This window comes from Microtus pennsylvanicus, chromosome 8 (genome assembly GCF_037038515.1).
Source record: "Microtus pennsylvanicus isolate mMicPen1 chromosome 8, mMicPen1.hap1, whole genome shotgun sequence".
NCBI lineage: Eukaryota > Metazoa > Chordata > Mammalia > Rodentia > Cricetidae > Microtus > Microtus pennsylvanicus.
In genome coordinates this window covers 87,290,035-87,434,213 of record NC_134586.1, presented here as the reverse complement: position 1 = coordinate 87,434,213, position 144,179 = coordinate 87,290,035, and the positions used below count along the sequence as shown (strand labels likewise).

The 144,179-nt window shown below is 39.2% G+C and overlaps 1 pseudogene; it reads right to left on the bottom strand.

Annotated features, from left to right (window-relative positions):
* Nucleotides 1–121,550: 121,550 nt before the first annotated feature.
* On the bottom strand, nt 121,551–122,297 carry LOC142855616 (peptidyl-prolyl cis-trans isomerase A pseudogene; annotated as a pseudogene).
* Between the last annotated feature and the right edge of the window lie 21,882 nt (nt 122,298–144,179).

The following is a 144,179-nucleotide window of genomic DNA, read 5'->3' as shown; positions in this document are numbered from 1 at the left end:
AGGCCAATCTCACTCATGAACATCGACGCAAAAATCCTCAACAAAATACTGGCAAACCGAATCCAAGAACACATTAGAAAAATTATCCATTATGATCAAGTAGGCTTCATCCCAGAGAGGCAGGGCTGGTTCAACATATGAAAATCTATCAATGTAATCCATCATATAAATAAACTGAAAGAAAAAAACCATATGATCATTTCATTAGATGCTGAAAAAGCATTTGACAAAATTCAACATCCCTTTATGATAAAAGTATTGGAGAGATTAGGGATACAAGGGTCATACCTAAATATAATAAAAGCTATATACAGCAAGCCAACAGCTAACATCAAATTAAACGGAGAGAAACTCAAAGACATCCCACTGAACTCAGGAACACGACAAGGCTGTCTACTCTCACCATACCTCTTCAATATAGTGCTTGAAGTTCTAGCAATAGCAATAAGACAACATAATGGGATAAAGGCGATTCGAATTGGAAAGGAAGAAGTTAAACTTTCGTTATTTGCAGATGATATGATAGTGTACATAAGCGACCCCCAAAACTCCACCAAAGAACTTTTACAGCTGATAAACACCTTCAGTAATGTGGCAGGATACAAGATCAACTCCAAAAAATCAGTCGCCCTCTTATACACAAAGGATATGGAAGCAGAGAGGGAAATCAGAGAAGCTTCACATTTCACGATAGCCACAAACAACATGAAATATCTGGGGGTAACCCTAACCAAGGAAGTGAAAGATCTATTTGACAAGAACTTTAAGGCATTGAAGAAAGAAATTGAAGAGGATACCAGAAAATGGAAGGACCTCCCTTGCTCTTGGATTGGGAGGATCAATATAGTAAAAATGGCAATTCTACCAAAGGCAATTTATAGATTCAGTGCAATCCCCATCATGGTCCCATTAAAATTCTTCACAGATCTTGAGAGGACAATAATCAACTTTATATGGAAAAACAAAAAACCCAGGATAGCCAAAACAATCTTATACAATAAAGGATCTTCTGGAGGCATTACCATCCCTGACTTCAAACTCTATTACAGAGCTACAGTAATGAAAACAGTGTGGTACTGGCATAAAAACAGAGAAGTCGACCAGGAATCGTATAGAAGACCCGGATTTTAACCCACAAACCTATGAACACCTCATTTTCAATAAAGGAGCTAAAAGTATACAATGGAAGAAAGAAAGCATCTTCAACAAATGGTGCTGGCACAACTGGATGTCAACCTGTAGAAGAATGAAAAGAAAGAAAGAATAAAGTCATGCTCAACCTCCTTAGCAATCAGGGAAATGCAAATCAAAACAACTTTGAGATATCATCTTACACCTGTCAGAATGACTAAAATCAAAAACACCAATGATAGCCTTTGTTGGAGAGGCTGTGGAGGAAGGGGTACCCTCATCCATTGCTGGTGGGAATGCAATCTTGTGCAACCACTTTGGAAATCAGTGTTTTGGTTTCTCAGGAAATTCGGGATCAACCTACCCCTGGACCCGGCAATACCACTCTTGGGAATATACCCAAGTGATGCCCTAACATATGACAAAAGCATTTGTTCAACTATGTTCATAACAGTATTATTTGTAATAGCCAGAACCTGGAAAAAACCTAGATGCCCTTCAATGGAAGAATGGATGAAGAAAGTGTGGAATATATACATATTAGAGTACTATGCTGCGGTAAAAAACAATGACTTCTCGAATTTTGCATGAAAATGGATGGAAATAGAAGACACTATACTGAGTGAGGTAACCCAGACCCAAAAAGATGAACATGGGATGTACTACTCATAATTGGTTTCTAGCCATAAATAAGGGTCACGGAGTCTACAATTGGTGAACCTAAAGAAGCTAAATAAGAAGGTGAACCCAAGGAAAAACATATAGTTATCCTCTTGGCTATGGGAAGTAGACAAAATTGCCGGGGAGAAAATTGGGATCTTGGGGGTGGGGTGGGATGGGGGTTAGGGGAGATGGGGAGAGAAAAGGGAGAAGGGGAGGATGGGGGGGGGAACTTAGGGAGACAGAATGATTGGGATAAAGGAAGGTTGGATAGGAGAGCAGGGAAGCACAATTCTTAGTTAAGGGAGCCACCTTAGGGTTGGCAAGAGACTTGAACCTAGAGTGGCTCCCAGGAGCCCAAGCTGATGTCCCCAGTTAGTTCTTTGGGCAGCTGAGGATAGGGAACCTGAAATGACCCTATCCTATAGCAATACTGACGAATATCTTGCATATCACCATAGAACCTTCATCTGGTGATGGATGGAGATAGAGACAGAGACCCACACTGGAGCACTGGACTGAACTCCCAAGGTCCCAATGAGGAGTGAAAGGAGGGAGAAGATGAGCAAGAAAGTCAAGATCATGAGGGGTGCACCCACCCACTGAGACAGTGGGGCTGATCTATTGGGAGCTCACCAAGGCCAGCAGGACTGTGACTGAAAAAGCATGGGATAAAACCAGACTCTCTGAACATGGCCAACAATGAGGGCTGTTGAGAAGCCAAGGACAATGGCACGAGGTTTTGATCCTACTACATGTTCTGTCTTTGTGGGAGCCTAGGCTGTTTGGATGTTCACCTTCCTAGACATGGACGGAGGGGGGAGGACTTTGGTCCTTCCACAGGGCAGGGAACCTTGTCTGCTCTTTGGACTGGAGAGGGAGGGGGAGAAGATTGGTGGGAGGGGGAGAAGGGTGGGAGGAAGGGGAGGGAAATGGGAGGCTGGGAGGAGGCAGAAACTTTTTTTTCTTTTTTTCCCTTTTCTCAATTAAAAAAAAAAGAAGAAGCACTGAATTTGAAAGGTGAGAATACAAGAGGCATTGAAGGGAGGAGGGAATATGAAAAAAATTGGTACTCATACATAAAATCCTCAAAGAAATTAAGTAACTAGAAAGTCCAAAATTTGAAAGACTTTTTATCATATGTGCTTTGGATAAGGAATATTCAGCTTAGACACTCTATTTCCTTCCTTCCTTCCTTCCTTCCTTCCTTCCTTCCTTCCTTCCTTCCTTCCTTCCTTCCTTCCTTCCTTCCCCCTCCCTCCTTCCTTCATTTCCTTCTTCTCTTCTTCCTCCTTCATCTTTTCCTCTTTCTGCTCCTCCTCCTCATTCAACTTAGACATCATTTTCTATTTTATCTTTCTTTCTCTGTTTCTTCTCCCTCTACTCCTCCCCTCCTTCTTATCCTTCTCCTTATCCCGCTTATCCCCATCATATGCTAATTATTTGCATCTCTCTCTCTCTCTCTCTGTCTGTCTGTCTGTCTGTCTGTCTGTCTGTCTGTCTGTCTGTCTCTCTCTCTCTGTCTGTGTGTGTTTGTGTGTGTGTACATACCCTGTATGCCACGGTGAACATGTGGAGGTTAGAAGATATGTCATGGGCATTGTTTTTTTTTCTTCAACCATGTGAATTCAATCGTTTTTCTTTCTAAGGGAAAGAAAACAGGAGAGAGAAAAGCAAAGCTTACAGATGAATAGCATTGTTTTTAAGATAAATAAATAAAAAGCAAGCCACTTTCTAAAACTAGAACAATGACTTTCAATAGAAACTGTGATGACTGGAAGCAGGTGTTGTCATTTTTTTAAGGGGTCACTACAGTCTTGATGACTTGAGGAAAAATGTCATGACAACTGTGGAGGCTCCTACAGGACCCAAAATCAACTTTACTGAATTAAGAATCACCTCAGTCAGTAACATGTGGGACATGGTACTTCTGAGAAATGTGTCTCTCTGTGATGGGTAAGCTGTAAGAAGACGTGCTCTCACCTCAAAGGATATAAACTGTCTTTTCCCTTTTTCCTTTGTATTTATTTTTCCATAAAATTTTTGACAAACAACATTACTTTCTAATATCAAAAATATAGACATAACTCTCTATGGGAAAGCCATGAATAGAGGAAAGTGAGAACTGGTCTCAGTTTTGGCCTGGTCTTTTCCATGTTGCATAAAAGAAAATAATGCAAGATGGAAAAGGAATTGTTCAAAATGGAAAATAAATGCTCCTTTTCCCTGCTACCTTCATTTTATGAGATTCCAGGTGGCAGTTTTCTGTCTCTCGTGAGTGTTTTAAGTCTTTGCAGGTGAACAAGTGTGTGCTCACTCTCCCACAAACAAATGTTCACAGATACAGGCGCCAATGTCCTTCACCCTGATCCATTTTCCTGCTACCTTGTCTTCATCTTTTTCTAAATTGGTCTCCAAAGGTGATTATAATAATTTATGTTTATCAAATAAATGTGAAGTGATATCTTGCTTTGTTACATGTGACTTTGCATTTAGTCAAATATAATTGTCTCTGTTGTCATTGGCTTTTCGTGTCTCTACCGATTGATATTTATATCAGTTGTCTAGGCCTCCAGTGTCTTATGAACGTTGTAATTAATTATTCTGAACTTCTTGTATATTTGGGAATGTATATGTTTTTGCTTTCTAATATATGTGAATATATTCAGTTCTTCCTTTGGCTCATGTTGAATGGCAGTAGAGAAACTACTTAATTATATGTTAAGTATTAATATTGATCAAAATTTTATTTTTTAGCTTTTGTTATACTAATTTAGAAACATTTCATGCTTTCAAGATTTTGATAATTATGTATGTCCATATTATATGCATATATATTATTTCTTACACGACTTTGTTGGTTTTTTACTTGGGTAAAATAAGGAAATAAATATGGGATATAAAGCATTGATTGAAGAAATATCCTTAAAGAAATACTCACCTCAAAGTAATCTCTCATGAATAAATTTCAATATAATATAATAGCACGCTATTTTAACACTTTAACCTCACAGCATTTTTAAATTTTATTTTTAAGATTATAACATAATTACATTTCTCTCTTCCCTTTCCTTCCTTTAAACCATCCCATATACTCCTCCATACTCTTTCAAATTCATGGTCTATTTCTGCATTAATTTTTATGGCTTTCATATATGTAAATGTACATACAGATATATTATTAAATATAATCTATCAAGGCTTAAGTCTTTCCATTGCTGGGCTTTATCAGTATTTTCTAAGATTACACATATGATTATATATATATATGTGTGTACTTATTGAAACTATATATGTATATATGTATATACCCTTGTAGAATATTGTAACATATGTATCATTATTAAAAAGAGGCCATTGATGTGCTTATGTGAATCAGGTAAGAGCTAAACATTAATATGGGGAAATTTCGTGCATTTTTTAAAAGAATTGAGCCCTTACTTGACATGTTGGGAACATGGCATGTCATTAAAACCTGCACAACACATTTCTCACCATTTTAAAATTTATCTTCTTATCGACTATAAAGCAGATTCTGGATGCTTTTAAAGTATTTTATTTAGGGGAGTGGCATTTATAGATTTGACTTTTTCAATCCATTTTGTCTTCTGATGATTGTACTTTTTTAAATAAGAAAACTTGATTTTATTGCTAACCTCACAAGTTTGATAAAATGTCTTGCTTTGTAATGCATTGCATCTGAAATGCCTTGAGTTTTGTGAAATAACAACTGTCACTCAAAAAATAATGGGAATGTTTCTTGATTTCAGTCTCACACAGTGATTGTATCTCCTCCCACACCTCCCACTAATTGCAGTTTCACACTTGTTTAAAGGTAAGGATGGAAATGGTGAACATTCCTGTATTATATTTAATGTTACAGAAAAGGCTTTTCGGTTTTCCATCAAGCATAAGCATATTTCTGGCTTTTGATGATATATAGGTGTGTTTATGTTATATATAATACACACACACACACACACACACACACACACACACACACACACACACATATATATATATATATATATGTTTGCCTGGTCTTAAAAAGTTTGTGCTTATTTCTACTGAGTTAATCTTTTACCCCAGGTTAAATTTAAGGTTTAGAACTAAAACTGACATCTCTTTGCCTGGAGGTCAGTAAGTTTCCCCAGAAATAGCCATCTGAAAATGACCTGCTTGCTGTATTTTAAGTATCTCATGCATACACCTTGGATCAAAAATCTGCGCCCATTTCAGAACGTTCTTGCTCTGACTTCTATAGTGTTGATGGCTGCAAATTCAATTATCCAGTAAGAATGTAACAGTGAACCTAACACTTTCCATACTATAGCTAGGAATTATAAGGTTTCAAGGCTCAAGCTTAAGCATTATACTGATGAATGGAAGGGGACCCATTATAAAATTTCTGTAGAAAATAATCTTCCTTACATATCACAGCCCAGTCACAGATACAAAGTGTGTGGCTCTCATGAATAATTTCAGTGGCACCTTTTAAAAAAGAGCATCTTTGTTATTTTCAACTTGTGAAAGTTAAACTTTTAAAAAATGTATAACCCTATATCTATAGTAGGTGGAGGCCGCTTGTCTGTTCCTGGATGCCCAGAACCAAAACAATCACACAGAAACTGTATTAATTAAAATTACTGCTTGGCCTATTAGCTTTAACTTCTTATTGGCTGGCTCTTGCATCTTAATTTAACCCATTTCTATTAATCTGTGTATTGCCACATGGCTGTGGCTTACTGGCCAGGTTCCATCCTATGTCTGTCTCTGGCAGGGCTACATGGCTTTTCTCAACTCCACCTTCTTTCTCCCAGTACTCAGTTTAGTTTTGTCTGCCTAACTCTATTCTATGCTATCACAGGGCAAAAAGTTTCTTTATTCATTAACTAATAAAAACAACACACACACAAAAGGACTTCTCACATCATTTCCCCTTTTCTGTTTAAATAAAAGGAAGGTTTTAACTTTAAAATTATATATAATAAGTATTAAGCAAAAATTACAGTTATAATATTTATATCTACTTTATCTTTTATCATAACTAAGGAAAACTATAATGATAACTATCTATTCTTCAACAACATCAAAGACTCCAGAAGGACATGCTATTAACTAAGTAAACAGGAAATGCAATGTAAGCAACTTCCAAAACTCTAGAATTGACAGAGACATCTCACTGCCTGGACAGTCACCCAAAGTTCTTCTGTAATGTCGTGGGCACCCATCTTTAGCCTACAGGTCTACAGTATCCTGCAGACTTTTCCATGAGGCAGAAAATTTCAAAGAGAATTCCACCAATATTGGCAGTTTGTCAGTCACTTTCTTTTTTTTAATTTTATTGAGCTCTACATTTTTCTCTGTTCCCCTCTCTGCTTCTCCCCTCCCCTTCAACTTTCTCCCATCATCTCCATGCTCCCAATTTACTCAGGAGATTTTGTCTTTTTGTACTTCCCATGTAGATTAGATCCATATATATATATCTTAGGGTCCTCATTGTTGTCTAGGTTCTCTGGGATTGTGATTTGTAGAATAGTTTTCTTTGCTTTATATTTAAAAATCACTTATGAATAAGTACATGTCATAATTGTCTTGCTGGGTCCGGGTTACTTTATTCAAAATTATGTTTTCTAGCTCCATTCATTTGCCTGCAGAATTCAAGATTTTTTTCTGCTGTGTAGTACTCCATTTTGTAAACGTACCATACTTTCCTTATCCATTCTTCGGGTGAGGGGAATTTAGTTTGTTTCCAGGTTCTGGCTATGACAAACAATGCTGCTATGAACATAGTTGAGCACATGTCCTTGTGGCACTTTCTTCTGTATACTACAGAATGTCTGACAGACTCTTTCATGAAACAGGAACCCCAAAGCACTATGTTACCTTCTTTAGGCAATTTCAGCAGTCATTTTTCTGTGGGTCCTGAATGTTCATTTCATATAATATACCATCAAGCAGTCCAGGCAAGAGCAGTTTCTTGCCCAAATGGCTAACAAACTACATGAGGAGCCTTTTCTAGGCTCATCATCCCCTTGAAGTAGATTGGTGCTGCCAGGAGCAGATGTGTCTCATTGTCATAAAAAGTCTTAAGCTCTTAAAACATTTTAAATGTCATAATCTGAAGGTCTTTGAAAGATTTGAAGAATCTCTACCCATCTGAAATATATCTATGTACATCTAGAAAACCTAACTGACATGACTATAAACTTGACTATTATAGATGGCTACCTATTAACTTATATTTCTCAATTATACATTACATTTTTAAATGAAGTGTACAAATACAATACCTTAATCGAGAGCAGAAATACACATAACAAAATTGATCTTAAATTTGTATCAACAAACCAAGATCCATACCAATGCAAATCTCTTTAGCAGTAGGTCTAGATTCAAAATCCATTTCTGTAAGAAGCCAAGGGCCTTGTTATTAGAAAGATAAAAGCAGGCCAATCTCTGTGTCAGGTTGGCTAAATTATAAGCACATGAAATCCCTCCTGGACGCAATTATTTCTCATGTAGCCTTTTAAATAATGCCCATGTTTTGTGTTCAAATAAGCCAATCAATAGTTGTTCTGCTAGCCTATCTCACCTGTGCCATCTTCCCTGAATCATTCCTATGGATAAATCCAAATGGAAAACATGAATTAAATGCCCCTCCTTCCAGCTCCTGGAGGTATACATTGAAGACTGGGTAGTAGGAAGCAGAGATTTCTACAAATGACTATGTTATGAGGGAAGTAGGCTACTTAAAGACAACATCCATACACACAGAAGGGTCAATCTGTCCCTGCCACTTGCAGCACTATTTCAATTTGGTCATAGAAGAGGGAATGGTCTCTGGTGGAGTAACAGCATGGTAAGGGAGATGCTTATACCCCCTTCCACTTGTCTTCATGATCCCCCACAATTCTCCATAGTCCTCACAGGGCATAGCATTAGCCTCCTTGTAGCCTAGCTTCCTGAGGTCTCATGGGATTGCTCCCTTGCACAGTGAATGAGGGTAGGGGCTGGAACCTGTGGAAATTTGGGGTGTTCAAAAGCAGGTGAGGATTGTTATGAATGAATGAAAATGTTTAGGGTATCATGTCAATGCAGAAACACAGGGCTTAATGGAGACCACTCAGCTGACTTTCTCAACAGCTGAGAGGAACAAGCTTTTGGTATTGTAACATGACCACAGGCTATGTGAAAGAGTTACAGTGAGTAAGCCATCCAGGTATTGCCTTTTTTCTATGTCACTCCAGAACATAAACTTAAAAGAACATGAGTTGTTGAATATACATATCTACCAATTCTACTGCTTAGTACATTCAGCAAAGGAGAAGGCGTTCTGGCTCAAACAGGGAAAGGTTAGAAACTCCATTCTATATAGTTTTTCCTTTGGATTCCATCCAAGAAAGAGAGACACCAAGAATTTGTTCTATGGATAAGTGAGCTCTCCAACATAATCTTGTTGATTCTGTAAATAGACCAATACACCAAATGTTTATTAAATTCATGATGAGTGCACTAGTAAGCAAAGTTGACTTGAAGCATGAAGGTTATGGTTTGAAAGAGGAATGCCTCTCATTGATGTATATATTTGAAAACCTGGTCCTCAATTGCCAATGCATTTTGGAGAGGTTGTGAAATGTTTTGGAGGTGGAACCTTGCTGGAGAGACTACAGCAGGGTACATAGGCTTTGAAGTGTGTAGGCTGGTTCTGCTGCTAGTATGATTTCCTTACTTTCTGTATTTGGTTGGAGATGTGATCTCTCAATTTTCTGTACTCCTACTGTCATGCCTTCTGCATTCTTATGATCTCTCCATCTAGCACTGCAAGCCAAAATGAACTCTCCATTGGGTAAGTTGTTTTGGTTGTAGAGTTTTGTTGTTGTTGTTCTGTTGTTGTTTTTTCTCATATCAACAAAAAGTACCTCATACCAGTGGTTTACAAAGTCTCTCACCTAGGGTGGCACAATGAAACTTAAGCCCACATCTATCTTGTTTGCAAGGCTGTGTTTAATCACATGTATATTCTTCCACTGCATATGGGACAGTGGACCCATATCAAGCACTGGACAGAAGTGGCCTTGAGGGTAGTAAGGGGTCACATGTAGGCTCCTCTGAGTCCCCACCCAGGACTCTGCCTGTAATAAGCTATTATGCAGCCTACAGATACAGTTTCCATGTTTTCAGAGCCAGTGTCACTTTAACAATATCCAAGCAACCAATTTTGACTCCCTGATTGGTTCTCTGAGACTATGGTGACGTCTAAGGATTCCTTAGGAAGATGAGATGATTCTCTGGATACCCACAGGTAAGGCTGGGTATCAGGTGTGGCTGTGAGATAACTCAGTTCAGTTCTCCTGATTTAGTGCTGCTCTTTCTCTGCATAACTTCAAGCATCCCAGCCCTGCTGCTTTGACCCTAAGAAAATATGGGTGCATTAAACCACCAGGTGAGGCCTTATCTATCTCACCACGTGACTCAGTTGCAGATGTTTTTCTTACCTGGCTAGGTGTTTTAGGTGTAATAATCTAATATCCAGAAGGTGTTATGTTTGCAGAGTCATGACTATTGGTGCAACTTGGTGCCCTGAACAGTCCTAAGCAGCTTTAGTTTCCCCACCATGGTGCTGGTTAAATACTGAGAAATATGCTTTGCTTGTCAAACTAAAAGCAATTAAATCCATCCTGTACATGGAGTAATAAGCCCGGAACTCAGGAGCTGGAAGTTGTGCAAGTTGCCATGCAACAGGGAACAAAGCAGTGGGGATGGATGGGGGACGTGCGTGCTTGGAGAATTTCCAAGTTGCTTCACACAGTTAGTGCCACTGTGGTGGAGGTTTTACAAAAACAAAAAACAAAAAACAAAAAAACTGCTTAGTAGGTAAAAGCAAGTCAAGTGGGTGAGGGTGGGAGACATTCTGGACAGTGGACCATTTAGGCCTTTAAGCCGATCCACTCAGTAGGTGTGGAGTTTGGATCCACATGGGGTGCTAGATGAAGAAGGATGCTTAAAAGAAATTCCACACTAGCTCAGAATAGAGTGTAATAGAGAATTATTTATTTAGGAGTAGACTCACAGATCACAATCTGGTGTAGGAGGTTCTTTTGTCTAAGTGTTGCTTTCATTGGTTGAATAAAGAAACTGCCTTGCCCTTCTGAGAGGGCAACACTTAGGTAGGCAGAGTAGAGAGACTGAAATGCCAGCAGGAAGAAGGGCAGAGTCGAGACATCATGAGACTGACACTGGTTAGAATCTTTCCTGGTAAGCCACGACCTCGTGGTGTTATACAGATTATTAGAAATGGGTTAAATCAAGATGCGACAGTTAGCCAATGGGAGGCTAGACATAATGGGCCAGGAAGTGATTTAATTAATATGATTTCTGTGTGATTATTTTGGGTGTAAGCTAGCTGGGTGATAAGATGAAACAAAGGTACCTCCTCCTACAACACAATCCTCTGCTGGAATAGGAAATACCAACTGAAATCCACAGAGAGAAAAGAGGCCATATAAGCACTTTACATGAGAGACCATGCACAGGTGGAAGGGTAACTTAAGGGCTACTGGTGGTAGGAATTCCTACAGCAGGTGGACACTGCACAGACCTATTGGACACTACACACACCTGACGGGCACTACACACACCTGACGGGCACTACACACGTACCTGATGGACACTACCTGATGTACACACCTGGTGGACACTTCACACACGTGGTAGACACTGCACACACCTGGTACATAGACATGCATTCAGATAAACATTCATATAGATAAAATAAAAATGAATCAAATCTCGAGAGTTAGGCTTTGATTATATACATTCTCTGAGTTCCTATATATTTAACACTAGTTTCCATTTTGAAGATTTAAAAATATGTAGAATAGTTTTCTGGTTTTTTCCTACCACCTATGGTTGTGACTCTGATACCTAATGAAAACAACTTGTTCTAGCAGTTCCAACATCACTTAGGAGCTTGTTAGGAATGCAGTCTCAGGCATACACTGTAGCTGCTGTCTGTGAATTTGCATATATACTTATTATGCATATACACTGGTATTTGCACATTTGCTTATATCTTAAGTGTTTATATTGCCTCAAAATATATGCTAATCCAGGTATGGTGGTACATGCCTATAGTTCCAGGAACTCAGGGGATTGAGGCAGGAGGATGGTTAATTTTGAGGCTTGTTTGGGTTACATAAAGATACTTTTAAAAATACATATGTCATATATGTTAAATCTCTAAACTTCAATATGTAATTTTGAGAAGAGATCTTTGGGAGGTAAATAGATTTAAATGAGATCATGATGATGATGATCTCACAATGAGGTCAGTGTTCTAGTAATAATAAGGAAAAGTATTTTTTCAAAGTATTTTATGTCTATCAGGGTCTTTTTATCAGGGACACATAGCTAAATACCGGCTGGCTATTTGTGTTCCAGGAAGAATGCCTGTTCCTGGAACAGAATGAACAGGCACCTTGTTTATGGACTTCAAGTTTCCTTGGAACTCTGAGGAGCAAAATGCCTATTGGCTAACACACAGTTTCTAGTATGTTCTATTGCAGCCAGAGCAGACCACAGCATACCTCAAGTTTCGGAAGAGACAGTCTGGAAAACAAAACCCAAGCTTCATGTAATGGCAGAGCAGGACATTTATGACTGTACTTCCGTGCATCACTATAGCCTCATTTCCCATCAGCACTCTGTGAGACAGTGGGAGCTAACTGTATAGGAGCAAGAGTGATGTGTAGTCCTTAAAAAGGCTACATATAAACAACTACGTGAAGTTTTCTCTTCTGCAAGTCCTTTTTCTTTATACCCAACTACCTGCCTCTGATTTTTTTTTAAAAAAAGCAAAATAAAAACTACATTTCTTTATCTATTAATCCTTCCTTGACCCTCTTAGCAGATTTAGGACCTTTGCATTTCCAAAACACCCTGTGCTTATGCCTGATTAGAGACTTACCATTATATATTATCACAGCCTACTTTCATCTCTTCCACCCCAGACTGAGTTTCATGAAGGGAAGACTTAAATCTCATTTTTAATGCTTTGCCAAATAGTAAGATCCTATAGATGCTTAATAAATGTTTGCCAAATAAATCAAAAGATGAATGAACCCATACAATATACACTTGTAAGCAGACATAATCATATAAGCAAGCAGACATACAAATGATACGGGTGTGCACAGGTACAGCCTGGATTTACTATAAGAGGAAATACGGGCAGCTCACCATGTCTGTAAACAGATTAAAGAGCTAATCTGTTGATGAGAAACTGAAGATGAAGCATAGAGCTTGGGACACAGTTTTTTTTTTTTTCTCATGGGTCTGCCACATACTGGAATCCTCCAAGGAAGCTTTTAAAATAGCCATTATTAGGGTTCTCTTCTATACAAAATAAGCCAGAAATCTGTAGACATCAGCTCAGGACACCTGTTTATTTATTTATTTTAATTTGAGACTGTTTCAAATTTGAAAGGGCTGATAATCTTTCTTTGCCTGCAGAAATTCTCAATATAATTGTCAATGAGAACAATTTGCATTTTTCGTAACCAACAAACAAGATGACAAAAAAGTGTATTCTCCTAGCTAACTTGGGTTTAAAATTTCGACATCTACCACTCTGTATTTTTTTAGCTTTTTCAATCTGTGGGTTACAAAAAATATTTACATCATGATTCATAAGAATAGCAAATTACAGTTAAGAAGTAGCAATAATAGTAATTTTTTTGGCTGTGGGGGCGGTCACCAAACTACAACATGAAGAACTGTATTAAAGGGTCACAGCATTAGGAGGGTTAAGAACCGCTGCTTTAAAAACTACAGTTTGGTTGCCTTGCTTGATGTGAGGTGTATCTTTGTATTGTACCTAATGCATTAAGGGAATGCAGGGGAGGCTTGTGGGTAGTAGAGGTGGCTTTCTTTCATTTTCTCTGTTGCTTGGAGTGCTCAGAGATTTGGAGTCCATGTCGCTGAACCCCTAAGTCAAGGTCCACATAACTTCATTTGCCAAACCATGCAAGCATGGCTGGGAACGGGTTCTTTCTCTGTCTCCTTTGTGATTTCATGCTCTTCCACCTGGACTGTAAATCTTCCTGCTTCTCCTATTTGCATCCTCCCCCGCTGTTCTGTGCTCTTCCTGTGAGTGATTGTGCTTCCAGACTGGCTTCGGGGCCATCAATTAGCCAATGACTTCCTGTCATAGTTTCTCAAGCAGGCTTTAGAAAATCTCAGCCAGCAGTGTCACTTCCAACAACAGAGACATATTTATTCTCTCACATTCTGTCCATTTGAAATCCTGTTATCTGCTGGGATGTACTGAAGTCCCTAGGGGAGGGTTCTTCTTGCCTATGGCAACCTTTGGTGGCCTCAGGAACTGCAAGTTAGGCAGCCGCAATGCCTCAGTTCTGGCTTCCTGGACTCACAAAGCTATGTTTTGTTCTTATCGGTCTATGTCTTTATTTTCTGTTTTCACAAGGACCCTCATTATAGTGGATAGATTAGAAGCTCCTACAAGCTCAGCATAGTCTTACCATAACTCATTATACCTTCTTTGACCCAGTCTTAGAGAAGGTTACCTTTTGATATACAGAAGATTAGCACTTTAACCATTGACTCCCTGTTCTAATATTTTGGATCACCATAGAAGATTATAACTTGGGAGACACATTTAGTCGGTAAGGCTTCCAAATCTTTGAATCTCTGTTTTTTTTTTTTTTTTTTTTTTTTTTTTTTTTTTTTTTTTTTTTTTTTTTTTTTTGCCTCTAAACTCTAGTACATTTTGTGGATATCTCTATGCAGAGCTATAACAGATGTCTAAAGTGTTTCAAAATTGAGGTAAAATCCATTCTCTTCTTTCTCTGGGTTCTCACCATGGTTATCTGTTTCAGTGAAAGTCATACTGAAATTGACTAAGGTGGGCAAACCAGGAATATGGTTTTCATCCTTGATCTAGTATTTTCTTAATGCCAGTCATTCAGAAAACAAAGTCAGGTACTTTTAGCACCTAAAAATTTTCTCATCTAATTTTTCCCTCAGTTTTATCATCACTATTGATTCACTTGGGGATTTTATTAGCGCATATTAGCTATATATAATTTCATAGTAATAGATTCACTATGATACTTTCACACACATATATGGCAAATTTTGGTTTTGCTCACTAATATATATCTTCCAATGTCTTGCAAAGTTTCTTCAATGGGATTCAGTAGAGCTACTAAAGGGGGAACATAGTATGGCTTCCTTACAGGAACACAACTACCTTGCCAGTTCCTGTACTACTGAAGAAGGTATTTCTACTCACTTTCCTATGGAATCTCTTACCCCAAAATGGCTCTAGTCTGGTCTGCTATAGTAATTCCCTATATGTTCTTTCATGTCTAGTGTTACCACCATTAATTGGTCTGTAGAATGGTCTTTCAAAATACAAATTGGATTATAAAATTATCCTTATACTATCCCTCAATATTTTCTGTTCCCATGGAATCACTTTCAGTGTGCCTGTAATCACGTGCAGTATGCCCTATGGATTAAACAATGGCCCATGATTCTAGCTGGATTGCTCTCCTCTTCCTGCCTTCTTCCTAGTCCAGCCACATGGCCTTCTCGTGTATCTTTGGAAGTGTGTAATGTTTTTTAAATCAGAGATGCTGCACATTTTTCTCAGGCATTCTCTTCCTGACTGCTTATTTGTGTATATTCAACATTAGGGTCTCAGATAGAGTTTCATTTCCTCTAAGCAGCTTCCCATGACCTCTCATTCTGAGTCAGGTCACCATGGCTCACTATCCTTTCTTACTGATGTACAATTATTACTATGAAATATTTGACTGCAAGTTTCACCCTCTGAAATATAAGCTTTGGGAAACAGTGACATTGTTGCTGTGTTTTCTCCACTGGTATAGTCTTCATTCTTAAAACATTGCCTAAGATAGTCAAGAAACCTTTCCTAAAATAACAGTTCGCGTAAGGCAGAGCATCTTTTGATTTTACTCAATAATATGTATCCCCGGTGTCTTGCAAAGCTTCTCACACATTGAAGCTACTTCATAAATGCTGGTTTAATAACATGACAGATTAGTTTTTTTTTTTAATCCTCAGAGCCAGAACACACATCCCTGGGATAGCCAGAGGCAAGCATTCTGGAGAGGACATTCAGCAAGAAGATAAGTAAGTGGCAAATAAGAACTGTACTTTCTATGGATATTCAAAAATTCCAACTGCCCTACTCTGTTTTAAAGTATCTATTCAGTCTCAATAGCAACAAGAGAGTTATCTTGACAGCTCTGTCTCAGTGGCACAAGCAACAATAGGGGGCCTCTCTTTCTCTTGTCAGACCTATTCAGGAAAAGCAGCTGGCAGGGGTCCTTTGGGTCAGGGTCCTACCCACTTTGTGTCATGCTCTGATCTTAGGGAACAAGTCTATGATACTTTTTAAGACTACTGGCTCCAGGAACATGTTACTTTGTTGCCAGTTACAGACGTGGATTGCATGAAACCAGATTTGGTCTATAGTTCAATAGATACTGCATATTTAGCGTTAATAGCATCAGGCTGGGGACTACGGTATATTCTCAGTGTGCAAAGCCAGACACACATTCTCTCCATTGTTTCCTATAGAAAGTGATTATTTTCTCTGTTGCACATTTTTAGAATTAAGGGAGTATGGCAACTAGAACTGTGTGTAAATAAAGTAAAAGAAGATGTATATAACGAAGCCAGAGACTCAGGTTTCTGAGTGCTGGACGGCTAGCCAATCCTCCCTTTCCCTCTGCTTTCCATGGTGAGAACAGTTGGGTGTCAACAGTTGAATATGGCTTGGTATTCTTCAGCTGGCTTCCTCTTGGTATTAGATCCCAAGAGCTACCTCTGATCCTTGCGATTGAATCTGTATCATTCCTACTTGGACCAGATCACCATGGTGCAGTGCTTCTTACATATCCAAGTACTTGGCTACATCCTGTGTATCTCTTATCTTGTTTGAACGTCTCTTACAACATGAACAGATTTTAGCTATCATTGCCTCCGCTGTGGAGACTGGGACTCAGAGAACCCAAGTTTGTGCAATGAGTTTTAGAACAAATGTTGTACTCAAGTCTTTTTAATGTAGCATCAAAGTGCTTAAAGATGAAGTCACATTGCCTTATATACCTTGCTTATACTGGTATTTTTTTCATATTTTCATCACTGATTTTTGATATGGGATGTCCTTATGTATATGTGTTGTTTTTATTGGTTAATGAATAAAGCTGTTTTGGCCGGTTGTTTAGCAGACTAAAGCCAGGTGGGAAATCAGAACATAGATAGAGAGAAAGAGAATAGCTGGAGTTAAAGGCAATGCCATGTAGCTGCAGAAAGAATTAAATGCCGCGCCATTAAGCCACAGCCTTGTGGCTATACACAGATGAATAACTATGTGTTAATTTAACATATAAGAGCTAGCTATGAATATGCCTGATCCATTGGTCAATCAGTGTTGTAATTAATATAGTTTTTGTTTGATTATTTGGGTCTGGGAGGCTGGGAAACAAAAACGCAGTCTCCGTTTATGGATTCTTCTCATTATTACATACTCCCAGGGAAATCAAAGTTTATATCCTGGTGTTTTGGGGTTTTTAAGTAGATTTTGTTCTTCCATTCTCTGTGTCGTCCTGTGGTTATAGGGAAGGGAGGAAAAAAAGAATAAAAGCCTTATTTGGATTAAAAGGAAGACCATATAAAAAGTGGTATGATACTCTTGTAGGATATAAGTACTTACTCACTGGTAGTACTTAGTGGCTGATTATAATAATTATGCAAAGCAAACAAATTAGCTGAGTTAACTTCTCACTAAAGCTCATTTCAGTGAAGTATACAAGAGAAAATGATTTCTTCCATTTATTGTTCTACCAAATGGGAATTCTAAAGGGCCTAATAGGGATAATTCAAACAGACACTGCACAGATATCACATTAGAAGTGTACACACATGCACATGCATATAACCGCTACTTAAGACTAATATGCAGAGATGTGGATTTGGAGACCAATTTCAAGGTGGCTCTTTTCAAATAAAGGCAGTGAAAGCTTGTGATTGAGAACTGCGGCGGCACCTTTAAAATGCTCATATTTCTGAAATAATGAGCTACTTTGCAAGATGACAGATTTAAATGGTGAAGCATACACTTCAAAATACTTGCTATCTAGGCAAGCCTGTGATATTTCTACAAATGGGGGTTTTAAAGTCTGGGGGGAATTGGGAAGAGTTTATAGAGTACTTCACCATTTTAACAAGCACTTTATACTGCAAAGTTCTTCATAATCACTTTTAATAATTGTTCCCTTCGAACAGCTCTGTTATTCCCATTTCACAAATACAGTAATTGATGTGGATTGAATAAAGAGAATATTTGGAGTCCACTTCCTAGCCAATCTGAGATGTTTAATGATATCACCCAGCTGACAGAATTGAGAAAGCAGATGTGTTATTAGAAAGTTGATTTGAGGAGTTCATAAGAGGAAGGGATGGTGAGGTAAAAAACTCACCATCTGCATCAGTGCTAGAGAGCTCACTAGCCTCAGACAGAAGGAGACATTCAAACATCTAGCTTCAAAGAGCTAACTCATGCATCAGGGACAGGGAGAAGCTTGGTCCTACTGCCTCAACGTGATATGCCATGCTCCCATGTTGACTTCCATGGGAGGCCCTACACTTTCTGAATGGAGACGGAGGGGTGGATGGGGAAGGGGATAGAAAAGAGGTGGAAGATGTAATGGGAGGAGAGGAAGGAGTGGAATATTTGGTTGGTATGCAACATAAATAATTTGCCTCTCTCTGGTACTGCATTTCTGGAAACCATTGACTGGGCATTAACAATGAATTTGTTTTAAAAGTCTCCTAACCAAAATGTGTTTGTAGCTCTGCCTCTGAATTTTGCCACCAGATTCTCAAGGTACAATCAATCATACCCACAGTATTTTACACCTGAACTGTCCCAAGTCAGATACGTTTAGATGTCAAGCGAGAGGTGAAATTGTCTAGTGTTATTGGCCAAAGTTCTAAAGACACTGTATGCCCTAGATGATACTTGCCTATATATCTTCAAGATCTACTGATCTGTGGTTCTGATCATTGTCAAGGCCCAAGGTCAGCTCACCTCTCTCTGGAAGCTTTCTGGACCAGTGCATCCTCTGATCTTCAGCATTTGGGGTTACTACAATTTTGGCTTCTGCGCACTTCAATTCCATTCAGTATTTCTTTGAACATTAACTTTTCTGTGAGATACAGTGCTATATTTCTGAAATCATACATGGAAGCTTTCATGATTCCAGTTCTGGGCCCTTTCATGTCCTTAACCTTTCTTTTTAACAATGGGATCCTCAGCTTCTGAAGAATCCGACATGGCTTGTACCTCTGTGGAACTCTTCTTCCCTCAACTTGACAAAAAAACTGCATGAAGTATGTAGGGGGTAGTTGTGGCTAACCACTCACCCGTTTCATTGGCAAATGAAGGTGTCCTTCACCAATTTACCACAAAATTCCAAGAAATCAAGGGAAGAGATTGTGTCTTATTTTCTGAATGATTGTTGATGTTTTTTGTATTGTTGGAAGGCTTCTTCAGGGATGGGGTAAGGCGTTTTCTTGCTCAGAAGTGAGCATACACATTAATGCTATCACTGTGTGCATGTGTGAGTGCTAGGAATGGGAAACAGGCTTTCCTTTTCCCGAACAAGCCTTTTGCCTCCTTTCATTTTGTACTTTTTTATATTTTGTACTTTTTTAAATTGGGGGAGTGCTTGCTGGGGCAAATGCATGCCAGGGCTGTAAACCAGGGCCTCATACCTACTCTTTAAGCCGAGTTATACACAACCCCTCTCAGTGACTTTTAATTTCTGATTTCTTAATCCCTTTTTTCATATAATAGAAACCCACAAAACTTCTTTGGGGCTTCAATTATTACCTGGCATACATTACCCTTCGTTTTCCCTTCTTTTTCAATGACCTTCTACATAGCTTTTAAATTTGCACAAATCTGTGATAAGACAGGGAATTCTGCCACTTCTTGACAGATATTCTGTCATTCCTTGCATTTCATAAAGACTGAAGAGGCAGTAGAATTAGCAATGTCACCTCCAACGTCAAACTCAGTTAACAATCCTTTCCTGTTCATTTTCATACTCCACATAGCCCAAAGTTGTTGTTTTTTTTTCCCCTGTTGTCTTCTTTTTGGAAACTGAAAAACATGTCTTCATTTGCAAGGAATGGTGACAGGAGATGCAGCTGATATCCAGGAGCTGATGGGGAGAACTCTGTTCGAAAATGTGGCTTGTTAGTTATATCATATATGGGAAAGAGACTTGAGAGTTCTGCTTCTATTTTTTTCTTTGCAAGTGATAAACCTGAAATCCAAACTGTAAGCAATTTATTTAGCCACCTACTAAGTCAATGTGAGACAATGATTTGGATTGGGTACCTTTGGACTGATTTCTCCAAGTTCTTCCCTATAAAATCCATCTGCAAATCAGTGCATCCTGAAATGTTGAAAGCAGTCTGCCTCTCTCCTTGCAGATAGGCATGTTATCACAGTGGCTCCCAGTATAAGATTTACAGTTTGGTGTCTCTAGGTTTTCAAAATCCATTTCGTGAAATAACCTTGAACAAGTTAGCCTTTCTCTTAGCATCTGTTCTCGCCTCTATAAAATGAGGAAAATGATAGCATCTACAGGGTTGTTGTGAGTATTAAATGAACTAATAGCCTACAATCTGGCACGCTGCGAAGCTCACATCATGGCTCTTACTATCATACATGCACCATTTAGAAATAATCGTGGCACACACAGATGAGTCCTTTGGCAGAGAGCAATCCAATAGCACATGTTGTTGAATCTCCCAAGTAGCCATTGGTGGCCTATTAAGCTAGGACATTATCCACTTGCCAGGTTTATTCATTTGCTCTTCCACTGGGTGCCTGCTTAGGCGTTTAGTGGGTGCCTACTCTATTCTGACTGTGCAAAGCCAGAAATATGGAGGTGATTTAGATGTGTCTGTCCTCAAACTACCGTTCCAGCAAAGTAATTGCATTCACATGCTAAAGAACACCAGAAGAAGTATTTGCAAGACAGACCAGGAAAGGATTGAGCTTCATCTGCTCAAAACAAAATGGGTTTTAAAAAGTCAGAGAGAGCGCTGTGAATCATTGCACTACAGATGTTTCATTCTCCAGGTTTCTGTCATCAGGCTTAAGATGGACCAACACTAGGAAAGTCTATTCTCTTCTAACATCTGCAAACCAATTCATAAATGACATATTGCAAAGGTAGATCCTATCTGAATTAATGTGCTGCTGGCTTTCTTCTAAGGAGTCTTCCCCTGTTTGTTTCCTCTCCTTCTTCCTTCCCTGGGGCCTGTCAGCAAGTGTGCACCACAAAACAATAGATACATATGGGCCGTTCACTCTAGTGATCAGTCCACCTCTTGAAGGACAATGAAGGAGAGCGATTTGGCTTCCGAGTGCGATCAGGTAGCACTTGGAGTAGATGGAGAATCATATGTTATTTCCACTTATCAGAAAATGAAAAAGTTTTATGGCTGAGATGAAATGAAAAATGTCTTTAGGGAGGATGGAAGATGAATGTCGCTAAGAGCGTTGTTAGGGGTAACAAGAAAGATGCAGCTCACCTCTAGCCTGAGTCCTGGGAAAGACTCCTGAGACCTTGGGAAGAAGGCCATGTTTGAGCTGATGCATGGGAGCTTTGTATGGCTCAGTTTGTGTTCCTTCCTGCCCTGAGTGTGTTTTGCTCCTCATGCCCTGCATGGTCTAAAAACACTTTCAGTAATTTCTGAGGGTTTAAAAAAATATCAATTGAATTCTACAGCATTGTCCAAAGTGCTTCTCTGTGTACATGGTTTCCATCCTTTCCTCAGGTCATCACTTGTTTCTCTCTCTCCCTCTTTTTGCTCTGTTCACTTTAAGAAAGATTGCTTCCAGACTCTAACACCAAAAATTCAATTTAGAACCTGGAGCCAATGCTTTCTAGTCTTGCTCTGTTCCTCTCGACACACACTACTCTCCCACTTCCATTTTCTGCTCTCTGCTTCTATCCCAGCCTCACCTGGTATTGAGCTAGATGGTATATAGCATAAAGCATCCAATAAATATGTGGGTTTTTATCCCTCAAAGCAATGATTTGATCATAGACAAAACAAATACGCATAACAGAAAGATACTGTCACACGTAGAGGATAAAGCGGAGATTGGCAGCAAGACAGAGTTAACTGAACCTCCTTTGCGATTTGTGGTGTCTAACTTTAAAGGGAACAGGCTTCACTTAAAAATCTGAAGCATGCTCACTGCCTTCCAGATTGGCCATTCACCACCCCCTTCCCCTTAAAGCCTGTGTGCCTGTGTGTTCCTGCTGTGTGTCTAGGGTAGAAATCTCAGCAATTGCTAATTTCTGGTGACTTGATAGACCCACAGTGCTTCCTTGATAGGCCTTGTTATGGTACTGTTTCCTTAATGTGTCTCCAATTCTAAAGCCCTCTATCTGTATTTTTTTCCTCCCCCGGGAGTGCCTGGGATATGTAGATGGGGGGTAGTCCTGCCCACAGCTGACTTCCAGCAGTGCTCAGGTTCAGTACAGCATGCTGCAGGCAAACATTAAAGTTTACTGAAGCTGCTTTGAGACTCGTGGTTAATGAGAGTAGAGAAGTTCAGTGGCTGTGGTTTGGGGTGAGATGGGATGACGTCAGTCTGACCTCTATGTGGCCTAGCTGGAATCCATTCTCCAAGACCCCCAGGATTAAGTCTCTTTTCTCACTGAGGTGACAAAATGCCTGAGAAAATCAATGTAAGGAAGAACTTATTTCGGGTTATGATTTGAGGGGGAATCGACCATCGCAGCAAGGAAGGCACAAGGGTGGGAATGTGAGATAGTTGGTCACACTGTATTTGCACTCAGGAAGCAAGAAATGAGTACTGGCGGTCAGTCCAGGCTCCCACCTCATGAAATTGTGCTGCTTACATTCAAGGCAGATCCTCCTTTCCTAATTAACTCAGTCTAGAACCTGCCTCACTGGTCTTCCCTTCCTAATTAACTCTGTCTAGAACCTCCATTACTGGTCCTCCCTTCCCAATTAAGTCTATCTAGGAACCCCCTCACAAACATACCCAGAGGTTTGTCATTTAGATAATTCTAGATCTTGTCAGGTTGACAGGCTACATCTCTATCCACCATCACATCCTGGTAGTTTTTTTGCTCTCTACTTTAGCATGGTGGCTCTCAAACTGTAGATTGAGACCCCTTTGCCAACCCCCCTCATCCAAAGATATTTATATTGCAATTCATAATAGTAGCAAAATCACAGTTATGAGGTAGCAATGAAAATAATTTTATGGTTGTGGGTCAGCGCAACATGAGGAACTCTCTGAAAGGGTCACAGCATTATGCAGGTTGGGAACCATTACCCTGATGCCTCTCTGAATCCTTCCGCCATCTCCCCCAACTGTATCAACAACACTGTAGATTCTAAATGGCTCACACTGCCTCTCTCATTTCCAGAATGTGATCACCTAGGTGCCCAACCTACCTGCTCTAGCCCATATATTTCATTTGACATTGATACTGGTTTTTATGCTTTCCAGGCCTCCCTTAATCATTTACTATCCCCAGTCACCTACTTAGATAAGGACCTTCAAAAGGTTCACCCATTGCTCTGTCTACAGATGGCGTTTCATCTCAAGCTGCCAAACCACCATCTCCATAAGACAGACAGCCTTTTCCATATGCCTGTCATCTGGTCAAGGACCTTCTTTGGCTCCCACTGCCTTTGGAAAGGCCCTCAAGGGTTGCTTCTGATTGATGGATTGCTCTGCACACTCCACACGGTGCCTGTGTTTACGAGGCCCTGACACAGATTTTAATGACCACTCACATTAATCTTTCTCCAAAAAGGTCTTTGGAGATAGTTAATGTGCATCCCATGTCTCTTTCGAGCAGACTGAGCGAGCCTGAGAGGTAGAAGCAACTCCAGAGAAGCCGTTGAGTTTAAACAACACTTTGAATGGCATGCCTTCTTTAGGGGATAGTTCTCCAAACAGAGCAGCTTGCTTGAGCGTAGCGTGTGCCTTCATTTTAAGCATCACTCCGAAATTTGAATGCTGTTGGTGCTTCAGAATGCCACGATGTTCCCTGTGACAGCTAGAGCAAAGTCTAATTATGGAAAGATACGTATGAGTTCCAACTTCTTGCTTTCACTGAAGATGTCACAACCTTAAACGCTTTGTGCATTCAGATTTTGCAAGCCACTATTATTGTGCAGGAGAAAAGTTGATTTTATTAAATCTCCTCTTAGCTGTACAATTTCTTCAGAGACCTAGAGCCCTCCCTGCCTTTACACGTCTAAATAAATTGGATAAAGAGACAATAACCTGCGAGTTCCCAGAGACACCGGATGGTTTGATCTATTTTTACTGCAGTCTATTTCTAAGGGTAACACAGCTCTGATATTTTTTTTTTAATCAAATGGTGTGAATCGAAAGCTGCAGCCTGACCCCAGGAGCAGACACCACAGGATGTCAACAGCAGCTGTGAATATCATGAACACCAAAAAGGAGTTGTCTAGGTCTTACTATGGGGAATAACCTTGACCCTCTTCTGAGGAAGCAGACTCCCATCTCAAAGATTAGCCGGAACGGTTACTTTACATTTGGGATTGCTGGACTTGGATCTGCTACGGAATGTTGTTTGGTCATCTGTGAGATTTGACCTGGCAAGGTTATTACATTCAGCTAAGTATAAGGTTAGGAATTTCCAACTTCTGCTTGGTATCAAATGTGAGCACCACAGGTAAAGGCTGCTGGCGACTATCAGTGAAATGGAGGGACTCACAGCAGCCAAACATGGGGGGGGGGGGGAAGCACATTTGTATATATTTCTTAGTATCAGGAATTACTATTAGCAAATTTATTAATCAAAGTCTTATTGATACCTCTTTTGTAATTGGAATCATAAGTTCTTTGTTTTTGAGTGGGGCATCTAGATTTCAAAGCTAAGGCTCCTCATGCTTGTAAAGTTCTGAACACATTATAAGGAACATAAAACTTTTTGGTAATTGATAATTCTATGCAAAACAGGTTGAATATTTACATTTTCCCACGAGTTATATATCCATGTGGTAAATGTGTGTGTTACTCTTGGTTCTAACTCCCAAACTTGGAAGCATTCATTTGTCCCTTGGTTTCCCTTCTTTAAAGCCTTGAGGGGTTCACAGAAGTGTGTCAGGGTGGGTATGGTTTGTCTTTCTTTGTTCTTCATGGTCCTGGCTTCTAGCATGGAGGATGACATATTGTGCACAGCTAATAAATACAATGCATGAATGATTGATATTAAGAACTTGTGGGTGGGGAGATGTCTCCTCCTGTGAAGCGCTTGCCATGTCATTAAGACAGGAAGGCCCGTGTTCGATCTTTGTCGTCCATACAAAAGTAGGTCATGGTGCCATATCTCTGCAATTGTAGCCCTGGGAATACAGATACAGGTAGCTCTGTGGAATGCATTAGCCAGTCAACCTAGTTGACCGGTGAACCCAAGGTTTAGTATAAGGCCCTACTTCAAAGGACAAAGTAGAGGGTGATTGAGGAAGACCTCTGGCATTGAGTGCTGGCCTCCATATATACACACTTATGTGCGTGCATACCCATATTTATACGAACACATATACATGAACATCTACACACAAAAATATTCAAAAGGAACTTATATATTTGGCACTATTGGTTTCAGTCAGTACTCTCCCTTTGCTTAGATTCTGTCCTCACAGTGACTTGATCTCTGGGAGCCCATGAGTCACTCTCTGTCCTTCTCAAACACTAAGATCATTTTGTCCTTCATTAAGTCACAGAATCACATACCTAAGAACACTACACTTGCTCTCTTTTGTCCCATTGCCTCTGCCACAATAATATAAATCAGTCATACACAGTCCCCTGTGCAGTAGCATAGGTTAGTGTAGGGTGGGTATGGTGGTCCAAGGGGGCTAACAGATGAACTAAGGGTGGGATCTGATGGTCAAAGAGGTTAACAGATGAGCTAAGAATGGGGTCTGCTGGTCCAAGGGGGTTAACAGATGGACTAAGGGACATAGTGGAAGATTGGTTTTGAAGGGGAGGTCGATGGATAAGGTAGGGGGTTTGAGGACATACCAGTTTCTTTGAAATAGATGATACATGTGTAGCAAACAGCAAATGAGATAAGCTGTATCTCAGAGGAAGTCAATTTAGAGAGTTGAATTTAGTCTTATTTACAGGACCTTCTCTTTAATTATTTCCAGACATTTAAAAAGCAAACAGCAAAGCAAACAAACAAATAAAAAGCAATTTGCTTACCAGCCCAAGTGAGAAAGATGGGGAGAGAGAAGTCAAAATTGGTGCCACCTTTTACAGAGAATGAATGCAATGCAATGTGCACTTAAGTTTGACCGTATAAAGTCCTGGGTCCCTCTTGCTTAGTGATTAGAAAGGGAGTGGATTAATTTAGAATTTAAAAAAGCGAGTGGGCCTACAGGTATAATCATCAGAAACTGATTAAGGATCTTGTTGGTGGTGAAGAGGGAGGCTTTAATTGGAAACAGAAAATAAGGAAAGACCTTCAAGAAATAGGTGGCCTGTTCTGTTGTTAAAGTGATGAACACCTTAATGTCACATCTAGTCACCAATCTACCTGTTCTTTTTGAGCAAACTTTCCTTCATTTTTCTTTATTAATTGCTAAGGGGTGAATGATGAACTAAACTGTCTAACCTCCACAATAATTAAGCTAGGTGTTTCCTCGCAAACACAAGTTCTCTAGGCAGAACTTCCACACCATTAAGTTTTTAAACATTTCCTCAGAATGAGAAAGAGTGGAAAGAGCCTGCCACTGGAGCTGAAATTTTAATTTTTTAGTTGAGACTGTTTCTAGAAGCTTCTTAATGGGACTTTTGAATTCATGATCTTGAGGAGACTTTCTACAGCCTGCTGGCTTATAGGAGGAAGCTGCTATTCACTGCATACTGGAGAGAGAGGACACAGTTCCTGCTGTGTACAATCTCAGAACTTGAAATAATCACTTATTCTGCTATGACTTTCAGCCAGGAATATGATTTTTAAAACTTCAGCATTAAACACAATCAGTTGTTTTGGATTCTGTGTTGTCCACATGTAAAGAAAAATGGGTTTTGCAGTTGGTTGTTAATTGTGTCCTGGATGTAGTGGTGGGCTAGCTTAAAAAAATATGCATTTGGCTTCTGAAAGGGCCAGTTCTGTTACTGTGGCTTATAAAACACATGTTTAAATATTCAAACATGTGCATAAAAGTTCATTTTCACAAACTATCCTTACTTTATTTCTACTCTATCTCTTCCTGTCTCTATTCATTCTCTCAGTTTTCATGTATGATATGCACACAAAAGTTCACTTATATCAATATACATGTGACGATTAATCATAAATAACGTAGACTTCAACCTTCAGTAAACATTATGGTTCTTTCTAAGCACAACTGGGGTGTTCTCATTTCCCAGGTCAGAATGCTGCCTATGATCTTGATTGCATTTAAATATATAGTATGTACCTGCAGACTTTAACTTTCTTTTGTACAGTGCTTTTTTGGTAATTCTTTCTTGTTGCCATATAAGTATTTTGTTATGGGAAGTCCTTTTATATATGTGTTGCCTTTATCAGTTAATGAGTAAAGAAGATGTTTGGGCATATGACAGGGTAGAATAGATCAAGGCTGGAATTACAAGCAGAGATAGAGGAGAAAAGAAGGTGGAATCAGAGAGATGCCATGTAACTCCTGAAGGAGACAAAAACCCTGGAACTTTACTGGTAGGCCACAGCCTCATGACAATACATAGAATAATAGAAATGGGTTAACTTAAAATGTAAGAGTTAGTTAATAAGAAGCGTAAGCTAATAGGCCAAGCAGTGTTTTAATTATTAGCTTTTGTGTGATTTTTTTTTCAGATCTGAGAGGTCAGAAAATGACCAGTCTCCAAGTATAAATTGGTGCCTATTGTGGTACAACTACATCCACATAAAACCCGAGAGAGCTTTGAAAATATTCTAGACACAAAAAAACAGAGTTTAGAGCAGTTCTTGGTAGCCATGTGTATTTTTTTTTAAAGAAGAGCTCTGATTGCTGTAAATTTTTTTCTTCATGGAAAAGTGTGCCAGATATTATGGGCCTGTAGGCTAAAGATGGATGCCCCAATGTTACAAAAAAAAAAAAAAAAAAAAAAAAAAAAAAAAAAAAAACTTTGGGTGACTGTCCAAGCAGCAAGATGTCTCTGGCAATTCTAGAATTTTGGAAATTTCTTACAATGTACTTCCTGTTTAAATATGTAATATTATATCCTTCTGGAGTCTTTGATGGAGCTGAAGAAAGATAGTTATAATTATAAAAGATAGATTACATATAAAATTTTAGACTCACAAAGTTAGGATAGATCATAGAATATTTTCTTTAATTTACCAAATGTAAATGGACTAAATATTATAACTATAATTCTTGCTTGATAACTGTTTTGTTATATGTAATTTTACTACGTTAAAGTTAAAACTTGTCTTTTTATTTAGACAGAAAAGGGGAAATTGTGTGGGAAATCCTTTTGGATATGTGTTGGTTTTATTGGTTATTGAACAAAGAAGCTATTTGTGCCTATGACAGGGTAGAATAGAGCAGGGTAGGAATTCCAAGCAGAGATAGAGGAGAAAAGAAGGTGGAGTCAGAGAGATGTCATGTAGTTCCTGAAAGAGAGAGATGTCCCAGATCTTGACCAGTAGGCCACAGCCATATGGCAATACATAGAATAATAAAAATGCGTTAATTTAAGATGTAAGAGTTAGTTAATAAGAAACCTAAACCAATACGTCAAGCAGTGTTTTAATTAATACAATTTTTGCATGATTATTTCAGGTCCAGGTGGCCTGGAAATGAACAAGCAGTCTCTGACTACATACTCTCATCTTTTCTTTTATTACATAACATTCTACCATTCAAAAGTGTTAGAGTTATTTGCCATTTTTTCTGTTGGCAGACCTTGAATCTCTTTCTAGTATTTGACTGTTTTGAATAAAGCTGTTACACATATTTTATGGTCAAATATTTGCATGCTTTTCTCGGTAAAATCTAGAAATACGAATGCCACCGGGTAGAATAAATATATTGCTTAATTTTTCCTAAAGTTAGCCAATGATTTTTCAAAGTTTTCAGATATATTTTATATTATCCCCACAAATATAAAAGCTCAGTTGTTCCAAATCTTCATTTCCATTCAGAACTCTTGATTTCTGTATTTATTTATTAGTCAGTGATTCTAGCAGTTGAAGAAAGATCCTACTTTCATTTTCATTTGTTTGAATTGGTTAGTGTTTGTGGTAGGGATTGAACTCACAGTCTCACCATGCTAAAAAATGGGATCTACTCCTGAGCTCCAACTCCATCCCTAGGCATCTCATTTTAAACATTTGTGCTTCATAAAGGCTATTGGCAGTCAACATCTTTTCATCTTTTTTCTCACTTGTGTGTCCAATAACTCATGAAACCCCTGTTCAAGTTTACTGCCCAATTTCTATGGCACTTTTTTATTGTTGATTTGTTGGACTGGCTTATATAGCTTAACCACAGACTCTTTTCAAATTTTCATAATGTCCATGTAATATTTCATTTGGACTACATATTGTTTGTCCATTTCCTAATCAATGTTCTTCAAAAAGCAGTAGTCTTCATGTTGATAAAACTCAATCTACATTTTTTTCTTCTGTAGTTTCAGCATCCTGCATAATAAATCTTTCCTTGACTTGAGGTTATATGTATAATGTCTTCTATTTTCTTCCTGAAGTTCCCAGGTGTGTTAAAAGGAAGGAGAATCTCTCTCATCTGGAATGTCTCAGAACTAAGATTGGTCAAGGAAGTCTTACACAACTCTTTAGAAGTGGCTAGTCTGTCGGTTTTTCATTCTCCTGATGACAGTGGATTATTCTTCTTGCTGTTCCACTTGGAATGAAGGTGACATTTATGTCTTGTTTCCCAGGAAAGATCTGTGATTGTTTGATCTTTTGTGTGTCTTAAGCACTCACCGTATTAAAGTGAGAATTACTCAGGTTTGCGCTCACTGGTGTAGCTGTCTCTTGCTAAGATGGAAGTAATTATTTCTTGTGGTTTGTTTAACTCTGACCAGAAGCAAAAATAGACTTTTCAGTTATTTTTGCCAATTTAGTCACCAAAATTTGTATTTCCCCTATATAAAATTAGTACTTTCCAATCCTTATTCCTTATACAGATCTGCTGAGGTCATGATATTTGGCACTCTGATGCTCTCAGAATTTCAGTACTGTAAGATGGAAAAAGTTCATCTGCTTTTGTTCTATTTTTGGACATGAAAAAAACTTCCTATTGGAATACATTCCCATTCAACCAGACACCTCTTGGTAAATAGTAATTGTCAGTTAGCTCACTTGAAGCCAATTTCAGGAATGATTTCCTTTCTAGTGCCCTCCTGGGACTAAAGCTCTCATGGACACTGGAGCAATTGAGCAGAATTAAGAGGCTCTTCTTTTTTAGCGCTGAGTCCTGAGCTGCCAGCTAGTCAGAAGTTGCAGTTTAGTTTTAACTTCCAGTAAACAAACAAACAAAAAAAGAAAACCCAAGAAGTATTGGTACATTGACCCAGATTCCACAAATGAAGTAGGAACACCTTGATCACAAAACTCAAGTAGAGATAACAATAAATGAAGAGCCACAATGCATGGCTCTTGTTCTGGGCAAGCCAGGTGTCTGCACAGGCAAAGACAGGAGGTGTTGGAAAGGTTTCAGGGAAGCCCTATGCCCTTCTGGTTGCCATGTAACTGTAATTTGTAGATACCTGGAATGAGTGTCTATTAAGGTTCATGTCTTTCTCCTTTGAGGATGTTTGCATGAACCAAGGGGAGACAAAGACTAGGAGTGGATTTCCATTTGGGCTTTGATGCTAATGGGAAAAGTAAGAAAAAATATAAATAGATATTCAAAATAGTTTTTACACAATCCATTGTGTTTTTTTAATTTACAAGAGTAACTAGGCATTATCAATAAGAAATTCACAATATTTTGCATTAAATTGCAGTAGAAACAGACAACAGGCTTGTACTGAGAACTTCTTTGGCCAATTTGGTGTTGTGTTTGCATGTACAGGATGTAGTCTCTGTAATTAGGAAGATTATATTCTGAATTAGGATATTGACTTGGATCTAAATAACAACAAAAAAAACTATTAGGCGATGTTTTTCTTATTTATTTATAATGGAGTATTATACTGCTTAGGCTTGCCACAAACTCACTCACCATGTAACTGAGAGTGACTTTGAACTCGTGATCCTTTGCTTCCCCCTTCTGAAAGCTGGAATTGTACACATCCACTAACATACCTGGTTAAACAGTGTTGAAGATCAAACTTGAGGCTTCATGCATGCTAAACAAACATTATAAAGTTGAGAACATCCACATACTTTCAGTTTCCTATATTTGTATTAAAAAAACTATTTCAATTATCAAACCATAACTACATATTTATCCGGTACAATGTGATGTTTTGATTTATGTTGTCACTGTAGAAAAATTCAATCAGGCTAATTACCATATCTATCATCTCCGCCATCTTATCTTTTTGTTGAAGTTGTGAGAACATTAAAAAAAAAAGTCTTAGCAATTTTGAAACAGAAAATACATTGTGATTAATTGTGGTCACCACACACAGTAAGTTGGCTACTGAAAGTTATTCTTCTGTTCTAATGGAAGTTCCATGCTCTTTGATCAAACTCTCCCCATTTCTGTTCTCTCTCTGCTCTACCACCACCATTCTACTCCAAGAGACCTTTTCAAAGCCCCACATGTAGGTGAGATCATGTAGCATCGGTTCTTCTATGTGGGCTTATTTCACTTAGCATAATGTTTGAAAGGTGTCCAACAAATGCTTCAAAGTGTTGGAGGAGCTCAGATGAAGGAGTAGACAGGACGGTTCTGGGAGAAAAAGAAGTAGAGGAGTTTAGGGGAACTTCACACAGGAAGGGGCACTATAGTAGGGTTCTGAAGTCTGTGTAGCAGGCTTGGATGCAGAAACTCCTTTGTAGTGTAGTGGCAATGTCAGAGCATTGGAACCATGTGGAACTTTGTATAATTTCATTCAGTCTCTTACTATTCCCTATGGAAAGGCCAACGAGAACTGAAATGTCAGATTAATGAACTCCGTGGCAAAAGACGTACCACATGTCATACAATTACAAAGTGCAGACATGTGGAGGGACCCCATTCATAATGTCGTAATACGAAATTGTGACATTTTGGCTAGAGTGGTGACATCTTTAAATAAATCTAAGTCCTTTCTCCCTTGACAGAGGTGATGTTAAAGTTGTCTTTGAAATGAAGTACAGGAGCATTGTCCCCCAGCCTGTTTCAGATTTACTTTAGTCTTATTTCTCCATAGCAGTGGCGACCAGGACTTTTCCTCAAGAGGTCTTAGATTTAAACATGAAAACGCAGGGCCTAGAGAGATGACTCACTGGTTAAGAGCACTTGCTCTTCTTGCAGAGGACCTGGTTTTGCTTGCCAACACGAACATGGCAGCTTGCAACCACCTGTGACTCCAGTTCCAGGAGCTATGAAGACCTCTCCTGGCCTCTACAGGCACCAGGCTCATGGATGGAGCACACACACAGATGCATACAAGAAACACTGATATACATAAAGTAAAAATAAATACATCTCTTTTTTTGACAAATGAAATTTCCGTTTTGGTGATATCTGACTGATAATGAAACATCTTCCTGTCTGTACACCAAGCAAAATGATGCCTATACATACACACAGGTCAGTATTTATTTCATAGGGGATATTAACCAATTTTAGCATGTATCAAATTCACCTGAACACTTATTAAAATATGCATGACTAGGGCCCACCCTCTTGAATTTCTGAATCAGTGGTAGAGGGTAAATCCAAGAACTTTCCTTTCTGAAGAATTGCAAGATGAGGCTGATGCCGCAAGGCAGGCCTAACTACACACTTCCTGGCAGGGGCCAGGGGAGCTGTTTAGAGCTATCAGAAACGATATAGGGTACATAACCATATGGCTTATATTTATAGTCACAGGTTCCCTGAAGGGAGAGAAAGGAAACAAATTTGGAGCAGGAGGTTTGGAGTGGCTATGTTTATCACCTTTGTTCCTCCATACAAAGGAAAGGACAAGACCCCTCTCAATTACTGCTAGCTGTGTTCTAGGAGAGCAAAGCACAGTCCAAATTTCAAGTGGTTTCAACCTCTAAAAACACATCTTTTTCCTTATTGATAGGGAGTACTAGTTGAGATATATAACTAAGCGCGTCTCCCGAATGGTCTAAGCTTTTGTAGGGATCCATGAGTGGGGTCTGGAGTCTTTTTAAGGGGCTTCGTGTGAGAGAAAAGACATATATGTGTGGAATTGGGATTGTGAGGCAGGATGGTGTAGTGATAGGACCCCAGTGGCAAGGCACATCTTAGGCCTGCCTGACACTGTCTTGGAGAGATTGCTTATGGCAGCAATGAAAACCAGACTGATCTTTTCGGTCTGTCTTCTTATTGTTTTAATTCTCTACAGACACTGTTCCCCTTTATTACTTGTGCCTGTGGAATCCTTATTCCTTTGCTCTGCCCTTGGTGTGCCACCCCTTGCAGGTACAAAGATATTTTTTACACGTTATCCTCTTTATTATGACCACAAATCACTATTCTTCAAAGGGAAAAAGAAGAGGAAATAGACTTCCTGGTACAGAAATTTCTACAAAGACCCCGGAGATTGAAGATTTCTAATTCTTGGAGATTGTGTATTCTGTCTATTCTTCTATGAGGCAAGTCATTCAATGGAAGTAAAACAGCCACACTTTTCTCAAGATGGTAAGATGAAAGAAAAACTTGGAATCAATCCTAGCCAGTGTTGCCCTCCTTAGTCTGAGAGTCCTGCTCCAGCAGGCCCCCAGACATATCCTCGCCTTTTCATTCTTGAGAGCTCTGTTTTGTGCTAGAGGCTCCTGGCGAGAATGGTGCCAGGAAAGCAGGAGAATTTCAGCAGAATGCACTTTAGTGCATTATGCGCTGGTCCCTGGCAAGGGAACACTTGGCTGAACAAGAAGCCCTAGACGCAGTGTCTCCGAGGTGAATGTGTAATAACTTAGGTGGCAGTAATTTCCTAGGGGATGGCCGTAATTATATCCAAACAAATTGCCTGAACAGCCATGGATTTATTAGTATGAGATTAAAACTCTCAAGTTTGAACAAACCTGGAGAGTAAAGGTGGTAGTAAAAGCAGCTAGAGCTGTTGGAATCTGTCCAATTGCCCAGGATCAGAGGGTGGTCAGGAGCCTGGTAGGGCTTGGAGCCTGCAGTTATGTCTCTGAAGCCTCACTTGTAGGTTGCAGAGATGGGGATTCACGTAATTAGGTATTAGAATTTAGAGCTTGTGTCTCTTGGCCAACTGATGTGGACTTTAAGAACTATCCTGCATTAACTTCAAAATTTTTGCTGAAATTAATTCTGTACTCACGTTGACGTTCACATGTGTACATAAAATAGGTAAAGGTCTTTTTGGGGTTCTCTGACTGTTTTACAGATAACAGGAAGATTGGATATGTGCCTTGAACCCCTCCAGTTACTGAAGCCAATCTTGTCCTTGCTCTTGTGACATGATTCTAACAGGACAAGCCGGAGAGGCCTGGGGAAGCCTTCTTCGGAACCAGGACGTCATCATTCCCACTGGGATGGATTGCCAAAGCAAATGCAAAGCTGGGACAGAATCAAAGTTGGGGCAGGGGTGGGTAAATAATGTTAATGGGGGGGCTCACCGTGTCGTATAACAAAGGGCATGGGTGCAAAAAGAAATGAAAGACCATGGATTTTTGTTTTGAGAGACCTACAAGGGTCTTTGAAAAGACTAAATGAAACCAAGAAGTACTGCTTGAGCTGGTAGAAGTACCCATGGAAGACTTAAGCTAAGAATCTTCTTGGTTTGGTATGTGTGTATTACATATGTTTATTAAACATAGGCAAAATGCTGTGTTAGATACTAAATGAAAGACCAGGTTAAAAATGAAAAAGGAAAAGAAGACTGGAAGGTATTTTTGCTGATGTCTGAAGGTATTTTATTTGATGAGCCAAATAACAGACCAGACTTCACACTTGCCAGCACTGGGATATCTTATGCCGTGGGATATAAAAAAGAAAAGGGTTAGATGAAATCATATTTGAAGGTGTAAAAGTATAGCGTTGTTGCTATAACTGGACAAGAACAGGTTGGTGACATGGAATGCAGCTGGTGGGTGTGGTTTCAGTGAGGTAAGCTGAGGAGGCCCACTATGGAAGTATTTCTCTAATGAAGCAGGGGCTATTGAAAGCAACCAGACAGATGTAAATGTGATTTAGCCTTTAGAGGGTCACCAAGAAATCAGATGAGCCAGGAGTTTGATCAATGGGCTTAATTTACCAGACACTACCTACTTGGCGGTGAGACAGATGGGAGAGACTGGAGAGTGAGAAGCAATAACACCGCATAGCAGCTGAGATAGAGGCTTAAGAAAAAGCAACAGAGGGGTTCTTGAAGCAGGGAAAAAAATCAAACAAATACAACTAAAATCCTTACAGATAAATAATCGTCAGCGGCTGGGGATCAAGGCATTGGACTTTGATCACTAATATAGATCCTGCAAACACACACATCCATTTTGTATTACTTTCCTGCCTCTCTACATGCATTTACAGGCTTATTATATTCTAAGAAAGACTTAGCATTCTGTAGGGACCGCTCATAGACTTTTCCTTCTAAATTAGTGGCTGGAGTGGTACCAAGGTAAATGTGTGCTCGTTGTACCCTTAACACTTACCTATTGATTGGCTGATTTCATGCATCTCAGCCTCACAGACTGAAATGTTATAAAATGTCTACCGAGATATTAAAAATATATTCGCTGTTGTAATAGTCCTGACCTCTGTTATGCTGAGGCCATGATGTAAATTTAGGTTCCTCTAACTTGTAAAAGAATGTTATTCCTTGGACACTTAGCTTCCATGATGCTATCTATGTTCCTCAGCTTTGGTTCTGTGTGGCATCACAGTGAGCAGGGGACTCTTCCTGGTCTGGTGTGAGGAAGAGCTTGATGAATACTAATATCAGATCTATTGGGATCAGACTTTGCTGCTCCAAGGATGGCTCCATGGCTCTCTCCCTTTCCACTCTTGCAACCGAGGGCTGGCTATGGTTACTTGGCTTTTGTATGCCAGCTCTCATCTCTAAAATGAGGAATGAAAGTATGTGATTCTGGGGCCTGTTGGGGAAACTTAAGTGAGATGATACATTAAAAGGTCTCAAAAGACTGCCTGGTTTATGCAAGAACTGAAGAAACGGCTGCAATTAGTTATGTGAATATCCATCCTGCCACTGCTGTGCTGTGTGCTCCGTAGTAGGCCTTTTCTACTATCGTGTACTATGGTTTCTTTTCCAGTTTCTGTGATAAAATATCCTAACAAAAGCACTGTACACAGGGAAGAGTTTATTTGAGCTCATGGTTCAATGGTGTAGTGCATCCTGGCAGTCAAGTGAAGGAACCTGAAGAAACAGCTGCCCGGGTCCACCTGAGGTCAAGGAGCAAGGAGTGACACCTACTTGTACTCAATTTACTTTCTGCTTTTTTTTTCAACCAAAGACCCCAACCCAGGGGACAGTGCCACCCACATTTAGGGTCAGTCTCATAATAAATTGAATATAATCTAGATAATCCCCTCCAGGGTATGCACAAAAGCTTGTTCCCCCCATGATTCTAGATCCTGTTAAGATAACAATATTAACTATTGCCACTATGGTCTCTTTACTGCTCACAAGGTACAAAGAGGGACAAGATGTCCTTTATGTTTGTTTCCAATGGCATAAATATGAAGGTGTGCACATGTGACATATATATAATCTATATACACATATACATACAGATACACGTATATAATCTATGGGATATCCTTTCTCATTAAACAGACATAGAGAGAACAATATCAGACAGATGTGGTGCGGGCAGATGTGTCACACACTTTAGAGAGATTAAGACAAGGTGCTGCAAAAGCTTAGGGGAAGAGAAAGGCCAGGTTATCTGAGGTTCAGGATATGTTGTTAGAAAAGGGAGGGGTTAGAAATATGCAGATAGTGGTGATCGATTTAGAAACAGAATCTGAGGTGGTCAGAGAATGAAAGTCACTTTAATGCTTCTATCTTAAAATGAGGATGCCAGTCCATATACTTTTCAGTTGCATGGGAGCTTGAAGATTCTGTTCTATGAACCCGTGCTTCCCTTCCTGGGTGAATAGATGAGAATTCTGTACCTGAGCCGTTTCACCCACCAATTTTGGCTTCTAGGCATGGAGTTTATCCAGTAGCCACAGCAACACAGATTCCTACTGGAAATTTGAATTAGAAAAATGCTGACACATTAGAAAATGTAATTTGTACTCAATGATTTGAAGGAAAAAAAGGAAAGAAATACCCAGTAGTTCTGCTGGTACTAAATGGGGCCTAATGGCACTTTCGTTTTTCATCTTGGCATTTCAAGGTTGTTCCCACAAAGCTCACCTGGGAAGAGGGGCTTTTAGTCAAATGGCAAGCTGGTACTTCCTTTGATGTCTCAGTAGAAACTTGCGCTTTCAAATCATTTAGAGCCCATAAGTGGCTGTGTTCTTATCAGCTAGAGGAGTGGCTTTCCAATTTCATTGTCTACCAGAGTGACTTGGTGGCTTTGTGCATCAAATACTAATTCTGGAAGCAGTAGGTTCTGATTCAGTATATCTGTGTCAGGCCCCAGGAGTTAGGATGGGCGAGGAGTATGATGGAGGTCATCTCCAAGTGGCATCTATGAAATACCGTGGGCCTTGCCTCAGTTCTTCTGTGACCAGAGTTGCCTAGAGAATGTTGACTGGGAATTTCCCAGTTTTTCCTGATGGGACTGGCTGGAATTCCAAAGAAACAAACAAGGTAATTGTCATGGTGTTCAATCCAGTGTATTTATGAGGAGAACCTATGAAGAGATTGTTGCAGCTGCTCTTGTGATTGACTTCAATAAGGGGGGTGGAGTTAGTTCTAACCAGTTATCTCTAAATGAGGTTATAGCTATAGAGTTAATATGAGAGATAATAGAATTCAGCTTAGGGTCGAAACTTGTTTTTGGAACCCCCTCTCCCTTATAATATTTGTGCTCAAAACCTAAGCAAATTCTTCCGTGACTGAGCAGGTTTGAGGCCCTGTCTTGGTTTATTCTGCACATTTATTCTGGCTGGATAACAAAGCAGTATATTTGTAGATCAGGACACAGAGAGGGGCTGATGTATGGGACTGCTGGTAGACCTATTCACCAAGTGCAGGTGGAGAAAAACCAAGCGGTCATCACACAGTCTGTGTGCTCTAGAAGCAACATGTTTTTAAGTGCTAAGGACAATTAAAGCAGTGAATCTGTGGTACAAAGGACACCAGGAAAGGAAAGTGGCACTTAAGGTACTAATCAAGATTTGGGAACTGTAGCATTCATTAAGAAGCTTTGGGTCAATATTTGGTCTTTATTCCTCCAAGCTGATTCCCCTCCCTGGGCATCTATGAGCAACTCTGTCTTTCAGAGTGTTCAAGTGGTTCTCTATGTTCCTTGCTAGCTCGCTGTCTGCATCCTGGTGTCGAGACCTTCTATCCTATAATGACCTCTCAGAGTATTAATTGAGATAAACTAAAAACCCCAGAATTTGGTTATCATAGAAAGTATATGATGATTTGTATACTATTGCGTAATTTAGAAAGATCTGGAAGTCCTTGTCTTGAATAAATTTAGAGAAAGCAGTTTTAAAAGTAATTTTCCATGTAGGAGGAATTTCAGGCTTCTTGTTAGGATTTGAGACAGACTGTGGATGTAGGGATCCCAGGAAGTTTGGCTTGTACACAGGATGCTATGCTAAGGGCAGAGTGCTTGCTTCGGCACATCCACACTGATGTGGGCTGGAAATTGGAGGCACATGCTAAGCCCTTTGAAAATAAGAGATGTGGAGGATGACTTCTGTTTCATAGGCTTCCCCTTTAATGATAACTCAATTAATTTTAATAGCAGTGCCTACAAATTGCCTTATAAAATGCTGTTCAAGGTTCTTTATACAACCTCCAGTTTAACAGACAATTTAGAAGGGTGAGAAATTTCAGAGTGATGTGCGATGTCATATTGGGATCTGGAAAGAGCCTGCTCCATCCTCTGCTGCTGCAGAGCTCAGGGGAGAAAATCAGTTTTTTAAATTGTCCTTACAGAAGGTCGGTGGAAAGGTCAGTCCAAAAGTGAGGGGACAGAAAAGGGACAAGAATTGCAGGTGAGAGAAAGAATGGCCACTAGAGGGCAGACTGGAGCTTGATGGGAAACAGTGTTAACCTTTTCCTGAAGAGATGCGCAATGCCATTCTGTATGCAAGTCTAGTCAACACAGTCTTTTGAATTTACTTCTTTATAATTGCCACCACTGCATGCGGGTGCATGTGCACATGTGTATGTATGTAAATACATATGCACATCTGTCCGTGAGGACGTGGACGTCCAAAATGGATGTTGAGTGTCTTCCTCAATCATTTTCTTTTTATTCATTGGGCAGAGTTTCTTGCTGAACCCACCCATCATTGGCCAATTTCAGTCCTGTTTGTTTGGCTAGTCAGCTTGGCTCTAGGACTTCCTACCCGTGGGTCCCAAGGTTGGGATGACTGGTGGCCATTTCACCTACCTATTTGTTTTATATGGATGCTGGAGATCCAAACTCCCATCCTCACACTTGCATGACAAGCACTTTTTCCCACTGACCCATCTCTGGGGCACATATTCTTGAACCTCCACCCAAACTTTCTTTCCAAAACCATCCATATAGACGAATCCTTTATAAAAGATTGAAATATCAAGAATGGTATTCTGAAATCTTAACAAATGATATTTCTGAATAATGATACTTATGTAAATGCCTGCGATGAAATGACTATTTCCCATTGCAAGCTTGCTTCACTAAAGAATTGTGCACACATTGGGAGGAGATAAGATATCACTGTAAACTGTCAAGCTGGCTGGCTAGCGGGGCTGGAGTCTAGAACCCTGTGACTTCCTTAGACTCTGTCTCATCTCACCAGGTGGAATTGCCCACAAAAAGCGAGGCTCAGCATAAGGACTGCTTCATGGAGCCAGCCAGATGCTCCTTCCTCCTGGCCCTCAGCAGACCTGGAGGAGAAATCATTAAAAAGTTGCGTTGCTGATCAATCTAGAGTTGCAAGACAATTCTCCTTTGTTTCTGTTCTTATGCTCTGCCCCACCTGTATCACCTCTGAGTTTGCATTTCCTATCTCTTAAGACAGTTCAAAATGCTTCAAACCATCTTTTCTAAGATGTTTAAAAATCCCACAGTCATATTTGCTAGCACACTACAATGAACAAGTCCATCGTCAATGGTTATATATGATTGTCTGGTGGCTCCAGATGTGAAACCCTGTTTCCTTCATGACCTGTAGGTGTCTCGAGAAGCTTAGCATCTGCTCTATTGAGCCTAGTCAGTCAGACACACAGCTCTCACTAACTTGCCCTTTGGTCTTTATCACTCATTCAGGGACCAAAGTTTGCCAGCCAAATCAATCAGGAGACAAAGAGGCAGTGTGTTACAATAAAAATGCAATTGGATGAAAGGGATTGTGGGGGTCTTGGGTTCCTGCCATTTAACCAGATGAGGGCCTTTGGATAGACCAATCTCTGTGGGGACCACTTTTTGAATGAGGCTTCCTCTGCCTGTTTAGTCTGAAAATTATAAAAATAGAAACAATGACGATTCCAAGAGAAGCAAGCCATCCTATAAGTGAAATGTGTCGTTTCTCCACTGGGTGGCATGGAGAAAAAGAAAGTGTGGTGCTCTGATGACACTTTCTTGAGTGTGGCATTAAGAAAAGACACCTCACATCTGGATTTGCCAAAAGATCATACATGTCTTAAGGCAGCAAAATTGTTAATGGTAGAGTACTAACCTCAGGGGCTGTGTAATTTTTAGAAAATGGAAGACTATGATAAACCAAGTCAGAGATGCTGGGGAGAAACTGCTGGAGCACCCAGAAAGAATACATAATTGACAGCAACTGCTGTCCTCTGACCCACAGAGTTTGGCTGGATGAGTGTTTGTGGAGACTAATGTAAGTCTCCCTCTGGAGACCAAGTCCCTTGTCACCAATTCGGTGGGGTGTCTAATATATAAAGGTAAAGACTTTCACTGTTGTCACCTGCTTCCCTCAAGCCTTGCTTGCAGATGGTTGAGGTTTAGACCATTGAAATGTAAAACTCAAAAGGCAGGAAACTCTCAGAGCCTCCTGCTGCCAAACAGAAAAGGTAGGGAGAGCTGCTTCTGTGCTGCAATGTTCCTGCTGTAGGAAGCAGATGAAAAAATGCATTCAGTTAGGGCTCCAACTGTCTGAGAATAAAGTCTGGCTTAAGTGTGGAGCTTTCTGAAAAGACCTTGTCCTGGAGACATCCAGCACCAGAGGGTGAGGCTTTCAAGGTCTACCGTATTTAGGCTTAATGCTCAGGCTAGAGCTGGGCGTACAATGACTCCATGGGAGGTGAGAGGGTACCAGTGGCTATGACTCTCTTAGACATCTGCCCATCAGGAAACCTAGGGTTCTTTTGGAATTTTGCAAGCTACAGAATTTGAAGTTAAATGGTAAAAAAGGAAAAAAGAGAAATGGATTGAATATTCATAAATAATAGAATTTGGGATTACATTTGCTCTTGTGCAGTCACTTGAGGACATTTAGAGGTTATATATTGGAAGTGAAATGTTCCATCAAAACAGGTATTGGGGTAAAAGCTCAGTCTAACCACATACAAAATATTGGCTTCATGAGATCCATCTTTACTACAGAGCTAAGAGTTGCTAGTCCACCACAAGCATATCTTGCAAAGAACTTGTAGATAAGTATAGATAAACTTTGTCTCAATTTTCATAGATTACAATTAAATCTGGGCTGCATTTGGTGGCATACATCTTTATTCCCAGTGCTCAGAAGTCAGAGACAAGTGGATCTCTGTGAGTTTGAGGCCAGCCAGTCCTACGTAGAGAATTCCAGGCCAGACAGGGCTACATAGTGAGAACCTGTCTCAAAATTAATCATTTAATTAAGAAACAAAATTAACAAATTAACCCAAAAGTTCTTGTGGTTTACATCATAAATACAGAAGTCTGGTGGATAGTCTTAGAATATCGGGATTTGAGCTCTGTATGACAAAGAGCGAATGCTGTATCTGGTACCACGTGATGTTTAGTAAGTTTAGATTTAAAATATTTGGGCGGCACTGAAAAGACTATAAAGTGAGAAATAGACCTCTGCCAAGAGGGACTGCAAATGCATTTGTTAAGTGTGATTACTATGTGTCTGTCACAAATGAGGACACTAAAGCACAGTGAGACAAGGCAGTTCACAAAATTATGCCATGATGGCAACTCCTCTTAGCATAAGCCTTTGACATGGCTGATGCTTCCTGACTCAATGCATAAATCTTAGAATTGATCCTTAGGCAACTCTATCTCTCTCAGTAGCCATAGTTCGTTAGTCATAAAGCCCTATTAGTTCATAGCTCGAGAAACTTTATCGATGTCTACAAATAAATTACTTAAAATATTAAGAGTGAACAGTGTAGTGAACACTGGGACCAGTATGCAAAAGCTGCTGCCTTTTGACACCCACGAAAGAGGTTCAAAAGCACAACTTTGATAGTTCTCGTGAATTGGCTACTGCTTATGTGCTGTACACAATACATGTGTTACTTCATTTTATGGCACTTTCTGCACTCCCTCACCTGAGTGTGTGTAAGCATGCTCACAGAAGAGAAAATAGTGAGGGTAAACACCAAAATACCATCAATGATAGTCTCCTATTAGTGCATGCATAAAATGAACCAATATCCTTCTCCTTTCCACACTAATTGCTCCATGTATGCATTGCCTTTGCCATTAATAACATTATAGAAAATTTTAATTTTATAAAGCTATTATTTCTACGAGCAATAAAAGTTTGGTTAGGTAGAAAAAAATCTAAAAGGAGGTAGAGAAAACCTTTACTTAGAGAATTATAAGCCTCATTAGGCAGTCTTTAAAATGACCTACATAAATGAAGAAGATATATCATACTCAAAGACAGTTTTAATATTTCAAAGATATCAAATCTTTCTGAATTTACCCATAGTCCCAATGCTATTTCAATAAAAATCCCACAAAAGAATTTTTTATGCAATGCTACAAGGTCAATCTAAAGTTTATATAAAAGAATAAAAAGCCCAGAATAGGTAAGGCATTCCTGAAGAAGAATAATTCAGGGACATTTGCTCTAGATATTAATATTAAGATATCATAAATGTGCAATAATGCTATTCAATGTAAATGCAAAGAGAGGGTCTAGGCCTGGAGCTTGGTGGTAGAGCACTCACCTAGTAGTAGGAAGTTCTATAGTTGGTGACAGCCTGTATTGTCACTAGCAAAGTAGAAAGAAAAATAAGAAAGCAAGAAAGCAAGAAAGAAAGAAAGAAAGAAAGAAAGAAAGAAGAAAACACCTTCAAAAACTTCCAAAACCTTCTATACCATGCCTTTAGCCCAGTCCTCCAAAGACATAGCCAAAAATCCAATGAAAGTTACAGAGGCAATTTAAATATCACAAGAATAAAAAAAAGGGATAAGAATTTTAGTGATAATATTTAGCTCAATATATATCTGAATGCTATTTCAACATATAATTGATATAACAACAACAAAAATATTTTCAGTACCTTATAGTAAGCCCTTCAAAGTCAGAATTTTATACTTAAAAATCTCATTTTAAAAGATCCACATTACTTATTAGTGCTTATTTATCATGTGTATATCATATTACTATTGTTGTAGAGAAAAATATGAGTGAATGTGATCAGGAATTGCCATAGTGGTTAGTAAACTCAAGAAAAAACCCTAGAGACTTATAGGCATATGAGGACCTTTATATCAAAGGGTTAGACATTGGGGTTTGCTGTTGAAAGACAAATATCATATGTGCTCACTCATATGTGACTTTTAGACATAAAGCAAAGAAAACCACCTACAAATCACAATCCCAGAGAACCTGCACAACAATGAGGGCCATAAGAGAGACATACATGAATCTAATCTACATGGGAAGTAGAAAAAGACAAGATCTCCCGAGTAAATTGGGAGCATGGGAACCATAGGAAAGGGTTGAAGGGGAGGGGAGAGGAAGGGAGGGAAACAGAGAAAAATGTATAACTCAACAAAAAAGTAGAAAAAACAGAGACACTCCAAGTTAACACAAAGAAAAGAAAAGGAAAAAGAAAAGAAAAGAAAAGAAAAAAGAAAAGAAGAAGTCAGTGTTGGGGTAATTGGTTAGGCACTTGAAAGAAAATAAAACTGGCCAATCTGTCTTATAATTACATAGAATTAAATTAAGCTTTTGACATAACAACTTAAGTATGAAAAATAAATATTTAAGCAATGACAAGAACGTATATAAGATATAGAGATTGACTATCTTTATGACCTTTGAGGAATAGTTTCCTAAGACATATAAGCATTAATTGTAAAGGGAGATGCTTTATTGAATTTAAGAAGTATTTATTATTAAGTGATTCTATAAAGTAAATAAAAGCACAAGCCCAGTTTGAGAATTTATTTGCAGCACTTATTCTGAAAAACATTATAATTCAAAATAACAAAATAACTCCTAAAAGTCAATAATGAAAACACATAAAACCCAATAGAAAAATAATCATTTCAAAGAACATAAAACACTGAAGAAAATAAAAGTGTGAAAAGATTCTAAGCCTCATTAGCGATCAGAGAGGCACAAATTAAATACAGAAAACGCAATGTAAGACCCAATAGATAGTCAAATATTACCATCTACAGGGAAGTGTGGCTTCTTTTCAGTGATCTTGTTGAAGTGCTAAGTGATACGTGCACTGTAGAAAACAACTTGACCTTGTGTTCTAAATAAATGATGTGCATATTGATGAACTTGAGATTGTGTCCTGGTGGTATACAGATGGGTACACTCAGGGCACAATGCTTATAGCCTAGTATCTCTAACACACTAAAGCAGAAATGACACTAATGCTTAATGGCAGAAAAACTCATGAATAGATGATGTTCTGTTTGTCCTGTGGAACATTTATGTCAGGGAAAATAAATATATCTTGATCTAATAATGTGGGTGCACATAGTTTTAACGAAATTTAATCAAATTTTAAACCAAAGGAAAAGTTACGTGACACAAATCAGATGTCATGATTTTTATAACCCAGAACTTCTACTGATAGAGATTTGCATATTTTAGGGTTCACCTTTTCAAATATACAGTTTATACCCTTTAGTAAATCTACAGCATTGTGTAACCATAACTACTGATTAGGAGCGTTCAGGGGCTGTAAAGAGAGATCAGAAGTTAAGAGCATTTGTTGCTCTTGCAGAGGCCCTGGGTTTCTTCACTAGCACACATATGATGTCTAAGAAGCACCTGTGAATGCAGTTGTAAGGATCTAACACCATCCTCTGACCTCCTCAAACACTAGGTATAATACATGGTACACAGACATATAGATATAAGCACAAACTCCATACACCAATAATAATTGCTGTGGAATAATGTTTTTGTACACGGTCAAGATTTGCCACTCATATTGGTTTAATATAATGCTGATTGGCTTATAGCCAGGTAGGAAGTATAGGTGGGGCAATCAGACTAAGAAAATTCTGGGAAGAAGAAAGACAGAGATGCGGTCACTCACCAGATTCAGAGGAAGCAAGAAGAGAATGCCTTACTGAGAAAATACCAAGCCACATGGCTAAACATAGATGAGAATTATGGGTTAATTTAAGTTGTAAGAGCTGGTTAATCATAAGTCTGAGCTAATAGTTTGAACAGTTTATAATTAATATAAGCCTCTGTGTGTTTCTTCGGGACTGAATGGCTGTGGGATCAGGTGGCACAGAAACTTCCATCTACAAATAATAACAACCAATCAATAACAGCAATAATAATAACATTTAGATATTTTCATTATACTTTATTGTCATACATATTTTCTGCCTGAGTCCATGGATGGAGTTACCCCTAACATGGAAATAATTCCTACCAGGGACTGTCCCAAATTGCCTTGTAATAGAGTTATCTGTAGATTTCAAGACATGAGCTCCACACAGAAGTTGACCAGCTTAAAGCCCTTAACTCTAGTAAGTACAAGCAGAGTACTGTCCTTGGGGTAGACAAGAAAGGGTAGAAAATCCTCCCCAGGTATTTCTACAAGGTGGCTTGGATTATACAGCTTCTATAGGCTTTAGAAAGGTTGGCTGATGGACTAGGCTGGCTTGTTATGGTGCACAGCATTGCTGACCTTTTCAGTGCTTTCAAAATGACCTAAACATGTTTCCTATGCTTCTGTTTCCTAGCTGGGACATAGAAAGAAAGTAGAGAGAGCAACCTCTGAAAAATAACTTATTAGCCACTTCCATTTTCCAATTGTTACTCACTACCAATCCACTTTATTTTCTGTCTTTATGATTTTGCTTGTTCTGTACATTTTATTAAATGGGGATAATCAGCACATAGCCTTTGAAAACACTTTTTGCTCACTTAGTATAAAGTTTCCAAGATTCATATATGGTACTGCAAATATAGATGCTGTTCCCTTCCATTAGTGAATACCATGGCTTTGCAAACATTGGCTGTGATCGCTTGTTTGGTTATTGGATAGGCATTTCAGTTGTTTACAACATGTCTTTAAAGACACAGGATTATAGCACCTTCCCCAAGCCCTTTTTTCACTTTTCAATCTTTACCCTTTCTAGCCCACCCCCCATGAAGCTATCAGAATGAACTCTAGGAAATATGTATTGTTGTTTAAATAATTTTCAGTAGCACCTCTACTATATGCATATAAAATAAAATATAAAATAAACAAGAAGTCAGTTTCATGTTTCTGACATGGTGTAACCCATATCTAACCTTGGCTGTCATTGTCCCTGCCCAATTAAACTGCAAATTCTTTAGCAAGCCAAGCAATCTTTGCCATGTTCCCTACCTCTGTGCCTTTGAGATAACTGGTCTCTCACTCTCACTGTTATTTCTTCCCATAGAAAGAACTCTTATTAATCCCCAAGGACAAATAATATGTGGGATAGTTGAGTTATCTGCTATTTATTGGTATAAATCATCATAATCCTTACAGTTTACCATAATTTACTTTAAAATGTGCCTATCTATTAAATCATGATTGCTTCTTATGAATCTGTATCTCTACTTTCTTCCCAACTCAGTGTTATGCTACTCAAGTAAAGTCTTTATTGTTTCTCTGGGTAAGGCTTGATGAATTATAAAGTCTGTCTTAAAATGTTTACTATGCTGTCTTAAATAATAATCTAGGGATGAAATTCCTAAATTAAATTGTTTTTCCTCTATTATATTGTTGTCATGAATTTATATTCTTTGGTATTTTTGGCAAACAATAAGTCTAGTAGTTAATTCTTTGTAAATATTTTACCTTGAGCATTTGGTGGCTCCTGTGGCTCTTGTCATCGTTTTCATGAACTTGACACAAACCTAGTCACCAGAGAAGGACTCTCAATTGAGGAATTGTGGCCATCAGATTGGCCTACAGGCATGTCTGTGGGGGCATTTTCTTCATTACAAATTGATATGGGAATTTACCACGCGTTGTGGAAATTGCCAGACCTGGCCAGGTGGGCCTGGGCTGAAGAAAAATGGTAGCTGAACAAACAAGGGCAAGCGAGACAGTAAGCAGTTTCCTCCACACTCTGTTTCAGTTCCTGCTTCCAGTTTCTTGTCTTGGCTTCCCTCCATGATGGACTCTATCCTGTAAACCAAACCACCCTTTCCTTTCCCCCCAATTTGCTTTTAGTCGGTGTTTCATCACAGCAAATTAGGACAGGTCCCTGCTAATCTTCCGAGTTTTGTTACTCAATAGCCATGTGTCTATAACTGGTCTTTTGGAAAGTGCCTTGACCATGTTAGGGTGTTGAGGAACCACATAGTTCACTGATGGTTTTGATTCAGGTGTGAAATGCTGCTCCCAGTCTCCTGTGTATTGAACACTTGCCTTTGTGACCACTGCTGCAGTTTTGCAAGGTTGCAGAGCCTTTAGGAGGAAGAGTCTTGCTGGGTGAAATGGGTCATTTATATACCAACCCCACTTCCTGTTCAAACTCTGCTTCCAATTGTGTGCAAGAGTATGACCAGGCAACCCAGCTTCCCTGCCTGATGCTCTGCCTTCCTCTCCATGATGGACTATATTCCTCTGGGTATATAATTCTTTTGTTAATTTTCTTTTTTCTTCTTCTTTTTTCTCTCCCAGTGTAGCACAAAAGAAACTAAAACACTAACTCTGAAAAAAAAATCCCCAAACATCCTTTCAAATGTTGACTTGTGAACATTCTCAAATCCTGGTGTAACATCTGTTAAGCATGTAACAAATATCTCTCCTACCTAAAAGTTTGTTTAGTTTTTTTATCTTTTTACCAGTAGAACTTGGATCTTTGCATTCAACAACAGCTTCCAGTTCTATGTTGCAGTCTCTGGTTGCACCCTTTAAAGAACATTTATTTCTCCAAAAAAGTCTCAATATATAATTTCTGCACATTACATCTAAACTTTTTCTTCAGAGTCATAATTCTTCACCACAGTCCTCACTGAAGGAGAAATCTCTGCTTATTATCTTTGCTCTGTATTAATTTCATATGCCTTTGTATTATCTAATCTTTCTACTCTCTCGAGTCCTTTGGGATTGGGTAGTCTTATCTGTTGATATTTTCTTAGGGAAGACAATTTCTTCAGGTTGTTTATGATTTTTTGATTATAAACTAATATCTACAGGCATAGTTTTATTCCTTGAACTCCTGGTCTTATAAGCCTTTGTTTATGGAATTCTAAAGTGGTTATATATGTATTTAGTTTAGTTTTGTTTGTCTGTTTTTTGCATATATTCAGAGACTGTATTGATGTAAAACCAGTTTCCGAATGCATTTATCATTCTGGAGATCCTAATTCCACTTTTAATAGAGCAAAATTAACCTTTGCAAATTTACCAGTTATGGGGTACATTATCTAATTAAAATGTTAGTCTTTTCTTTCTCTGTGCTAGACCATGTGAAATTAGTTCCTTGGCTATTACATAGACTCACACACACACACATGCTCATCCATATACATATTCATGCATATGCATACATACATTGATACATATATTCACAAATTCACAAGCATACACATTTCTCTTTTATATTATTACATTATTTTATGCTGATCACTTGATTATATAATATTGGTTATATATATATATGTATATTGTTATATAATGATTTCTTGGTATCTAGGCTAATGGCTACGTTCCTTCTGAACCACTGTCTCTAAGAAATCTCCTTTTAACCATTCTGTCTCACATATACAAGCCTATGTTCCTATGTACACTACAAAACCCAATCCCATAGCATCTTCATTCAGCATTCTATCCAGCAATTTGAATCACTGTGGTCACTGTGAGTAGTAACTAGCATGTTGAATTTCTATCCTATTGCTAAGTTTCCATCTTTTATACATTGTAATGCTGGAAGGAGGATTTACGCTTTATTCCAATAATAACAAATGCAAATAAAAGTACAAAATACATATGTAAATAAACTAGCATATTTGTTGTGTGATAACAAATAGAACTGTGTCTTTGTTGGTTGAGTTCACAGAATTCCCCAAATTCCATGTCCTGTATGGTGAGTGAACATTTTAAAAACAATACTTTATTTGAAAAAAAAATTTAAAGTAAGAGTCTTCTGTTTTCCATCTGAATTACTACTAAAGTAACTCATGACAGGACAGATAAAGAGTGACAGTAACCCTATTGTGAAATCTACAAAGAATTCCTACTATTAGGGTGATTGAAGTAGACTGAAATGTGTAATTGAAGGCCCATTTTCCAAGCCCATGAGAAATCTGTCTGCTCCAGCGAAGTCAGAAAATCTCCCCCTGAACCTTCATCCATAGCTTTCTCGACCTTAATAAATATGTGTGCTCTACTAACCTACGCCTCTACCTCCAATACACAGTAGCACTTTGTTATCATTATAAATTATAATTATTAATTGTTATTTAGAGCTATCTGGAGAGTTTTTTCTCTCTTTTTCTACTTTTCTTTTCGATTTTAATTGAACCCAAAACCATAACAATATTTTCATTTTCAGCATTTAGCAAAAACACCATAATTATTAAAGTAGAACGAAGCAGAGGGACAAGTTGGTATCAGTCATCTAGTGTGGGTTCTGGGAACTGAACTCTGGTCCTCCGTAAAAACAATACTCACTTTTAACCGCTGAGCCATCTTTCTAGCCCCATAATAACTCTAGGCGTTTTTTTTTATTGCAAACTTATACAATTGTGTTATGTTATATATTTGCATATTATTAGATATCTCTCTGTGTGGGTACTTGCAAAAACCTGTATCAAATTTCCCTGAAGCCCGAGTTGCATGCTGGTGGTGGTGAATCACTAGGTATAGGTGCTAAGAACTGAACTTGCATCCTCCTTAGAGGCAGCAAGAACCCAATTCTTTAACGCCCTCTTATGTATTTCTTTATAAATGTTTGTATTTAGATATGTTGGCTACAATGCCTAGAAACAGAATTTTTCAATAGGCCAGAATAGGTTGAGCCTCAGTAGACATCCAGTTTTCAAATTTATCAAAACAACTGACTTTGCCGTCAGTGACAAATATGAAAGTATCATTTGTTCTACATCATGACCAGCACTTGCTGTTACCATCTAATTACATTTTAGCTGGCAGAGTGTATGCAAATGGCATCACATTGTGTGAAATCTGTATTTCCTTGATGGCTGAAGAGTGAAAACAACTTTATATAGACAGATTCTCCTGCCCACCCCCAGTCCTGCAGCCATTCAGTCCCAAGAAACACACAGAGGCTTATAGTAATTATAAACCGTTTGTCCTATTAGCTCAGGCTTATTATTAACTAGCTCTTACAAATTAAATTAACCCACAATCCTTGTCCACGTGGCTTGGTACCTTTTTTCAGTAAGGCATTCTCTTTTTGCTTCCTCTGCATCTGGCAGGTGACTATATCTCTGCCTTTCTTATTCCCAGAAATTCTCCTAGTCTGCTCCCCCATCTATACTTGCCTGACTACTGGCCAATCAGCTTTTTATTAAAACAGCCCAAGTGACAAATCTTTACAGTGTACAGGGCATTATCCCACAGGATTTTCATACCTGTGTGTGTATGATTTATATGTATGTAGACGTGCGTGCCAGTGGGGTATATATAAACAAGCAAGCACAGTTTAGGTCAGGGACTAGTGTCATGTGTCCTGTCTTTCTCTTCATATTGTTTTTTGAGACATAATCTTCCACTGAACCTGTATCTCAATTGGCTATCACTGGTTGGCCAATGAGTCCTTTAATTTTGTTATTCACATCTTTGCTTCCAAACTCTCCAGGCCACACCTCTGTATTCCCTCTCCCCAGTCTCAATTATACATATTTACTTGAGTGTTGGCTAGCTTTCTTTGTTTTAATGGGAAACAAATATCTTACCCAACATTTTCTGTCTTTTAAAATTTTTCTTTTAAGAAAAAATTATTTTTAGTTTGATATAGTTTTAATAATCAGCATATATTTATTATATTTTTCCTTTATTTGAGGAATCACTTCATATATAAATGGCACATATATTTTTTCACATTGACTTCAGAGGGCCTTATTATTTTTCTTTTCAAATTTAAGTTTATGCTCAACCTCGAGCTGATATATTTTATGTAACAGGAAACAATAATCAAATGTTGGTTTTTAAAATTATTTACAAATTATTCCAGAAACAGTTATTGCAAATCTGTTCTTGTTCTATCACTCACACAGAAACCACACGTACAAATCTAAATACATTACTTTCTTGACTCTTTTATTGTATTTCATGAATCTATTTTCAGTTTCTTCTTATCAAGCTTTATATTGTGGTATTATAAGTAGAAAAATATATACGACCCTAGTTTTCATTTTAAATGAATATTGGTTTTACTATTTATTTATTACTTATATATTTGCATTTCTATAAGGCTAGTTTATCACATATGAAGTTACAAACTAATAAATTTGAATTTTAGATTGTGATGAGTTGAACCTAAAATTGAAAATGAATCTGACAGCCTTAAATGTGAATAAACTGTTCAATATGTGCCACCTTTATTTAACTGTTTTGTTTCATTAAAATTTTATTTTAGTTATGTAGCTAATTTTGCACAATTTCATGAGATTACCATTTATTATTTCATGTTTTAAGCATGTTACATATAATATCTTTGTTCCGTTTAGTGCTGCTAACTTGATGAAATGATTTTGTGTGTTGTTTTGGCTGAAGCACACTTATATACTCATTTAACAATTCTAATCCTCTCTGACTCTTGATAGATTCACTTTTTCCTTTCCCACCCTCTGCCTCACCTTCCTGTTTCATTTCTTCCTGTCATCATGAGGACCTTCAGCAGAGTGTGGACTAGAGGTTGTAGATGTTAAGAAAATGACTCCCGGGCTTGTTTCTCATCTTGTGGTAGGATTTTATGCATATACTTTCTTTTTAATCACATCTCCTTTCATTTCCTGGCCTGCTAGGAGATTTGATTTTTTATTATGAATAAATTCTGAATTTCCTTGAGTGATATTTTTCCCCTCTGTGCCACACGAGGTTATGAAATGATCTGCTCTTCCTCTCCTAATGAGGTAGACGGGGCATCGGGTGTTTGATGGGAAGAGGTTGAAGCTCAAGATAGCCACAGTTGTGAATCACCGCACAGGGCTACTCATTCCTCCACCGCAGCCGGGTGCCTCTTACAGTATTTTTAGCTCTTTCCTGGAGCTAAGGTGATTTCTAAGCAACTGCATAGTGGAAAGAACTATATGAAAGATACTATTATCTGGAATGTGAGTCATCATGCATTGAAGAGATGGAAAAATGAAAACAGATATTTTACTTAAAGGTGAGAATAGCTGGTTAGGGAAAATGTAGCATTATACTTAAGTGCTTAAAGAACAAATGTGGCAGAACAAGAACTGCTCATAAGAAAGTACCACTGCCCACTCCATTTCTTCTTGGGGCTGAACTAAGCCATCAGATGCCCACCATACCTCATTATTATTTTTTTCTCTTCCACCTTATGTTGCAGCACAGGCTTTGAGTTTAGGAGACTTGGTTGTATTGTTGGTTCTAGCTATGATCTTGTCACTCACTCTTTCTGTAGATTCCAGGTCACACATTCCCCCTTTATCCTACTGTTACCTCGTTTGTGTCGTGGCACAGGGTTGGCAGGATTTTCTTCCTCTGGTCAGCACCATCAGGAATTATCTCAGTCTCAGTGCATGTCTTCCATTCAGTCCCTTTCTCTGTGATTTTCCATTAGGTCCTGCACATCTCATCCAGCTCTTACAGGTCTGAAGTCGTTGGAGATCCATGTATTAATAAATGGCCCCAGTTGCTGTTAGCCTGCTGGAGAGCCAAGAGCGGACTGGGAATATCACAGCCATTCATTTGCAAACGATTTAAGAAATACTTCATCATGCTTTATTGTGTTTCATGTGATATAAACACACCTCTCAATTGAATTATGCTCTGTACTCAAGTGGGAGGTTAAATTACACTGCAGACAGAAAAAGAAAAGTGCAGTTATTTTAAATAGAGTTGGGGAAGAGGGGAGCAAGGCGGTGTGGAATTTCTTGGCGTTAATAAGAATGCCTAGAAGCAAAACTCTGAGCCAAATCTTTCAGCTTCGTAATTCACACATAGTATTTGATACTGGAAGCAGGCTTTTCCATAGTAACAATGAAGACTCTTTCTTGGTGCTGGTTGCTATGCTAGCTAACAGGAAAGACCCAATAATTTTTAATTTATGATGTTGTGATTGGGACAGGAATAACTTCATAATTTCTAAGAAGATAGTGGGAAAATTGAAAATAACACTGAATGGATCTCAAAGAGCACAATAAATGGACTCTTAATGATAAGAGGAGGATTTTATTCTATTTCAGGAGAGGAGGAAATGGTTATACAGTCATATACAACGTAAGGTCACGTGGAGATACCCTCTCCCTAAGGCTGTGTGCCATAGCAGTTAACTTGGCAGCTGAAAGATTCTGTTTTTTAGTCTAAACTCTGCCTTTTAGCAGTTGAAGTTCAAAGACACAGACTAGTCAACACAACTTTGAAAAGAGGAATAAATCTAGAGCACTAATACTACCCGAAAGACAGACAATGTGATTGCTTTACACGACACATTCCAGATATAGACCCAGGCATAAATAGCATCCTTTGGTTGTTGTTGCTCAGAACTGAGAACTGAACCCAAGGCCTCGCACACAGTGAGCAAGCACTCTGCTGATGAGATCTATCCCCGACTCTTCTCATTTTGTGTTTTGAGATGGTATGTATCTCTGTATGTCAGTGAAGCTTCTCATTTGCAATCCTCTTGCCTCAGCCTTCTGAGCGTTATAGACTACAGGTCTGAGCCACTAGGTTCAGAGCCATCTGATCTTAAGAAAAGGTACAAAATCCTGCCGGTGGAATAGATTAGTCTTGGTTTTGTGAGTGTGGTTGTATATGTGCAAGTGGAGGCCAGAGTATGGTTCAAGTGCATTTTGTCAGGATCTTTCCTCTTTAATGTTGAGACAGGGTCTCTCACTGGCCTTGAGGTCACTATGTAGGCCTGGATAGCTAGAAGAGGGTACCAGATCTCATTATAGATGGTTGTGAGCCACCATGTGGTTGCTGGGAATTGAACTCAGGACCTCTGGGAAGAGTAGGCAATGCTTAACCTCTGAGCCATCTCTCCAGCCCTTCTGTCACATATTTTGTCAGAGCAAACTAATTGAGAAACAGTTAGACACTCATTTGTTCCTTGGTTGCATATTAGTTGATGGGGTTACTGGGTTGAAGAAGGAATGGGTTTGCACTGCAAGAGAGATTTGAAAAATGTTCGAGAAAAAGGTGAAGTAGCGTTAAAAATAGATAGACCAGGGTGTGGATGCATTAGGGGTGTGTTTTAGAGAGGACTTAAAGGACATGAAGGAGGGGTCTGGAGAATAGGGCTGTTTAGAAATCACACCTCTTGCTGTATCCTCATTCACACCAGGGATCTCCATAGTAACCATAAACTTGGAGGAGTCTAAATACTCTTTACTAGGCAAATGAACAAATAACCTGTGTTCCATCTGCAGAATGGAATACTATTCTGCAATGAAAGGCATGAGCTCCTGATAAGCCAGGAATATGGAGGTTCTCCAGGTAAGATACTTATAAGGAAAGAAGCCAAACCTATCCCTGCTGGAAATTTCACTCACAGAGAAACATCACCAAGGGCAAAAAGAAAATTCCCACTGCAGGGGGGATTCATGGGTATTCACAGTACATTTGACAGAACATCACCATATATGCTCTGGTTTTTTTTGGCTTTTATTTTATGTTAATCTGTCTTTATCAATTACACATTTAAGATGCTGTCTTAAAATGTAGACTTGTGAAAAGCTATCTCTATGTATATCCACGTACATCTCAACAGAACTGTTTCGCAAATCATAAGGCCATTGGGATCATGAAATATTTTATGGAGTATTTAACATTTGTACCTGGCAGTAATGAGCCCTCTTCAAATATTTGCTTCTTGTCTAATGTTATAGAATTGATACAAGAATATATCTCTGAGAAAAATAGATGGATGCTTTCTGAGACATGTGATGATGGGGATGGGGAGCAGTTGCTTCTTCCTGTTCCAGGTGAAATTATACCCCTTCCTAATCCCTTACTCATAGGGTAGTTTGAAATCCTAACTTGAGAACCTCAGAATGTGACTTTATTTGGAGATGGGGCCTTTAAAGGGGCAGTTAAAGCAAAATGAGACCATTTGGGTGGGTGCAATCTGAGCTGGTTAGTATGTTTAGAAGAAGACACATTTAGGACTCATAGACACAAAGAAAAGATCGCATGAACACACTGAGAAGGTGGCCATCCACAAGCTAAGGGGGAACCAAGTGTATAGAAATCTTGATCCAGGGTTCTCAAACCTACTGGCCCAGTAGAGCAGCGTTCTCAACCTTCCTAGTGCTACGACCCTTTAATACAGTCCCTCATGTTGTGGTGATCACCAGCCATGAAATTATTTTCGTTTTTACTTCATAGCTGTAATTTTGAGTTGTGATGTAAATATTCTTGGAGATAGAGGTTTGTCGAAGGGATCACAACGCAAAACTTGAGAACTCATGCTCTCGATAAAGAATTTAGCTCTTGAGTTCACACGCATGCGGTACTATGTTTCCTCGGTTTTAAGCACTCTCATGCACAGTCCCGGCAGGTCTACGGCGGCAGCAGACTATTTGCCAACATGCCTTTCTCTACAGCGCACCCAGACTATCACAGAGAGCAGCAGTGGGCTGTCACTCATCTCGGGGCACATTGTGATGACAAGCCTTTCAGCTTCCAAACCCAGGCAGGCACGCACCCTGCGGCACCTCTTTAAGTGCCTACCGTGGTGGGGTGCCGGCTGGGGTTTGCAGCTGCTGTGTGGCAGGCTCCAGACTCGAAGCTCCTACCGCTGAGTGCAAGGGAGAGTCAGGTGCAGGCAAGCCCTGGCTTTGTATAACCAAGTGCTGTGTGCAGGGAGACATCAAAAAGGACGGAGACAAATGAAACTCACAGATGACTTCACTCGTGGGGATTTTATTTCCTAGTTCATTTATGGCACTTTTCATCTGAAAATTTTTATCTTGCAATGTAGAAGCTTAAATATCTTCAATGGAATTACTGTACGCTTTCTAAGACTCTGGCGTTCTTTGTATAAAGTAGGGCTCGCTCTTGCTCTCTCCCTTAAGATACCATGTCCTCATTTATTTTCATGCCGTTTAAACTTTTCTTTCTATCTAACAAGCCCCTTGAACACCTCTTAGGATTTTTTTTTGATCATAAACCAGATTTTTCACTCTTTGAATGCTTGTTCTCTCCAACCCTCATATTAAACTCCCCGCTGTGTGAATCTATGAGTGATCTGTCAAACATAAGCATAGAAACTCCTTGGAGACAGAGACGTGGCTTTATATCTCACGCACAGCCTTCTGGGCACTAAGTGTTCTTAATGAATCACCATAATGGCTTCCGCAGTGTCTAAAACATTTTCCTTCAATAGGACTCGTCGAGTTTGCACATAACTCAAACTAATTGAGAAACAGTTAGCCACTCATTTGTTCCTTGGATGCATATTAGTTGATGGGGTTACCGAGTTGAAGAAGGAATGGGTTTGCACTGCAAGAGAGATTTGAAAAATGTTCGAGAAAAAGGTGAAGCAGCGTTAGAAATAGATAGACCAGGATGTAGATGCAGTAGGGGTGTGTTTTAAAGAGGACTTGAAGGACATGAAGGAGGATCTGGAGAATAGGGCTGTTTAGAAATCACACCTCCTGCTGTATCCTCATTGGACTGCCTCCCTCCAGCTCTGGCATAGCTACTCCGAGATGGGTGGGGCAGAGGGATTTTCTATAAATGTGTTTACTTATAGCTCTCTGGGCATAGGCTATGATACGGTAACTCTGGATATTTTTAAACATGCAGTTTTGACTCAGACTGGAGAAACAGTGGAGCAGGTAAAGACACTTGCCAACAGGGCTGACAAAGAGGGTTTAATCCGAAAACTCACAGAGCAGAAAGAGAGAGTGGATTCCCAGAGCTGGTGGTCTCTGACCTCCACACAGGCACTGTGGCACATGTACACCCGTAGAGTACAGGCACACGTAGAACAGATAAATAGATGCTTAAAAAGAGAAATGAAAAACACCCCATGCATTAACCTATGAAAAACTGCTAGACAATTTGACTTTTCAATTTTCAAAATTTCAATTTTCAATTTTCAAAAGCGAAATATGTGTTTATTTGCAAAGTTTCCAAGAGTTATTTTATGTGACAATTTTGTGCTCCCTTTGTAAAGTTTATTCTAACGTTCACCAAAAGTGGCCATCAATCCTCTTGAAACCATGTCAATTTATAATTTAACACTTAGGAAGCAATCAGCTTTAGGGTCTCTAGCTGTTTTTTGTTATTGTGGTTGTTTTTGTCTGCCGAAGCGTCTTCTGATGTTAACTATGGTTTTCTTTTTATCATGTTTAGTTCTTGAATCCTAAAATATACAGATATATAATTCAGTAGGCGTATGTTAATTATATCATATTTTTAATTGGTAGCATTTTCCCACCCACTAGGCTTCCCAAATTAGGGTTAAAAACTCCTAGGGAAGAGTGGCCATTTCACAAACGACCTCTAAGGTTCATGGCAGAATATGTGACCCATGGTTGTCATGTGGGGCTGTGTGCGAAGGATGTAGTTGTTGGGAAATGTCCTTAACCACTAGAGCTTCCTGGGAGAGGGCTGCTTTCAAGGGCATAAGACTAAGTGACCTTGAAAGATGACCTACCATTCATGTGGATGTTCCAAGAGGAACATAGCCTCTTTGGGCTCCTGGTGAGCTGAACTTGGGAGCATGAGTGCTGACCCAGAGTCAGTGGCTTCTGAGTCCTCTACATCACACCCAAGGAGAATAAGGAAACCTGGAGGAGTGAGAGGAAAGGGTCTGAGGGAAAACAGACGTGTTTCCCTGTCCAGCGGACTCGTGTAGGTCCCTTTTGGCCAGATTTGGATAGTCACTGAGGTCATCTTTACAGAGACTGGTCATTTTTTTTTTTTTACCATACTGCAGGCAAAGCCAGTGCACATCCATAAGCACCTGCCTTATGCACATCCTGTGAACCACCTGGAGAAATGATGATTTTCTCCAATCAAGAAACCTGTCACTGTAGAACTAGGCCATGATTCACCATGCGCCCATTCTTACTTCCTGTGGGGAGCCCTCTGGTGTACTGCTGTGGTCTCCATTTTGTCCAGCAGAATCATTCACCGTAGAAACATCATGGATTATGAATCTAAAGTGCTGCTGACCTGACCACTAACAGGGGATTTTTTTTTTGTAAATACAGAAATTTCCAGAATTGACTGACTTCCTTTGCTTCCTCCACTATGCTCTTCCTCTAAGATGGCTCCCTGTGCCCCTGTTTGCTTGAATGCACAGTGAATGACTCTCACCCCCTTTACTTTTAGGACCCCTGAAACACCAAAACTGACCTCAGATGGAGTCTAGTGCAGCCAGCCTAGAATTGGCACATGCCGTGCATGGAGCGATCATGTCCTCCCTACCTATTTACAAAAATGGATATTCATTTTCTGGTGAATGCTGCACAGATCACAATTTTCAATATCATCGCTAATGAAGCTCACTGTGTTGCTTTGATTACCATCCCCGCACACGCAGCTAATTAGATTGATTGTCTATTTGATGCGTGCTGATTAGCTTACGAAAGCCCTCTGAATTCCCGACTTTGTGAGAAAAGGGCCCCTGACTTTATGATTACTGATTGATGCTCCAATTTCTGATTGCTGTGTGAATAGACACTTAATAGCTGTGCCACCGTGACAAGGGTTTTGGTATTCATCTGATGAGGAGCACACAGCACCCTGCTCTGCCAAACATTTAAAGGGCTCCGGAGTGTGACCACCAGTATCAATGACATCAGAGGCCTCCTGACAAGGCCAAGTAAATAATGCCATGTGGTTACCAATAGCGACACAGGAAGAGAGAGGCTGGCAGGTGGTCCTGAATCTCCATTCCTCCCCAAGATTGGTTTTAAAACCAGTGGTTGTCTTTGTGGCTGAGAATCCCAATGATGAGAGTTGTGAGGGTGAATTCTACAGATTTCAGCTGTTTCTGTTTTGTACTGAAATGTTTAGGAGGATAACTATAATGGTTTGCATCCTTTATCAGCTTGACATAATATAGAAACCCCGGGGAAAGGCATCTCAGTGAAAGACTGTCTGTTCGCTTGGCTTGTTGGCGTATCTGTAGAGGATTATCTCGATTATGTCAACTGAGATGGGGAGGGTGACAGCATCCCCTAAGCATAGGATCTGGCCTGTCTATTTTATAAAGTGGGTATAAACCAGTCAAATAATGACCATAACAATCTTTTTTGGCTCTCCCAGGCCTGATGCCCAGATTCGGAATGCTAAATTGTGCCTCAAACAAAAAATAGGGTATTTTTTTTCCTCCTGCCCTCTGGGCAATGCTTTTGGAAACAGGCCTAATGTCTCATTCATTTCCTTGCTTTCTGCATTCAGGCAGAGTGACATTCAGGTTTACATTGTCCTGCGGTACAAAGGTCTGACAGCATACTCGTTCCTGTTGGCAGGCATTCAAGACCTAAGAGGAATACACTGATTGCCTGAAAGAGATACACTAGAGTGGGGAAGAGTGCCAGGTCAACACTGAGGAAGCAGAAAGGTGAGAAGGACGTGACTCCCTTCAAGCTGGTGGTAGCGATGACTCACTTTCAGGGTCGAACAGTTCTTTGTTTGGTCCCCAAGCATCACTGTGTGCCTATTGTTATGCTTAGGTGAAGGAGGAGTGGGAACAGACAGGCAGGGAGAGGACAGATAATTGTCCTCCAGACAAGAGACTTATGAATGCCCTAGAAAGCAGTGCATACAGAGATCTAAAGTAAAGAAGCTTTAGTTGTGCCAGGCAAAGCAAAGAGCCTACCTTTAAGGATTGCTTGCATGTTAAGTAAGAATTCTTATTATACATTCACACACACACACACACACACACACACACACACACACACACACACACACACACAACCTATGCCATGGAAGCAGGTTGGACATATGTGATTTAGGCAACGTGAAAGGCATCACTCTTTCTCTCATGGTGTAGCAGGCCTTGCTTAAGTGTGACCCGACCGTAGTTAGGTCTTCCACCCCTTGTGGCAGTAGGGGTGTGAGGCTAGGTGTATGCCTGCCCTGCTCTTAGCCCTCTCTGTCCATAAATTGAATGAGTGAGAAGCACAGTGGGCATGGTATATAGAAAAGTTTCAGGACCAACCCAAAATGGAATATTAAGTGGATCTAACTTCCGTTCACTGATCACTAATTTCAACGTAGTCAAATCACTTGTTTCAGAAGTGATGGGTTATTTACATTGGCTGAGATGCTCTCACCATGCTGAAACCATAAAGATATCTGCAGTGATATTCTTCTGAGTATGCTAATGCTTTGTGTCAGATATATTATAGAGGTTTGAGTTCTTTCTTTTTAGTCCTAGATGGAGATGGAGATTATGATTTCTTTAGTAAAATTCAGCAGAAAACTTATCCTTTACATCCAAGTGGAAGGTCCATCTCTTTAACAAACAATCCTTTTGTGTGTGCCTGTATTCTCTTTGCAGGGCCTCTGCTGGTAATTGGATAAGAATTACAATAAAAATGTCAATCAAACTGAACAAAAATCTTTCACTTTTTAGTTTTTATCTCATGTGTGTGCCACATATCTCTATTCATAGGGCTCAAACATTTTAAATGAAGGTTTATAGTTTTCTACAGAAAAAAAGTTCATATACCTTGGACATATTCCTCCCTAAACAAAGCCATGCACTTTGTTTGTATTTCAAAGGGGAATCTTTGAAAAGTTTATGCTTATTGCTAATTACTATAGATGCATTGATACCTATGTGCTTTCCTCGGGTCAAGTAATTTAATTAATGTTATCTGTGAATGCTAAGCATTTTTCTACAGATTCTTTGATGTTTTCCGCATATGACAGACATGTGCTCATCTATACTGACGCGTTTTTTTCTGAATACTTGTCATTTTGGTTTCTTCTTGCCTTGCTTCACCTGTCAGTTCTGCATTGTGGAGAAAAAGGCAGTGTTTGAGTGTTCTTGCCTTTGCCTACTTGTTAAAAAGAATGCCTTGGTGATTTATTGTTAATTATGCCTGTTCAAAGATTTTCATAAATACTCTTTATCAGAACATGGGGTGTTTCTTACACTTAGGTTTTCTTTGTCATTTGTGTCTTTCGTGAAGACTGGTTGTTACATTTCTCTGAACGTTTTCCTGCAGCTGTGGATTTGGTAATGTGTGGATTTTCTTCTTTAATGAGGCTGTCTGATAATTGCATTAATAGCTTTTAAAAATACATTCCCCGATGATCTGAAATCTATCCTTGTGTATTATAGCCACAACCCATTCTCAAATTTGATATGTGTGGACATGTTTTAGAGGAATTTTCATCTAATTGCAAAAATGAAATTAGTCTGTATGTTTTCTTTCTTGAGACGTTGTATTTAGCTTTGATGTTAAGTTTCTGCCATCCTTATCAAAACAACCGAGGAGTAATTTGTGTGCGTGTGTGTATGTTCTTTGAATATATATAATAGACAATGCCACAGTATCTAGTTACATTGAGTTATTCTTTACATTTTTGCTGTAATTTAGGTCCAACCCCAGAGTCCAATTTGGGTTTCCTTAAAAAAATTTTTGTATTGATTTATTGTGTGTATGTCTATATATCTGCCACAATACGCTTGTGGAACTCACAGGACAACTTGGGGGAAGCCAGTGCTCCCTTATCACCTGTGAACTCCAGAAATCGAACTTGGGCCATCAGATTTGGAAAAACACCCTTGCTTACAGGGCAATCTTGCCCACCCTTGCACAATAGCTTTCTTTGCAGAAACTGTTTATGTGATTGAATTTTGTGAATATCTACAAATGATTGGATTTTCAGTTTTTTCTTAGGTAGCATATTTTCCTTAAATGATTTCTATTTTATTTGTCTTCGAGGTCTTTACCACATAGATTTCATCATCAACTAGTCCCCATGCTGTAAAATATGTACCTATAAAAATATGCCAGTATTAATTACATATATGTCTTTTATTTCATGATTCCAATTTCTAGGAATTTATCAATTTTCTTTTTCCGATATGATGAATTCCGTATCTTTCAGGAAGAGTAGGTGTGGTTTTTTGCATATAGAATTTATTTCTACATTCTTAGTGTCTCTGTGGTTTTAAAAAATATTTGAGAATCTCATACAATGTCTTTTGATCATATTTATCTCCTCTTCCCCATCTCCTTTCAGATCCATGTTCTGTCCCCACCCACCCAACTTTGTGCTTTTGTGCCCCCTTTTTTTAAAAATACATTTGTCTTTTTTTTTTTGCCGAGAATATACTTCTGGATGTTTGGGCTTGCACTGGAGCACGGTTTACTTATGAAGAGTCAAACATAGTCTCTCTCCTAGTAGCTCCCAATTGTCAGTAGCTCATAAGCTAGGATTAGGAATTCATGCCCACATCCCTTCTCCATACTGGGATTTTTCTGGCTTGAGCTTGCATGAATCTTGTCCAGGTTCTCACAATCTCTGTAAGTTCTTAAGTACAGCTGCCATGCCGTATCCAGAAAACTTCTTTCTTTGCAACAATCCACCACCTCCGACTCTCACTCTCTTTCTGCTCCCACTTCCACCATCATGCCTGAACCATGGCAGGGGTGTGTGTGGGATATGATATAAATATCTCATTTAGCAATGAGCATTCCCTATTAGACCCACAAACCAGAAACCCAGAAACATTTCTGTCTTTTTGTTGTCTATCTCTGTCTCTCCTATCTGTATTCTTGTTCAGGCTGATTTTTGTTCTGACTGAATTCTTTTGCACGCACTAGTTTGCCGTTGATAACTTTCTAATATGTCTCAAGTAGTCACTTGTGAACTTTCTATTGCTACTGGAAAAAGTAACTCAATATGATAACTGAGAACCAAGAACATTATTAACTTTTCTGGAGACTCAGAGTCTGAAAGGAGTCTCACTGGCTTACACCAAGCTGCCAGGAGGGCGCATTCTCCCTTTCAGAGGCTCTGGGGAGACTTCGTTTACTTTCTTTTCTATCTCTTATGAGCAGCCTATAACTCCTGCTTTTAAGAACAATGGTGAGCCGGGCGATGGTGGCGCACGCCTTTAATCCCAGCACTCGGGAGGCAGAGGCAGGTAGATCTCTGTGAGTTCGAGACCAGCCTGGTCTACAGAGCTAGTTCCAGGACAGCTCCAAAGCCACAGAGAAACCCTGTCTCGAAAAAGCAAAAAAAAAAAAAAAAAAAAAAAAAAAAAGAACAAGAACAATGATGTCTCCTTGAGCCTTTCTCATTCCGCCTCACTCTTCCATTTCTTCCACACTTAATGGTGATTGTGAGTACATTTTGCGCACATTCATAATTGAGCGCAATACACCTGTATTATCTGTCACCTCAAAGTGCTTGCCACTCGAGCATGAGGACTTGTGTTCTGATCCTTAGACTACACAATAAAAGGCCTGGCATGGCGACACATCCCTGGAACCCCAACTTCATAAGGGGTGGAGGATGAAGAGTGATCCTTGCAGCCCACTTGCCAGTCGCCTTTACTGAATGGATGAATGTCAGGCTCAGGAAAAGACCTTGTCTTGGGGAAGAAGAAAAGGAAGAGAATGACGGGGAAAATGGACCTCATGGATTGAAGTCAGGCCAGCACACTCCTATTCACATGTATACAACCGTATCTGCACACCCACGTGCAAACATACATGCACACACAACCCTTCTCTCTCTCTCTCTCTCTCTCTCTGTCTCTCTGTCTCTCTGTCTGTCTCTCTCTCTCTCTCTCATACACACACACACACACACACACAGTAGTATTAGCTGATTAGGAACCTCAATCCTACTCTTTCCTCTTCCTTGAGACAGGTGCACACTCTGAGCTCCAGCTGGTCACAAATTAGTGATCCTCTTCCTTCAGGCTCTTCCAGGCTGGGATCCCAGTCACATACCAAATCGCCTTGCTCCAGATTCATTTTCTACTTTAATTTACCTTTTCCACCTCAAGTCATATGTTCGTGGGGTCCCATAATTAGAAGACAGCAGACACCACTGAATGTCATCGCCATCTTACAGGAAACAGCCTAGAAGTTTAATATGCTCTTTTGACGTAAGAAATGGAATGCCTGCTTAGACAACCAATCTAGATCAGCTGAGAAATGACAGCTTTTATCCATACTTTTCTTACGTGTAATTATTAGTCAATATTTAAGTTATATATTATTGTTTTCCTTGCTCAATTTAAAGTCCTTCTTACCTGTTTCTGATGTATGTATGGATACACATGTGCATCACCTTGGATTTATATTGTTCACATATCCTTCCTGTACTTCATCTCTTTCCATCCTCCTGGGATAATGTTACTTTTCTCCGCTCTTTTGTGTGCCTGTGTTTCTTGAGTGAAGGCTTCTTACTAATGGGCTAATTCCCAATGTTTAGTTGTCTAAAACTGTTTGCTGTGCCCCATTTTTAATGGTCGTACTGCTGTAGATAAAAATCTGGACTGAAAGTTATTTTTACATGGTGTTGCTGACATGTGCTTTTTTATAGCTACTGAGAACTTAGTTGCTAATCTGTCTTATTTTTTTGAATCTGAACATAGTATTTTTGTTGTTGTTTGTTTTTTTTAAAAAAATGTGAATATTTTGTTTGTGTGGTAGCCTTCCATCTTCATGGAGGAGTGTCCTGATCTCAATTGCTAGTGAGTTCTTGTTTTTCATGTTGTTTAGGATGGGCTGATTTTCTAAAATACAAGGGTTGCTACCTTTGTCTTTCGTGTTTTCAGTCCCTCACTGTTATCGCTATCATATTTTCAATATTGCTGGCTGACTCCCTTTTGCTGCTATGTGTCCTTGCTTCTCCCTGTGACATCAGATCATTTCATTTCTCTCTTCACTGTCTTTTGTGGGGGAGGTAATCCTTTCAATTTTATGCTACCAATGGCCTGGAAAATACCTGAAGAGTCTCTAAATGGCATCTTTCTGGTAGATTTTATAGTGTGTATATGTGTTTTGAGCTGGCATTACATACACATATAGATACACACATATGCATATGCTTTAATGTAAACACACACACTGCTACATACATCCAAAAGAAATAAAAACTGGGACTTAAACAGATTGTTTATAAACCAATATCTAGCAATGTTTATTAGAGAAGTGATTCACAGTAGAAGCAGGGTGGATACCATTGAAATCTCCACTGAAAGTGCACTGATAGACATGGTGCGTGTATGCAAATTATATGGTTATTGGAAGAAATCAGGTCCTGGCCCATGTACCTGAGCATGCCACATCTTTTTTTCTTATCCATAGATCACATAACTCCTGACTTCTGAGGTTAGCTCTTTGTGTACTCCTGTTTGAATAATATTTTAAAATAATATTTCTATGTATTCTCTGAAAGGTTCAAAAACATATACAATGTGTTTTCATCTTACCTACACCCCAATGACCTACCCCCAACACCACACAGGACCAACCTCCATGTCTGGTTCTGTATACTTGGTCAATATTTTCTATATAGATCTGTTTTTGCTCTTTTTTTGTTTTGTTCAATTCAGTATCATGTTGAGATACTGAATTGAAACATTTTTAGAAATACCCCTCTACAGACATTTGCCAAGGAGATAACATACCTGAAGTGGTCAAGAGGTATACCCTTGTGGTGTCAAGAACACATGCCTGAACAGTATTGGGAGGTGGTCCGGCCACACCACTTGGTCTTGTTCTTCTCCACCCCACCCCCAAACCAGCTCTCCCAATACTTGTGCCTGGTCAGAAATCACAAGTACCATGAGTATGATTGCTACACTCAAAACTACTCATCTCCAGCTGCCTGATAATTACCCTGACATTCGGGGAGGAGCTTCAGAATCTGTTATTTTGTTCTGCTCTTGTGCTCAATAATTATATTTGCTTGCCTCCCCCAAAAGGCCGAGTGCAGGCTGAGTAGATTTGTGTGGTGTGAGATGCTTCAGACTGCTTTTCTGCCCTTAAGTAGAAGATGAGGATTAATCCCTTTATTTCAGAAGTAAAGCAGTGTGCATCCATTGGCATGCTGCTAGCAAAAGTTCCTTGATCGAATACATTTTTCACAATGTACGGACCGCCAAGTGTCATTACAGCACTCGGAAAAGTACATTTTCTTGACTCGAGTATCAGTTTGTGTTGTCTTTGAATTTAGAGTTGGGGGAAAAGCCATTAACCTCTAGAAATTATAGAGGGGGGGAATGGTGTAGCCATATGGTATGGTGAGGTAATGGACAAACAATTATATGCAAATGAACAAAGATATTAGTGGTCTCGGAGTGCAGACTCTTAAGTTCTCAAATTATTCCTTTGCCATAATCTTGTTACTAATAGTACATGTTGAGTCCTAATGGGCCTCTTCACACTTTAGTGGGGATGTGGTAGGATTACCAAGTCAGTGGAAGACCATGGCTCTTTCAATTGTCTTCCTGGTATAGCTGGTGGTATGAGAGCCCAAGGTATTTTAAACAGACTGATTACATGCATTGATTGATGATTGGATTCAGAATAATTTTCTTTCTTTGGATGAGAAAAAGAGACGTTATTGACCCTGTTCATTCAATCAAAATGGTAATGCAACAGAAAGCATGCCAGCCTGCGGAAGCAGCCAGCTAGGGGAGAGTCTAAATTATGCAAGGTCTGCCTGTAAGTTGTGTTTATGAATACCAGTGATTGACATTACCTCTCGCCCCTCCTCAACATGCATGTGTCCACATGCTCTCATCTTATTACAGATAAACAAGGCACTGGGATTGCAGAAATGGTTTCACTCCACATTTCACTGAGGGGATAATTACTACTATTTGTTATTGGTGGTTAATGCGCCATTATGTGTAAAAGGGAAAAATGATTAAATGTATTATCAGAACCACTCAGCGTCCATGCTTTGTAAAGAAAGTTGATTACTCAAAAATATCTGTCAAGAGAGTTTTGTGTTGTCTAGATCACTTGAAATGCCTTTCTAATTATGAGATATGTCATTTTGCTCCGTTTCCGTTGCAGTTTCAGGCTCAGCTCTAGAAATGCCTTCTTGACTTTGCCCTCTCACGAACAAGCCAGCCTCTGGCAATCTCTTTCTGAGCACTTGCTCCCAGAGAGTGACAGACAGGTCCAAGAGGCGTGGTGCCATCTTCTTCTACAACCTGGTTTCGGAAACACACCATCATAGTGTAGGTGGGGAGTGAAGAGACTTGCTGTAAGGGTGACTAGAGATGAAATGAGAGGAGAATTCATCTGAAAAGAAACTGAGACTAGTGAGGAAGATCTATATTCTCTTCTTTGGGTAGGGAGGTGGGGTGGGTGCTAGGGTGGGAAGATTACAAATTCAAGGCCATCCTGGTCCATAGAATGAGTTCAAGGCCAATTTAGGCAACTTCTATCCTGTCTAGTCCAATGACTAAGAAGTCAGCAAGGGTTGGTGCAATGGTTAATCTTGTTTGTCAACTTGATTGGCAACTGGAATAAACCAACAGCCAAGCCCTGGGACCCTCCTGGGAGGTTTCACTGAAATGGGCAGAGCCACCCTAAAGGTGGGTGGCAGCTTCCAGGCTCAGGCGAGGGAGTGAGAGGAAGTCTGAAAAAGAGAAGCCTTTTCCTGCTTGCTTGCAGGTTGTGCTGGCAAATTCGTCTACATTGTTGGCAACTTACTACTGCTGCCACCATTCATGCTGGCATTAATAGCTAGCCTCTTAGCCCTCCAAGACAGACTGAACCAGTGGCTCTCCAGGAATCCTGTATGTGTGCCAGCACCAGAATGGGGTTTCTGAGACTTCTAGTTTCATGGGCTGACCAGCACCTGGTTCTCAGCTTCTCTAGTGTGAAGGCAGATATTGGACTCCCAAACCCATATCCTATAAGCTGATCTAAAATATCTTTTGAAATGCATTCATTCTGTCAGTTTAATTTCTTTAGAGAATGCTGAATAATAGTTGTATGTATATCTTACCTAGTGTGTTTGAAGCTCTAAGTTACTGATGTGGGACCTTCCCTCCCCCCTTTTATTTTTATCAAGACAGGGTTTCTCTGTAGCGTTGGAGCTTGTTCTGGAAGTAGCTCTTGTAGACCAGGCTGGCCTAGAATTTACAAAGATCCACCTGCCTCTGCAACCCGAGCGCTGGGATTAAATATGGGCACCACCATCTGACTGGGACTTTTCTGCTTTAATGACATAGCCCCTAGGGCAGAGAGTACAACTCTGCCTACTCATATCACAGTGTCCTAACTTAGGGTTTCTGTTGCTGTGAAGAGATACCATGACCATGGCAACTCTTATAAAGGAAAACATTTCATGGGGTGGCTCATCTATAGTTTCGGAGGTTCAGTCCATTATCATTGTGGTGGGACATGTCAGCATATAGGTCGACATGGTACTAGAGATGGAGCTGTGAATGCTCCACCTTGTGCAGGCACCAGGAAGTGAACTGGGACACTGGGTGTGGCTTGAGCATATGTGAGGCTTCAAACCCTGCAGTAACACACTCCCTCCAGCACGGCCACATCTACTTTAATAAAGCCACACCTCCTAATAGTCTCACTCCCTATGATCTTATGTGGGCCAATACATTCAAACGACCTACCATATGTCCCTTCTCTACACTCTGTAGTATCTTAAAGAATGTAAGTGTCCATCCTTACCTTGAACCCATTTAGTTAAATCAACTCCAAGTTATCAAAATGGTTCTTTTGTAAAACATTTTCTTTAGGCTGGGATCTAACAAGTCTTGGATAGTAAAAGCAGAAATGATTTTTATTTCCTTGTGAATATTCTCATGCTCACATTATTTCATATCAATAGTTATATAACATTTCTGTCCTCACAGGCAGGACAAATTGTAGGTTGAAGGTTATATAGGTGGTTTGGTGTCCCAGTTCCTCTACCTGAAGTCTTGCCTGCTTATAGGTGATGACCAGTTCAGACTTCATATCCATTTTTGCAAGGAGTCTTTTTTTTATTTTTTTTTAATTTATTTATTTATTAAAGATTTCTGTCTCTTCCCCGCCACCGCCTCCCATTTCCCTCCCCCTCCCCCAATTAAGTCTCCCCCCAGCCCGAAAAGCAATCAGGGTTCCCTGTCCTGTGGGAAGTCCAAGGAACCCCCACCTCCATCCAGGTCTAGTTAGTTGAGCATCCAAACCAACCAATGAATGGTCTGGTCTACAACCCATTATCAGAAGAGTAAGCCAACCCCTGACACTGCCTTGAGTACCAGGACCCAGAGACCTAGGATAGACCCAAACATGACCAGAGAAAAAAGTCAGTGTAATGATTACTAAAGGTATTCTGTTATACTCATAGTTTGATGCCCAGCCCTGTTGTCACCAGAGAGATTTCATCTAACAACTGATGGAAATAGATGCAGACCCACAGGCAGACATTAGGCAAAGTTTGGGGAATCTTGCCTAAAAGGTAGAGAAAGGATTATAGGAACCAGGTGAACAAAAGATACCAAAAAAAAAAAAACAAACAAACAAACAAAAAAACATTTCTGTCCTCTAGGTACCCTGAAGAGTCTTAAAGGCTGGTCTTATTTTTGACTCCACATCAAATAGTTTTGGGAACAACTTACACATCCAAAATCATTCAAGTATTTTAGTGTAATTGAACACCAGGACTTTTCCTCTGTGTTTTATACTGTGCTATTGCTGAATGCTCAACCCTTACTACCTCCCTCCCCCACTTTCTTTCTTCCTTGCTAGTTTTATTCTGTTTGTTTGTTCCATAATTTCATTGCTTCCTACTGCAGATCATACCCATGGTTATTCCATCCTTGGAGTTCTGACTCTCAGGAAGTTTCAGGAAGGTCAAAAATCTTTATAGCTTTGACATGCATAGGTTCTTGATGCTTTTACCTCTCTTCTGAGACAAAAATATAGCCTCCAATCTGGATAGCAATGAGACTCCACAGATTAGAAATAATTCCAATCCTGACTCATTCCATTTGCCTGGTTGAACACTTAGATAGTTCATCTCAGCAGGCTTAAATTAAAAAAAAAATATTCTGTTGCCTCTTCCAGATTTCTGTAATGAAGCCAGCATTCAGCCTCACCTCTCTGAAAAAAAAAAAAAAACAGACAGCACAATTATTAAAACCATAAGTCTATGTTTTCTTTAGTTTCCATGTATTTTTTTAAAGATTTATTTATTTATTATGTGTACAGTATTCCTTCCATGTGTGCCTACAGGCCAGAACGGGGCTCCAGGTCTCACTATAGATGGCTGTGAGCCACCATGTGGTTGCTGGGAATTGAACTCAGGACCTCTGCAAGAGCAGTCGGTGCTCTTAACCACTGAGCCATTTCTCCAGCCCCTCCATGTATTTTTAAATGTGACTAGGAGAAAACAGCCCTCAAGTGCCTGCCATATGGTTCATGTCTGCTTTTTTATAACACTTTTTTTTATGAAGTAGAGAATTGGTGCTCATGGGTATTAGGTTCATAAATGATACCTAGAATGGAGTAAGGGAGCTCAAAGATGAGCTTAAATTGTCTTCATGGAGCCCTCAAAATTACTCAGTCCTCACTATTTATTGTGTCCTTAATACCCAAATAACCTCATGTCAAAATCCAAATATCTTCTAGTATCGTATGTTCTCTCTAAGAGAAGGAAAATGATGCCTAAATATTGAAAATATAAAGTTCTTATTTCCAGAGTTTCAAATAGTGTTCACTGTAGTTAGGGATATTAATTTGTCTTTTTCAGTATTGGACTTAAATTCTAGTGCCACCCTCATAATTATACAGCTTTGACTCTATGAAAGACCATACATGGGTACCTTAGTCTAGGATCCATAAAAATTGGCTGATGATAGGATTTGAGGGCAAGAAATGCTTATTTTTCCGTAATTGTTATAACACTCTGTTATATGATTTTAAAAATAATGTTGCTTTAGAAATTTCATTATGTGCCTTCACTGTTCATGGCTTTGTATTATATAAGAACATTCTTTATTGCACTAACAACTTCCTTGATCTTTTTAGCTGTTAGTACCCACTGCAATTCCATTCAGCTCCTGCTACAGGCATCCACTGAACTACTTCCTGTGTCTATAAATTTGTTTTTTTTTTCCTGGACACTTCCTATAAATGAAATCATGTAGTCAGTAATCTCGGTTGTCTGGCTTCTTTCATTTGCTGTACTGTTTTTGAGGTTCATAAACACTATAGCACAAATCAATATTTCATTTCTTTATATTGCTGAATAGTTCATGGTATGGATGTAAAATGACACCTTTTGTTATATGAGCCTTTGACCAGTTAATAAATATTTGGATTGTTTAGTTTGGACTATTATAAACTGCTTTTATGAGCATTTATGTATAAATCACTGTACGGCCCCATTTTCATTTCTCTTGGGTGGATTACTAAGCATTAGATTTGCTCGTTCATATAGTCAGCTCATGTTTTTCTTTTTAAGAAACTTAAGTAGTTTTTCAAGGTGGCTATACCACTTTAAATTTCATGCAGCAATGAATAATGGTTTTGTTTTGTCTATAAACTCGCCAAAATTTAGCATGGCCAGATATTTTTATTTTAATCCTATTTGAAGGTTTTATATCATCTGTTGATGGGTTGGAGTTAATCTCTTTAATCATTTAAACAGCAGCTTTTCACATGACTGTTTCTTGTTGGCAAATCTTCTTTCATGAAGCCATTTGTATAGCTTCCTCGATATATACAGTATTTACTACTCATGGTGTTGGTTCAAACTTAAGGAATCTGACCATGAGTAGTTTATTGTACGCATATTTAATCAGGAACATGAAAACTTTCCTGATGATAATTGTCTCAATACCATGTAAACACAACAAGCCACAAAGTAAAAATCAGTTCTGACTACATCAATACTCTTTGTAAAGTGTCTATGATATCTTCCATTAATGATGGTTGCTATAGATTGACTGAGATAACAAGCTCATGATAAAAGTAAGGGTCTGGAGGAGGATCCCGCGTGGTCTTAACCACACAGACTTTTAGATGTTTCTGCTCCTAGCATTCTGGGAAGATAACAGGTTATATATCCCTCCCTTTGAAGGAACATCCTTGTGTATTTAGCCTTCCAGTGTCCCCAGTGTTTATCTGTGAACACAAGGCTCTCTACATCTCCAAAAGTTAACTTTGAGTTAATTCATTTTTTTGTCCAATTTTCAAGTCTAGGGATGGCACAATATGTAGAGGTGCTTGCACAGATGACTTTCATCCCTGGATTGAAGAGTTCTACGATGGAGGAGTTCCATCCCTGGGTCACCACAGTTAACAGAGAACCAACTCCTGTTGTCCTCTGAGCTCCACATTTGCTCTGTGAAATGTGCATTTCCTTTCTCTCTCTCTCTCTCTCTCTCTCTCTCTCTCTCTCTCTCTCTCTCTCTCTCTCTCACTCTCTGTCTCTCTCTCTCTGTCTGTCTGTCTCTAACTCTCATATACACCCACTGAACTGACAATGGACACTGCTTTCCAATATTAGCTTCCAGTTAACATACTTTGGTATCAGAGAACGCTGTCCTCATATAATGACTTAAAATTGTATTATTAAAAAACTTGTAAGGGAATAACATCATTTTTCCTGTGATTGTTTTGTACAAGTAAAGCCACTTGTGCTTGACATTTTCTATGTAAGAATACTTTTACTTGTTAGTTCAATTAATTTATCTATTATAATCTAGCTAGATTCTAGATTACGTATTATTTTTGTTTATGGGTGAACCATGTTAGTTCAGGTCCTTCTGAGAATTTACCCATATACTCTAGCTTGGTTAATTCCAATTGCTTGGATGTTGCGGGAGGTCCTTCCGCTCCTCCAGCCAATAGCCGCTGAGATACCAGCCCATTGGGGCGTGGTCTCTCTCCCTTTAAAAAAGCAGCTACTTCCCTTCTTGCTCTCTTTGCTTCCTGCTCTGGTTCTGAGGACTAGACTTCTTCCTAATTGCACAGAGGGCTGTTGTCTGGGACGGTTATCTGTCTAAGTTTTTTCCCCTTTAAATAAATACCACCCTATTAATCATAATTCCAAACTGGTGTGGCATTGTTTGTGATTTACGCCTTCACTTGGATATACTTATGCTAACATTAATTTTAATTTTTTACATTTGCATAAAATGATAGCAGTTTCTGTTTTGTTAATTTTGATAATACCTTAGTTTTATTTTGTCAGTCGTTTTTTGTTGCTTGTTTATTTGAGACAGTCACACATATGCTAGGTAGTCCTCAAACTTATTATATAGCTGATGTTGGCTAGTGTACTCTGGATATTGTTCCCTATGTGTGTGCCAGTGTTTGTACTGCGGACTTTGAACTGTGTGATTGACATTGGTGAGTGATGATCTCTGATTAGTGATTGACATTGGGTCAGAGTATTTGACAGGCCTCCTCATGGCTTCTGTGCTTCTGTAGATTTGCTTTGGAGCTGCTTTTTGTCAATTTTTGAGCATTTAAATTTTCAAGTTTTATTAAATTGTCTACTTCTCCTTTCATTTTTATCAAGATTTGCTTCATTCATTTTGTGACTTTCTTGTTAGGTGTATACATATTAATAATTCTTACATCCTTTTGGTGTGTTGAGACTTTCATACATTCTCAACATTCCTCTTGGGCATCACGCATATTTCTTGCTTTAAAATCTATTTTATGTGAAATGACTGCAGTGAACCTCTCCTTTTGTGGTTAATATATACTTTACTTTTCCATTATTTTACTTTCAATCTGTTTTTGTCTTTGGAGTTTAATGTGTTTCTCTTACAGGCAGCATCGAGCAGGCTGTGCAGTTTTACTCAGCCTCATGATCTTTCTCATTTCACCGAGGTTGTGCCATTCATTGAAGTTCAGTGTCTCATGCTGTTTGGCATTTACATCTGTGCTGACGCTGTTTGTCCTTGTTTCATTTCTCCTCCCTCCTGTGCTGCTTTCTTTGTACACTAGGTCACTCGTCATAGTTGTCAGTGCAATCTCTTGATTGATTTCTTTGTGCTATATTGGTTGTGATTCCCTGGTCTTTGTTCTCAGAATCACAATGTGTAACTTAATGCAGAAATACTTTTCACTTAATTGAAGTAAGTTAAAAAAAAATTCTTGTAGGCAGAATTTTCTTTAGGCTGCCAGCTCGCAAAAAGTCAACATGGACACTTACTATTAATTATGACTTAATTATGAATTAATTAAGCCTTAGCTTAGGCTTGTTTCTAACTAGCTCTTAGAACTTAAAATACTCTATATTTGTTTAACCTGCGTTCTCCCACATGTTCATTACCTTATGTCCATTTTGCCCATCCTGCTTCCTCCATATTTGGCTGGCAACTATGCCTTTCTTCCTCCCAGTGCTCTCTGTCCCTAGAAGTTCCGCCAAGCCTCTTCCTGCCTAGGTAAAGGTCATTCACATTTTGTTAAACCAGTCACAGTGACACATCTTCACACAGTGTAGTAAAGGAATATTCTACAACAGTCTCTGTTCCAGTAGGTTTCTAGTTTGTCTCCACTTCCGACAAATACAGTTTGATCATTCTTAATCCAAGCTTCTGAGATCCCAAATTCTCAAAAATTTAAAAAAGAGGAAAGAGATCTGAGAACTGGTACATGAACTGGTCTAATGGACAAATATGAGGAAAACTTCACAATATTCTCTTTGTTTTCCTCCAGATATCACTAAAAATGCTATAATAATAAAATCACCACGAGGATAGACATAAATGAGAGAAAATTACATCCTCTGTAAAATAGACTACTCTTCCCAGATATTTCATTCTGTTTGTGCAAAAATGTAGAAATCTAAAAAGACTTTCAAGCCGTATACTAGAGTTAAGTGATACTCAAGGTATACTTTTTATACATGCTGTATCTTTTTGTTGTAAGCACAAGAAAGCTGTGATTTTTAGCTTGTGCAACCTTGTATATTTAAAATTTTGAAGGGAAAAAATGTCTTAAAAAAAAGCAGGTTTATGTACTCTTTTTTTTTAAAAAAAGGAAAGATCCACATGTTTCTCTTTATTCTTTATTTCTTCTTTTATGCCACCCTCTAGTATAACTTTTGCAATTACATTTCCTTAGCTGATTTTTGCTGTTAAGTCACATTTAATAGGAATGATTTTTTTTACTACCTTTTCTTTGGTGTGGGGGGATGCTCTGGTTCACATCAATATTTGAAAGCAATTTGTTGAATATAGAATGCTTGTTTGACTCCTTGCTCAGCACTTGACTTCATGATTTCAGTCCTGTCCGCGGCTGATTGTTTGGGATAAGAATTGGCTGTTCATCATGCTGTTGCTCCATACGGAATGGGCTGTTTGCATCTGTTACCCTCAGGCTTTTTGTCTGTCAGCCTTTTGGAGACAGCTGTGTGAGCAATGTTTCTCCTTATATTTACCTATCTTGAGTTTGGATTGAACCTCTTAGTAATATAGATGAAGACTTTCCCCTGAATTATAGCACTTTGGTCACTTCTGGCATTTTATTTATTTATTTTTTGTTTCTAACTCTGTTAATGTGCTTTATCTTGTCTATATTCCTCTACTTACCCTTTCCTTCTTCTTTGCCTTCCTCCTCCTCCTCCTTCTCCTCCACTTCTTCTATTTTCTCTTCTCCTCCCTTGATTATTCATGAGTTGTATTCGTATTCACTGATTCTTAATCATGTCAATAAAATGTGCATTTAGATTATTCTCTCTAAGGAATTCTAATTTTATTTTTTTCCTTAGAATTTTTAATCCTAAAATAATTTAGAATTGTTGATGTCACACTTTTTATTAGTTCTTGGCACGTATGATTTCCTACTGTTCTCGGAACAACTTTTAATGGTCTTTGTGAAATCTAACCTATGGAATATTCAGAGAATATTTCTGTTGACAGCTTTAGTTTTAATTGCCCAGCTTCATTCAGGAAGCCTCCTCCTCATAGTACACAGTTACTGCTTCATTTCTTGCATTTTAATTTTGTTGTTTTAATTCCTAAATTTTGATTCAAAGTGTTTGACCCTTATTTTCACAAGAAGAAATGTTTTAAGTTTTTTGCTCCACCCTTTTCCAAGTCTTCTCTAATGAAGGAGTGTGTGAACTAGAAAAAAACATTTATAATTTTGTCTGACTTTTATTTTCTTGTGACTTCTGTCATGTCTCTTCTAGGCACACACTCAGCTTCCTCCAGCCAAGAATACATCAGTGGGTTCCGTTTTTTCTAGCTTCTAGCAATCCTATTTAGTTTATAAGCTCATTACCTTTTCCAGCAGAAGGGTGTCTACTTATTTGTTTATCTATTGGTTTTCACATTTGGGTATCTATCAAGATCCCAGTATCCAGTGATGAGACCTATGTAAGTCTCCTCCTGCCTTCAGCAGAGACAACACAGCTGCTGGTTTTCCAGACCCAGTCCACTGAGGTTCAGCTCTCACACAAGAAACAAAGACTATCACAGAAAGCCTACTGTTCTTAGTTGCAGCTCGGTGTTAGAAAGTAGGTACCTCTCAACTTTTGGTCTATTTATAGAATACTGAAGACTTTTTCATACTAGTGTGTACTAGTTAAACATGACAATTGATTTCATTACAACATGTTCATACATATGTATAATATACTTCGATCATATTGATCACACCTATTGGCTTCTCTTGTTCTTGACCACTTCCTTAGATCTTTTTCCTTTCCCAACCAATACCCCTCTGCTTTCATGTCTTTCCCTTTCCACCCTATTCCCATACCCTCACAGTCGTTTACTGGAAGACTTGATCATCTCTGTTCTGACAATATCATGATATTTATTCATATGTATGTTGTTGTGCCTCTGATTCACAGTGTGCAACCGAATTTTATTGAGTTAGTAAATAACCTATAGGAGAAAGAGAAATAGTATTCTCTAGTGGAGTTCATGGATTTCCAAGTGTAGGTAGATGGCTTTGATGTGTTGTAAGAGTGCACAAAAGACATAATCTCAGGAAAATTGGTCTTCCACTCAGAGTTATTTAACAAAACTAATGGTCCCTTGTGATAAAGAGGGATTATATATATATATATATATATATATATATATACTGATAAATGTATATATATATGTATATATTTATGAGTTTTCTGACAGTTTCTAGACATATCTATAGTTTCCATGTTGCTACAGCTGTTACCAAAGAAAGACAACTGCAATTAATGATTTAAGTAGCATTTTCTTTTAGATTTCAGCTCCCAGTGTGAGTCATTGGATGGAGGGGGGTTACTAATTCAGAATGTTGATACAGTTCCACATATCTGCTATTTCAAACCAGGAGCTCAAGTCCAGCCAGAACATCTTAATGTACTTTTATGGCTCTGAATAAAAAAATGAACAGGTGGTTTTCTAAAGGTCAAATAGAAGAAGTAAAATAATTTCATTTGGACTTAATTTATCCATACAGCCAGTTTAAGTTTGGTAGAATTTTGTTCAGAATAAAAGTCTTAAGTTTCACAGTACTGCGTGACCCTGTTGATGAATTGCTTTCTGAAAGCTGTCGCTTGTATAATCTGCATAGGGTCCCTGTCGCCAACCCCTCTGTGTAGTCACTTAGCCATGGTATCCTTCAGACATTTCCTGTCTCAGAGACCATAAACTCAACTACTACTGGTGATTCACTTAAATCACTAGATGGCTGTGGCTCTTCTTTCTGTCCAAGTTCTTCAAATGTTTGCTTCCAGGTAATCTCCAAATATTGTTTCCTTAATACAAACTGGCTTACGTCAAAACACATTTCTGCTGACTGCGTCATTTATTTACTTTCTTACAATAAATATTCTTAAGTAAGAGTCTTCCTTATCCAGCTTTGGCTATGTATACCTCACAGGTAAATCTAACTTTCATCTCCGGAAATGAGTTTATATTGATTCTGCTGTGTTGAATGGTACTGGTATACACATGGTGGCCCTTTTCTAGGGCTGCCAAAGACAGAAATTCGAAAACTAGTCATTTGTGTTATGGCCAGTCATCAGACATTTAGCCAAACAGCTGCATGATCAATTCAATCCGACAATGAAGCCAGACGGAGTAAGTATATCTGGCTTCATGATGAAGCCAACACAATGCAAGGAGTATAACAATGACTCATTAATAAGCTAAAAGAACGTTGGTTGAGAAACCTAATGCACAAGACAGAGAAAATCCTTTGTTGTCCAGTACATGACAAAACTCTTGAAAATTATTCATTAGGGCAAATCCAGGGGTTTTTAATTAAAATAAAAAACCTCTTGGTATCAATTAAAATATAGATTTAAAAATCCACCCCCCCCCAAATTAAACTTCTATTCACTCAGAAATCACCATAGGATTTCCTTAAGATCTGTTTTAAGGGATCTCTTGTCCTCGGGGTTATCTTCAAAACTTCTATCAATATTAAAGAACATGGTGTTGACACATTCCTCTTCTATACATGAGCTCCTTTAAGATGGGGGCTTCTTTACTGGCTATTGACTCTCTAGTGCCTCTCATGATGTATGGAGTATAGCAGACACTCAAATGTATGCTAAACATAAGGAAAAGTGGGAACATATATGTAATATTTATTTATGTGTTTGAATGTTTTGTTTACATTTATATGTGTGCATCATGTTCATGCCTGGTGCCCATGGAGGCCAGAAGAAGGTGTCATATTCCCTGAAATTGGAGTCATAGACTGTTTTGAGCTAACATGGTGGTTGCAGATAATTGAATTTGGGTCCTCTGGAGGAGTCATGAGACCTCTTAACTCCTGAGTCACCTCTACATTGCCACCTTTGCCAGTTCTTGATTTATCACAATATTCAGGGACTGGGAGTTTAAGGACTTCTACTGTGACGTGAGGGTACCTAGTGAGTGAGTCTTCAGTATAAGCCTTGGTTTAAGGGACAAAGTCTATGGCTCTAGACCTTTTCACCGTACAATGCCAACCTGAACAAGAAAAACAGAGCACTCCAAAAGCCATGAGAGCAATATTTTGAAATGGAGAAACTGTCAAAATTTGTAAATTGGAAAAGTATGGAAGAATGAAAGTATGAAAAGTTTTAGTTTAAGCGTTTATTTTAAAGTTCCTCTTTGACATTAGCAAAGATATTCTCTTTTTTATTACAAAGATAGTTTTTATTTTACTTTATTATTTTTTTCCAGTAGTTCCATGAGATCACACTTACTATTTACCAGGCACAATGATCTGTGTTAGAAGTATAAACAGGATGACATGTGATTCCGGCCCTCTAGGTCTAGACATCTAGTTGGAGGAGAGACAGAAGTATAAATAAATGCAAGTAAAAAAAATACATCACAGTGTTTCTTGATGTAACTTTAAGGTTGTGTGCATGTGCGTGTGCATGTACGTGTGTGTGTGTTCTAGATCAAACTGTGAGGTCATTTGCAAGATGACTCTCAAGGTCAAGAAAGGCTTGGTTGAGCAATCAAGCAATCACCCTTTGAACAGAGCACTGGTGATAAATGAAGTTAGTTCGAGAGAAGACAGGAAGACATAGGAAGTGCTGTGGGTACAGATGCGGTAAAAATGAGTTCCCAGAAAACCTGTGCAGGTAGGTTAGGAAGCTATGGGTTTCATTGCAGTGAGATCCTACCATCAGGGGCTGTCAGCTGGAAATGGCAGGCTAAGTAGCATATTTGATAGCAATGAAGATAAGGCTCCCTTGCAAATTGAACTTGAAACAAGCTAGATATAAATATAGATCTATTAAGGCATGGCGCTTCACGTGTCAGTCTCCATTAACTGCATGAGGCTGAGCAGTGTTTGTGCTGATTGGCAGGAATTGGTGGGCCTGCCAGTCCCTGTAGGCTGGTGAGACGAAGGGAATTATTTCCCCCACGCCAAAGAGAAGTACTTGCTTATATGTACACACAACCTCTGTTGTATTACAATAGGATTATACTTCAGGCTCTTCTAAGAGATAAAATTGCCTGTGATGGAAATCAGAGCTAGAGTAGAATGCCAGGCTGGGGGTAGGTTGGCAGCATGCAAGATCAAACTCTCTTTTAACTTATATCAGACAAGGGATTAGCACTGGGTTCTGTGATGAATTTTGAGGCATACTCATAGAGTTCCACTAAAAACAATCTCGGGAAATTATCTGATGGCGTCTACTTAAATGACAAGAATTGGGTGATGAATTATCTCCATATCTGTCTTGGGAAGCAAAAGAGTTTGCTGCTAGATGGTACAAATTTGGCTTTGCTCTATGTTCTTAGAAGTGTATTATTTTTCCATCTTGAATTAGCTAAATGTCAGCCGTGTGGCTACCTCCATCCTGATTCAGGCAGGGTGGGGCAAGAGGTAGCAGCTAAGATGGCAGCAATCCACATGTTTCCATCAAGATTACCTACACATAGATTTTTTTTTTACTATCAACAACCCTGATGTTATGGGTTTTAAATTAACTCTTTTGTTATAGGTTTTATAGGGTTTTAATCACATCCAATGTGCTGACAAATCTTGAGGTATTGAAAGTTTAGAAAATAGTTTTATGAATCTTGAGATAAGAGTTATACCTTAGCAATAGTTTTAGAGTTAAACCCAAAGAGTATGAGGTGATAAGAAATAGTCCCTATTGGGGGATGGTCTGTCCCTTTATTTTGTTTTGCTCTCCTTTCTCTGTCACATAGTCAGGTAGATTGCCTGTATGGGACAAATAATTTGGAAGAAACCTTTAAACAAGCATGCTTGAGTCTAGAGGAGAGAGAGCCATGCCCCAACTCCAGAGCCAGCTTTTAATTGAAGTGGGACAATTGTGGTGTTTGCTAGGTTCATGGATGACAAGCAGATCATCAGATCATAATTCTGAGAGTCCTGAATTCTCCACCTACTCTGTCACCTGCAAGATGTCATTTCACAAACATTTTTCACTGGGAATGAAAATTCACATTTCTAAGCAGAATATTATTTGATTAGACACTTCATTTATGTGTCCAGCATGTGCCCTACCTCTGAGATAATAAACATGTATTTCTTTTATTGTCCAATCTTGATTTTCTTCTAAATGTCTCTATGTTATCCTAGCAGGGCCCTATGGCTTCCAGGCCAGGTTTATGAGATAGCAGTTCTTTGCTATGGCTCCAGGGAGAAGATACAATGTTGAAACTTTGCAGTTCAATATAATTTTAAATGCTTTTCTGTGCTTTGTTTTCCAATATTTTTATGAAATTTTGTACTTTCTGCGTTTCATAAAATCCTGTGGCTCTTTTACCAATAACCAATTACAACCCTTTGTCCTGTTGCCCAAGGTTAAATTTAATTGAAGTAGAAACAGCTATGAATGCCCAATGACTATTTTATATTCCAGAAAATTAAATAATGTTGTGTTCTCTGTGCACATAGTCTGCACAGTTTAATTGTACCGATGAGTGAAAGCTGGCAATACTACTGGAGTTTGTATATGCCAAACCCACCAGTAGGGGTTTAGAAATAGCCTTTCAATAGCAATTACATAAAAAATAAGTTGGAGACTTGTCTTTGAGAAGCCTACACCCATGCCTTCAGTAAATCTGTATTACTTTGTTCAAAATACTTCTTTTCTCCCCAATCCTCATACATAAGCCTGCCTTAAAGTATCTTTAATAAAACCTTCAACTCTGTTTCATAAAAAAGAAATAATGTGAGCTGTGAAGATACGTCAGTGGGTAAAGTGCATGCTGGACAAACACGAGAACAGTGAAGATGTCAAGCCAGCCTTGGAGTTGGCCTGTAATCCCAAATATTGGGAGGCACAAACAGGATCCTCTCGGCAAACAGGCTAGCTGGACTAGCAGGATCAGCTAGCTGCAGGCTCAGTGAGAGTGGCTTCGGAAGATAACTAGTGTCAGCCTCTTTCTTTTTTTCGAGACAGGGTTTCTCTGTGGTTATTGGAGCCTGTCCTGGCACTAGCTCTTGTAGACCAGGCTGGTCTCAAACTCACAGAGATCCGCCTGCCTCTGCCTCCCGAGTGCTGGGATTAAAGGCGTGCGCCACCACCGCCCGGCTTAGTGTCAGCCTCTTAACTTCATATATACATATAGGCATTCATGTAGCATCCCCTCACACAAACACACATGTACACTCACACTCAATAAATAGACACCAGACACCTCCATACGTAGCAGTTCAAAACAAATAAGCAATTGCAACTTAGTTCATACTCTTATTTACTTCCAATAATTTCAAGACACCCCAATTTTTTTTTCTCTGACTCATGAACTAAGAAGCGTTTCTAGGAACTTCAAAGGAATTAGCCATCTTTTCCTGTTATGGCATGATTTTCTTGAGTGATGTCTGCTATCTCAATTTGCTGTCTTGCTGTCCCCATTAAACCCTTCAAATTTTCTAGAAGTTTTAATAGCTTTTTTCCAGGTCACATCGTCTGAGTTTCTTCTTGGTCCTGAAAACAAGGTAAAATGTAATTACTCAGCTCTTGAGTTATACTTTCAGATATATTCATATATAATATAAATGCATATATTTTCAAAACTTCTACCATCAAGGAAGATCTTTTTTATAAGAATATCTCTATATGTTTTTTCTGAATTCTTCCTTTTTTAATTGCAAATTATGAATAAAATATGATTTGTAGTCAAACAAAGTACATCTTTTCCAGTCATTAGTTTTCACTGTCCATCAGGGGAATCAGGGAAGATATGAAAAATGCTTAGGGTTTGACAAAGCAGCATAATTTACCCATCCAGTGAAAGCTCTTCTCTGGGTCAAACTGAAATGAGCCACCTTGTCAATTACCACCAGAAACTTCTCAGTAAATTGATCTTTCTCTTAGCGCCACTTTATTGTGTAGAGAAAACAGTCCCCAAAGTAAGACTTGTTTGTTCATTGTAGTATGTAAATCTTTAAGTTTGAATTGACAGAGTGGTCCAGATTTCTAGAACAAAATATCAACCAGAATAACTGATCTCTCAGATTATATATGGCAGGTAAAGCAGTTTGGAGAGACAGTTGTGTAATGGGCATTCCAGTTGGGTTGAAACGGACCTGTTAGGGAGATCTAGTGGCATTCTCTAGGAACAGTTGCCTGGTGTGATCTATATGGGGTTGAAGCATCCACTGGGAAACTGACAGAAACAGTAATGGAGGTCAGGCTTATCTGGAAGGATCGACCGTGTGGCAACCAATATGGGAAGGAAAGGTGGCTTGTCTCCATAGAGTGACTTAATCATCATAATAGAAGACCAAATCTGCCTCTGTTTTCTCTTGTGACTAACCTTCTGCAACCAGGCATAGAGGGGGTAGAGAATGGGAGCAGTTCTGGCCCTGAGGTGCTGGCTGGTGAACAAAATTTTATCTGAAGCATAACAGATGACCCTTGCTTGCTCCATTATGTCTGTTCCTATCAACAGTTACATATATGGATGTCAGGTTTTATTTTTTTTTGTAATACAATTAGAAATACAAATGCATATTTACACACTTATTGTATCACAGTTGAAAACCTCGATTCGTGTGTGGGAGCGGCATAATTACATCCACATATAAGCATTTGCATATGAAAGTCCTTGATTTGCATGGACAATTACAAGTACTCCTTTCTTTTTGCTGATGCAAATGAAGGAACACCTTTGGAAAATTGGCCTCATAATTTCTAATCATACATCTTTGAGTGCCACGTACGTACAGTTTTAGGAGAGGAATCGGCATCCTTTCAAGAATGTGAAGTCATTTAGTCAGATTTTCTGTTGGAAAAGAGCTTGACAGAATAATTTTTCTCCCTAATAATAATAACACTTAAAAATTGAACATTCAATAGTCCAAATTAGAGGGAGATCAAATACTGACTTGGTTTCCAAATAGGCACAGAATCCCGCACTTGACTTCACTATTATATGGGAAATTTTATGGGTGTTTTATTACAGGCAATCAGAGGACTATTTAGTCATTTGCTTTGCATCTCAGAAGATGAAAATCTCTGATGACTCTTCATTGATAAAGTTGAAAAGGGTCGAAGCTTATTTCAGAAGGCAAAGGGCCACAAGTGGTATTTTCAGAAGTATCCCCAGGTGTCTGTCGCTTGAGATGAAACTCAGTGTGAGTTAAACATTTCCCAAGGGAGAGTGAAAAACTCACCATTTGGATTTCAGCAGCTGTCAAAAGACCAAGATCTCTCAAAAGAATCACTATTTAACATGATATTTAATGTCAACTTTATGTCCAAAATGCTGTGTCTGACGTGGAGTGTTTCTAGTCAGTCCCTGGTTATTTAAATATGTGAAATTTCTTCTTGTCACGAGCACGATCAGAAAGAGAACATTTTCAGTTCTATCATTTATGTACTTTCGGTAATTACACTTCATTTATTGGGTCATGAGAAATGACATTTTGTTTCTAAGTGAATAGAGTTATAATGACGGCACCTCGGATAGTTAAGTCTTAATCCTGTCACCGAGGCGACTCTGTCCTTATAAAATCTCTATAGTAAGCCTTTTCTCCCATGTTTATCGAGAGATGCAACTGTTCTGAGTACATAAAACAGATGCCTGAGTTCTCTGCTCAAAGGTGGGGTGAAAAGGTAAAAGGAATCTTTCCAAAGAGCATCAGCACACTGCTGGGGTCCTACCTCATTATTATGGTTCAGAGACTTGAGTTCTAAGTGGGCTGGTTCCTAGATGAGGGGTGGGACAATCTGCCCTCACTGTCTTCAAGACCCACAAGAATTTGTTACTGCAAAGAAAGATTCTGGGTGGCTATGTTTTGTTTTCTTATTGAGGGGTGATGGTGGTGGTGGTGGTTGCATGCATTGCATGGTGTGTGTGTGTGGTGTGTGTGTGTGTGTGTGTGTGTGTGATGTCATGCTCGTAATAAATTTTTCCAAATAGTGATGAATATATGAATGATTCTTTAACTTACAGAAATCGGTTCTAACCAGGTGGTAGTGACTCATGCCTTTAATCCCAGGACTTGGGAGGCAAAGGCAGGCAGATGTTTATGAGTTTGAGTCAGCTTGCTCTACAGAGGGAGTTCCAAGATCGCCAAGGCTATACAGAGAAACTTTGTCTCAAAAAACAAGCAAGCAAACAAACAAACAATACAAAACAAAACAAGAAGAAGAAGAAGAAGAAGAAAGAAAAAAAAAGGAATAGGTTGTAAATCTGAAGAATTTTAAGGTACATGCTAATAAGTACCAGAGTTTTTTACATCTTCCTATAGCTCATCTCTATAGTAAACTTATGTATTAGTTATTTTTGGATACATGCCTATTTCTCAATGATCACATAGTGTGAGTTTTCTTGTTCCATCTTGAAAGATGATGAAAGGGTGGAATTTAGAAAATGAAATTGTGGGAATGAATACATTTGTTCAGAGGCTAAGAGTGTTTGCTGTTCCTCTGGCAATTCCCTAAACCTGCACCAAATGGCTCATTACAGCCTGTGAATCTAGCTCCAGGAGATCTGATATACTCTGCTGGCTTCTCTAAGCACTTTGATGCATGTGGTATACACAGAGAAACATACACATATACACATACAAATACACATGAATAAAAATAAATCTTAAAAAGGAAAATTAAGTACTAAATGCTAAATATGAAATAAAATAGGATAAATAAAACAAACTAAAAACTAAATGAAATAAAAGCATGACATACCCTGAACAAAGTGATTCTGTTTATACAATATTGTGTAACGTATTTTGAAATGTATATAAGAAATTGTGGAGCATTGCTATCATTTTCTTCTCGCTAAGCCACGATAAGCACCACCATACATGGTCAGGTGTTATTTGATTCAGTCGAGCTTGTGGCTTCTCTGCTACACTGGCCTTTTCTTCCAACAACTCTTCATTCTCCCAATCTTCCATGCAGCCTTTTGCATCTTTCCAATGCATACTTGTTCTTTGTCTGGTTTCTTCCAGTTCTCGTGCCCATGATTATACTGTGTTACACATCATCAACTTATTGTTTTAAACATGCCTATTTAATCCCTACAGCCTTGAATGAGGGGCTAGTCCGCAAAGTTTATTATATCTCTCACGACTTACTAGTTATTTAGCATGCTTTCTAGTATGAAGAATAGAATTCAAATAAACAGATTGTTCTGTCATGTTGGCTAGCCATCTGTATTCATGCTGTATGAAAGTTAAGGCATGTCAGTTCAGGTGACATGAGATAATACAGAAGGAGAAGCAATTATACGAACCAAATAAAAAGTGAGAACTTGAAGATATTAAGATGAGATAATGGTAGGCAAAGAAGAGGTGTGATGACATCTCCATATGCATATTACTGGAGCAGACTGCGAGGTCTTTGAATATGCCCAAGATTTGCACAATATTCACCAAAGAGCACATGTAGATAATACTTGTCAGTCAAATTAATAGATGATATTTGAAGACAGGAACAGAACACTCCTCCAGTCCTACTTCCTCACTGAGTCACTAAAACTCACCATTTGTCTAAACATCTGCCTTCTCACCCACAAAATTAGAGTATTCTGGGAAAGAAAACTATAGACAGCCAAGGGGACAGACCACACCTGTAGACAGGGAGGCTACTTGTTCATTCCTGGCTGCCCAGACCCAAAATAACCACACAGAGACTGTATTAATTGAATCACTGCTTGGCCTATTAGCTCTAGCTTCTTATGGACTAGTTTTTACATCTTAAATTAACCCATTTTTATTAATCTGTGTATCATCATGTGTCTGTGCCTTACTGGCAAGGTTACTATGCGTCTGTCTCCTGCAGGTGGCTCCATGGCTTCTCACTGGCTCTGCCTTCTTTCTCGCAGCATTCAGTTTAGCTTTCCTGCCTAAGTTTATTCTGCCCTGTCATAGGCCCAAGTAGCCTCTTTACACATTAACCAATAAAAGCAAAGCATACAGAAGGATTTCCCACATCACACACTTTCCAAGCAGAACAAGCTGCAAGCATAGTTGTTGTCCTTCAGCCTTTCAGAAGTCAAGAAGATTGCCTGCATCTTTGAAAATGAAAGAAAATAGACTTTTATATCAACAGGAATAATTGAAATAGGTAGCACTTTTTAAAATATTTATTTTAGTATATGTTTATGAGTGATTTACCTGCATGTATGCTTATGTACCAAGTATTACGTACCCAGAGAAACCAGGAGTATCTTTTGAGACTGAAGTTGTAGGTGGTTATAATATGCCATGAGGGTACTGGGAATTGAACCCTCATCTTCTGTAAAAGCAGCAAGTGTTCTTAACCTCTGAGCCATCCTTCAGGCCCCTGGTAGCAAGCTTTGTAGCTGTAAACAGACCTTCCTCCCATTCCGTATCAATGCAAAAGCAAGAAAACAGTCAGTGGACCAGAATATGAACTTCACACTTTTTATGGGCATGAGTGAGAAATTAAACCATCTCTTGTAAAGAAAATGTTGGTGTTTGAAGCAGGCAGACTGATATATTTTCTAAAGTCACATAAAGGAGATTGCAAATGAAGAAAATTTACCTATTCAATGAACACCAGATGACTTTTAATCCCCATTGCCTTGTGTGTGCTCCTTTCCAAAGTTGCCTCATCCTCTGAATGCCGGCATCTTCCTGTGCACCAGGAGAAATGGCAATGTGATTATTCCACATACTGATGCATTGCTCCATGACCTGTTTGAGCTCTGGTAGCCACGGGGGCCAATCATGAGACTTTGCATGGGGAGCATCAGCAGAATGGGGTGTGCTGAGGATTCTGCATCATCCCTCTACATAAAGGACAAGCTGGCAGCAGCTGTGCATATGGGATCCTGTGTTTTTAGCAGATAAGCATTCAGAGATAATGTTACACATGATGTTCAAAGATCACATCAGAGAGAATAATTTGACATCAGGATAAATAAATAATGCATTCACTCGTTAGCCTGCAAATAAATGGAGATGCCTAAAACCTGCACCTATTTAAATTCTACCTTTTTGAGCAAAATTAGGGCTGCCATATACGCAGAGCTGCTCTCTGTCTCTCACTTTAATATTCCTGCATTGGCATGGCACTCCTTTTTCATTAGAGCCTTTCAACCAGAAAAGCTAATATCTGAATATATTATTCTACATATTTACTTCAAACTTAACAGGACGGAAGCTCAGCAGAGCAGCCCCCATGCATAGAATACTAACAGGGGTTTGCAGAGGGGTGGAAGGAGAGACATGGCCGTAATGTGGAGACTGACTATGTCCCCTGCACGAAACTCAGACAGAAGCAAGAACAAAACTCAGCTGATATAACTAGGCAGAGGCAAAACATTCCAAGAAGGAGGAAACACAAACCAAACCAATAAACAAATACAAATAGAATGAAGCTGTGTGAATAAAGATTCTTATACTTTTATCAAACAGTAAACACAAATATTTATTTTTTTTAATTGCAAGATTTCTAAGTCACAAATCCAGGTGAATTCCTGAAAGATCATTTTTGTAAATAAAAATTGACTAATGGGTTCTCAGACACCCAGTGGTCTATTATTAATTTAGTTCTGAATTTTAGAAGCGGGGGTACTTAAAAAAACAGAGTTCATAGAATTTTGTAATTTATTTTAAAATTAACTTTATTTAAAATTTTAACCTAATCCGTTGAACTTGTACATAGTTATGGAATACATTGGGATGTCTCCAGGCATGAGAAAATTCATTCTTACTGCTTTTGACAAAATGATAAAATGACTAATAATATATCTGATCCAGGCGAGCTGTGCTATTGCTTTCCTTTGACTGGAATAATATAATGTTTGGAATTTACTGGAATGGAAGAGCTGGGAGTCCTGTTTTGATTCTTTGTTACAGTTTGAAGCAAGACTTTCTCTTTAAAGTTTTGTTTTATTTTATTTTGTGTGTACACACGTGTGTGTGCGTGCATGTGTGCATGTGTGTGTGTGTGTGCATACACATGCACAGGGGTCCAGGGAGGTCAGAAGATTTATTGTATCCCCTGGAACTAGCATTACAGGCAGTCGTGAGCCTTCTGACATGGTTGCTAAGACCTGGATCTGGTCTTCTGAAAGCGCCAAGTGCTCTTAGCTGCTGAACCTCCTACCCCTCCAGTCCCTGAAGTTTGTTTTCCATGGTATACTGACACACAGCTTTTCAGATACACATATACATTGTTTCATACCATCTACGTTGAGTTCGTGTTTTTTTTTTATTATTCATTTCTTTATTTGTTGGTATTTGTTCCTGTATCCCAGCCTGTTCCCAGATTCACTATGTAGTTACAGATGACCTCAAACGTCTGATCTTTCTGCTTCTTCTACTCCTGAACTCTTGGATTAAAGCCTTGTGACACCATGCCCTGTATGTTAGTGTAGGAGATAAAACCCATTTGCCCATGCTAGGCCAGTGATGTGGGATTTCCCTCTGTATGCTGTGATTACCATTGATTAATAAAAAACTGCTTTGAGTTTATGGCAGGGCAGAACAGAACTAGGAGGGGAAAGCTAGGCTAAATACTGGAAGAAAGAGGGCAGAGTCAGGGAGAAGCAAAGTAACCCCGCCAGAGACAGACACCATGCAGGATGGAACTTTACCCGGTAAGCCACAACCACGTGGCAGTACACAAATTAATGGAGATGGTTTAGTTTAGGATATGAGTTAGCCAAAAATATGCTTAAGCTATTGGCCAAACAGTATTACAAATAATATGGTTTCTGTGTGATAATTATTAAATATGCATATATACAAAGGAAAACACTACTCATTTAGAGACAGGCTTGGATCGTAACTGGATTGTAGGCAGCATTGCCCTCAGGACATATGGAAGGAACCTTCTTATAAAGAATGGTCAGTGGTGGTGGTTCATATCTTTAATACCAGCACTCGGGAGGCAGAGACAGGCAGGTCTTTGTGAGTTCGAGGCCAGCCTGGTCTATAGAGTGAGTTACAGGACAGCTTCTCCAAAGCTACAGAGAAACTCTGTCTCGAAAAACCAAAGGAAGGAAGGAAGGAAGAAAGGAAGGAAGGAAGGAAGGAAGGAAGGAAGGAAGGAAGGAAAGGAGGGAAAAAGGAAGGAAAGAAGGACATATTCATGTGAAACACATGCAATCAGGAGGGTCACAATAACCCCAGTAGGTAACATAAAGTCTAACACTGAGAGAAAAAATAAAGGGGTTATGTATGACAGCTGAGAATGCCCTAATGCCCAGAGCTGAGGGGCCTTGAGGTGCCCTGCCATGAACTAGGCAGAGGGCATGGAGGTTGACAGTTATGTCCAGAGACTGACATAAAACAGAGGCTATGCTTGACAAGGGCACAGATCCAAGATTTGTGAGCTATGATGGGAAGCAGGTAATGGTTTGTAGCTAGGTGAGTCTTCAACAGAAATAGAAAGACAGTTTCTCAGAAGAGGTTGAAAGTGATAAAAACTATGACCAGAGGGGGAAAGAAAAACACAGTATAAAGTAGGCACACCCACAGGCATATTAAGTAGGCTTACACTTGTAGTTTCTAGCCAGAGTGCTCTAAAAGCCAGGGGACAATAAACCCTCTACAGAGTCACATGACTGTCTTCCTTTGTTTTCGGCTCCTATCCAGTCGAGATTCCCTGGACATGATTTTTCTTGACCAGTTTATTTAACATTCTCTACACCACCTCTCTCTCTCTCTCTCCATCTCATCCGGCTACTTTACTTTTCTATATGACATTTGCTACAACCAATGCCACTCATTTATTTACGATGTCTCTTTTAAGAATCCTGTAAGGTAAAGGAAGATGAGGCAGTTGCCTTGAAGTGTGGTCTGCTCTCTTTCCAGAACCTAGAACAGTGCTTGGGACTTAGTAAGCAAACAAAGACAGAAAGAAAACAATGAATCAACAGAGGCACAGTTTCTGGGAGAAATAGGAAGTACAGGCATTTGCATTTTTTCTTTGCCCATATATTTGTGTGTATATGTGTATGTTATACATGCACGTGAGTGGATTGTGTGCGTATGTGTGTTCATGTCCATGCAGATGTATGTGTGTATGTCCATAAGTAGATGACCATTTCCATGTCTGCATGAGTATGTAGAGGCCCAATGTTGATGTTGGGTGGGGTCCTCCGTTACCCTCCACAACATAAATTGAGACCAAGACTCTCTTAATCTCGAGCTAGCAGATTTGCCTGGTCTAGTGAGCCAGATTTCTCCCTGAAGCCTGCCTTTGTTTCCCCTGCTGCTGGACTTCCAGACTGGCATCCATGCATGTTCTGTTTTCGTGTGGATGCTGGAGATTCCAAATATGGTCCTCAAGCTTGCACAGCTAGCGCTCTACCCACTGAGTCATCTCCCCAGCCCAGGCATCTCAATTGAAAAGAAAAAAATCTTATTTCCTGGATAATCAGGTTTTCTTCACTGGCTTCAATATGTCATCTGTAGCATGGTGCCCAATAAATAGGGGTTATAATACTGTATGTCTCCAGGGAAGGAATCAGATTAGCACATCTCTTTGAATTTCTCTGGTTTAACATCCAACAACTTTATGCTTTTAAGATTTTATGATCTAAATGTTCCATTTTTCTCCCACAGTGAAACCTCCATTTTAAAATCAAGTGAATATCCCAACTTTACATGAAATAGAGATGCTAAAATCTGAAGCTTCTCTCTTTTATTCTCCTCCCCCCCCCACTGCCTCCCCCCACACACAGAGGAGACAAATAGTTCCTGACCTCCTTAATTTACTCGGTATTTTGCACTGGTTATTCTACGGGGATAATGTGGTTCCCATGCGAGCCAGGAGGAAAGACAGTCAAGCAGATTTACTGCTGTATATTTCTTTACCTGTTAGTTAAAGGAATTGACCAAATAAGTCAACAATTCTTTGACTGTTTGTAGGAAACAGGTGAAGTCCTGAGTGGTTGTATATTCTTGACCCAGCCATGTCAAAGACCCCAATGCCTCAGTCCCATGGGAGTGGCAAAGTCTTCCTCGGGTGTGTCTCTAGGAGATGGCAATGCCTTCCTCAGATCTAACTTCACAGTGTATAAAGGTTAGCTTTCTCTCCTCATATAGTCATGGTCTGAAGAATCTCTGCTACAGATACTGATCCGACTAAGATGAGTTAACCTTGCCTCTTTGTCCAGCTGTCTATAATGACCCTGCTTCCTTTTTTAATGAGTATGTAATAGTCACCCACTTTTTGGGTCAGCTGTATACAATAGCCCTGTCTCCCTGCCCAACTGTACATAGTAAACATACTGAGCTTCTGGGGTGGCTGTGGCTTCACCCTAAGAGTCCAAATCACTTGGTCCTAGATTTTCAAAATTGTGTATCTGTCTGTTGTTTCCTTGGCTGTCATTCCCTCATTCCCTGGCTGCTCCAAGCTGTGCAAGGACTTAGCAACTGCTATTTAGAAAAAGTTTTGTGCACGAATCAATATGATATTTAGCTTTGTAGGCATTCAAAATCACTTCACTGTTGTCACTAATTGCTTTGATATTCTGCAAAAGTACAAAGTGTCAGCTATTTATTAATAAATCTGTTTTTCTAGTAAGGGGTTCATCCTTACTATTTATCATGTACCAGAAGTATAAATAAATAAATAATTAATTAAATAAAAAAATACTAGGTCCCTGAATAGAGTGTATAATGAAAGACACTGTCAGTATGTGGCATATCTGCTGATTAAAAAGCAGGTAACAGAATGTGCCAGAAGGACAACATGCACACAATTCCTCTAAAACCCTCATTGCCAGTGATCACTCTTACATGGATTAAAAGCTGTCAGATATAATTATTTACCAAGTTCTTGCAAAATGGAAAAATGTAAAATGAAGAAGAGATGTCTGATAGCTTGTCACAGAAAAGTCACTGGGCCAGGCTTGCATAGAATTTGTGAGATTAACTAGATAAAACCCACTCATGGATTTGACTGGAATGACTACATTGAGACAGCAATACAAGGCGGACCTATCATCTTTTTTTATACAGCAGTGAATGATCAAGAAAACAGAAATCTGGCTTCATCTTTTGTCATGGCTTTTATAGGGACACAAGTCAGCCCTGCAGGCCATTCTGCAAAACGTGGGTTCTCCAAAGAACAATAGTAATCTTTACTCCTTCATCATATCCATGCCATCTTATTTTACAAATTTGGTACTGTATATAGATACTACCTGAATACGTGATTTGGACATCACTCAGGAAACCTTCACCTCATGCCCTTAAGTGAGCATTGCCACCAGTTTACTCCCTGAAATCACCTTGTGTGCAAATCCTAGGGGCAAAATCCCCATGAATTGCTTTTATCCTTGGTCCTCAACTATTCTTGGTTCATAACTACATCTGGACTTTGCTAAAACTCAAACTGTCTGGGCAGAACTGTGAGGGATTTTCTCTTAATTAAATACTTTGAAGTGGAAGTTTCACTTCTAATCCACACAACTAAGGTGGGAAGACACAGCTTTAATGCAGAACTTTTGAGGTAGAAATATCAACCTATGATGTAGACCACATCTTCTGCTGGCAGGCTATAGCGAGGATAGGGAAGGAGGAAACCCTCTCTTCCCGCTTGCTCCTGCTCTTACTGGCAAGTCCATGCCTTCGTTGGCATTAGAGTCCACTTCTTTGGGATTCTGGCATACACGAAAGACCAGCTGAGACATCCAGTCTTTTGGAATGAACAACTACTGGAATTTCTGTTGGTAGACAGCCATTGTTGGACTAGTTGGACCATGGCCTATAAGCCATTCTAATAAATCCCCTTCCCATATGTATTCATTCTATAAATTCAGCTCCTCTAATAAATCCTTACTTACTTATTTGAGGATGTGTCTAAAGATCCATTCAAGAAATGAAGATCATCTGAGCAATAAATATGAGGTGGCTATTAGGGACCATGGCATCATCAGAGGCCCTAAACATGTGTATTGAACCTCCAGTGAGTCTAAACAGACGACAATACTCTTCTCTATGAAAACTATAAATAAGCAAAATATTCCAAAGATAGAACTCAAGTGCCTAATTCTATGGTCCATGGAAGAAGGAGGGATACAAAGTGACTTCTGTTTCTAGGATGTATGGGTATGAAACTAACAACATGCATGCAATATGCCAATTAAGAAACACAGTATGTTTCCTGGGGTTTCTAAAAGGATCATTAACACAGTAGGCTTAAGGAAATCCATTAAGTTATACAGATGAAATGACTTCAGGGTAAGAGTTCTGTAAGAATCAAGAGGTTACTAAGTAAGCCAGGCAATTGGCAATATTACAAAAGAGGAAAGTAGCTTTCTTTGTGGCTTCTATTTCTCCCATACTCACTACTACCCCCACTCCAGTCTGTTTCATTTATTTTTCCTTTTTAGAAATTTGTACTCATGTAATGTTATGGGATGTATGACTGTCTCTACATAATTCCTCACTGGATCTTCTGAACACCCTCTGCACTTTCACAGTATAGCAAGGATTGGTGAATCACTACGGAAATATACTTGATTAATGATTTCCCCTATTTCCTCTGGAAGCGTACATGGATAACATCATTCTATATGCAGTAGTAGAGATTAACTTAGTATATGTCATAGATATTTTAGAGGATGAGATTTATTCCTGCAAGAAGAGATAGGATAGCCAATCAGAAAATTTATTTCATCTGACCTGGACATAAATATGGACTATATTTTATTTCTTATTTATTTATTTATTTTTGGTTCTTTGAGACAGGGTTTCTCTGGAGCTTTGGGATCTGCCATGGAACTAGCTCTTGTAGACTAGGCTGGGGTTGAACTCACAAAGATCCACCTGCCTCTCCCTCCTGAGTGTTGAGATTAAAGGTGTGTGCCACCACTTCCCAGATTTATTTCTTCTTAGAAGGGAAATGAGGCCAAGTGACTAAACTATACCCAGAACAGAGGCAGAATTGATGGATGCCACTTCTTAATCTGCAAAGACAAATCATCACTGGTTCTTCTATATCCATTTCCACACCCACTAGTAGAGATGGGAGAATTCTGAAAACATGGTGACACATGCACTAACAAAATTGGAAAATCTTAAATCCTCAAAATAGCATCAAAATCGACGTAAAATATATTGCACGGCTGGAGAGATGGCTCAGAGATTAAGAGCACTGACTGCTCCTCCAGAGGTTCCAAATTAAATTCCCAGCAACCACAGAGTAGCTCACAACCATCTATGGTGGGATCTGATGCCTTCTTCAGACATAAATTTGATAGAGCACGCATATACATAGAATAAGTAAGTAAATCTTTTAAAAATATCATTATTGAACTGTCATGCAAGCATTAATATATCAAGAATGTCAGAGTTGCTTCTTAAACTGGGTGAACTGTCTTTGTTAATATTGTAGAGGATATTGTTTTCTGGGTTCATTGCCAAAGAAAAAATTTACTCATAGAGAAGAAACTTTCAACAAGGTATAATGGCAGTAGATGATGAAACTCCACTTGCTTCAGATTAGTTCATTCTACAGCCCCTGCTTACTCTAATAACTGAGAATTGACTCTTTGCCCCATAAAGCAAGGATCATGGCCAACACATAAGCTCTGATCTCCTTTACTGGCCAGTGATTGATACACTGACAATATATAGAACTACAAATTCCTATGATTTTTTTTATCTCTTCAAATCTGGTGAAAGGGCTAAAGAGATGGATCAGTGTTTAAGAAGAAGAATGCATGATGCTCTTACATAGTACCCAAGTTCAACTCCCATCCTCCACAATGGGCAGCTCATAGTCACCTATAACTCCCACTCTAGGTGATCCAACATCCTCTTCTTGGCACCTGCACTCACATGTTCATACCCACATACAGATAGAGTCATGTACAGAATTAAAGATCTGATAATTTTTTCAACAGAAGACTAAGTAATTGTCACGTAAGTTATGGCTAGCAAATCAACTTGTTTCACATTCTTTCTCATCCGATGCTACAAAGGACCCATTTTCTGCTTTGTTTTCTGTATAACTCTGTCACTCAGAGCATGATTTAAAGAGCAGAAAAATGAGTATCCCAGGTAGGTATTAGAAATATAGTTTCACAAGCCCCATTCCAGAACATAAATTTGCATCATGGAAAGATCTCCATGAGATTCTCATTCATGTAATATTTTGAAGAATGAGGTTCAAGGACATCAATACACACTGAGATTTGCTTTCCTGACCTAGTGTACTCTAAGCAACCATGTTTCTTTTCAACTTAATCCTCTTCATCTCTGAAAGTCTCTATGTATTGTCTCAATTGATCAGTTTTAAATTGACCACAGTTTTCTAGCTGTAAATACACTGATTTATAGAGATCTACTTGGACTCAAATGTATCAGGACTCAGATACAATAGACTAAATGATCTAGCTATCCAAGACAGAGAATCCAGACCTAAAAGCAAGTGTTGGGACTTATCATGCATCTGCATAGTCTAGGACAAACATCAAGGTCATTTAGACAGGTTAATCTCTTAGTTTATAAAAGTCTTGTATAAGCTTCATGTACTGAACAATAATCTACAGGAAATGAGGCTTCAATTAGTTAATCTATGCAATACACAGTAAAGTAAAACTGGTAGTATAGGGAATCATTATAAGGGGGCTATTTTGTTGGCACCTATTTCAAGCCATTTGGGAGCTGGGGAATTAACATTCAGGAATCGTGTTCCACCATGCAGCATATTTTCTTCCCCTACTATTGTAACAAAGAAAAGCAGTAACGCCAACACTTTAAACAGGAGACCATGCCACTAGCCTTAGATAAAAGCCTCAAGTAGAGTAGGAATGGGTCATAGCATCCTTTCTCAACCTCTGTGTATTATTGATCCCCAAGCATCTGGCCCCGAGAAACAACCAGTAGCAGAAGTTCAGAGGTGATACTGCAAGGGAACTCCTACAGCTATGGTCTTTGAGCTCAGTGACCCACATGTTTTTATGGGTCCAATTTATAGTCTCTAGAGCTGAAAATCAAATACTTAAAATAACCCAGACACTTATTGATAGTTAATTTTAGAGTGTGTAGTTTTGTTGTCTAACAGCTAATAATAAGAGGTTTTCAGTGGTATCCTGAAGACTGATAGAAAGGATTGTGGGTTGAAAGGAGAGTTGGGATGGATAGCTAGCTTTGAATGCTAGCTCTAACCTTCATTGTTCTTGGAGCTTGAAAAAGTTGTTTAACTGCTGCATATTTCAGATTCCTTATCTGAACATAAATTTGCCCAATTTTTATGGGATTAAATAAATAAGACATAGAAAGTACATAGTCACCATGGAAAAGCCAGCCACTGTCTATTATACCAATTAACCATCTTTGTCCTCATAAACAAGGGCAGACAGGAGTTAAGGTAAATCTGTGTTGTAAGGTAGCCACTTGTTCCTCCTGGCCACCCAGAACTCAACTAACCACACAGATACTGTACTAATTAAATTACTGCTTGACCCATTAGCTCTAGCTTCTTATTGGATAACTCTTACATTTTAATTTAACCCATCTCCATTAATCTGTGCATCACCGTGAGGCTCTGGCCTACCAGCAAATTTTTTAGGGCATCTGTCTCTAGCAGCAGCTCCATGGCTTCTCCTTGACTCCACCTCCTTCTCTCAGGATTCAGTTTAGTTTCCCCCCCTACCTAAGTTCTGCCCCATTATTGGTCCAAAGCAGTTTGTTTATTCATTAATGATATTCACAGCATACAGAGGGGAAATCCCACATTAAATCCATCCTCACCTCCCTGTTTGTTGACTCAAAAACATAATTTAGAGGTTTTAGTAGTGGTAATAGTAGTGGTTGTTACAGCAGCTGTAGTTGCAGCAGTAGCTGTAGTAGTAATTGACAGTTACTACCTTAGATGACAATGGTACCAAACAGGGGTATGCTGGGGGCTAAAAGGACATACAAGAACACTAGATTTGAAAATAATAATAGTTAATCACCAAGTTATGTTGTGAATATTATTTTTACTAATAAACTATCTCTCCCAAGACTTTCAGACTGACTTTCCCCATAGCCAAAGTTATGCAAGGTCACAGTGTTCTTAAATCAGTTCAATATACAAAAACAAACTGGCTCCAAATGCCCCTCTCAGCCCCCGATATTGGAAATTCTGCACATTCTTTCTCCCCAGTGATCAGCATTGGTGTGATAAGGAGTGATGGCTCAGTTGTCAACTATCATGACTCAAATGCTCCTTAAGACTTTCAGTGTCTTGTGCACGTCTGATAGCCCATCTCATATTTTCCTCTTCTGTTGTCCAATCATTTGTTAATGATACCAAAGTGTAACACACTTACAGGGTGTTGTGTCCTCTTCAAATCTTTTCAGAACTGATTTAATACCATTTTATGGGCCTATGAAACTCATCTGAGCCCTTAAATCATTTTCCTCTCCTCAGCTTAAAGCCTTTCAATTCTACACCTTCACTGATAAGGCTTAACATTATAACAGCTTAAGTCGCTCTTGCTCTTAGCCATGTATGAGCAGAAATCACTGTCATACAAGTTGCCAGTGTTTATCAAAAGATTTTTTTAAAGGACATCACAGAGCACTAAAACAACCAGCATTTACCAATTCTATTTTCTTTTCATGTTTAGAAAGCATCTTTGAAGAGGAAATAGCAATTGTAGCCAAGTTAGCTGTGACTCACTTCCAGGATATTTTCAGTGGCATTATTTTCAGAATCACCCAAACAGCACATGGATTATAATCCTCTTCTTCAAACCCAAATATTGAAAAGACAAACAAGAGTCTTTTATATTATTCATTGCTTCTGAAACAAAGTCAAATGTTTTTTACATTTCCTCAAAAGTCGTCATCTTCTCAGTCTATTCCTTTTCCACAAAGCCAGCGTTTTTCATTTTCTTGTAACTGTCTTTCTAATTGTATCTTTTAAGCATGTCAGTCATAATTTATTTCCCATCTTTTCTCAACACTATAACTACTACTGTTTGATTATTTTGGCATTGCCCCACCCCCTGCTTTCTGAGAGTGATTTTAAGTTGTGTTCCTTATCAGAGACTTCGCTATCCATAGTGCAGGACTTTTTATATAGCAGAATATACTTGTTCAACATTCTCCCAGAATTGACTGTGTTTAAAAAAAAAAGCTTCAAATATACAGTGGAAGTGTGTCTCTCCTCCTCCTAAAACAAAAGGTGTTGGTAGGTATGTGAGGCAGTTTGAAATACCCTTGAAGGCTCAGGCATTTGACCACTTGTTCCCCAGTGGGTAGTATTTGAAGGTAATGGAACCTTTAAGAGGGTGGAGCCTCATTGGAGGAAGAGCAAGTCACTGAGATTAGGCCTTGAAGTTTTACAGCCTAGCCCTGCTTCCTGTCTGCTTCGTGCTTCCTGACAGCAGAAGTCATGTGACCAGCCCCTCAAGTTGTTTCTATTACACCTTTATAGACCACAATGGACTTGTATGTACTTGGAATTTGTTTTTTTTTTAAATTTATTTATTTATTAAATATTTCTGTCTCTTCCCCGCCACCGCCTCCCATTTCCCTCCCCCCCCCCTCAATTAAGTCCCCCCCTCCTCAGCCCAAAAAGCAATCAGGGTTCCCTGTCCTGTGGGAAGTCCAAGGAACCCCCACCTCCATCCAGGTCTAGCAATCTATAGATTCAATGCAATCTCCATCAAAATCCCATCAAAATTCTTCACAGATCTGGAGAAGACAATAATCAACTTTATATGGAAAAATGAAAAACCCAGGATAGCCAAAGCAATCTTATACAACAGAGGATCATCTGGAGCTTGTACTTGGAATTTGAAGTCAAAGAAAAGTCTCGTTGGGTCCTGGGTCACAGCAACATAAAACATAACTAATACGGTATAACAGGCAGACTTCTAAGATCAACTATGACACATCTCCCGATATTCACCCTTATCTGTGACTTGTTTATGGCCAGTATGATTCAGGAAGGCAACCATAAGCAAGGGCTCACTTGACTACCTCTCATGACATTACAGTATTCCTTTCCCTGTTTGGATAACTTTGGGGAACAGAATGCCATATTGGAAACAGCATGGTAAGGGTCTCTAAATTATTTCTCGAAACTTCAGGTAGCTTCCCAGAAGAAATAGAAACCTGCAGTTCAACAAACACAATAAACTCAATTCTCCCAGCACCAGAATGAATAGATTTGAAAATGAATCCTTCCCAGCTGAGTCTCAGATATTGCTAAAGCTCCAACAGGCATCTTGGTGACAGCCATGTGGGACACCTAAAGAAGGACAAAGCTCAACTATGTTTAGAATTTTGTCTCATACTGTGAGAAAATAAACATGGATTGTTTTTGGCTGTTGAATTTGTAAAACAATTGTTAAATAGTGTTGGAAAAATGATACAGTAGTGAATTCATATTGGTCTCCATATATTTCTAAAAGGTTAGTAGGCATATCAGTCCTTCTTTACTGTTGAGTTTTTATTAAGTATTTCAATAGGAAAACAAGTCATAATATTATTTAAATGCGGAAATGCTGGGTAAGCATTGTATTCTAGTGGAAACTATAAATATAATCCATTTTTATACCTCTGATGACACGGTGAAGGACATGATATTATTGTCTGAATTTTGTAACTATGGAAACCACTATACCTATTTTACAGACAAAGAATCTGAACATCAGAGAAGTCAAGAGAGCAAGCAACAGACAACAATCTAGGTTATATGGAGCTACATTGTCTATCCACAAATGATAAATTAAAAACTTGGGCATATTTTGTTGACTGCTAGTCATATTGAAAACATGCACAGCTCATACGCAATATGCTTCTTTTGGGGAGTGAAATGAACACATTTGGAATAGTAGTGGTTTGATTTTTTTTTTAAACATGGTCTTAGGGATCAAACCCAGAGCCTCTCCCATGCTAGGCAAGGACTTTTCTGCTGTGCTATTCCATCAGCTATAAAACCTAGGTTTAATGAAGTAAGTTAATTTTATCAAAACACTGCTGTAAGTGCTGTTATTCTCAATAAATTGTTTCAATAGCAAGCACCCAGTGCTTACTATTTTTCCAAGCCATCTTTTAAGCATGTAACACATATGAATCTCAATTGACATGAAATGATGGGGCTGAAGAAATGATTCAGTGGTTAAGAGCACTGGCTGCTCTTCCAGTGAAGCAACATCCATATGGTGGCTCACAACCATCTGTAATTCCAGCCCAAGAGAATCTGATGCCCCATTTGGGCCTCTGTGAGCACCAGATATAGATATAGGTAAGCAAAAACCTTAGACACATAAAATGTTTTCTAAAAATAAAGAACTGAGAATTATTTTTTTGAGACAGTAGTTCATACACCTCAGACTGGCCTCCAACCTACCAACTAGTTTTTAATCCTTTTATTGTCGTCCCTAGTGTGCTTGATCATCATGCATGTACCACAATGCCCTGTTTATATAGAGTTAGAGATCAAACCTAGGGCTTCATGAGTGCTAGGCAATGCTCTACCAACTGAGCTACATCCCCAGACCCAACACTCATTTTCCTTAAAAATGTATCTTGTTACCTGTGCATAAAAGTGAGTTCAGGTACCTGCTGAAGTAGGAAGGTATCAGATTTCCTGGAGTCAGAGGTAAAGAGAAGGGGTGTGCAGAACTGCCTGATGTGAGTGCGGAAAATGGAACTCAGGTCCTCCAAAGAGCAGTACATACTCCTAACTGCTGAGCCATCTCTCCATTCCCTTCAGCTCTATGAACTTTAATTGACAGGTGTTTTCAATAAAACTGGGACTTTGAGAAGCAACCCAGGAAACTGGACTTCTGTTAAGTATCATAAGAGCTAGTGACATTATTTCTGAACATTGGAAACTATAGAATGACTTGTGCAGAGGCCCTCATTAACCTCCAATTCCTGTCTAGTCTACAGTAAATGGGAGGGTTCTTTATAGAGTTCAGTTCTTCGCAGTCTTCTGGGGTGGCCCCAGTAGCCAGCCACAGTGTCATTCTATCAGCAAGTAGAAATACAAGAAAAAAGAAGCAAGCCTAGTTCTGTTGTCCTCTGTATATTCCTTGCTTTTTGGTTGGCTTGAATACTGATGTTTTCCCTTTCTTTTGTGTAGCCCCCATGTGGTTGCTGGGAACTGAACTCAGGACCTTTGGAAGAACATGCAGTGCTCTTAACCTCTGAACCATCTTTCAAGCTCAGTCATAAACATTTTAATATTCACTTTTAACACTGACAATGGGTCTTTAAAAATTCTTTAAGTAACTACAGTAGTTACAGTAAACAAATTTGATATTAGAATAGTAGTTAGATGTCCTCATATTTAAAAATACTTACATGAATTGACTATGTCAAAGCAGAATGAATAAAAATATAATGCTAAATATATACATTATTTTAGGAAAAATATAAAATTTTAATCTCTAAATTTATATGAATTAAAATTGAGTAATATATTTGAGTATTTATTTTCTGCTGAGTATCATAAGCTCTTTTCTGTTTGTAAAACATTACAACAGTACAAACAAAAACACTTGTAGTTAAAAGAATAGAAAGACGTTTAAATTTTATATAAACTGAATTTGTGTTATTTGCTACACTGTGACCAGAATGAAATTGTTTTTCATAGTTTTGTTTCAAGCATTGAAGTCCAAACTTCATAAAGTATTTGAGCAGAGGGCATTCCATCCTAATCCCTCAAGATACTTCTTGTAACTAAATTCACTATGTGACAGTAAGAAACTGTGAAAGCAAAGGATCTCAAGAAGAAACTCCTAGACGTCATCCAATTAAATTATTTCTACTGTTGATTATTTGTAAATAATTGTGCTTTACTTTCTTATTCAAAATCAAGAATATGGAAATCAATCATTAAGTGAAATACAATAAACATGCAAGTTACTTAAAAAAAAAAAAGAAAGAAAGAAAATTATGATGTCAGGTGTCAGGCAAGGCCCAGAAGAAGAGAAGTATGTATGAAGTGTGTTCTTCACCCTGGAGTATAATTCCACTTTGAATGAAGAAGGAATAGGTATCTCCATTTGGGCATCAGCTCTAAATTGTATTCTATCCACCGCTGTCAAAGCAATTTACAATTGGTATTTTGATACTTGTGTGTTGGTGTATACAGTCTTTAATCAGTAGGGTTAAAGATACCAAGACTGATTACTAATTTGTCCCCAGAATTGCTAATACTGTCTTCCACCTCTCCAGGACTCTGTGTTTTCATCTTTGGGGAATTTATTAAATTCTTTTTGAAATCACATGAAAGTGATTTTTAGACATGTATCACTCTATGTTTCAAACCTTATTCAAGACCAACTGTCTCCAGTTTCCAGTTGTTGATAGAGCATTCCTAGTTGAGTCTCAATTATACCTTGAAAATAACCGCTTTGACGCCTAACCTGGGAACATCTTTAGAATGCCTGTTAAACCAGGTAGCTCCAAGCCTGGTCCCCAGAGACTTTTGGTAGGGGACAGGATTTTTACTTTTAACCAGTGCCTAATGTAATTCTTATGATAAAATTATGTGATTCTTATTACATAATAAACTGTGTTTGGCTTAAGAAATTGAGAGAACCTAGACGGCTCATTGACATTCACTTTTTCTTCCTTAAAGATTCGTGGTACACCATGGGAACCGCACTAGACTCTGACCTGTGGCTGTCTCTGGTGTCAGGGAGACTTATAACCTACAAATAATGAGTGTGTGTTTGTGTGTGTGTGCATGTGTACCTTACTTTAACTAGACAAGTACTAGATGTACTTTAAAAATATCTTATGTGGTAACCAACAGCTGCCTAATTTTACTAAAAGCCCATTTAAATTAAGAAGGGAAATCATCCTTAATACTATAAACAGCCAACCATCTATGGCTAGTGAGGTCATGGATTGGAGACAAGAACCTACTCTAGTCACTTTCCTTCCTAAATCAGTATAATTCCAGACTGCATTCTAAGTACCTATTGGTATACCATGGATAAGTGTAGCTCTCACCCTTAATCAAAGAAACAGTTTCATACAGTATGTAGAAATCATTACAGAAAGCCACAACTGATGAAAATGCAGAGAACAACTCACTATGGGGTGACCAGCCCTACTTGCTGCATTTTTAATATAATTCCTATATGGAAGGCTCAGGGAGCATCATAGAAGACGGGGTGGGAAGATTGTAACAGCCAGAGGACCAGGAATTCTGCTGCAAGATATGGTAGGGAAGCTACACCCATGGAATCTCAACAACATGCTTGCTTAAACAAGACCTGAACAGTGACACCACCAGTTGACATGCCAATATGGATGAGAGAAGTCTCACAGGGCACCCAACGATGAAGAGCTACAAGCTGAGAGAGGGAGAATTAATCTTCCCAGAGTTAAGCTCCCAAATTGATTAGCCAATACTGAGTGGTCAACCCTAAAAATGCATGCATACAGGTAACACTAAATGTACTCACCATGTTGTTTACATATTTATCAATATATAACAATAATACATAGAGCCTATGAATATGAGGAGTGGGGGAGAGGATGGGAAGGGTAAAAGGGTAGTCTGGGCTGTCTAGCCCATAAGATTCAGATATCTGCCTGTCTCTGTTTCCCCAGTACTGAAGTTCACCATTGTGCCCAACTTTTACATCAGATGTGGGGATCCAGACTGAGACCTTCATGCTAGTGTGGCAAGCACTTTACTGACTGATATATCTCCTGGTCTATATATTCTGTTTTTGCTGTGCCTTCTCATTTAGTGGACACTATTTCTTATAAGCAGAAACTTGACTCCATCAATTTCTCTTTCGCCTTAAGGTACATTTCTTTGGGGAAAGGGCCTTTTCCTCTTTGTTTCCCAGTTTTCAATTAGTTTCTCAAATACTTTGCAAAGATGACCTATAAGTCTTTAAAAATAAACACCATGATGGATTTTATTTTACAGATTTAAACATATATGAAATGCTTCCATTACTTTCCATCATTATCCCCAGGGTTGCTCACATTTTCTTATGTCCTTTTTCAGATATTTTGAATCCCTTGGCTTATGCCTTAACTTTCGGTCAGCAACATTCCAAATGTGCTATGTGCAGCCAGCACTGCTCAGGCTTTGCACCTGATGGCTAATCCTGCCTATGGAAAATTGGAAGAAGAATTTACTTATATGTAAATTTGATGCTGTGTCTCACAGTTATGCTAGTGTTCCATATACAGTCAGATATACGACTATGGATTTAGAAAAGCGAGCGCTCACAAACAAATGTCCAGGAATAACTCTCTCTTGAGTGGTAGTTAAAACATCAGAGCATCACAACCAACACAATTACTTGGGGAACCTAAAAAATAAAAATAAAAAGAACTTCAGAATCCTATTTTATATAGCCCTGTCTGGAATAGACAGAGAAAATGAAACGAGGGAAAAGACGGAATCACAGGAAAGGACATTAAGCAACATTACTGGATGATTTAAGAAAGCGATAGTTGAAGATGGGAAGTATTTAGAGGCCAGACACTAAACATCAGATTACAGAGGCTTGTGAATTTATTTTTAAGAGGCAACTGGTGCCCTTCATCAGTTGAATAGAGTTGCTTAAGTTGTTATGGCAACCTGCCCCCAAATCATAGTGGAGGAGAGGATCCAAACCCTGGCCGTCAGTTTCCAAATATTATTTTGCTCTGGCCACTGCGCAGTGGTGATCAATCAGCTATAGTGTTGTTTCCATGGCAAATGCTATCCACATCGTCCCTGGAAGTCTAATCACTGTAATGACACCCTAGTTAGATGGAATTCAGAGTCTACTTGGAAGTCTCCAATGTCTGCAACCACGCAGAGTTGAAGTTTCCACACTCCTGGTCTCACATGACACATTAGGAAAGAAACCAGTGTGTCTGAGTCTCTGACATCCATAGCGTTTGCTTTGAAGGGGAATTTCTTAGTTATGGCCACCGTAAGGCAAACTAGTAACAAGTGAAGGAGGGATGGCGTTTGGTCGTTTAGTGTCTCATGCAGCTTCTAGTCCCCTTAACCTCTTCCCAGTCTCCAGCTATATGCATCCTCTTTCTTATTGTGTACACATGTGTACAAAAGCTAATTAAGTAAGAAAGTATTTATTCTGAATTGCACTTGTAAGGATGACATGTAACTTCCACCATGTTAGTGAAGCCATGGCAACAGCAGCCGGAGGCAGCAGGTCCCACTGCATCTGTCGTCAGGCAGCAGAGTGTGGTGGATGCTGCTTCCTGTCTCCTCTTTATATTTAATATGGGACTCTAGCTCATAGAAGGGTACCACCCATACTGAGAATGGGGCTTCCTACTCTAACTAATTTGATCTAGACTCTCCCTAATAGCAATATCCAGGGACTTATTTTCTTGTGATTTTAGATACTGTCATGCGAAGAATCAATATTCACCATCACACAAGACATCGTTCTAAAACATCTCGTAGGCAAATAGACATGGTGTTAATGGAAACTGGTGGCCCTTTAGGAACACTGTCCTTGCAAATAAAAACTTTGGCAAATTCTAGGCTCTTCAGTTCTGATCTTAGCATGTCTATAGAGGTCAAGGATAGGAAAGAGGAAACAATACCATTTCTACAGAAGGCTTTTAACCAGGGAGCCAGAATACTAGACAATTTGTATCAAATGACCTGTCTGATATACCATCCATTCTTCCTACTATGGAGAACTTCAACCTGGACAGAATTCATTGTTCTTGTCACCCAATTTCCCTTGTATTTTTTTTCTGATGCTCTTCCATGGCTTATCATATAGAAATTACCCATTTTCCCTTTAAGTGAAGGACCTGAGTGAATATAAATATTTTGTGTGTGGTTTTATCCCATCTACATAGGGGTTCAAATGATAACTCTCTGTTAGAGTGAACTGTGTTTGCTTCCATCACATGACACGAGAATCACCTATTCATATTTGAGCATTCCAAATGCTCTGGTATTGGTGATGTTTGAAACGTCAAGGGAGCAAGTAGAAGACTAGAACGTTTCAAGTGTGTTTGACTCAGCCTTTCTAAACACGCTTATGGTAGGCAGTAAAAACGTTCCCTGTGAGTCTGTTGGTGAAGGAGACACACAGGCATTTGGAAAGTTTCATGAAGCATCCAGGGAAATCAGCCTGAACTTTTAAGGACTTGCTTTGCTCTTTCCTCCTCCTCCTCCTCCTCCTCCTCCTCCTCCTCCTCCTCCTCCTCCTCCTCCTCCTCCTCCTCCTCCTCTTCCTCCTTCTCCTCCTTCTCCCTTCTCTGTCTCTCTCTGTCTCTCTCTCTCTCTCTCTCGTACTTTTTGCACTTTGGGCTATATTTCTCAACAAGAAGGTCAAGAAGATGGCTTGTAATTGTTTGTTGTCTGAAAAAAAGGCTGGATTAGAGGTATCATATAGAAACTTGATGACCTCTTGAGAAGTAAATGCTTATAGAGAACCCATGTGGGCCTTGTTTGCCTAACAGGCATAGGCACCCAGAAATAGAGGGCAAAGGCTTTCTAATGGGGCCCCTGAAACGTGCTGAATCTGTTTCCCAAAGAAAAAAAACGAGCAAATTGCTTTGTAGGTTTGGATGATTCCTAATACTTTTCAAATCACTTACAGACAATAAAGAATGATCCTCTCACAGAGAGTTCATTGAGGTCTTTCCTGTGAAACCTCAGAGAATCAAGACCGTGCACTAATGATGACTGGGTTTTCTGGCAAGCTTGTCTTGCTCAGTAAGAGAGTTCAGATGTGCAGTTAGTGTTTGAAAAGCTTCCCAGATAGGAAGAGAGACATTCAGAGAAAAGCCATTGGGCCTTGAATAATTTTACCACCACCAACAGAGACAAAAAAAATGGCCATCTATTTATATTTCTAAGAATTATTCTTTCTCATTGTGTTTGAAATGTGGTTTCTTGAATGGCTGGATGAAATGTCATCCCTAAATATTTAATACTGTTGGGTTTCCAACTTGAAAAGAAGAAAAAAAATTGAAGGAAAAAAAGAATGCTTTCTGTGGAAATTCTTTGAATTTTTGATGCCTGGTTCTATCGCTGACGACAGGAAATGGTTCTTAGCAAATGAATCAGGCTGTTACACACTATACTTTCTGGTTGGCCTTTGTTACTCCTGTCGCCTGGGATCCTTATCATAAATGATTGGGGTCCCTTTTACAAATCTTGTGTGGAGGAGTGTTATGAAGTAGGTGTGTAGCGATGGCATATGTTTCTTTCTCTAGCTCTATCCTGCGGATACTTCCCACTTTTGCAAAGAGCAGGGGATGGATTTAGAAACATTTGGTCATGGCCTCACATAGCTTGCTGTGTATGTCTTCATTAGGAGGTGAGCTCAGGTTCCCAGGGGGTTACTAGAAGGTGGAGAATACTGGCAGCGAGATGGTAGAAGAATGGGCTATTTTGAACTCTTTCCTTTCCTACCCACCCCTATCAACCCCTGCCCACATCTGCTCACCCTGCCCCACTCCTCCATCTCTACCCACTTCTGACCACCCCTACCCACCTCTGTCCACCTCTGCCCATCCATAACCACCTACCCCTGCCACTCCTGTAGTCTCCTGTCCACTCCTATCTATCCTTCTACTTCTAGGCTGCTGGCTTTGAAATTTCTCATCATACCAGCTTCGCCCAGAGCACTAAGAACCTGAACTGTTTACCACTTAACTCAAGTACCACAGTAATCCCTTTATAAATTCTAGCCCATGAGGTGTGAACCCTCTCCTTCCACAGGATGGGATTAAACTCTGTTCAATGACAAGAGGCATATAAATCAAAAAATATAAGTTTTGAATATTATTCAATGAACATCAGCCAAGGGTCCTCTAAGCAAGCTTTCTGGCTACAGGGAATTTTCATACATTTTTGGTAGATTAACACCCTTATCTCCCCTGATAATCGTATTTTAATTTTCCACCAGGACACTGGTTTTCAAACTTCTGGGTATAACTTATCATATAAATGTCTTTAGCACTGTGACCTAGTAAACACTGTGGGGCAGGCAATAAAAATGTCTTACCTGTGCTGCCTCCCCAATATTTTTCTCTCACTTTCCTCTTTCCATGCTATCCCTTTCTGGCCGTTCCACAGAATGGGAAAACAAACCTGAAAACAATACTTGGTCGCATCTCACCATGCTGTTTGCATGACTCCCTTAATTGTGTTTCCCACTACAAGAAAAATTACCCGCACAGACCCCATCGCTTGGTGCTGGAAACAGATGCACTTGGTTGAAGCGTCAGAATTCTTAGATGAAACCGTAGAGCGTTTCTAAACTGACTCAAGTGCATGCAATGCTGTTTTGGTGTATGGAAAAGGTTGTTATATAAACTCAACCTAAGACCACCTTCTCACTGTTTGTCTTGGCTTTATGAAATAATTTTCTCTTTTATGCAAGACCAGAGGTGGGAAGGTCACAGTCTTGGGCTTCCTTAATGATCTCACACAGAGACAATGGATGAAATGGTTTCTGAAGGTGTTATCCAGGCCAGCATCCAGCTCTCCCTGAAGCCAGCCTGCTCAGTTCTTTCCATTCCAGTGATAAGAACTGACTTATTAGGCTCCTAACTATATCATCAGGAAGAAATGGAGGGAGAGGTGGTATGTCAAAAAGACAAAAACTAGAATCACTTGGGAAGACGGACCCTTTGCTGAGGAACTGGCTCTACCAGATTAACCTATGAACATGCTTGGGGTGGGGGGTCTTGATAAATGATAGATGTGAGAGGGTCACACACAATGTAGACCAAGCCAGATCTAGAAAGTTGGTAGGTTTTATAAGCAATCAGACTGAGCAAGAAATGAAGAGCAAACCAGTATGTAGCATTCCGTCATAGTCTTTTTCAGTTCCTGCCTTCTGGTTTCTACTTTTTCAATTCCTGACTTCCCTCAATGAGAGATTATGCCATGGAAGTATACACCAGATAAACCCTTCCCTTTTTAAGTTGCTTTTGCTCGTGATGCAGCAGGGCCTAGAGCCCTGGGACCAGTGTTGTCCCTGGGCAGGTAGTCTGAGGCATATGCAAATGTAAGCTGAAGGAGCCAGTGGGAAAAAGTTAGTAAGTAGTATCCCTCCATGGTCTCTGCTTCTGTTTTCTCCTTCAGGTTCCTCCTCAAGTCTTGTCCCGACTTTCCATCATGATGCACTGAATGCTGTAAGATGAAATAAAGCCCTTTTCTCTGATAAGTTGGACTTAATTTGTGTTTATTATAATGACAGAGAAACCTGGAGAGGAAATTCATTGAGAGTAAAATAGGAGAGGTGGAAGGGATGAGAGAAACAGAGAGAGAGAGAGGAGAACATCAGCCACCACGAGAGGAATGATATCGTACAGGGAAGGAAGAGCCTTCAGAGATATCCAGTGGGAGGAAAATTACTTTTTATAAGTTTTATACCACATTATTTTGATGGAGGAAGGTCATTGGTTAATTAATAATGAAACTGCTTGGCCCTAATAGGTTAGAACATAGGTGGGTGGAGTAAACAGAACAGAATGCTGGGAGGAAGAGGAAGTGAGCTCATACGCCTTAGCTCTGATATCTGGGGCAGATGCAATGAAGCTCCGACCCAGGATGGAGGTAGGCTAGAATCTTCCCGGTAAGTGCACCTAGGTGCTACACACATTAATAGAAATGGGCCAGGCAGTGTTTAAATGAATACAGTTTGTGTGTTGTTATTTCAGGACATAAGCTAGCCAGGCGGCCGGGAGCCGGGCTCTGGGAAGAGGCCCGCAGCTCCCTATTACAGAATGGCGCCCTACATGGTAGCAGCAATTTCTCGGGTCCGCTCTGTTTGCTAGAAGCCAACAAGTGCTCTCATCTAAGAGAGTCTTCCTGACTCAGCTTTAGCTGCAAAAACCTGCAGCTCATTAAGAGGTCCTGGCACGAAACACTTAAACGGTGTTGATGACAAGCTGAACACATGCTTTTCAGTTTTCAGCAGTAGCAGTAAAAAAAGCTGAGTTGTTTTAAAATGCCGGCTTTCTGGGCCGTCCTGCCCGGGCAAACTCTGACTCTTTCAAGCAGGCTGTCTGACTACAGAGCTTTTGAGTGTTGCTTAACACTGTTGCAGCTTGCTTGCTGGCAGGGACCTTGAAACACCACAGAGTTGTGGCAATAAAAATGGCTCCAGCAGTACCTTTGCCATGTGGCTGGAAAGCTAAGGAATGGGCTGGATCTAACCAGCAAAGCCACGGCTTTAATCCTACCTATATTGCTCAGTAATTTAAAGGCTCATGAGGTCAGAAAAAGAGAGAGAGAGATAGAGTAAAGACAGATTCAAAAACAAAGAAAACCTCTAAATGATTTACAGTGTGTTAAAAAATATATGCAGGCCGGGCGGTGGTGGTGCACGCCTTTAATCCCAGCACTTGGTAGGCAGAGGCAGGCGGATTTCTGTGAGTTCGAGACCAGCCTGGTCTACAAGAGCTAGTTCCAGGACAGGCTCCAAAACCACAGAGAAACCCTGTCTCGAAAAACATATATATATATATATATATATATATATATATATATATATATATATATATATATATGCAGGCTAAAAGTTAAAGTTCTTAAAGTAAAAAAGAAAGAAAAAAGAAAGAAAGAAAGAAAGAAAGAAAGAAAGAAAGAAAGAAAGTAGTTGGGTGTGGTAGTACACACCTTTAATCCCAACCTTTTGGAGGCAGAGGGAGATTGACCTTTGTGACTTCAAGGTGTGGTAGCACATGCCTTTAATACCAATGCCTGGGAGGCAGAGACAGACAGATCTCTGAGAGTTCAAGGACAGCCTGGTGTACAAAGTTGTTCAAGGACAAAGATATATGGAGAACCTGTCTCAAAAGTAAAAGTAAAAGTAAATGAAATAGAGTTAAAATAAAGCTGCACAAAGATGGAAAATACACAGAGAATATTGATATTGTATGCTATTATGCTCTCTTTGAATTGTTTGAATGCTGGGGAAAGAGCAACAGCTGCTAAAAGATAATTGTTTATAAATGCTGCTGAACTAATCCAACATAGATATTTTGGAAATAAATTGACTTTAAAATTTGGATCTAAGGACATGACACTTTGGAAAGGAATTCTTCTTTTGTTTTCCTAGAGGATGAGACCTTGTGGATTGTTTCTATCCCAATATGGTATGACAGACTACCCCCTCCTGAAGGGTTGCTGTGAACACCTTCAAAAAATTACTTCACTCAACTGCTGACTGAGATGAATCTAGCACATAGGTTCTACCATGAAAGACCTAAATAACAGTGCCCCCATTCAGCACGAAGAAGTTTGGAGAGAAATAACTGTGTCCATATTCCCAAATATTGTTTATAAATGTTCTTTTACACTTAAAGGGGGAAATGATAGAGATATGAATAATTTGCATTGATATGGATTTTGCTTTAGTGATTTAAAGTCAATTTTGTTATATGTATATATATTTCTGATATTGATTAAGGTATTGTGATTGTGTAGATCATGTAAAAATATAATGTATATAGGTTGTTAATGGATAATCATCGATAATAGTCAAGCTTGTAGTTATGTTAGTTAGATTTTTTAGATGTACATAGATATATTTTAGATAGACATTCTTCATATCTTTCAAAGACTACAGAATAGGACATTTAATGCTTTAATAAATTAGGGCGTTTCATGCCAATGAGACACGTCTGCTCCTGGAAGCACCAATCTACTTAAAAAGGAAGATTGGCATCGAAGAGGATCCTTATGGAGTTGGTTAGCCATTTGGGTAAGAAACTGCTCTTGCCTGGACTGATGCATGAACTGGACACAAAGAACCCGCAGAAAGAGGATTGCTGAACTTGCCTAAAGGTGAGATGGTCTTTCGGGGTTTCTGATTCATGAAAGAGTCTATGAGACATTCTGCAGGACACAGCAGATAGTGACTGAACTGCCTTTGAAATTTCCTGCTTCATGAAAATGTCTGCTGGAAACTATCAGCCTGTAGGCCGAAGATGGATGCCCCAACGGTACAGAGGAACTTTGGGTGACTGTCCAGGCAGCAAGATGTCTCTGTTATTTCTAGAGTTTGGAAGTTGCTTATTTCTTGTTTGCTTGGGTAATATTGTATCCATCTCGAGTCTTTGAAGAAGAATAGTTAGTTATAGTTATAGTTTTCCTTAGTTATGATAAAGATAAAATAGATGTAAATATTGTAACTGTAATTTTTACTTGATAACTGTTTTGTTATATGTAATTTTGCTATGTTAACGTAAAAGCCTTCCTTTTTTTGTTTAAACAGAAAAAGGGGAAATGATGGAGGAAGGTCATTGGTTAATTAATAAAGAAACTGCTTGGCCCTGATAGGTTAGAACATAGGTGGGTGGAGTAAACAGAACAGAATGCTGGGAGGAAGAGGAAGTGAGCTCATGTGCCTTAGCTCTGCTATCTGGGACAGATGCAATGAAGCTCCGACCCAGGATGGAGGTAGGCTAGAATCTTCCCAGTAAGTGCACCTCGGTACTACATACATTAATAGAAATGGCCCAGGCAGTGTTTAAATGAATACAGTTTGTGTGTTGTTATTTCAGGGCATAAGCTAACCAGGCGGCTGGGAGCTGGGCTCTGGGAAGAGGCCCGCAGCTCCCTACTACATTATTTGGTATAAGATAGCATATGAGACCAAAAAACATGGAGGAGTCATGTAACACAAACTAAGAGCTGCTAGCCACAACCCAAGGATAGCTTCTTGTCTCCCGTGCTATGCTGATGAGAGCTGTTCGGGAGGCAACTTGATTGATTCAGGCTATGGAACCTGGTTTGTTTCTTAGAAGAACACTGCCTTACTGGGGCTAGCTATGGTCTAACAAAGAGGATTCACTATTTCCTTTTGGTGACTTCTGTAACCACTCACTCTTAATACATCATACATCAACTTGAGTGAAGACGATCCCACCTTACAGAGCAAGGCATTGGGGTGAAGAGAGGTTAACTGATCACCACCACATGACAGTAAGATACAGCGCTAGAAACAAACTGATTCATTTAATTTCAAATCTTGTGGTTTATATATCTTGTTATCTTCCAGTAATGGCCTTTGCTAGAGTGCTACAGAAATGAAACAAGAGTTCTTTGCAGGCAATGTTAATAGTTTGTGGAAAGTGGTCCCAGATAAGGGAGCATCATCACAAAAATGTGGTGAGCATGTCTGGGATTCCAGGGCTTGAACAAGGAGTTTGCTTATGTGGTGGAACAGAAGGTGGGAGAGCTAAGCTTGGCCCAGACAATCATGGCATTCATTCTCTTAAGATAATTTTATTTTATTTTTAATTAAAGAGAGGATATTTTATGAGCCTAGAAAATACTATCCTTTCCCAAGGCTGAAGGGATAATCACTTTCACCTTCAATTATGTATCTCCCTAAAGAACGAACAATATTTAATGAACTCCAGGTGCATACCTTAAAAAAAGAAATCTTTCATTTTACCAACATGTGCCCTCTAAAAGTAATTTTCTTCAGTGTAATATGGGTTGCCAATTTTGTAGTGTAGCATTTTTTTTGGCATGGGGGGATGGAAGGAGGTGAAGAGAAAAGTACTGTTTCTCATTTAATTTTCAGCACTATAAAAGCTTATGTCTCCATTTCCTCCAAAAAACATCTGTTAAACTACAAAGCTGATTCAAGCAAACAAAGAAACTTGAAAGAGAGACCAAATGCTCTGTCTCGAAGAAGACATATTTAGCCTGGCTCTAATTGACATTCATATGCATTCAAAAGCAATTAAAGCCTTACAAAAGCAACCCAGCACAGGAGTCTGGAGCGCTCTTGTTTTGAAGCATTTCTGAGCCCCTTCTTAGGCAGAGAAGGCCTGCAGAGTCTGTTTCTATTAGTTGTATTTGGAACTCAGTAAGGCAGTAAATAATGGTCTCTAGTGCTATTTTCCCCCCTTTTTGGTACTTCCCAGAGAAGGATTAAAGAATTTTCTCCCACCACAGACACCAATCCAAGACAGCCTCCTTCCCCTACAGGATTTATTGCATCCTCTGAAGACTCTTATGACACAACTATCAAGAATTATTAGTTGACTTGTGCATTGTTTACCTCCACATTACAGCACTGATTCAAAATGGGTAAGGGTAGTGACTACCCCTTACTTGATGTAGATCTCCGTATTTTGCCTCTTGTTGATGTTTAAGAAATACTAGCCTGTTTGGATGCTCACCTTCCTGGACCTGGATGGAAGGGGGAGGACCTTGGACTACCCACAGGGCAAGAAACCCTGACTGCTCTTTGGACTGGAGAGGAAGGGGGGAAGTGGGAGGAGACGAAGGGAAAAGGGAGGAGGGGAGGAGACAGAAATTTTTAATAAATAAATAAATAAATGATATGCAAAAAAAGAAATACGGAAATTTCTGTATTTGATGGAAGAGATATAGAGATCTACAGTGAAGCTCTGGTTGGAGTTTCTATGATGACAGTTAGGGTAGTCATCAATCTGATTACAGGGGAAGGCTTATTTAGGCGTCCTTTCCACTGTTGCTTACAGTCTCAGCTGTTGTCATCCTTGTGGATTCCAGGGAATTTCCCCAGTGCCAGGTGTCTTGCTAGCCCTGTTAATGGATCCCTCAATCAAGATATCTATTCTTTCTCTCCCTCACTGTCCTTCCCCACTTTTGAGCATCCTGTTCCCGTGTTCTCCTCCCTCCCCTTCATTCCCTTTCCTCTCCCACCCTCTGCTCTCGCCCCCTCCTAATTTTCACAGGAGGCCTTGTCTATTTTCTCTTCCCAGGGGGATCCATATATGTTTCTCTTAGGGTTCTCCTTGTTACCTAACTTCTCTGGGATCTGGTTATCCTTTGCTTTAGGTCTAATATTCACTTATTGCATACTGTGTTTGTCTATCTGGATCTGGGTTAATCACTCAGGAATTTTTTATAGTTCTATTCATTTGCATGCAAATTTCAAAATGTCATTGTTTTTTTTAACCACTGAGTAGTATTCCATTGTGTAAATGTACCACATTTTTTTTATCCATTCTTCAGTTGAGAGGCACTTAGATTGTTTCCAGTTTCTGTCTATTATGAGTAACACTGCTATGAACACAGCTGAGCAAATGTCCTTGTGGTATGAATGTGCATCCTTTGGGCATATGCCCAAGAGTGATATCGTTGGGTCCCAAATTATATTGATTTCTAATTTTTTGAGAAACCACCACACTAATTTCCAAAGTGATTGTACATATTTGCACTCCCACCAGCAATGGAGAAGTGTTCCCCTTACTCCACATCCTTTCCAGCATATCATTGGTGTTTTTTATCTTAGCCATTCTGACTGTGTAATATGGTATCTTAGAGTCATTTTGATTTGTATTTTCCTGATGGCTAAGGATGTTGAATAATTCCTTAGGTGTCTTTTGGCCATTTGCAATTCTTCTGTTGAGAATTCTCTTTTAGATCTGTACCCCATTTTTTTATTGGATTTTTTGGTAATTTGATGTCTAGTTTCTTGAGTTTTTTAAATATATTTTGAAAATCAGTCCTCTGTCTGATGTGGGGTTAGTGAATATCTTTTCCCATTCAGTAGGCTGTTGTTTTGTTTTAGTAGTGACTGTGTCCTTTGCCTTACATAAACTTCTTAGTTCCAGATAGTCCCATTTATTAATTGTTGCTCTCAGTTTCTGTGCTACTGGTGTTATATTTAGGAACTGGTGTCCTGTGCCCATGCATTCAAGGCTACTTCCTACTTTCTCTTCAATGAGGTTTAGTGGGGCTGGATTTATGTTGAGGTCTTTGATCCATTTAGATTTAAGTTTTCTGCCCCTGGAAAGGTAAGCCTCTAGGTTCCCAGCTCTCTAGGCCCTTGCCCTGGGAGGAATATCCTGTTGTCCCATCCCCAAAGAAATATTTTTTCAATGAATACATGTATAAGTGAGTGCACACAGAATAATAGAAATTACAGTTCAGGCTTGCTGGAGCCTTGACTTAAGATTTAAGTTTTCTTGCTTTTCTCCTTGACATCAAAAGTCCTGGCTGAGGTACCCTGATTTGTGAATTTTAATTTTAATAATTGCTTTATATGCCCTGCCTCCTACTTCAAGTTTAGTTACTGATAACAACCCTTCGAAGTTTTGAATTGTCCAGAGAGGCATCAGTAAATGTTCTATAACCTTAGAGTTTATGTTCAAAAGTAATTTTTAGATTTTGTTATGCTATAACTTATGAAAATATTGGGATGGTTTTCCAAGAACCTAGGATCAATTTCCAGGATCCACATGGAAGCTCACAACCATGTATAACTCCAGTTCTAGGGGATTCAACACACACTTGTAGCCCTCTGAAAGTCTAGGCACACACACAGTACACAGACATACATGCAAGCAAAGCACTCATGCTTTGTACATTAAAAATGTTGTTGAATTGGAGCACTAAACTAAGCTTCCAAAGTCCATCTGAAGAATGGAAGGAGTAAGAATATGAGCAAAGAGGTCAAGACCATGATGGGGTCACCCACTGAAACAATCTACCTGAGCTACTGGGAGCTCACCAGCTCTAGCCAGACTGGGAAGGAACAAGCATAGGACCAAACTAGTCCCTCTGAATGTGGTTGACACTTGCATGGTTGGGGCAGACTAAGGAGCCACTGGCAGTGGCAGCAGGGGTTATCCCTATTGCATGTACCGGTTTTTTGGAAACCTATTCTCTTTGGATAGGTACTTTGCTCAGCCTATACATAATAGGGAAGGCCTTGGATCTTTCCCAAAGCAATGTGCCTTACCCTCTCTGAGGAGTAGATGGGGATGGGGGTAGGAGGGTATGTGGAGGGAATAGGAGGAGGGGAGGGAGTGGGAACTTGGATTGGTATGTATAAAGAAAAAAAAAGATTGTTTTCCTTTTTAAAAAAATTTAAATGTTGTTGAAAGGAAGTTGAGATGATTAAACCTTCCAAAAGGCATTTGGAAAGCTGTGGCACCGTGATCACAGGCAGTCAGTCATTCGTAGCTACCCTCGATAGCATGATGTGAGTCTTGAGAAGAAAGAACTTCCTGTTAGCTTCTACTACTGCAGCAACAGCCTGTTCCTCTGCCACCAAAGCAGTGCCATCATCACCTGTCACCAGGTGCCTGTCCATCATCAACTATATGACATAAGCACCCTTTAAAAGTGCCCACAAGGCACAGCTCACTCTCTTGGCCTCTCTTTGCCTCCTCTCTTGTCTCCCGTCACTCTTGCCCTTTGTTTCTCTGTGTCTCTTCTTTCCTATCTTGCCTCTTCCCCTTCCTCTTGTCTGTCTGTTACTCTCAAGTTCCCACTCTGACACAACCTTTCACTCTTTCACCACCTCCCCCAATAAACCCCTTGCACTAACTCTGTTGCATGTGGCACATTTGCTTACTGGCATACTTCGGCAGTGCCTGCAGAAAGGTACTCACTATTACCTTTCTCTTTGAGAAACAAAAGGAATTCCTTATAAGTTTGCGGGCATAGGGGGATTCCACATATGTGACCTAGCCCATCTCCTAGGAGCTACTAGGCAGAATTATAATTAATGGGGAGTTATAATTTAATGTTGTCTTAGATTGGGTAACAATAAGCTGGACTTGCAGCTATAAGCAGGGGAAGGAGGATACAAGACCATAGCAGGGTTGTTTATCATTTCTGTGTCCAGAAAGGAAGAGGTCACAGGAGGCTCATGGCCTGACTTCTGAGAGGAAGAGCCAGCCAGAAGCTGGAGAATATGTGGCCCGACTTGCCTAAGAAACAAAAATTGGAAATCAAAAGAGATGTGGTAGATCCATTTCCTTTTCTTGTCTTCTTACCTGATTGGGAAGATGACTCACTTGGTCAAGTGCTTGTGATACAAGCATGAAAACCTAAATTCAATCTCCAGAACTCATGTTTTAGAAGAAAACAAAACAGTCAAAACAGACAAACAAAAACCAAGTCTCTTGATCAAGGACGAGGAGATTAAAGGGTGTCTGTTAGCTTCCTAACTCAATTTGCAAGATAACCTTTTTGGAAATATTGGGGTAAGCATGGGATGGACAGCATTGTGGAAGTAGCAAGTCCCTAGCTTTGACATTCAACCTAGAATCCTGGAGGGAGGTGATGTGTCTTTGGGATGCAATGAATCAGGAATTGTAGAGAACAGTCACTCAAAGACTTGTCGGTGGTCACATGAGTGTCTATTGGCCACCCAAAGTGGTCCTTAGGATGGGCTAAGAGAGTAAGTTAACATTTCAAATGCTCATGATGCAAAGACTTGAATAAGGAAGGAATCAGGTTACCTGGTTGTGCTTCCAACTGAAGACAAAGGCCAGACTTCTGACACTTTGACAAGAAACCAAAACCCTTGACTAGATGATAGTTCCATGGAAGTACGGGGCTATGACCTGAAGACATGTATGGACAGGTATATCTCATAGAAAGCCAAGACAGGAGGCAGATATAAAATGTCTATAACTTAGACATTCTTTTTCCATTACTGCTTCTGCAACGGCAGTTATTTAAATTTTGTAGATTTGAACCAATATATGGAAAAAAGAGAGAATAAAATTTGAGAGTGATTTTAAAAATCTGAATGCAGCTATGCTGTAAACCCGAATTGACTGAGAAGTGCTTAAATGGGATGAAATTTACCTGAATGCAGCTTGATATCAGTTTCTGACTACCAGACAGAAATGGGAGCTTAATGATAGAAATTATATTTGGCTATAGAAAAATAAGTTATACTTTTTTGCATATATCAGTTTGTGATTGTAAATTTGAATCTATTTTATAGTCCTCACAATTTAATTCTTTCTTTTATGGTTTCAATTCCTGATTATTTCTTTTGGAAAAAAAATCTACTGTCACTCATTTGTATGTCTCATTTCTTTTCCTGAGGCATTCATCACCATTCAACCAGTACAGAGATAGTTGTTCAAACAACACAGGAAAATCAAGAGGGAAAGAATTGCTTATTCACTGTAGTTAAAGGTATTCCTCACCTCGGTCCCCTTTGCCTGCCATTTCTTGCTTTGTTTCTCTCACCTGAAACAACTTCTTCCATTGAATCAAATAGTATTGATTAAGGCTTCACTCAGATTACACTAACTCAGTTCAGGTTTCCTGTTCTTCAAGCCCATAGTATATTCCCCTCCCCTCAACTCTTGAAGGATGAGCAGTCTACACTTAAGTGAACTGAATGATAATGGCCAGTCCTCATTATTCTCTTAATGATTTTTCTCTTCTATTATTAATTAGACTCTGAACTTTGCATAATCTTTATATAACCTTAAATAGGAAGTTTTGGTTAATGGATAAGAATCACTGGCTGTTACATTTTGCTTGTGTTTTATATCTCACCATGATTTGAAATTAGAAAGAAGAGAATTTATAACCTAAAGTTGTTCTATATAAATCCAACCTCTCAACCAACTACTTTCAAAGGATGTTACCCAAACAGGCATATCCTGATCCATAATAAGTTCAAATATATTGTGGTCAACTTGAAATATATGAAGACTTCTGAACAATGTAATACTAGGTAGATTTCTGTAATTTTGAACAGAGTTTATATCCATCCCCAGTTCTTGCGAGTTTTACTTCTGATTCTAACATATTTAACCTATCAAGCCCATTCCCTTTCTTGTTTCTTTTCCACAGTTAGACCACTTAAAGGTATTAGCTGTTAGGGACAAAAGACATATTGAATCCAAAGTTCCTTCATAGAATGGGGACTTGTCACATAAAATCGATAATGGAGTTGCTAGGATCACTGGCCTCGGGTATGTCTTTTCTAGGTGGGACTTCAGAGATAGACCTGATTGGAGTAATGAGGGCCAGAAAAATAGGCAGGCACACATATGCATGGACAGAAAAGCTAGGGGTTGCGGACTAGCCTCTGTGATGGAGAAGCTGCATCGCTCTGGAAGTTTAGCATATGTATTAAAGATAGTTAACAGGGAGGTGGGGCTAGTGCATGCAGCGGAATCAAGGAAGCAGGTTAAGTAATCTCACTAGAAGCAGTCTCTGCAGGGAAGCAGTCTTCAGTCCATAAACATCCCAGGGGAGAAAGCTGGGGAGGATATTGTCAGCACACAGTTATCATTTATACTAGGATCCCTTAGGACTGTGGTTCTCAATCTTCTTTTTTTTTTTTTTACAGTTCTTACTTAGTTTTTATTCATAATCATAAACTTAACTCTGCAATCCAGCTAGACTTGAAGGGGAATGAGGAAAATATGGAACCCAAAGAACTTCAGTGAGAGCAAAGATTACAGGGTACTGCGAGCAGATGGGGCTGGGGTGCTCTCCTGAGCTACAGAAGGAATGGTCTGGTGGGTAAAAAGCCCGCAAGTCAAAAGAATTTAGAGTTGTCCACAGTCGGAAATGGTGATCTTCTTGCTGGTCTTGCCATTCCTGGACCCTAAAGGCTCCATGGCTTCCACAATGTTCATGCCTTCTTTTACCTTCCCAAAGACCACATGTTTGCCATCCAGCCACTCAGTCTTGGTGGTGCAGATAAAAAACTGGGGACCGTTTGTGTTTGGTCCAGCATTTGCCATGGACAAGGTGCCAGGACCTGTATGCTTCAGGATGAAGTTCTCATCCTCAAATTTTTCTCCGTAGATGGATTTGCTGCCAGTGCCATTATGGCGTGTGAAGTCACCACCCTGGCACATGAATCTTGGAATAATCCTGTGAAAGGAAGAACCCTTATATCCAAATCTTTCTCTCCAGTGCTCAGAGCACAAAAGTTTTCTGCTGTTTTTGGAACTTTGTCTGCAAACAGCTCGAAGAAGACGCGGCCCAAGGGCTCTCCATCGGCCGCGATGTCGAAGAACACGGTGAGGTTGACCATGGCTGCAGCAAGCGGTGAGAGGGGACAGCGGCGTCTGCAAAGCGGCCTCTCAATCTTCTTAATGTTGCTGCCCTTTAATACAGTTCCTCATGCTGTGACGACCTTCTTCTCCAAACTCAAATTTTTTGTTTCTATTTCATAACTGTAATTTTGCTACTGTTATGAATGATAATATAAATTTCTAATATGCAGGATATCTGATATGTGGACACCAAAGAGGCAGCAACCCACACGATGAGAACCACTGCCTTATGAAGGCTCTGAGCCCCACCTGGGTAAGGCTTTGCTACTTGCATGATGCGAAAGCATTTGGATTCTTGATGTAGCTGAGGCCATACCAAACAATACATACTCACTCAAGTCTTTACTCTCTCCCTACACTCAGGAGCGTAAAAGTAGTGCTGAGGTTGAAATTGGAGATTAGAATAAAGTGCTATTTCCTTCTCATTCTTCAACTTGAATTGCAGACATGTGAATCCTCTCTGGCCCTGCTGACTTTTTGATGTTCTACATATTTACTTAGGAATCTTTTATTGGCATATGCAAATTAGATAGTCTCTCAAGTCACCTGTTGTAGACGTCTGTGTGGGTGATGGAGATGGATTTGTGCTCATTGTCTGGTCGTCACTTCGCCTCTTGTCTTGGCAGCTTTGACGGAGAATCGTAGTTGCACATTGGCAGATTCTTTGATGGTCCCATTTTAATATTGACAGCATGAGGTGACTCACCAAGTCTAAGATTTTGTTTCTTAATATTTGTTAACCTTTCTCACTTTCTTGTTCTTATTACTACTGCCTTTTTCCTGTTTTTGCATACGTGATAATGACCAAATTTCTAGCATTTATTTTAGACAGTATAATATAATCTTGATTATGTCTTTGGCTTGCTGAAAGGGTATGCTAACTTTTGAGATAATACAGGAGACTTTGTTCCATTCAACCTTCAGCCTTCCATCATATCTCTGTGACCTGAGCCCTCAAAGGTACTGCCCTTCCCTCTCCATTACTTACATCTGAAGGGGTTTGATTCTCCCCCCACCATAAATAATGGCCTGCTGATTTAGGTTAGCAGTGAACAATGGCAAATGAAATCCCTCCTAAATGACAAGAAAGCTGTGGAGCTTGAGTTGCTGGATACATTGCCAATTCCTTGATTAGACATGCAAACTTGTCTCCGAAAGTCATCCTCTGGGACATGTGACACTTGTCTATTACCTTGAACAGAGATGCCCGAGAACACCAAAGGTCATCAGATCCTTTACTAAGCGGTTTTTAAGGAGCAGCAGTTAACTGTGTAGGTGTTTAGAAATCAACCATCCCTTCTCTCCTTGCATGGAAATTGTATTCTTCTGGTGGACAGTGGACTGCCGTGTTGAATTCCTTATATTAAATCTTCTCTGTAAACATATACATTTTAATTTTCCTGTTTGAGTTCTAGTTGATCTAAATGGTTACATATGAATTTGGGAAATGATCAAGTCCTAAATGCTAAGATCTTGTTGGCTTTCTCAAAAGAGGAGGTGAATTCTGCTCGATCACCCACATCCGTATCCTGTGCAGGCACAGGTAAATATTCAGGAACCGTGGTAGGTAGAAGAGGTATATTATTCCTAAGAAAAGGTCAGGAAGTAATCATAAGCCTTTTTTATTATTGGATAAAAATGCTTAGATTCTGGTAGAACTGAAAACCTGCCCGACAGTTACTTAACCAGGAAGAAGGTGTTGGCTGCACTGAGGGGTTTGATTCTGGGCAATTACATAGCTGATTGAGGGTGCTACTAGGAAATCAGGGTCCTTTAGTCATTATGCTTGGCAACATGCCCTTGTGGGGTTTTTGTCCCCCTGGTCTGAAGTTCTGTAACCTCTCCTTTCTGCAGACAATGACGGCGAGGGAGAAGGCGAAGAGGTGGTCCCCACAATCTCTCCTATACTCAGCTGCTCAGCGATGAACCAGAGTGCTTCCCTTGAAGCTGGAAAAAGAAAATGGGGAATGGAGTTTTTAGATATTTTTTAGCTCTATAAGTGGAGGCTGGCAAGAGAGGAGGCAATTACACCAGTCATTATGCAGATGCATGGGCCTATTACATTGCCTGGGTGCCCCGTGGCAAACCGCTGCTCTTGGGCCCAGCTTCGTAGCATTTATGTTACCGGTGCAATAGGCTGATTATGTATTGTTCATTTAAGTAGAGCCTTAAGTTCTTCATTATTTGCTTTCTATATTTGTACAGAGAGGAAATTTCATAAGTTCAAAGGGGGCAGAGAACAAAGCAGGCACACGCTAGCATACTTAGCCGCCCATTCGGTAGCGTTTGAACTTTCCTGACGATCATTTACCACGCAACAGTGACTCTCTTCTGTATTTTCACCATTCGTTACAAGGTCACCCTTGAAGAGCTGCAAGGCAAAATTGCTGAAGTCTTTAGCACGGTGCTTCACCCTCCTTCTTAATTAGCTGCTGGGAAGGAGTGGAATTGTTTTGCCATTCCTGTGTCCCCATTTAACTCATTGGGACTTGGCTCCGCTGGTGGAGAAAGGGCTGGGGACAGCTCTTGATGGCGCAGTCTAATGAGGCTATCAGTAACATAGTGATGCGATTAGACCTATAGCATCGCAGATATGTAAGGAGGCAACCTGCACAATGCTGCGAAAACCTGGAGCAAGAAACAGAATTTAGTGATTGTGTTTTCTTTAACTAAGATGAAAGCAGCAATCTTCCCATCAGGCACTATTTATGATTAATTAAGATAGATTTTTGCGAAGCAATCCCAGCTTTTTGTGCTCAAATGGAGGCACGCTAACAAGAGAGGACAGTCATGAAGCTCAACCCGAACAGTAATAAGCCTGGCCTCGGCCCCACCAGCTAAATCTCATCTCGGTGACATTCAAGGTTTGGCAGCCACCCTGAAGCCTCATCACAGATGCTAATAGCAAATCAACGGAAATGGATGGAGGGAGTGCCAAACCTACAGTGATTCATATCTCTTTAAAAACCTCTTTTCCAATTTTCTGGAGATTTGCTAGGGATGGATGAACATATGACTGACACGCATGCGAATTCAAAGGAAATAGATGATATCACCACACTTCAAGGTGGGATTCACAAAAGGAAAGAGGATGGGAAAGGGAGGCAACTGCCTGGATAAATAAAGAACTCATAGCGGGCCTCTATTTTGATGCAGAGTTACACATTTTAACACCTATGAACATCTCCTATCACCACTCAAAGGAGGATAATTTGGCAACATATAAGATTTCATCCACAATTTACTAAATGTGGCCAAACGTGTTTTGACCCACCAAACTAATCAGAAGCATAACAGAATAAATGACAAGAGCAATGTGGTAGTTAAAAATAAAAGCCACCTATAGACCATACCTTTGAGTTTTTTCATGTCACTTCCATAGATGTAGGTTTACCAATGAGATTACTTATTTGTTAAGCTGTGGTATCATTTACTCATATAGAACTTGTACTCTTCCTCTGGCTAGTGTATGTACTGCCTCTGTGTTGAATTCTTCTCTGTTGAAACACACTTTTCAGCCCTTGCTAATCATTTTGAGGAATATGGAAGACAAGATTCCTTTGTCTAGTTTCATTTAAACTACAGACAAGATTTCATCTTATTTTAAAAGTTTGTTTTCTGTTTTTGTTGATTACTAAGTATGTGCTAACTGTTAGTAAGGTTAGTGGATCTATACCTGTTCTACTTTCATTTCTGGTTTGTAACGATTACCCTGACCAAGAGCAAATCTGGGGGGATGAGAGTTTATTTGGCTTATAATTCAAGGTTATAGTCTATCATTGAGGAAACTCCAGGCAGGAACTTCCAGAACAATAAGAGGAGGAAGAGGAAGAGGATGGAGGAGGAGGAGAAGAACAAGGCCCCTGTATTTGTCCACACAGCATTACCTCTGACATAGAAACACATTTCACAGCCAAAGACGTAAAGCAGGAATCATGTAGAATGTGCCTTGTTCTGTGGCAGGTTATGCTCAGCTAGCTTTCTCATATAGCTCAGGACAGCCTGAATAGGGGATGTTGCCATCCAAAGTTGCCTGGGTGCCTATATATCACTTAACAACAGAGACAACCCCACACAGACATGCCTAAAGGCCAGTCTGATCTAGGCAATTCTTCAATAGAGATTCTTTTTCTAGATAATCTTTTTAATATCACACTGAAAGTTAAAGCAAACCAAGACTATAGCAAATGCTTAAAATGCATGTTTTAATTTCTTGAACTATAAAATTACATTCGATTTATATTTCAGTTTCATTATTATTATCAGTTATTTGCTTCAGTATAAAGATCAGACACATGCTAGGCAAGTACTATACCCCTGAACTACATCTCAAACCCTTGTATTATTACAGAGGGTTTTGCTACATTGCCTAGGCTGGCCTTGGATTCGTGATCATCTTGTTTAAACTTCCTGAAGGGTAGAATTACACCTGTCCACTTACATGCAATTTAGGGGAGGAACAAGAGGATGAAACATAGTGCCACGCATGCAGAGAGAGGAGACAGAATCCTGGAGGGGAAACAGTAAGATCCTTAACCAAGAACTGCTGATAGCAAGAGGGGCAACAACAGACACTTTCCAAAACAAAGGAATTATCAAAGCTGGTACACGACTAATAAGCAGAAGCTGCCTAGGAGTGAGTAAATAGTGTTTGGATGGAAAAGGAATGTTCTGGTACCATAAAAGACCCCATCGAAAAACTTGGAATCTAGAGACATCAAAATATTGAAAGAAAATTTTTTCTTATGCATGGAGAAAGTATGTGGGAAGAACGAGGAGAGGCATTTCCCTCGATGAGGAAATGAATCTGCAAGATCCACATCATTCTTTTGAAATAGATTAAAGAATTTGGATGTATCCTAAAATATTTTTAAGTATGTATGTTTTTTTGGTCAAATACACTGCTTTAGAATGAACGAAGCATAAGATGGATGCATATGAAGAGTGAAAATGAATAGCAGGAGACTGATTCAGAAATTGTTTCTTTTTTTATTTATTATGCATACAATATTCTGTCTGTGTGTATGTCTGCATGCCAGAAGAGGGCACCAGACCTCATTACAGATGGTTGTGAGCCACCATGTGATTGCTGGGAATTGAACTCAGGACCTTTGGACGAGCAGGCAATGCTCTTAACCACTGAGCCATCTCTCCAGCCCCAAGAAATTGTTTCTGATGAGATTATTGTCTTGAGAAGCAAGACAGAGCCAGGTAGGATTATTGCATGTCAAGATCATCAGGAAGCATTTAGCATTTGCAAGCAATAGTCATTAGTGATTAAGTTTGTGGGTGACTATTAATAGCTTAAGACTGGTATATGATGATGGGGTTCTTTTAGGTAGGAAATCAAATATGAGGGACTTGGGGGCTGGGATAGAAGGCCTGCATTTCATTTTATTATTATCTTTTAATTTGAACTTTCTTGCTTGCACATGTGTGTGTATGTATGTGTGGTAGACATGTGGTATATGTGCATCTGCATATGTGTTGGTATGATGTAGGTGCATGTGTCAGTGCACATAAGCTCCTATGTGTGTTTGTGTGCATGCATGTGTGTGTGTGTCCATGTTTGTGTCTGTGTTGAAGATTGGCTTTGGTTGTCTTTTTCAATCACTTTTCATTTTATTTACTAAAACAGTCTCTTGCTAAACCTAGAACTTGTTCATTTGTGTGCTCTAGCCAGCTGACTTCAGGGGTTCCCATTTCTGCCTCTGATGGCTGTAATTGCAGATGACCACTACACCCGCTTGTATTTTTATTTGTCTCCTGGGGATTGTCCTCACACTTGCCTTGTACTGCCTTCTAGGTACCTGAGTACATTTTACATGTTACAATTTGAGAGTCTATGGGTGTTAAAGTAACTTTCAAGTGACTATCTCACAGACAATGCGCAATTCTAGTTCTGAATCTGACTGATAAGTTCAGGGGTAAATACTATGTACGATAAGCCCATACCTGTTAGGAAAGTGCACAAGCTCATTTGAGAACACATGGTGTTAGAAGGAACATTCATGGGAATTTGAAGAAAACTAACATTGTCAGGTTATGGGGAGAAAGACACCTCTGACATCTGGGCAGTACAAGAAAGCATTGGCACTGACCTCAGTTTTCAATGGGAGATTATAAAGGACTCGTTCAAAATGTTGGTCTATAAAAGGGAAGAGAAAGTAAGTTGATTTGGGCTGAAGTGTAATTTCCCTTTAAGAAGGGAGAAAGCTTAATATAGGCACACAGATTTGGAGGTTATGATAATCCAACCTGGGGATAAAGTTTATCTTTGAACAGCTCATGAAAAGAGGATTTGCTAAGCAAAGGGGGGAGGTTAGCACATTTGTGAAGAGGCATATTTAACCTACTAAGGAGAACAAAGTATTTCTCTGTATTCCAACAGCAGCTGTTTGCCGAGGCGTCCTGTGATTAAAGATTGCTCCTACCCTCTCCCTGGAGTCAGGCTTGGCTTTGCCAATACGGTGTCAGGAATGACTTTGAATATCAAAGTTTGTTTGTGCCTGTGTTGTTTTCTTCATTCTCCAGCTTTCCAGGTAGAGTTCTAGGAGATCTGAATTCAAAGAAGGCAAAGTCTATATTCTCGCCTCAAGAAAGAAAGAGCTCAGGGAAGGCATTTAGAATAGAGTAAAGTGAGGAAGGAAGCAGGCTTTGGTGGGTTGGGTGTGGCATATGGAGGAGGCCTGGACAAGGTGGGAGGTGATACCTTGAAAGATCAGGGGAGACCGCCTTCCGGAGACCATTGTTTCTAATAAGAGCTTGCTTAAGAATTCACTAAGCAACATCCCCCTTTAAATACCACATGTTCTAATAAAGTGTACTAAAATTTGATTTTTTAAAAAAAATATTTGAAGCACTACTAAATTTTATTTTTCTTTGAATTTCATTTTCAATCTTTTAAAGCTCTAAAATTCATCCTTAGCTCACAGATCATCCAAAACTGAGCAGGAGCAGACGTGACATGAAAGCTATAGTTTACCAGCTCGTCCTCTTTGTCAGAGCCTTTAGGCTAGCAGAATTTTGTCAGTCTGAATTTTTAAGAGAATTACCTGTGAATTGGTGTAATACACATTTATTAAGTGCCTGCTCTATGTTCAGCACTATTCTAGGACCGGGACATAGGGGATGAACAAGGCTATTGTCCTACTTTCAAGGGACTTAAAAACAATGATGCCCTGATTCGAATTCAGTCTTCCCTGTTCATTTTTCTGTGGCATGCTACTGCAGAAATGGAAGAAGCTCTAAGCACATCGTGACTGGAGCAGAGTCCACTGACATTGAACTTTCAGGTTGATCAACCTGCACGACTATATGCAAACTCCATTGTCGTTACTCAGAATAAATAAAAAGTGTCTTGGAAATTGTGCCCAGTTGTGGAAGACATTTCTTCTAGGAACAGCACGTCTTTACACGGTGATTGTGACTTTGGAGATCAGAAACTGTAGTTACAGTATGTAACTTAAAGGGAATTAAAGACGCACTGTGGCATGCACCTTTGTTGAAATTCTTTCTAGTTCCCTAATGTCTCAGAAGCAAAGTGCTGCAGTCTCTTTATAGAATTTTCTATCCAGAAATACAAAACTAGCAACAAAAAAAAAAAAGACAAGAACAAAACCCAGTGCCAAAACTGATACATTGTCAAATTTACCCTGAATCTTCTGACTTGGTTCTCCCTCTAGGCTTTTGAGAAGGCAGAGGTGAGTGCTTGCATACATATATGACAAGTAAAACTATTTACTACTTTTCTAGAACTCTAATAATGGCATTTCCACAACAATAATAGCAACAGGCATGGGAAGTCTAGTGAGTGAATAATTACATTGAGAAGAGAACTTGTTTGACTCAGTGAGTGATGGATAACACTGAAACTTACAGATATTTGGTTTTTGGACCAATGGTTGTTGGCCATTTCACTTACCAGGGTCTATTGTCAATGTTTCCTTTTGCAAATGTATGTTTGTTTCTATGGCATTCAGACATGAGTTTGGTTTCAGTGTTTTTCATCTATTTCCATTTCTTCTTCTAAAAAAAAAAAGAAGGGACATAGTGTGAGCCAGTCTGGGTTCAGACCTGGGAATCCAAAGAAAGAGGAGGAGGAGGAAGAAGAGGAGGAAAACGTATGAGAGACAAGGCTTAGGCAAGTTGATATCAAAATCATGAAAACACAAAACAGGGAAGGAAGGCAGAGTGAACCAAGGGCTTCATAGATATTCTTGCTTGTCAACTTGACTATATCTAGAATGAACTAAACCCTCAAATGTCTGGGCACACCTGTGAGGGATCTTTGCTTAACTAAATCATTCCAAGTGTGAAGATTCATTTCTAATCCCGATCTTTCAAGTGGGAAGTAACACCTCTAATTTAGGCCACTCCTTTTGCTGGAAGCCTATAATAAGAATATGGAAGAAGGAAGCTTTTGATTTTTGCCTGCTTGCTCTAGTCCTTTCCAGCACATTCATTCTTTCACTACCTTTAGAGCTTATTTAGGGATTCTGGAATATACTGAAGATCAGCTGAGACATCTAGCCTCATGGACTAAAGAACTACTAGGTTCTTGGACATCCATTCATAGACAGCCAGTATTGAATTAGCTGGATCACAGCCTGTAAATGATTCTCATATAACACACACTCTCCCTCTCTTTCTCTCTCTCTCTCTCACACACAGACACATATGTGTACATGTATATGTATATACAACACACACACACACACACACACATATATATATATATATATATATATATATATATATATATATATATATATATATATAGAGAGAGAGAGAGAGAGAGAGGGATACATTTTTTAAGTTCTATTACTCTAGAGAACCCTGACTAATACAAAGGATTATCATACATTATTGTCCTTAGGGCATTCAGGAAACAACAAACCTCTCTGAATATCCAGGAACAAAACCTAAATATCACAAAAATGGTGAGGAAACCACAACATCCAGTCCACTCCTTTTCTCATACATCTAACAAGACATGTTAGGTTGGCTGAGTCTAAGAGGAGTCAAATCAATTTGCTAGATGAAGGAAGAGAGGGTTGGAATGATACTTTTTATGAACTCACTATTTTAGGAGAAAGAGACACATTATTTTGGTGGCAGTGGGCAACTAGGTAGAAAGAGATTGCTATTAAATGAAAAATGAGCTTCCACAGGAAGCCTCGACAATGAAAGTAATAATTAAATCTTCCTCTAACTTAGGTTGCATTGTAAGTGCTTAGCTGAAAAATGTGTCTGTACCTCCGGGCCTGCAGCAATGACATCTGTTATATTTTAGGAACAGAAAGCTAATGAGGTGGAATGTGGAGTAGTGAGCTTAATTGGGCTTGTTTTGATTAAGTGTATGTGCTAGGAGTGTTCTAATCACTTGTCGGAATTGCAAAACAGCCAGCGTAAAGCCCCCAAATTCTTGCAACCATTTGTGAATCAGTTTTAAAATAGATAAGGAAATTGTATGGAGGAAACAGTAAACTCTTCAGCAAAAATTATCTAAAGTTCAGTTGAAGAAAAATGTATGTGGTGTTCGTTGCCCAATTAAGCAACTTTACCCCTAAATAGCAGTACAGTCATACATGCCTGCTGTTCACTGTAAGTAAAGGCATCTGCCCCCAAAAGGATAAAATGTCAGAGACTGAAGGACCATAGGGAAGTCTATGTCATCCTATTCTTTACACTTCTACAGAATCTGAGGTCTTTAGAGAAAGAGGCTTTTCTAAGATCAGCATGAAGTCCATGGCAAGGTCTAAGCAATAATCACAATCACATGATTCATATCCCATGGCTCTTTGCTTTGCTCTATTTCACTGTGGATGAACTGAGAGAAATAATAAAGACCAGAAGTTTGATGTGTCCTCCCTTATCTTAACAGATAAGATGATGTAGAGATACCTGCTGGTTCCAGCTGATTATTACGATATTTTTTTCCCTCTGTCACACTGATTTTTTTCATCACAGAAATTAAGCAATTTCTTTGTATATTTTTTTATTATCATTTTTATTCTTCTCTAGATTCCATTTTCTTGAATATGACTTAGCTCTCTGTATTCTAAATGTATTTTAGTTCCAAGTCCATAGTCTTCTTCCATCCAAATGGAAGAGTGAATCTATGATTAAACACATGAGCATCTAGACTACAATACAAGACAGTGGAGAAAGATTCAAATCTAAAAGGAATGTGAAAAGGGCTTGGAAATCAGAGAGAAGACCTCCCAGACTCTGGAATAATGCCTAAGATGAAGGGCTTTAAGATATTGAAGACCAGATCTTAATGATAGAATTCATTTCTATATCGGTGCCAACAGCATTTTCCAGACACTCACTTAGTTTAGGCTAATGTTAATCTTTGAAGCAGAGGACAAGGGGACTCAGTTCCTGATCTCTAGGACCTCAGAGCAGAAAACTAATTAGCTGTCACCTACCATTGGGAGAGTCAGCATGTGCAGATACTTCTCTGATACTGACAGTCTCCAAACACACTTCTGGATGTCCCAGTGTGCCTTTAGGGAATGCAAAACCATGAGTGGAAAACAAAGCAGAGGAGCAAAACCCTGTAGTCTTGAGACTGTTAAGAAATGGGGTCAGGGGAGGAAAGGGATTACATGCATGGGAGGGAAAGTGAGAGAGTGAGCAAACAAGAGAAATAATATTTGCAATAAACTGCCAAGGTCAGCAATGGAAGTCGAATAAATACTCTTAATAAGGAGGCAGACAGGCAAAAAAAATCTACATAAAAGGGATATAGCTTCTGACTAGAGCAGCTATGGTCACAATAGAATTTGTAGAGTGGTGGTTAAAATGTACCTCTGTGATGAAGGGTACAGGAATAACCCCAGACTTTTCAACTCATTGCTCCTCACTAGTTGCAAGCCTATTTTCAGAGTGTCCTCTGAGTCAACACTGGGAGACATGGAAGCTGAACAGATTTGAAAAAAGGCAGAAAAGTAAGAACAGGTTATGTGATGCCATTTTCCATAAATACAGCCGAAAGGGCCAAACATGCAGAAGAATATGAATAATCGAAGTAAGTTTTAATTAGTTTCAGTCCTTCCTCTTCTCCTCTAAATAGGGCGGGCTGTTTCCAAGCATCTAACTATTACTGTGGCATGGATGTAATATTTACTGGTACACAGAAACGCTATGCAACAATTTAGGATAGATATTAAAGAAAAATGCCTTACTCAATGTAAACTGTGAGGATAATTTAGTCTGGCAGAATGTAATTACCCAAACTGGAACACATTTCTCCAGGGAATAAGAAAGCACAAGAAGACAGTATACTACTGCACTCTGTGATGAGAGCCGCAGTTTTAGAGAATAAGAAGATGACCAAGGGATAAAAAGTTGCATGCAAAGACCTACCCCATTTTTTGTGACCTTCAATGAGAAGTGAGAAATTTGTTTAATGGCATGGGAATAGCTACTGCGGTGGTGAAACCTTCACAGTAAGTCTATCTGATACTATGCCCTCTTTGGATGTGTTTGGTCTTGATTCAAGCCCTGTTTGGCTTGAATGTCATCATTAGGGATTGACAAAGTCTATACAAATGGTCACAAAGTGTCCCCGTTGTGGAGTGAAGAATTTACATCATGCAAATCTACCCACTGAACTCTGCTTGGTCTTTTAGAACTTTGCAAATGTCCATTTCTTTCTCTACCAGATCAATGTAGAATACCTGAATCTTGTTTCCAGTAACTCCCAATCTTCTTTACCCAGTTAAATATTATGCTCCTTATAATATTTACTAGACTATCACATGTTTTTGACTAGCACTTAAAGACAGGCTACCATTCTCCACCCATTCTACTGAATTGAATTAAATTCATTACTGGTATGTGAGACAGCTGGTCTACCACCTCGGTAGATCTGAAAAGTAATCTTGTTAATTTTTCTAAGAATTTTTTTTTTTTGGCAGTCATACCATTTTGGTGAAATAGGTTGGATCAAAAACTCTGCTACTCACGCTGCTTGAAGTATCCCAGTTTTTCTGTGTGTTTGTTTTTGACTTTCTTTTGACTCATTCCTAAATGGACTCTTCCATAGGTTGCCCTTTATCTTGATACTTTTATTTTAAAATACTTTTATATTCCTATTATTTGTTAGCAATGACAACATAATCTAGTCTATAAATGATTCTAATCTCTATTGTGCCTACCAGAACTGCATGTTTCAATAATTATGAATTCAAACTTTCTTTTCTTTTTTTATTGATTTTTTTTATTGAGCTCTATACTTTTCTCTGCTCCCCTCCCTGCCTCTCCCCTCCCCTTCAACACTCTACCAAGGTCTCCATTCTTCCAGTTTATTCAGGAGATCTTTCAAGGATATCACCAGTTGAAGGGGTAAGTAGGGAATTCATAGGTCTTATTTTATGTGAAATGGTAGGGTAAGGTCCTTAAGGTAAATTGTCTTTTCTGTTCCACTTGCCACTCAGATGAGACTGTAAGTGGCAGCATTTCCTTAGACAAACCACTAGCAAACATTGTAAAGGTCTGCAGGTTTCCTTCAAAACTTAACTGAACTTTATTCTAAATTCTAATAGTCATAGCATCTGCATTCAGAGAGCACGAGTATGTCATGAAAGTATAACAGACAACTTGCGGGCTGATCACCATTGACAGTATTTTTCAAATTGGTATGATATCGTTACATTAATATGAAGTGAGATCTTGGGTGCAAAGATGGGCTGGGATAGTTAATGATTTCTGTGAATGTCTATTGTTTCAGTTATTAAGGAAGAAAATTGGATATTGCTTTGAATTTCTATCTTTAGATAAGTAATATATTGCTCTATGCTCTTCCCTTTCCGGGTTGTTAAATTCAAGAAAGAGACTCAGTGGCACTTTTTTGTTCATTTGTTTTAATTTTGTTCATCAATCAACAAATATTTATTGATCCCTTGCTGTGCCAGATCCCCAAGACCTACTCTGGAGGAGACATGCTAGCTGCAGCCTTATTAATCATGACAAATACCAAGCCAGAGGGAGGGCTTTCAGTTCTTCTCTGCCTCTAAGAGCTCTATCATAACAAGACATTAGCAGATGATTCATCTTTGGGTTCCCCTAAGGCTTCAGATATACAAGGAATCATCCCTCCTGGTTTATTTAACGTGGCTCAGAGTCTGGCACATGCCACAGCCTTTGGTTGATTTCTCATCACAGCTAAGGTACAGATCTGGAATGGCAGCTATGTCAGCCTATTGGTTTTAGTCCACAGTGAACTATTTCCTGAATAATGAGTGAGCAATTTAGTATGCATATGGATCAAGGACAAAATAAGTGAAGGGACCATAAAGCTGCATATAATGGTAATGCATATTCAGTAGTGTGTTTTTGAGGTGAAAGAGATGTGTTCCCATAAATTTCTTGTTGTCTTCGACCACCCTACTCCACTGTTTTCTCTAACAAACTATACCCTCTATTTTATTACATATTTGTTGATATGAATTGATGGAAGGACATAGTAACTCTCCCCCCCTCTTTTTTACCATTCTTCTATGATCAGGGTCTTTCTCATTATTGTCTAAGCTAATACATATATTTTACTTCTATAGTACCTGATGGTTTCACCTAAGTCAATTTTTTATTACATCTATTGAGTGCATTGCACATATTCAGGGATATGGCAAGACATACATGTGGAGTTGAAGGACAAAATAGCTGGAGTTGTTTCTCTTGTTACACCATGTAGATTCCTGGGATGGAGTTCAGGTCCTCAGGATTGGTGACAAATGCCTCTACATACTGAAACATCTCTCTGCACATCAAAATCAAGATTTCTATGTCAATCAAACATCACATTACCAGGGCTGAAGAGGTGGTTTAGCAGTTGAGAATCCCTGGTAGATGTGAGTTCAGCTCCTAACATCCACATCACGCATATTGTTCTATAACTTCAGCTCCCAGGGATATAACACCTTCTTCTGACCACTACAGGCATCGTGCTCATGTGCACAAACCCACAAACAGGCATATACATATACACACATTAAAACAAAAATCCTCTGTTCGTCTATTACATTCAGGAGACAATGTTGTTCATTTGTGAATTCTCTAGTATAGTGACTTTTATGCTCAACCAGGATGTCCCCTTCAGGAAGCTTCTTCTGCATTAATGCTTGTGAATGCACTCTGCAACATATTTCCCACATACATGTCTCACCTCAGAACTTTTTAACAGTCTGCATCTCAATTTCGCACCCTGTCTTTACCTTTCACTTGTTTGGGGTGTTGAAGTAGTAATAAATCAGAGTAATTATAATCTCAGCAACATAAGGAAGAAAGGAAGTTATTATCTTCAATGGAAGGTTAGAAAATGAAATTAGATTTGTCTTTAGTATTTATTATTAGTTACTACTTGTCTACCACTCTGAGAAAAATCAACAATATTTGGTTTCATTGTTTTTGCACTTTTTGCACTTGTTAAAGGATAAGAAAATCTGCCAACACTGCAGAACTGAATTGTCTTCTCCTTGAGTAGCACAAAGTATTTGAAGACCTATACTAGGTTTTCCTAAACACAGAACTTGTGTCTGGAAGCTCTCTAGACTCCTCACACAGGTCCTCTCTATGGGTGTCACCTGTGGCAAAATGCTGGCAGGCATGGGGCCATAGTCTTTACCTTTGGGCAGTTGTAAAAACTTGGTGACTTCCGTTGGTCTCTGGATCTGAGTGTCACACCTAAATGTGAACCTGGGCCACTGACGCTTGCATGGCTTTAGAAAAGGAAATGTGTGCTGGATATCTTGTATGATCTTGCCTCTGTTCTGTAATGAGTGAGCTTGGACGCCTTGCATACATCTTCATCAAGTCAAGTTGTAATGACTGGGCTGATTTTAAAATCCTTATATTCCTTACTGTACAGCAGATACCCTGATTCCTTCATATGCCCAATGCCTCAGAGAGAAACCATTTTTTAGATCGCTTTAGTTTGCTTTCTTCAGTTTTTGCTGGAATCATGCTTGTGTAAAAACTGATTTCTGAACACCAAGCTTTCACAAATCTAAGCTCTACCCAACAGTTTCTGCCTTCTTTCATGTCTCATGTATACTGAAATGCAATAGTTGTTACATGGCATGGGACCAGCTTTATCCAATATTTGGTGACTAGAAAACTTTGGATGACAACTATCTCACCTTATAATCATTGATGTCCATAAACATTGTGGCAATATTATTTATTTTTTCCATTCTGACTACTTTTATTTTATTTGGTGTCCAGAAGGCACAGTGGCTTGAGTAAATTAAAAGAAGGAAGACAAGCTAGAAAAAAGGAAGGAAGGAAGGAAGGAAGGAAGGAAGGAAGGAAGGAAGGAAGGAAGGAAGAAAAAAATGTTTAAAGTCCACCAATTCAATTGAATTTCTAACTTATTCTTTCAATTCTGTAATCCCAGCTTCCACTACTTGAGAGATAATTTTAACATACGATTAACTACTTTTTCTTTTCTTCTTCTTTTTTTTTAAAAAAAAACTGGTATGAGTGGATCTAAGAATCACAAAACTCCAACATAAATGAAAACTACATTTCTGTCTTCAAAGTACACTTTCTTAATATGTAGAATCATGTCTGCATTTTAGGAAAGACACTTTTCATAAAACTGCTCTACAGAATTAATCAATCTTCACCCTCTTTCCCTGCTGACCTCTGCCAGGCTCTACACCCTGGGATGCTCCAGGGAAGGAAGAGGCCGCTCTTTGTAGCCATACCAGGGTCTGTGATTAACGTTTGGCTTTGAATTAAATAGAAGCCACAGGATGTGTGCCAGCAGTAGCGTAGTTTAATGATTGGAAAAATACTAGAAATGTCATTTTTTTAAACATACAATCTTTCCTGTCTTTGTACAGTGATGGAAAGGGTCACCTATTCCAAAAAGCCTTCCCTGGTCACTCCTGTGATACTCGGCTGTGTCTTCTCGTAAGGTCTCCAGCACTTATGATTTGTGATACACAGTTCTTGAATGTTTTCTATAATGGTGCAAACCATTTCAGGTGTGAGCACACCCTCATCTCTTTATAGTAGTAAGCTCACAAAAGCAAAAAGACTAGGACAAGTGTTAGGTATTCAGTAGTTTTACACTGAGAGCAGCAAAGTGCTTCATATCTGACGAGACACAGCACAGATAACTCAGTATTTATAACTTCCATCATGTGTCCTGGGAGACTTGGGGTATAGAAACAGCTATGTGAGAGAATGTGGAATGCTTCCCTTTTATTTTTGTCACCCATATTTGTTTCCTCTATTATTTGGGCATGACAAGGGTATCAATCCCACAGGCTTACACACAAGCAAAGCAATGAGTTACATTTCCAGGACATGTGGAAAGCTTTGGAAAGACATTCCTAAAGCACAGTGTGAGGTCCATGAATGGGTCTATGGTTCATTTGCCAAGTAGTGACTTCCAGTAATGCATTATATATGGTGTGTGTGTGTGTGTGTGAAGTATATTAAGTTTCAGTGTTCATTACAGATTGAGAGGAAAATATCTCTAGACAAGAAACTCTAGAATATGACCAAAAAAGTAGCAATTTAGATTTTCAGAGGGTGTACAAAAATTACATATTTTGGATCTGTGATTCATTCTGGATGGATGGATTTCAAAGAAATGGGGGATTGCCACAGTTTTTAGAAGGCTTCCAGCTTCAGTGTCTGGTTGGCTCGCACGAGGCTCTGAGAAGCCTCTCCCATTACTACCTCCCGGCATCAGTGGGAACAGAATGGAGGTGGCCCTGATAGGAAATGCGGCAGCTTCCCTTCTGCTGCTCACCAGGTCTTCAAAAACCAATGGCTAAAGTAAAATTGTTTAGAAACTGGCATGAGATGTTCTGGAAATAGAGTAAAAAATGTGGTCCTCAAGGGACACCACAGTGAACCCTGTCCTGCCTAGAGTTTGGTCTTGATGTTACAGAGCAGTAGGCAGGCCCCTTGATCTGAACATTTGAAGATCCCATTGATGGATGGGAAGACAGCTGGTCTGGCCCGCTGGCACCAACATACACATATATGTGTGTGTATGCATATACATGCACATATATACATATATAGACAAATACACATGTATTTATATGTATATAAAGACACACACATGTCTGGTGGTAAAACAAACCTGCATCTAAGCCCCCTAGCACAGTAGTTAACTCACTGACAACAAGTTTATAGGGAAGAAGAGCCTGAAGCTTTGTGGCACATTATGGATTCCTTCATATAAACCACTGAACAGATGCATTTTTAAGAAAGCGTGAGTCGATATGTCTAAGATAAGTTGTGTCAGGGACCCTCTCTTCCTTCTGTCTCCTCAATCAATGTCATGTCTAGAAACACTGGAGGGAGACTAATTGCATTTTTATTTGGTGCAAATTTAGGAGGGTCAATTTAATAAACTAGTTCACAGATAAAACAAATAATCTTGCCAAGCTAAAGTAATAGGCTCAGACCTATAACAAGTATAAGCATTTATTTAGTATTTAATATCTGTTAGAGGCATAAGAAAATGCTTCAATATATTATTCTTAGTTTATTATGTTCAGAAAATCTATAAATTATGTATTATAATTATGACTGTCTGTGGATCAAAAGACTGAAAAGTTTGTAAAAAGAGATGCAATATTCTTGAATCGTACAGCTAATAACTCAGCCAGCCAAGATTTGAACTTGAACATTTAATCATTCTGCTATATTAAGTGCTTACGTCTGTAGTTGAGATAATCTAGTCATTGTTTTCATGATTAGGGAAACATGGGTACAAGTAGGTTACAAGAAAATCACTCTCAGAATTAAATGATTACAAAATCAGCCTGAACCAAAGACACAAGATAGGTATTTGAAAAGTCAAATGTATTTTGAGCTACATAGATCAAGGGAAACAATTCTCTTACTGTGAATCAAAACCCTGTTTAAAAAGGTCCTGATTTCTTATTGAGAATTTCATACATGTATGTATTTTGATTAAACCCACACCTCATTCTCACATCTTCAATTTCTTCCTTATAGCCCCTACTCTCTTCCCTAACTCTAGGTGCTTTTTCACTCTCTTTTAAGCATCCACATTGAGTTTTATACTTCTTCCTGTCAAGGCTCAGAGATCATCATGAAACAAGAAGCAAAAAGACTTTCTGGTCATATCAGGGCCCTTGAACGTATGAACTCATGGTGGCTGTGACTGCATGTACAAGGTCATCAGAAGATCAAGTGTACTAACATCCCAGCGTGGGCAGGGAGGAGTCTGTGACATCTCACTCCTGACTGCTAGGACAGAGAAGGCAAGTCTTCTTAAAGAACATATCACCTGAGGGGCTAACCATGCTCTAATAGATGATCCTACATCCGTGTGTGGACAAGTAGAACTAAAAATCTTTTAAAAATTCTATTGTGTCCAAAGAGGGCAACACTGAGATTTATGAAGGACTTACAGGAGGATTTCTGGTTTCAAGTTAGTCTGTCAGAGTTGGTTGAGTATCGCGGAGAGATACCATGGTAAAATGTTAACAAAACAGTTATGTTGAAAAGCTTAGTGGTCCAAAGACTTTATGCTATTCATCCCAAGGAAGAAGGAATTCACAGTAAAATCTGTGATTTAATTGCCAAACACTTTTAAATATCTGGTTTGGGGCACAATATTCTGCTAGGATTACAGATACAGGGAGGGAATAATGGCTTCATAGAGTCATAGTTCTGGGGCTGAGAGGACCCCACAATCAACTGAGGTGTGATGAGTGGAGTACCAGCAATGCATGCAGCAGAGTGCCATACCGGGGACCAGACCATGGGCTTGAACACAAAGCTTCTATGAGTTTGAGAAGGGTCAGGCAAGAGGGTGAGTTCATAGTTTTCTGAAAATACTTTAGGAGTTAATGTGTTGTATAGAAAATGAGCTTAATTTGAAGTAAAGAAAAGAAGAAAATATAGGAAAGGTAGGAGAGGAAGGAGAGTGGGAGAGGGAGGATGGTGAGAGAATTGGAAAAGGAGGAAGGAAGGGAGGGAAGGAAGGAAAGAAAGAGGGAGGGAAAGAGAGACGGAGGGAGGGAGGGAGCAAATAATTAAATGTGGTATAAAAGAAAGGGGGGGGGGAGAAAAATACAATAAGGATCCTGGAAGGAACTCTCAAATACTATAAACAGCAGAGATGAATCTTGTTTATATGTTAATAGGTGAATTTCCTTTCAGTGCAATGAAAAAGGAGACAACAGATATTAAAATCAGTTACCTAAAAACAGTTAGCTCCTAGAACTGCCTGGGTCTCCATTTGATGTGGGTGTTTGGATAAGGTTACTGCTTTGGTGAAAGGCTGACTCTGATGATTGTTAAGGTCAGCCTGAATTTTGAGAATCAGTTCTTGGCATGAACAGCTTCCTGAGTTAGAAAGAGCTGCTTACAGGAAACGTTGGCATAGCTTTTTCTCTAGATAGTTACAGGAATTAGCTTTACTTTTTTTTTTTCTGTCTTAGCCCATCAGTGCCTTCTGGATGAGGCCCTGCTCACATGTTCTCATAGTGTCTGCCTAAGTTCATCTCAGGACCGTGACTGTCTTTAGAGAACTCACTCTCCAAACCTCCAGTGAGAGAATCATTTGAAGACCAGACTCTAAGAGACAGTACCACACTTTCTTCTCGTTTTTGCTACTATCAGTTACTTTATTTTTGAGATTATAATATTACATAATTTCCCCTTTCCCTTCCCTCTGTCCAGATCCTCCCATATACCGCATCTTGATCTCTTGACAATTCACGTCCTCTCTTGTCATTAATCATGTCATTACATGGATATATGCATACACATATGTATAGGAACACACATATATATATGATACATATATCATTAATCATGTCATTACATGGATATATGCATATGCACACACATATGTATAGGAACATCTATAATACATATATCATTAATCATGCAATTACATGGATATATGCATACACATATGTATAGGAACATATATATATATGATACATATATCATTAATCATGTCATTACATGGATATATGCATATGCATACACATATGTATAGGAACATCTATAATACATATATCATTAATCATGCAATTACATGGATATATGCATATACATACACATATGTATAGGAACACATATATAATACATATATTATTAATCATGTCATTACATGGATATATGCATATACATACACATATGTATAGAAACACATATATAATACATATATTATTAAATATAACTTGTTCAGTCTGTATGCTACATATACTTATGTTTTCAGAACTGTGATCATTTAGCATCAGATAAGCATTTTGTGTATTCTTCCCTAGGGGAGACTATTTCTTCCACTCTCTCTTGCTCTCAGCATGCCTGAGTTGCCTGTAGCACTGTAGTTTCTACAAGGGTAGTGTTGGTTTGAGGGCTTTAGCATCAGCCTGCAGGATGTGAACATTTCATAGTCCTGGCATTCACTGGTTAAAAGCTTCTCATCATGTCACACGGTGATGTCTGTGCTTTGCTGAGGAATCTTTAAATCCTAATTACTCTAGGTTATATCCAATCTTTTCTTCCTCTTTCTTTGACACATTAGAAAAGTGCAGCACGGCAGGACTACTGGATCCTCTTCATTGTATTGTCAGTTAACATCTGTGTGAATTCTCCTGTCAGGGACTTGGTTTTCTTCTCTTCTGTACACTATGAATGATGCATTAAATATATAGGTTCAAACACCAGTCTTGAGCTATGACTTCTAGAATTGCAGACTCGGGGACACGGTCTGACTTCATGGAGCCCACGTTGGAAAGGAAGCTATACCATTTCCATGTTTGGTTGAAGTCCCTGAGGGTACATCCTAATTTGAGAAACAGCTTAGATAATCTTGAAGTTCCCTTTTTCATTTTAAAACTGTATATTTGTAATTCTGTTTTTTCTTCTTTAAAACATCAGTGATTTCACACACACACACACACACACAGAGAGAGAGAGAGAGAGAGAGAGAGAGAGAGAGAGAGAGAGAGAGAGAGAGAGAGAGAGAGAGAGACTACTTTTAAAAAGACTTTTACGCACCATAGCCCATGTGGAAAAATTCAATTCACCTGTGATTACAGGCGACATCATTTTATTTTAACAATTTCTCCTTATAATGCCTCTCGGGTAGTTTAAAGAAATGTCAAAAAAATTGAAAAAGCTTAGAGGAAGAATTAAGTAAACATTTAGTTAAGTCAGGATATAACCTTTCCATGTTCTACTCCTCCCATCTACTTGCCCTCCTAACTCAAATCTTCTCCTCTCTTTTTTTTTTTGTTCCAAACATTTAAGCTAGGGGAGAGGGAGGGAGGCAGGAAGGGAGGGAGGGAAGGAGGGAAAGAGAGAGAGAGAGAGAGAGAGAGAGAGAGAGAGAGAGTCCCTTAAGCTCATTTTTAAAATGATTCTATTTTTAAACACTGCAGTTCATCTCAATTGTGCTCAAATTCAATTCGCTTGTGATTGTCTCCTGTATTATTTGCTTTATCAATTTCTCCCCAGACTCAGTGGGGTAGTGATTGAAATTTGAAAGCTTATGGGGGGAATAAAGTCCAAAGCATATTGAAGAAAATGTGTCTCTAGTCTGCTGGCTGCCAAGAAGCCCCAGCTTTCCCTCAATACTCAGTTCTCTTCAGCCTTGTCTCTTGGTAAACACCATCTAGCCAGAATGACATGATTTTAAATGATTTTTTTCTCTCCTTTGTCAAAATGGGTATTTTTCTCAGTAACCTTAAGATGTTCTGGTTTTTCACTGTTGCACTCGTGTACTTGAGACTTTCGTTAAGGTTGTCTTGCATTTGATAGGCATTCAGTGAAGTAAAAAATGATACTGAGCCAGGCAAGTTTAATCAGTCATAGTAGCAACTGGGTTCCTCTGAGGGACAAGAAGATCCTAACTATGTTCC